This window comes from Coptis chinensis, unplaced genomic scaffold (genome assembly GCF_015680905.1).
Source record: "Coptis chinensis isolate HL-2020 unplaced genomic scaffold, ASM1568090v1 utg2340_pilon_pilon, whole genome shotgun sequence".
Classification (NCBI taxonomy): Eukaryota; Viridiplantae; Streptophyta; class Magnoliopsida; order Ranunculales; family Ranunculaceae; genus Coptis; species Coptis chinensis.
In genome coordinates, this window is record NW_028238126.1 from 171,943 (window position 1) to 288,382 (window position 116,440).

General features: G+C 33.3%; 14 protein-coding genes and 2 long non-coding RNA genes across 18 annotated transcripts; 10 read left to right on the plus strand and 6 right to left on the minus strand.

Moving 5' to 3' along the window:
* The first annotated feature begins 6,432 nt into the window (after positions 1–6,432).
* Positions 6,433–7,470, plus strand: LOC147473542 (NDR1/HIN1-like protein 6). The gene is given in 3 exon segments (XM_086587302.1): positions 6,433–6,817; positions 7,100–7,216; positions 7,219–7,470. Coding segments are annotated over 3 exon segments (573 nt in total). The 5' UTR covers positions 6,433–6,534; the 3' UTR covers positions 7,392–7,470.
* A 3,173-nt stretch (positions 7,471–10,643) lies between these two features.
* On the plus strand, positions 10,644–11,727 carry LOC147473543 (NDR1/HIN1-like protein 6). Its single transcript, XM_086587317.1, has one exon. It carries the CDS (start codon positions 10,787–10,789, stop codon positions 11,531–11,533), a length of 747 nt encoding a protein of 248 aa, XP_086443443.1. The 5' UTR covers positions 10,644–10,786; the 3' UTR covers positions 11,534–11,727.
* Positions 11,728–12,078: 351 nt separating this feature from the next.
* Positions 12,079–15,096, minus strand: LOC147473544 (uncharacterized). The gene is made up of 4 exons (XM_086587310.1): positions 14,725–15,096; positions 13,822–14,644; positions 13,483–13,649; positions 12,079–13,006 (listed from the first exon to the last, which is right to left on the minus strand). Exons 1-4 carry the CDS (start codon positions 14,907–14,909, stop codon positions 12,793–12,795), a joined length of 1,389 nt encoding a protein of 462 aa, XP_086443436.1. The 5' UTR covers positions 14,910–15,096; the 3' UTR covers positions 12,079–12,792.
* Positions 15,097–16,132: 1,036 nt separating this feature from the next.
* LOC147473545 (uncharacterized) lies at positions 16,133–16,318 on the plus strand. The gene is made up of 2 exons (XR_015210399.1): positions 16,133–16,236; positions 16,272–16,318. It is a non-coding gene; the product is annotated as an uncharacterized LOC147473545 (long non-coding RNA).
* A 234-nt stretch (positions 16,319–16,552) lies between these two features.
* LOC147473546 (Endosomal targeting BRO1-like domain-containing protein) lies at positions 16,553–21,657 on the minus strand. The gene is made up of 11 exons (XM_086587322.1): positions 21,514–21,657; positions 20,960–21,020; positions 20,345–20,613; positions 20,176–20,250; positions 19,868–19,926; positions 19,631–19,766; positions 19,338–19,433; positions 18,844–18,908; positions 17,676–17,774; positions 17,259–17,348; positions 16,553–16,711 (listed from the first exon to the last, which is right to left on the minus strand). The coding sequence occupies exons 3-11, from the start codon at positions 20,595–20,597 to the stop codon at positions 16,553–16,555; spliced, it is 1,032 nt and encodes a 343-aa protein (XP_086443448.1). The 5' UTR covers positions 20,598–20,613; positions 20,960–21,020; positions 21,514–21,657.
* A 5,084-nt stretch (positions 21,658–26,741) lies between these two features.
* On the plus strand, positions 26,742–31,079 carry LOC147473547 (CDT1-like protein b). Its single transcript, XM_086587309.1, has 8 exons — positions 26,742–26,912; positions 27,207–27,542; positions 27,623–27,742; positions 27,997–28,210; positions 28,648–29,223; positions 29,491–29,677; positions 29,799–29,889; positions 30,599–31,079. Exons 2-8 carry the CDS (start codon positions 27,211–27,213, stop codon positions 30,654–30,656), a joined length of 1,578 nt encoding a protein of 525 aa, XP_086443435.1. The 5' UTR covers positions 26,742–26,912; positions 27,207–27,210; the 3' UTR covers positions 30,657–31,079.
* Positions 31,080–31,369: 290 nt separating this feature from the next.
* On the plus strand, positions 31,370–32,937 carry LOC147473548 (uncharacterized). Its single transcript, XM_086587311.1, has one exon. The coding sequence runs from the start codon at positions 31,517–31,519 to the stop codon at positions 32,801–32,803; it is 1,287 nt and encodes a 428-aa protein (XP_086443437.1). The 5' UTR covers positions 31,370–31,516; the 3' UTR covers positions 32,804–32,937.
* Positions 32,938–34,907: 1,970 nt separating this feature from the next.
* Positions 34,908–37,605, plus strand: LOC147473549 (high mobility group B protein 7-like). 2 transcript variants are annotated; one of them, XM_086587318.1, is made up of 8 exons: positions 34,908–36,180; positions 36,249–36,331; positions 36,422–36,470; positions 36,543–36,656; positions 36,742–36,799; positions 36,889–36,933; positions 37,021–37,113; positions 37,217–37,605. In XM_086587318.1, exons 1-8 carry the CDS (start codon positions 36,059–36,061, stop codon positions 37,385–37,387), a joined length of 735 nt encoding a protein of 244 aa, XP_086443444.1. In that variant the 5' UTR covers positions 34,908–36,058; the 3' UTR covers positions 37,388–37,605. The 2 variants fall into 2 exon arrangements, with proteins under 2 accessions (XP_086443444.1, XP_086443445.1); XM_086587319.1 differs by having other exon boundaries at positions 35,916–36,180; positions 36,552–36,656.
* A 178-nt stretch (positions 37,606–37,783) lies between these two features.
* LOC147473550 (Leucine-rich repeat (LRR) family protein) lies at positions 37,784–39,803 on the minus strand. Its single transcript, XM_086587307.1, has one exon. The coding sequence runs from the start codon at positions 39,705–39,707 to the stop codon at positions 37,917–37,919; it is 1,791 nt and encodes a 596-aa protein (XP_086443433.1). The 5' UTR covers positions 39,708–39,803; the 3' UTR covers positions 37,784–37,916.
* A 7,864-nt stretch (positions 39,804–47,667) lies between these two features.
* On the minus strand, positions 47,668–50,100 carry LOC147473551 (uncharacterized). The gene is made up of 4 exons (XM_086587303.1): positions 49,938–50,100; positions 49,020–49,298; positions 48,471–48,609; positions 47,668–48,016 (listed from the first exon to the last, which is right to left on the minus strand). The coding sequence occupies exons 1-4, from the start codon at positions 50,098–50,100 to the stop codon at positions 47,668–47,670; spliced, it is 930 nt and encodes a 309-aa protein (XP_086443429.1).
* Positions 50,101–53,168: 3,068 nt separating this feature from the next.
* On the plus strand, positions 53,169–58,642 carry LOC147473552 (putative F-box/LRR-repeat protein 23). Its single transcript, XM_086587349.1, has 2 exons — positions 53,169–53,345; positions 57,497–58,642. Exon 2 carries the CDS (start codon positions 57,550–57,552, stop codon positions 58,450–58,452), a length of 903 nt encoding a protein of 300 aa, XP_086443475.1. The 5' UTR covers positions 53,169–53,345; positions 57,497–57,549; the 3' UTR covers positions 58,453–58,642.
* Positions 58,643–60,382: 1,740 nt separating this feature from the next.
* On the minus strand, positions 60,383–63,041 carry LOC147473553 (histone deacetylase 5-like). The gene is made up of 8 exons (XM_086587304.1): positions 62,914–63,041; positions 62,633–62,825; positions 62,405–62,548; positions 62,177–62,283; positions 61,699–61,937; positions 61,549–61,613; positions 61,127–61,294; positions 60,383–61,045 (listed from the first exon to the last, which is right to left on the minus strand). Exons 1-8 carry the CDS (start codon positions 63,039–63,041, stop codon positions 60,626–60,628), a joined length of 1,464 nt encoding a protein of 487 aa, XP_086443430.1. The 3' UTR covers positions 60,383–60,625.
* A 6,883-nt stretch (positions 63,042–69,924) lies between these two features.
* Positions 69,925–72,414, minus strand: LOC147473554 (uncharacterized). Its single transcript, XM_086587305.1, has 4 exons — positions 72,170–72,414; positions 71,881–71,989; positions 70,443–70,638; positions 69,925–70,301 (listed from the first exon to the last, which is right to left on the minus strand). Exons 1-4 carry the CDS (start codon positions 72,412–72,414, stop codon positions 69,925–69,927), a joined length of 927 nt encoding a protein of 308 aa, XP_086443431.1.
* Positions 72,415–73,321: 907 nt separating this feature from the next.
* LOC147473555 (uncharacterized) lies at positions 73,322–75,846 on the plus strand. Its single transcript, XM_086587344.1, is given in 5 exon segments — positions 73,322–74,067; positions 74,069–74,159; positions 74,162–74,256; positions 74,700–74,803; positions 75,128–75,846. Coding segments are annotated over 5 exon segments (1,560 nt in total). The 5' UTR covers positions 73,322–73,374; the 3' UTR covers positions 75,705–75,846.
* Positions 75,847–76,752: 906 nt separating this feature from the next.
* LOC147473556 (putative protein arginine N-methyltransferase 6) lies at positions 76,753–83,114 on the plus strand. Its single transcript, XM_086587345.1, is given in 15 exon segments — positions 76,753–77,073; positions 77,163–77,228; positions 77,313–77,381; positions 77,492–77,527; positions 77,983–78,048; positions 78,373–78,441; positions 79,552–79,629; positions 80,424–80,502; positions 81,160–81,254; positions 81,365–81,449; positions 81,688–81,849; positions 81,852–81,884; positions 81,887–81,897; positions 82,686–82,804; positions 82,924–83,114. Coding segments are annotated over 15 exon segments (1,191 nt in total). The 5' UTR covers positions 76,753–76,893; the 3' UTR covers positions 82,967–83,114.
* A 23,643-nt stretch (positions 83,115–106,757) lies between these two features.
* On the plus strand, positions 106,758–112,079 carry LOC147473557 (uncharacterized). 2 transcript variants are annotated; one of them, XR_015210407.1, is made up of 3 exons: positions 106,758–106,889; positions 110,246–110,327; positions 111,995–112,079. It is a non-coding gene; the product is annotated as an uncharacterized LOC147473557 (long non-coding RNA). The 2 variants fall into 2 exon arrangements; XR_015210408.1 differs by having other exon boundaries at positions 110,246–110,330; positions 111,995–112,073.
* The last annotated feature ends 4,361 nt before the right edge of the window (positions 112,080–116,440 follow it).

A 116,440-nucleotide genomic window follows, 5' to 3' on the forward strand; every position in this document is an offset into this window, starting at 1 on the left:
TGCATAATGGGGTTTGGAAGTGGATACAATGCTATAATATGGTGAAAGACTCACCCAAATGGAAGAGGCTACAATTGAGAAATGATTTGCGACCCATCAAAAAGTCGAAGTCAAACAATGAGGAAGGAGGTTTATTAGTTCCAATATCAACTGCGACAACTCAACCAATGGATTATGATCCACACCAAGTTGATGGGCTTGAGGATAGGCATGTTGGAAAGAAAGAAGAAAAGAGAAGAAGACAAAAAGAGAAAAAAGAAGGTAATTCTAAAGTTAAGGAATCCGCTAAGAAACTTGATGATTTTCTGGTGGAACTTTTTTAAACCACCAAAGAAGGCTATGAATTGGAAGCTCAAAGACAATTGAAGAAAGATGAGATGGAATTCGAAAAATTTCAATTGAAGAAAAATGCGATGGATTGGAAGCTCCAAAAAAAAAAAAAACTTCGATTGAAGAAAGATGCACTCCGAGTTCGAGAAGATGAAAATGAAAATGATGCGAAAATACTATGAATGAAATTAGAATGATTACCCAAAGATGAGCGCAAAATTTGGCAACTCAAAAGGGCATAAATTTTACAAAAAATGAAGAATCAACTTGGCAATATCACTGGTAGTAGTCAAAGTAGTGCATAGTCTAAATTTGAGTTTGTATGTCTTTTAATTTGTCTTTTAATTTATAACGTACTTTAATTTCAGTTTGTATTTTGATTTTAATTAGAATGTACTGTAATTGAATATTTTCTTTTAATTTGATATTTTTTATCATTCTAAAAAAAATTCGGCAGAGTCTACTTTGTATATTCAAAATTCTCATATACACAAATCCTTTCATAAAACCACAAATAACATAGAAATAAATTTGGAACACAAATACATAGAAATTGAAACGATAAATAAACACAAAGTCCAAATGAAGTGCAAATAGAAATAGAAATCAAGTCTGACCACGCCGCCCACGCCTACTCCACAAATGCTCGACCAAGTCATTATTCAATCTATCATGAACAACTTTTGAACGAATTGAACCCTCTCGATGCCAGATGCCCAACGAGATAGAACAAAGTGGCGTTGATCTTTAGATGCACCTTCTCTACATGGCGCTTCATACTCAGGAATATACTGCGGGATATCCGTTTCGCGTTCATCTTCCACAATCATATTGTGTAAAATGATGCAAGCTCTCATAATAGTAGCCATGGTTTCCAAATACTATAACTTGTACGGATTGGCTAAAATAGCCCAACGCGATTTCAATATACCAAACGCCCACTCTATGTCTTTCCTAGCAGCTTCTTGCTTCTTTGCAAAATATTTGTTTTGTGCAACAGTCGGTTTAGCAATCGTTTGAAACAAGGTGGCATAATTAGGATAAATACCGTCAGGCAAGTAATAGCCCATATTATAATGATGGCCATTCACAGTGTAGTTACAATGAATAGCTTCATCATTGACTATATCATTAAATATTGGTGAGCAGTCAAGCACATTAAGATCATTATGAGAACCCGTCATTCTCAAAAAAAACATGCCAAATCCACGTATCACGAGAAGCAACCGCCTCTAAAATTACTGTTGGTTTATGCACATGGCCAGTGTGAGACCCTTGCCACGCGGATGGGCAATTCTTCCATTGTCAGTGCATGCAATCAATGCTTCCTAGCATTTCAGGCCATCCGCGCTCCTCAAACTCTTCAAGCAAACGTTGAATATCTACAGCATTTGATTTGCGCAAGTATTCACCTCCAAAAATTCTAATAATTTCATCACAGAAATAGCGCATGCATTCATGAACAGTTGACTCAGCAACATTTAACATGTCATTTACTAGATCAGCTAAAGACCCATAAGCAAGCATTTGTTATAGCAGCAATTACTTTGATTTTTGGGTTAATCCCAAACTTATCCGCACTATTAATTTTTTGTTGAAAATAAGGTATATTATGGTTAAGATGATTGAAAATATGAGTAAATAATGACTGACCCATACGAAATCGGCGTCGAAAGTCATGGTCACAAAATATAGGATTTTCGCCGAAATAGTTAGCATTTACACGAGCCAATATTGCCTCGTACTGACGATTCTTGTATTTTCTTCCTTTCTTCAAACCACCATGTGGTTTATAAGAAAACTCCGCTTCTTGCTGACGCAATAAACTCAGACGATGTCAAGCCAAAGGTAGAACAATAGCCACTAATTTACGAGTTTTAATTGCAGTGTTATCATTTGAAGAGCTCAAGCTCGAGCTCGATAAAGAATCAGAAGATGAATCAGAAGAAGATGAATGATCTATTGAAAAATCGTCAAGAGTTTTGGTAGTTATTATTATTATTATTTTTTGGCTTAAGGAGATGAGTTTAGGATTAGAGGGAATACGAAAAATGAAGAGAACCTCACAGGATCAAGAGGGTTAAATGGTTATAGCACGCGGTTTCTGGAAAACTGGACGGTTTTTGGAAAACCACGTACGTGGGCTGGCCTATCAGATGGGCTTCATTGGCGCGGTTTTACGAAAACCGCGTGGGCTATATAGCGTTAAAACCGCGTCATTTGATGTCGAAAATTTGATGTTGCTCCTAAAGATAGTTAGTATTTTTTTAGTTTGGTGTTTAGTTTGGTTCAAAAATTTGGTATTTTTTTAGTATCACTCCTAAAAATACTTTAACATGCTCTAATGATACCAAAATAGGATAACTCCATCAGCCACCTTCTTCTGAAGAAGACAAAGTTCTAGCACCTGGCGGGGTCCATTTCTTGTTCCTCTTTAATACGTAGGGATGATGTTGATAGGTCAATTTTGTCGAGCTAAAACGTCAAATGGCTAAGAGTACAAATTTGCAATTTTGTTAACAACAAGGGCTCCAATGATGACTTTGCCGTTACTATTGTCGGTTGTTCCAATCTGAAAAGGCCAAACTCACTACATGAACTAATCACAGGATGAGATCTATAAGTTTTAGGTTGACTAAACAAATCATTTAGTAAAGTCAAAGTTTCAATTCAGTCCCAAAATTCACCTCTATGGTGTACGTTGCTGGGTATGTCATCATGTTTGTGTAGCAAAATTTGGGTTTACGCAGTGTGTTTTTGCTTTTCAAGGGTTTGACTGTTTCTGTGAAGGACCAAAATATGGTGCAAACTTTTATTAGCACTTAGTCACCTATACATATCCACGGAGTTCAATTTAAATGGATGTACGTACAACCATCTTGATCTGAATATGCAGAAAGTTTCCATTGACAGTACGTGAGAATTGGCGTCAAGCACTTTGTTGAGGATCTCACAAAAACTTTGCTTTGCATAAATGCAAGGGTTAACCAATGTTACCCCCACTAGATAAGTTAATTAGGATTTTCCCCCACTAGATGAAAAAAATTAGAGTTTTCCCCTAAGAATTTTTTTTTGTGTGTATTTAAGGGGGAAATCCTAATTTCCCATCTAATAGAGGGAAATTCTAATTGGCTTAATTGGCTCTAGTGGGGGTAACACTAATTCACCCTAAATGCAAAATCTTCTCCATAATTATCTTCTCCATAATTTGTGAACATCAATAATAATTCATGTCCAACAGTATTCAAGGATTCGGTGGATTTTGAATTTGTCTGTTTGTTCATTTTTTCTACTTTTGTAACATCTTTGTCCCTTTTCGAAAGGAATTTGGGTGAATTGCTGGGGCTGTTTATCCCTAAAAACTAGTTAGCTTGTGACTTTGGCCTGTATTGCACATTGAAAATAAATGATTGAATCATATTTTGTAGAGAAAAAGATGTTTTCTCTCTTTGGTATCCAGCGAGCCCCGCCCTTGACTTTGCCTGGCAAAGGGTGCGCACCGCGCTCATGTCTTGGTTGACCTCTAGGCGATTGAGCGCGCCCCACCCTCGACTTTGCCTGGATAAGGGCACGACCCGCGCTCCACCGTATTTCAGCAGACTTCGACTGTTTTCGGAAGTTTTTTGGAAACAGTATAAATATAGGTTTTTTCTGTAAAAATCTAACCTAACCAAAACCAAGAAAGAGAGAGATTGTAAGAGAGCAATTCTTAGTGAGTTGAGTGTTCATTCTTTGTGAGTGAATTGAGATATCTTGTAATCTGTTACTCTGGATATCAAGAAAAGCTTGGAACTCGCAGTGTGGACGTAGGCAAATTGCCGAACCACAATATATCTTTGTCTTGTGATTTGTTCTCCTTTACATTAATTATTTTACTTTATATGTTTGTTATTTGATATTGAGAAGTGTTGGGATATTGCTTGGAGGGTGTTGAAGTCTTGTCTAGTGAGAAGGATCGATCCTTGTATAGGATTGATTTATTTGTTGTGGATAACGTTATTTTCGCATTGTCCTATTCACAACAGATTGATATGTCCTTATTCGACGAGGTCTTGGAGGTAGTGCTTGAACCCCCAGGACTCATCGATCTCATGACATTTTGCTCGGTGGAAGGCACAGTAAAGTTTGCCAGGTCGATCTTCTGGCTGTCGTACGTCAAGTCGGTTATATGCAGCTCTCTTGATCTTGTCCAGTATGTAACTGAGAGATCAGGTGAGTACAACGAACTCGCAGCTGTTGCTTGGTCTGTTTCCAGTCTTTTGTCCTTGTTGTCTGGGTTGCATTTTTGAAGGTGGGGGGTCATCAGAGATTGCTGTCACCTCTTATTCTTCTGTTAAACCATGACGCTTCAGGCCTTCTTGCAACTTGATGTACTTGTCTACTCGAGCGTACAACTCAGACAAAGTTTCTGGATGTTCTTTCATGAGCGATCTGGAGAGCACTGTGTTGCGCACTCGGTAAGCATTGGAGAATGCCAATGTTGCAAATGACTCTTTGAGGCCGCTTTCCATGCCAAGTAGTTCGGTTTTGAACCGACCTAAGAAGGCGCAGATAGTTTCATCTTCGCCTAGTGAGAGCTTAAAAAGTGAATCTAGATCTACTTTCTTACGCCTATTGTGGATGTACTGGCTAGCGAATAAGTCGGTGAGATTCTCGAAGTTCTTTATCGAGTCTCGCTCGAGTGAAAAGAACCAATCGAGAGCGCCATCTTGCAGACTGGCAGGAAACAGACGACAATGGAGATGATCGAACTCCTGGGCACTATAGAGTGCGAGGCTTTGAATGTAGCGAGCTACGTATTGACCTGGACACGTGCTGCCATCGTACATTGCAAAGTTTGGTTGGACGAAATATGGAGGAGAAGGTTTACTGAGTACCTCAGCAGTGAAAGGGGATGCCCGGTACGTCTTTAGCATCTTCTAAACGATCTGGGTGGCGTCCTTCTTAACTGCGCTTTGATCTATTCTTTGTGACAGCTCGTTAATCTGCTGATTGACTTCAATGATATCGTCCTCTGCTAAAGCACCAGGTGGAGTTTGCACGTCCACTTGTGCTTTCAAAGCAACATTCTCCTGCCTGAGCAGGGTTATGTGCTCATTCATTGTACTTAATTGACTTGCTAATCCTTGGATTTGAGCTTCGAGGCTTGCCATGCTTCATGGGCTTGAGTATTTTTGTTTTTGTAAAGTGGTTTCTCAAGAAATTGAGACCACAGACAACGCCAATGTAAAGGAGTGTTTTAGTTCTACCTTATAAATGTGATAAGAGAAGAGATGGGGTTTAGAAATAGGAAAGACCGAGTTCGTTGTTGAGCAAACTGCCTACGAATCTATCTCTCGCTTTTGGGGGGATAATAGAATCAGGTCTGGCGTAGTTCATGTAGGGGGTATTTATAGCTGGTGAACGTGGACATCTATCCAACACGTGTACTGACAAACACAAATGTATGGTTGAGATTGAGAAGTGTTGGAATGGTGTTGGTAGGAATTCTGTAATGATGGGGAGTGGTTACAGTGGTTCGTGATTTGCGGTAATGGAATGTGTAAGTACGACTTTGGCAATGATTGCTTCTAGAAGATAGCTAGGCTGTGTCACGAGATAGAACGATCTGTGTGACGATGTGCGAGTTGATCTGTTCTGGAGTGATCTCGTAGCTTGGGTGTGTGAGCTAATGATGTAGGTCGCTCTGAAGGCAGTTCGGAAAACGAGGTCAGAGGTCGGTGTGGTATTTCTGCTATGCTGGACACGTGCTTGATATTCCTGAATTAGAATATCACTCGGTCACACTCTGGTTACATGCGAAAGTACAAAGTGTTTTAGGCGGAGTAGCTAGATCCATCATAACTTCAATAACTTGATCTGTATATGAGACTCGTGTGCCCTACAGCAACACCCGAAAAAGTCAAGAAAATGAGGCAAATAAAAGAGTTCTTACAAGTCATCTCAAAAGTATGTCGAACACAATTCCTCCTTGGCACACACAATGATCTCATTTTACTAGTCAGGGAACCGCGTAAGGCAGTCATTGAGTCCATGCATGAATGCTTTTTCGAATCATGAAGCAGGGGAAGCTTCCAAAACACACGACTTGGCAAAGAGTCTGTAGAGGCAAATAGTACTTATTTTGGGCACGTATCTATCTAATTATATATCACTTCAATTCTTAGAGGTGCATTAGTATCTTGTTTGTAGAGAGAGGATTCAATGATTCAAGTTACTCCTTACACATTACCAGATACGTTCATGGCAGATCAGCAGAAAATACATGCGGTCCATGTTGAAGCGCCACTTACATCACCTTTGATGACCAACAGTACTTCAAATTCGGAAAAAGGTGATCCTATAGAACAATATCCACCAATTCGACGTACAATTTCCGTGGTTCATTCAAGGCCTTCTAGGAAGAGAGTTTGCTGCTGCAGATTCATTTGCTGGACAATAAACGTAATTCTATGCCTAGGTCCTAGTTATCCCCATTGCAATCACTATTAGGAATCCCAACAAGAAAATATTAATCAAGTGAGCGGAGCGATCTAGGCTGAGCGGGGCAGGTGGCCCAAAATTCTATTTGGTAGGTTTCTGTTTGTCTTCATTCTCTCTTCTCATCTTCTTCACCAAACATTCTTTCTTCTCTCCAATATCTCTCTCTCCTTCTTCTTCACCCACCCAAAGCCGCTGTCGCTCTCTCACTCTGCAGCTCCACTCACTCCCACTGTTTTGCAGTATACTAGTAGTGACATACGACTGTACTACTCAAATTAACATTAAGCTCTCCGGGGATCTCTACCAAATTTTTACCAAAATTACCAGAACACAACAGTCCTAGATGTGGATCTGTCAGGTCAGAATGAGAATGCAAATGACCTGCTGACAGTGCTGTCTCGGCAACACAATAGACTGGGAATATTCATTTCAATCTTAAAGTTAATGTTCCAGTGAGAGTGGAACTTGGGAAATTGAAGCTTATGAATGTAAAATTCTTGGTCAGGTGTAACTTGGTGGTTGATAGCGTGACTGCAAATAATCTGATCCGCGTCAGAACAAGTAGTTGTAACTTGTAAGTTTAGGCTCAGGCTTTCACCTCATATTTGTTTCCCTCCCGCATATCCTACAATCGATTTAGAAGTTAGGTTATTAGTCTCATACTTTTCCACAAAAGAATTGATGAACTACAGCCATAGTTTTACTCTACTTGTATAGTATTTATACTTTCATTGTATTCTAATATCTTCTGATAGTGATGAAATAAATGGCGTGGATTACAGATTTCAAACTTCAAAAATAGTTACTGCAAGCAGAGAGTTCACTAATAGTTTTCATGCCTTCCCTTTTTATTAGGGCACCCCTTAACGGCAAATACCAAACTAGATCTAACTAGTACCAATATTGTCCATTTGTCCCCAACTTAACCCGCCATATGGGACTAATATGTGACAAGGCATTGGTACTAGTTGTGATAGATCTCACTTTATTAACCTGAAACTTGTCTCTTCTCCATGTGGGACTATTAGATTTCAGGTTCACAATTAATAGCTAACAGATCTTTTTCTCGTCTCCATTATTTTCCTTGGCTCTGAGTTTTAATGCTCTGTACATAAAATGTTTACCTAGCTAGCTTGTGTGTAAAGTGTAAACAAGCCTACAAGAACATGTTAGGGAGATAAAAGTTTCATGGTTTTATGGGGAGTGTAGGGAAAATACTACTTTTGGCAATCTTGTTCCCTATTGCTGAATGTAAATGATAAAATGTAAGTGTTACCCCCCCCCAGTTGCAAGATTCAAACAGTAATGTTTCTTCATCTCGTAGCCGTTGGATCTTGCAACTGGGAGAGGGGGTGTCACTAATATTTTTGAAAATGGGGGTGTAAATTAGATCAACACGATTAAGAAACCAACAATGTTCTAGTGTGTCAGTAGATTATACTGTTTTCCAAGCTGTCATGGCAATGCAATACTTCACGAATAGATGTTCTAGTGTGTCAGTAGATTATACTGTTTTCCAAGCTGTCATGGCAATGCAATACTTCACGAATAGATGATATTCGTCATTCTTTGTGGTTATATGAACTCCACTTAAAGTGCCTCCAAAGTTACTCCACCACTAAATACAATGAATTAGAAACCGATTTTTACTGGAGATGTTCTTCACACAATCAAGATCATCCTCACAAAAAATCAGTTCATTTGAAGATGTACAACCTTGTCAAAAATCATTTAGAATGTTGCGAAATATTCCAATGTCAAATGCATATAACCAAGTCAACGATAATTACAAGCTAGAGCCAACGTCAAATCTATGTCACCAATGAAGTAGTTTGAAGGCGAAGAAAACTAAGAATCTTGATAGATATAGTTTCTCTACTCGATCCAGTTAATACATATTCCCTTGGTAAAGACCATTTTATGCAACATGAAGTGCCTTAAAATGTCATTTGGCTTTATCCAAGCAGAGGCAGCTCTGACCCATAGTCAGCATAGGCCATTGCCTAGGGCCCCCACTTGTTGGAAAAAATTAAGGGCCCCGAATTGGATCTTGCCCATTACCCACTAACCCACTATTTTATTTTTATTTTTTGTTTACAACATAACATGTTCGGCTCTTTAGCCCTCAAGCCTACCAACTAAGCCTCAACAGTCTACAGAAACATAAAACTCTCGTCTCCTTCAATTCTTTTTGCGACTATTCGTTGGGGTTTGCTCAAAAAAGGAAAAAACGACCGCTATAATTAGTTAGCTTGGCCGAAAATCAAAATAGGGCGTTTACATGCACCACTCACCACAGTCTCATTGATAGATATTTTCAAGGTATTATCTCAAATTCAAAATTACTTTTTTAATTATTTATTCAAAATATATATTAAGTGTGTGAGTGATAACTGATAAAATATATTATTTATTTTTACATAACATTTTTGGACTCTTAGTTGATTGGTTATTGCCATGAAGAGTACTAAAAAGTATCTCTCTGAAAGTAATAAGAGAAAAAACTAAGCAAAGACTAGACCAACTCACTCAATCTCAGATTGGAAGCATTCGAAATATTTTTTATAGCAATAGACAAACAGAAAGTTCTAATGAAAATTTGGTCAATAACGAAAGTGAAGATATTGTGCGTGCCTGGAGAACTTGATGATACAATGAATATTGAACATGATGAGAGAGTAAATATTAAAACTGAAATGGAAGTAAATGTTGAATACGAATAGTGGGTTGATGCTGAAAATATAGAGAGGGATGACCGTTGAAAATAAAGAGGGAGTTGATGCTGAAATTGAAGAGAGAATTAGTATTGAAAATGAAGTTGAACGTGATGATTTCCGAACGAAGAAATCGATCAAGCTTTGAATGAGAATAAAGAATATGGTCCGATAAACTTATTTGATATGGGGAATTGGAATAATATTGATAATAAGTGCAAGATTACAAAAAAAAATAAAAAATGGTTGTTTTTGTTTTTTTGGGAGACAAGGGCCCATTTTTAGGAGCTCGCATAGGGCCACCCAAAACTCAGAGCCGGCCCTGATCCAAGCATATGAGAGTACTTGACTGCGGTAATACTATATGGTAAAGGTGCATTGAGAATTTGAGATAGGGAAAGATGCTTCAACTCTGATTTCATATTTCAGCAGGAAAAATGGGAGCTGGGAATGCGACCCTTATTTTTTATGAGAAAAAATGTCCTGCAGCTAAACTAATCAACAACTACTCCTGAAAGTCTGAAACATTTACAATATATAATATATGGAGGTGAAACATTTACAATATATAATATATGGAGGATGAATGGATGATGCTACAAAGAAAGGAACTTTTGGTGCTCTGGTGTGAAAGGCCAAAGTGTTTTAGGCGAAGTAGATCCATCATAACGTCATATGAGACGCATGTGCCCTATGCCCCTATAGCGAGCCATCGGAGAAGTATTCTAAACACAATTCCACGTGGCTCTCATTTGACCAGTCTTCTGTTATTAAAGGAGCCGCTGAAGCCAGTCCATGCACGCTTCTTTGAACATGAAGCAAGGGAAGCTTCCAAAACACCACTTTGACTTGGATTAAATATGCATTCTGTAAATCTGGTAGGGACTTTTGTGATATCAGTGTCGTAGATAAACTACCCCCATTAACATAGTTGACATTAGGTGAGGAAGGTAAATAAACCAAAAGAACACATCAACACCAAAGTCAATAAAGAATGCTCAAAGGACTTTTTTTTTTTTTTTTTTCCTCTTCTTTGAAATATAAAACGCTGTTGGAATTTTCTATATAACGATGTATGCAAACCTCTGTTCCAAGAGACCAGAGGCAAGAGGAAACTGAAGTGAGGGCAAAAACTCTGCAGAGGCAACTAGTATTTGTTTTAGGCACGTACCTATCTGAATACACTTTATAGAGGTGTGTTTTAGTTAATATCTTGTTTATACAGAGAGGATTCCAGTTACTCCCAACCAGACACATACATGGCAGACCAGCAGAAAATCCATCCAGTCGATGTGGAAGCGCCACCTACAGCACCTTTAATGCCCAACGGTGCTTTAAAATCGGAAAAAGGTGATCCTACAGAACAATATCCACCAATTCGACGTACAATTCCTGTGATTCATTCTAGGCCTCCTAGGAAGAGAGGTTGCTGCTGCAGATTCATTTGCTGGACAATAAGCCTTTTTCTCGTCCTAGTTATCCTCATCGCTGCCACGCTGGGCATCCTATACCTCATCTTTCAACCAAAGCTTCCAAAATACTCAGTTGATAGATTGAGAATCTCCGATTTCAGAGTTAACCCGGATATGAGTCTCTACTCAAGGTTCACTGTTGAAATCACTGCTAGGAATCCAAACAAGAAAATAGGAATATACTACGAGAGTGGCAGCGATATAAGCGTGTATTACTCAAACATTAAGCTTTCTGGGGGTGCTCTACCGAAATTCTACCAAGGACACCAGAACACGACAGTCCTCGATGTGGATCTGTCAGGTCAGAATAAGAATGCAAATGGCCTGATGGCGGAGCTGACTCAGCAACAACAACAGACTGGGAACATTCCCTTGAATCTTAAAGCAAATGTTCCAGTGAGAGTGAAGCTAGGGAAATTGAAGCTTATGAAGGTGAAGTTCTTGGTCAGGTGTAACTTGGTGGTTGATAACTTGACTGCAAATAATATGATCCGCATCAGAACAAGTAGTTGCAAGTTTAGGCTCAGGCGTTAATTTCCCTATTTTTTTCCTCCCGCATATTCTTTTATGGTTTTAGAGTTCAGGTCATAAGTCTCATTCTTTTCTACAAAAGAATTGAACTTTCTACAGCATAGTTTTACTCTATTTGTACAATTTATACTTCCATTCTATACTTATTTTCTGATATTTAGTGATGAAATAAATGGCCTGGATTACAGATTTCACTATTTCAGACGTCAAATGTTTACTGCAAGTAAAGAGTTCACTACCAGTTTCACGCAATTATTTTTTATCAGAGCACTGAATTCGCAAATACCAAACTTGCAAACTAGTATCTTTTACTCGGTTTTCAAGGAAGCTTCAAATAATCCAAATTAAATCAGAATTGCTAATTTTCAGAAGTGCGCCCTACCAAAAGCCCAAGTTGTTCTAAAGGATGTATATCTTTCCCAAAACCTAAAATATATACCTGACACAAATCAGTGAAATCAAGTGGCAAGTTTGGGATCACTCTGTAGATTATACAGTCTAGGCATCATATTTTTTTGCTCGGCATCATTACCAAAGAAGAAAGGGCAAAAAAAAATAGTAAAAATTTATTCGTATAACACTATAGCCTAAAAACAGATTACCGATGCATATAATCTGAGAAGTCCACTGAACTACTGAAGCTCTTGTATCTCTAATGCAAAGAAGTGGAATCCTAAAAGCTTAAACATTTTTGGTTGCAACGCTCTAGTGAAGTCATGCCAGCTTCACAAACGATAAGAATGGATATTAAAACCCTCAGCATAGACTCAGACCTCCTGAAGGTATTCGTGTTAGTGAAATGCAGTGAAGTTCACAGCTAAAACTTGGATACAGTTGATACAGCTTCCCTCGGTACGCAACACTTCATTACTAATCTTTAACCACCACCAAGCACTGCAAAAATGACTGATTAAATCAGCCATCCAAAACGGCACCAACAAGCAACATGAAGTAGCTTAAAAGATAATGTTGTCGGAGTTTATCCAAGCCATTGGGGAGTATGGGGCTGTAGCAAGGTCACCTTCTGCTTGAGGTTGTCTTGTAGGACGGAAGGAAGCATTCCACATGCTGCATGTTAGGAAAGAAAGGAGGTACAGCTTCCTGTATAGAACTGTATTGGGAAGGACGGAGTTGAATAGAAATCCTATGTTCTTGTCACCATGAAATTTATCTTTTGTACTTAATCATTTTGTTGCTCCACTCCAGCTTCATGTTGCTTGAAGTGGCTTGAACATCTGGTGAAGCACTTGCAACGGCTTCTTTCATTCATAATCACCAGTTAAAGCACGGGGTTTATGCTCAAGAGTCAACAGAGACATACCGGTCTGGGAAATGGCTCTAACAAATCCCATATTAGCAGTCAAGGTAGGAGCCAGCCATTGATCTCCAGTCCCGAAAACAACTTTATTCTTTGACGCAATCTTTCTGGTCGTTAGAATGTCCATCATACGTGCTGACGGGCTATCAGGTACAATCCTGTGCAGTTGAAACTGTTTAGTGCAAAACAGATAATGATGTAGCTGTTTCAATATATAACCCGAGGAATAATGAATAGCTAGAAACTATTGATAACATTAACAAGCAAACAAATCAATAAATTAATAGGGGGCCGAGGGGGGGACTCGTCATGATCAATCATTGTCCACAAAAAGAAAACTTGCAGTGTTTAAGAAATAAAATGGAAAACTCATAGACAACAAAGTCAACATTCCATAAACTTCACTCCTACACATACCATTGAACCACTGAGTACATCATATTCATCTCCAGATATGTTCTCTAATTAAAGTAAAGGCCCATAATTTGTATAGTGTTGATTAGAAGAAATAGATCTTTAATAGTATGTCCATTATAAAACCGGAAGAAAATATCATTTCCATACCAGCAGTATCAATATTGTATTAAGAAACGGTGATTAACAGGGGAAAATAAGTTCTTAAAAACAAACTTACAGGAGGCACTTCAGCAACTGATCTGCTCTCAATTTTTCTTTCGACCCTCCACACATTGATACAAGCTCCTTGAACTCCAAATGAACACTTTCACATATCATACATACCTTCCCAGACACCACACAGGTCAATTCCTCCAATATTGGGTTCTGGAGTTCAGACCTCACCTGTCAACAAAATGTAAGGCAAGGTTTACTTCAGCGCTCCATTTCCAGATACTTATTGAACATATCAGATCTCATTACAGAACGATGCTTATGGTTGTACAATGCACCAAAGTTTATAAGGATGACTAAAATTTAAAATTTTATTATGGTTATGAGCAGTGCAGTACATCACCTGTGAAATCACAAATTCGTAGTTGCTCTTAAATCGTTTCCTCAGCTCACTCTCCGGTGTTGCTAGCAGTTTTTCAGTACCACCGTTACTGATTCCCGACACTAAAGCAATCAAAGCTGTTGTATCAAAATTGAGAATATCCTTGCCGAACAGAGCCTCCGCTTTAACATGATGTAGCCTCATCTTGGAAAGAAGAGAAGAGAACTTATGACCCAAGATATGGTTCATTTGATCACTGTAAAGTTTTGATCTAGCATCTTCAACATGGGAGTCCCCAACACTGATTCCTAACTTTGGAACCGAATCCTCAACTGAATCAACCATTATTTGGAAAAGTTGAGCCTTAACATAAGACCTTGCTGTTACATTAATCCAACCATCTTCCAATTCCTCTGAAAAATAAACAGACTTGGGAAAACAGTGGTCATTATTTCCAAACAGAATAGCCCCAAACTGATGTATAAGTTTGTGAGAAACATCCCCATCAAGTCCATTGGCAAAGAAAAGAAAAACGGAAGCTGGTTTGAGCATCAAAGACGACCTGGCGGCTTCCAAAACGCGGTGGATACGCAACCTCAATCCCTTATTATTATTATGAGACTGTGGTGACCAAGTGATGTAGTTGGGATTTCTATCAGATACAATGAACCAAACTGGGGTTCTATTGAGTGTACAAATAATATCAACATAAACAGCCTTGGAAGGAGAATCGTGTTTATTTACTGATGATGGGAAAGGAACAGGTTTGCAGACACGGGAAACTCCAGTTATAAAAGGTTGTTGGAGAATGTGAAGAATGCATTCAATATAACCAACGTTAACGCTGCCCCGACATAAAACAAGAAGAAGAAGAAGGATATTAATATTGCAATCAATCAGAATTAATAGCATTTAGTTAGTTACCTGATGATGGAATTGGAATTGGAATTGGAACTGGTCCGAGTGAGGAATTTGAGCTCTGAGTTGACCAATCTGAGTAGAGTTCGCTTGCAGGAGTCGGTGATGTTGGAAAGAGACAAGGCTTGAATCTCATCACAAACGACTCTGCATCTCTTCTTTGCCTCCTCTACAACAACATTCCTCTCCATTTCTTCTTTAATGTGTGGAAAATTAGGCACTTGGTTTGCCTGCCAACACAGTAACACTGAGGAGGAGGAGATGTTTCATATAAAATGGTTTTCCTTACATACCTCTTTTGGGAGATTAGAGCATCTCTTGGTGGTGGTAGCATATTTTTCAAATTTGAAGAATGCGACCGTAGCAAATTTCGACCAACGATGCCTTTCAAAAAAAACCAAGTTTTTAGTCTTTGCCTTTAGTTATGCGACCATGAATGAGAATTTTTTCTTCAAATATGAAGAAAGTTCCGCTCTTATTTTATTGTTTTCAACGATGCCTTTAAAACCAAGTTTTTAGTCTTTGCCTTTAGTTAAACTACACAAAGTTCCGCTCGAAAAACAGATTTGTTTCCCAAGCATACTATAATGAGGTCTACTGCGAACTATTGAAAAAATAAAGTTATTTATTTTCAAATTTCAACCAAGTTTATCTGAACCCCTTTGCTATACTCTTTTGATGAACAAAATGTCATAGACTTCATTCCTCGTCAAATATATGGGGTCACTTTTTTTTTTCCTGAACAGTTATGCACAACCAAACCAACTTGTACACAGCTCTCCACATCTAAACATACACAGAAAAACAGTGGAAGGGAATTTTAAAAAAAAAAGATTCAAACAACTCGGACACATGTGCACACTTTATCCTTGAACTTGAAAGGCAATGGCGCCTCTTTCCACAATTCGACTTCCGTCTTCCACATGCTGATGCAGATTTTATGTTCTCTCCGACTTTACCCGATTGGAACTACTTTGAACCTTCATGTTTTCCTCATTCCATGATCGGTCCACTGGTGGAAGGTGGTATTCGTCCGGTTTCAAGGCCAAAGCAAAATCGGGCAAAGGTGGAGCTGTCTCCATGATTCTGTAAACAAGACAAACCTCGTAATTGATCTAGAGCAAAGGTGACACTCATGACTTGTAAAAATATATGCAACCACGTACAGTTATTATTATTTTCTTCTCTTTGACATAAAACCCAGGATATTCACAAGGGGTGACAAACATGCAGATAAAGGTATACAACTAAACTGCTGAAAGAAAACGAAGGGAAAATGCTTACTTTTCATGACTGTAGAGATCCCGATTGATTCGCACCTTGCTAGAGGAGTCTTTTGGGATCTTTTCAGAGAGATATTTCATGGTTCCCCAAAGAGGTGGATTCCTGCTTGGGATATATTTGGAAAAAGAATAAAGAAATGAATAAATTATAATTTATACACACTGATGCAGAACAGACCAAAACAAAGTCCAAAAGACTAAGAAGAAAGAAGTATTCCATAGAAGACTTAAAAAGGTTCCCGTCCCATAAAATATATAAGGATTAAACAGGTTCCCGTCCCATAAAATATATAAGGATTAAAGAGGTTCCCATCCCGTAAAGCATAAATACATGATGAAAATGTGCACCAAATCTAGTCCCGGAGGGATTTGCCTCTTGTTGTCATGAAAAACAATTAACTTTATTCTATATTATATCTGAATATCTGATCCATGTAGCTACCTACTCACATAATTCCGACAAAGTTCAATACAAATTTCTAAAAAGTTATTCCGGAGAAATAGAGGAATCTTATTGCCTAACAATTCTCCAAAAGCATAAGCATGCACAATCACCTTGACAAAGGAGCAGTTGTGTTGAAGGCTTCACAGGTCTTCTTACTTTCTTTGAGAAGTTCCTCTGATGCTTGCAAAGCTGCTACAGCCATTCCATGAGATTTTTCTGTATTTCCTTCGTCAAGGATTAAACCATGGTAATAATATGCTGCAGCCTGGCAAGCAAATAGACACCTACTTGATTCTGTCAACTAATTTCAAATGCAAATACACGCATATGACTACGATTTAAGGACAATCAAATTAGGATTCTTCATATTAAAACATTAAACTTGGAAAACTAATGATGCAATTTATTAGGAAAACTAATAAGATGCATGTAACTATGTTTTAATAATTCATCTTATATATAAAAGAAACAATGTATACAGTCCTGCTCTTACAAGTACATACTTATTTTAACTTCTAAGAGCGGGACTGACAATGTGTATATATATATTGACTGTCTGGTGTAACAGTAAATAAAAAATTTCTTGTAATTGAACATCAAGAGGCACAATTTCATAAGAATTTGAAGAGATGCAAGTAATGGCTCCAAGAAATTAGAAAACTGAAAAAATAATCATATGACAGAATTCACATACAAAGATTGAAAAAAACAGATGTGTGTTGTACATGTGTGTGTGTCGTGCATGTAGGTATCAATAGCCTCAAACCTCTGAAATGAATGACACAGAATTAACAAGCATATTGCACACATACCTTTGCTTCAATATGTTTCCATTGGACAAAAAACTGATGTTTTTCTCCCCATCCATTTGCTAAGGGGAGGTTCACAATATTCTCTTGAGCCTTCATAAAAAGAAAGAAAAAGAGACGACCATGTTTAATCAGAAAAACTTAAACATAAACATGCATCACGAAAACAAGTATATAACATGCCTCCAGCTTTAGAGACACTGGTACAGGCCATTCTCAGAGTCCACAATACGGGTGATGTATCGTGTACGTAAGAATGAATGGTAGTAAATTTGCAACACTTCCTAGATGATCTGAGACAGCGCAGTTGCAGCTATAACAGTGTCCATAATGATTACATGGCATTGAGGATTAAAAGAACTGTAAACAGGTTGAAAACCTTCTCCCACAAGATGATAATAAACTGAGAGTGTATCATACCTGATGCCAGTATTTAACCATCTCACAAGAAAGTCTCCTCTTCACTGCCAGAGTTGCCTTAGTACTGTCAATTGCCATGCCAAGTTGAATGTCAACACCCTATATAGAATGATGAATGAAAAATTTAAAGAAGAGGATTTGCAAAGTCAGAAACACGTATGGATCTAGAATTGCAGAAGTTGCATGTCAACTTTGTGAAGCAAAATGTGCTAAAAATAAAAGTTATTATATTAAATAGCACTTCATATGTGACAGTGGAATAGATAAATAACAAGAAGTAACAGCAAAGAACCAGATCTGAAATTAGAGACAATTCAATTGATTTACCTAAGTTAATAGTTTTTCAACCAGATGTTCAACCAAGAATAACTGTACAGTTTTCAGATACTGGCAGAGAAAGAATAATACCTTGCTAAAATTGATCATAAATCCATCACTTCATATTTACATACATACATACATATGTACGAGCATGTGTCTACTTTATACTACCAACGGTTTAGCTTACTTAACTTTCACATGTAAGGATATTCCAGAGTTGTGTTTCTATTCTGAGATTTGTATAACCGGTGTTCTTTACTTTTGTAGTAAGGATCATGAAAACTCAAGATTAAAAAATCCCTAAGGCACACATACCTTCTGTAGTGAAAACCTAAGCATCGATTTCCAGAATCCTAATCCCTATTAATGTTAACTACGCCAATGTAGATACATTTCAAATCTATGATTTAGCATTCCTAATTACTCTACTAATATGCTGATACTTTTGTTACAACTACTGTACTGCAGCCAACACAAAAACCTAATATAACATGAAATCCCGATCAAACTGAATTCTCAAGTTTGCTCAATTTGACAATTTTCCATTGTGTGTCTATCCTCTTGACATTGTTGACCTGAACTGCTACTAGATACAAATTTCTTTTATCAGTTGAAAAGTAAAACAAAACAAATGAAGATCTTAGGATTCTGCAAAGCATGCGAGACTATATTTCTAATTTACTAGTTCCACTTAATGGGAAAAAATGAGCATATACGACAACATCGAAGGAAGAAGAAACACCGTCAATCCACCACCAACAAGAAGTCTGCGCCTCATTTGAATCATATTCCTCATAATAAATTACAGGAAAGAGGGTAGAGGTCAATGGGTAAAGTAAGTAATTACCTGCCCTAGCGCTTGCAAAGAAAATGCTCGGAGTACTCCTTCAGCTAGGTCCACTGGAAGATCAGCTCTACAGTTGCAGAGACAATTTGGAGTGTTAGTAAAACGTTGTGGAGAACAGAAATGATAGCAAGGCAAATATAATGCCCTTAAATGGTTCTGAAAGGAACTATGCTACACAAATAGAAAAGGGAAAAATTGAACGAAAATACAGCTAGCAAAAACTGAGAGTAGTGTTTCTTTAACTATGGATTTACACTCAAGATGAGGGTAAAAACAACCTTGTGAAGAGCATGTAGCATGGCAATTTTATTCCCTGTAAAGGTACTGAAAGGAACTAACCATAATGCGACTAAGTAAAATAACAGCATTTTGATAATCGGAAAACTAACAGGAGTAGTCTTCCTAAGGCCGGGATTAATACTGATGATGATGATATTTCATTTTGTTCATGTTTATTGTAATTGGTAACTAATATGGGATAAAAATCCACACACCTGAGTTCAAGGGGAACTGAGGTAGGACATGCCGAAGAGCACAATCTAAATATCCTGCACCTTTCAAAAAAACATCAACGGCAGCTCGTCTGCTTTCTGCTACAGAAAAACAAAGAAAAATTATGACAAGTACGTACTTAAATCAGTGAAAAAAACAGAAGGTGCAAAAGCTACATAGCAGTCGTGAAGATCAGTGTACGGAACGTATCCTTCTTTGATTAGTTAATAAAAGTGCCACGAACGTAAAAAGGGACGATAAACGTATGTAGAAGGTAGTCTTGCTTGATACACACCTTCTGATACTTTTGGCTGATAGCCGTCAGCAGATGTTTTAGGAAGGAGCAGTAAGTTTGCCTGTGATAATGATAGCATGGCCATCAAATGCAAAACTGACAACACCTCGTACCAAGCATTAGATAAGGTCGTTTCCTGTGAGTACAATAATTAATATAAGGGAAGGTCTAGCATGAAAAAAACAATAGAGATAGAAAGCATATAATACAGACAAAATGGTGTGTGCTTCTGCTCACCTCTGCCTCATCCTCCTGATTAACCCAAACAAATTGCAATTTGTGCTGTAACAAGCTTCCTGCACAATAAATCAAACGCACATTAGACTAAACAGAGCGTATAAGAATGATGTTTTTGGTAGCAAGCAGAGTATCTATAGGTCATCATAACAGATGAGCTGCAAAAATAAAGACCTACAAATATCAAAAGCTTAAGCTGGCTCCATCTTCTTTTGTCAGTTGTCACTCACTATAATGAAAGAGGCATATATATATTCTAATAATGTGCAAACAAAATCACATCATTGCAGAGATAAATCCTTGATTACCTTCTTTAACTAAACCCAATAGAACTGGTAAGTAATCTTCAAGAGCCTGCTGAAGATCAGCTAGTGATGAGCCTCCTGTGAAAAAATACTATAAAAGTTAACAGACAAGTTTAACATGAATTAAACAACCTAAACAAATATACAATTGAGTGTTAAGGAAATTTCTCACCATGTTGTGTAGCTGTTTTCCTCCTAGGTTTTGTTGTTGCTGGTGCTTCTTGGCCAGCCATGACGACTATTCTAGTTCTAAGAGCAGAGAGGCGTTCCACTAAATTCTTAGACAAGTTATCACCAAGTGGCTGAGAGAAATCAACGGGCTTAGGGATCCTAAGTCCGGGTACAAACACGGCAATCTCCCCCAAACTTCTGGGCCGCCTTCTAATCCCACCAGTATCCTTAGGTGTAGATACAAGGCATCCCATGTCGTGGGACTTATTTCTGACAAAGCAATTCAAACAAGTTTAGGAGTTCCCAATTAGATGCAAACTGCTTTTGCAAGAGTAAATAATAATTAGACTATGAGTTTTCAGATGACATACGGCACATAAACACTAAAGACTAAAAGACTGACGGAGGACGAAAAACAGCGAAACGAATACTGAGATAGGGAGTAGGCAAAAGAGTCACGGATAAGGTACAAATGTGAACAACTGTACATGATAGTGGGACTCACGGGTAATGACACTAACTAGATCTCATCTAATCATAAGAAATGAAACCGTTTGTGAGTTTATTTTTAAAAAAACAATAGAACAAATGGGGAACAAGAAATAGATCTCCTCACCTTGTCTGTGTGCTGATTAGAAAGGTTAATATCTAAATACCGTTTGAGTTTGTTTTGTTCTCTGCACAAAAAATAAAAAAATGGCACGAGTCAGATATAAAAAAAAAAAAAAAACAAATTATTATATTTAAAAGCAACGGAATCAAGCACGGAAATCATGAGAGAGAAAGAGAAGCATACTTTTACGTTGCTTTACTTCCTGGCAATAACAAGTTTTTAAAAAAATGAACACAAAAACTTTAAGTAAAGGAAGTTTTTAAAGAAGCAAAAAGGGTAAAGACACAACCCAGTAGCTTAAAAAAACACAAAGAATCAATACAGAGGTGGAATAAAGCTACTTTTATTCGTATTTATTATAATATGCGAATGTGAGAATAAGACGATGATCAAAGGGCGGGAAACTTGTGAAGTTCCATTTCTAGACGTAGTAACTACTTTTCAGAGATAAACAACAAGATCTGGAAATTCAAGACTCAAAACAATCGACCGTTGTCTCAAAATCAATTCACTAACTCAACTGTTGTATTGAATTTGACAACCGAACTACAATTTACCTTCTCTATGACCTTAAAACGAAAACCTCCCATCAAATTTCAGCTTCAACAGTTGTAAGGACAATTTACACAAGGAACTCTGACAGATTTGTAGACAAATCGACTTGGTCTCTGAAACCCTAGAAAGATTTCAGTTTACAGCTAACTGACTGACTGACAGAAGAGAATGAGTCTTGTAAGTTAACTGTCCACTGGCAAAGCAACCGTCGAACTCTCAACTTATAAACTTACTTCTTCGGTCGGCTTCGCTTTTATATATATAAAATACTGGGACCACGATGCTGTGATCCCAATTGCTTACTTGCTTAACTACTACCTAACCTAGTAATAGGGATTGCCATACCCCAATACAAGGTTGGGCCCCAGAAATTTAAACTTTGTAACTGAATTTTATTCCCTTGGCTCGACTTTGACTCGAATTTCGTGAAGGTTCTAGATGATTCTGCTCCCTCTCTCTCTTATTACTAGTCTCATGCGTGTAAAGTGGAATTTGAGTCGAGGGCTCGGAGCTCGGTTTGGGCTTGGCTCGTTTAAGTTTCGGCTTCGTTTCATTCATTTATTATATATGAGCTGAACTCGAATTCAAATAAAAGCTTCGTGTAATAAATGAGCTTGATAAAGTTCTCTCATTTAGTTCAAATGGCATATTTATAGTGTAAATAATTGAGGGCTCGGTCTGAGCTCGGTTTGGGCTTGGCTCGTTTAAACTCGTTCTCACTCGTTTTAACTATATGGTTTTCAGAACTCAATTTAAAACTTGTGTAATTAGCGAGCCGAACTTGAATATGGTAAAGCTCGGCTTGTTTAGCTCGAATTCCACCCTTACATGCGTAAACACTTTCTGGGTCAACTTAATAATAGGGAGTTAGTAGTTGCTCCATACTTATTTGTGAGAGGGATGATCCAATCGGGTGCTCTCGTCGATATTCAATTACAAGAGTAGGTGGAATAATTAACGTTGAACTTGATATATTTCCATGTATCTGGTAAAATTAGTAAGTTGAAGCCATGTAGTATAAATTATTATGAAATGGCAACAATATTTTTAATTCAGTGTGCGCTAGAGATCGATGTTAGTAATGAAATCTACTACGTCTATAATCTATAAACTACCACCTTGCTATTAGTATATTTTCACTGAATCACTGACAAATTTGATGGCGAATAATTAATTAATGTGAATAGTATAATGTCGGGATTTTGTGACAGAGCACCAACACAAAGTCACGAACACAACAAAAACATGGACGAACCTACATCATCAGGAGCAGTACGTACTGTATATGATGGGTGACCTAATAAAAGTTTCCATCGCAAACAGAACCCCACACCGTTAATGGTCCCTAACGGGGACATAGTAAACGAGTAGTATGTGGTGATCGATCTTGAACACAGTGAATCATATAAAAATGATAGTAACGAAAAAGAAGTATCTTCAAAAGGACGCACCCATTTACACAGCCGGTTTATTTAATTGTATTAGAATAACTAGCACCTTAATATGACAAATGGGTAGCATGTAACTTAATATATAATTAAATTCCTTACAAATTCTAAGATATAAGTTCATTATTATTAACTAGCATTTTTATTGGTAACTATGAACTTGCATGTGATCCACTAAATCAATTCAAAGAGATGTCATATTACTGTTCAAGAAAGGTAGTAGATACACGAAATCGCGATAGATATTTGTTAATGCAGGTGTAGTCACTGTTTAATGTAGTCGATGATTCATCTCCATATACATCATTTTTGGTATATTGGTTGCGTAATGTGCTTCTCTTCTATTAGGCGATTCACATAATCACATGCCTCTGATAATCCAATTACAATGTATTTCGTGCCAATTCATGAAATTGAAATATATATTTCTCAGGGGCGTATTTTCTTTGATTGTTTTAACCTGATCCATTATGTGATTTAATTCCTCGACTATTTATGAATTAGCAGATTCTTGGTTACTTTTGTTTTAGCCTAGTCACCATAAATGCCAGCTTTAGTCTTCGAATCCAAAACATATACGTAGCAAATTAGCAACGAAGAGCGTGAAATTTCAAGCGAGATGTTGAAGGTCTATATTGCTGATTAAAGCAGTTGATTATAGATAGACTCACATAAACAAGTCTGCTAATGAAAAGTAAGCTTAACTAACAAGTAGCTTGCCACCTGGCAGCTAGTGCATCACTGTTCATAAGATCATGAACAGTGAACGAAGACCGACCATAGATTTTCTTCCACCAATAATTCTGTCATAATTCAACACGTGGCGATATTAGAACGGCCAAATTACTTCTTAGTTGTGTGTCCTTCGCGAGTCACCTGCCGCGTAGGTAACGCTAACTCAAAACAGCAATCACATATTCACATGCTGTGGCACAAGTAACCGAGAAGGAATCGACACGTTTGAAAGCAAAAACTTAACGGTTTTTATGATGAGGTATGATGATGTAATTCCTAATTTGGGCGTTATGACACGTGGAAGCATCACGTCTCCTTGACGGTGCAGCCACCTGGTCCTATGTTAGTACGTCGGTGAAGCCCCACTTAAGTGTGGGCTGCGATGTAGCCTGTTTGTTGTTTCCGATGAATTATCAATGTCAAATCATAATTAGTATTCTTTTTTTTTTTGCAACTAAATCATACGTCATCAAACACCAACTTTTCAATAATTTGGTGTTTTTTTATCGTCAGAAGATACACTTTTTAATAAAAATACTAAAGCAAACATCAAATTGGCCAAAATTTAGTGTTTGTTTTGGTGTTGTATCGAATCTCTTTCACGGTTTTGGAAAACAAAATCGTGTGGTGTTTCGAACACCGCATGGGTTTGGGCTAGAGTGTAGACTTCAATGACGCGGTTTTGCGAAAATAGGGCGGTGTTTACATGAAAAATGAAGAGAGCCACGCAGAAAACGCGAAAGTTAAAAGATAATAACACGTGGTGTGTGACACACCGTGCGGTTTCTGGAAAACCGCATAAGCCTGGGCTTCTGTAGTGTGTGTCTATGGCATGGTTTTGCAAAAGCATTGTGGACTATATGATGCGATTTATCCAAAACTATGGCATTTGATGTCAACCTTTTGATATCGCTCATAAAGTTGGTTGGTGTAATTTTGGTTTTGTATTTGGATTGGTTCAAAATGTTGGTGTTTTTTTAGTGTCGCTCTTAAAGATGCTCTTTTAAGTTCATATTCAAACACATGTTTTTACAGTTTTCTATAGGGGTGGAACTCGAGTGGGTTGGGTCGGGTTGAGGCCTAATCTAAGTCCAACCCAAGTTTCAAATGCTTCAACCCAAGCTTGGGACCAAGCCCTAGTTGGTCATTAAATTTTCAACCCAAGTCCAACTCGGATTGGTCAAGTTTCTCGGGTTTCAATGTTAAACAATGAATAATTCAACAACGCTTGTTCACTGTTAAATAAATAAATTAATAGATAAACAACACCAAAATTCAATATTCTAACTAAATTAAAGAGATTTTATTATTTGAAAAGGAAACTAACTTGATTGAATCAATTATTATCTCTAAAATTACTCAACCTTATTTTTGACAATAATAAAATCCTTATAAGAAAACAATATACAAAATAGAAGAAATGAAATATATATATACATATATGCAGACGAGCTCGGATTTTTCGGTTATTTGGTGTTCTAACCCGAGCCCAACTCGAAATTGAGTCGGATTTTGAATTTATAATACCAAGTCCGGACCATCGATTTGAAATGTGTTAACGTAGGACGAACAAAAAGACCCAACTTCCACCTGCTTCTCTACTTCTATTACTCTACCACCAGCCAACGGACAAAACAATGAAAACACCACGCGAAAGAAACGATAAAACATATGATTGGGTCTTGCCATCGAAAGTTATGTGTTGTCAATTACTTTATGCACCATTCTAAGCAGCTCGAATAAATGCCAAGATTAATTCAATTTTGGCGTTATGACGCGTGGAAGCATCACATTAATTTAGAAGATTAAGATGAAGATGATACAAACTTATGTACGTTGTTAGAGTGGGGAAAAAAAACGGCTACCAGTCAACTTAATTTGGTGTGTTTATTAGGATTTCAAGCGCCCTCGTGTGACCAGTCACCAGTGAGGCAATGACCATATTGAACGAAGACCTCACTTTTGTTTTGGGTGAGCATGACTTGATTGTGTCCTTCACAATGGCCACTTGATGACTAGATCAAATACCTAGGAAAACGCCGTTGAAATATTGAACCACTTACGAGAAAAACAAAGTAGCTCACCACTTCATTCAACACAAAAATCTTGAAAATGAACCACATCACATGTACAGGGGAGTCCAACTTCTACTATAGGTGATCCCAAAGGAACTAAATTTCCGAATGTTTAATGAAATTTTCGTTTTCACTGGCCATCGAAAGTTTATGTGTAAGGAACATTACATTACTAGTTTTGTTGATTTTTAAAAATTGTATTAAATTTTATGATTTTTTGTTTTAGAAGAATATATTTTATTTCACTGGGCATCGAAAATTTATGCATAAGGAACATTTCATTACTAGTTTTGTTGATTTAAATCAAAATTTGAAATTTTTATGATTTTTACTATGATTTTTTTTTAAATAATACATATATTTTAAAATATTTTGCAACAAATTGAGCTGCAAGACCTTTCTAAACATCAAACAAAATCCTTCTAAACAACGTATTCATTTGAACATGCATTCATCATATTGTTGTCAATTACTTTATGCACCATTCTAAGCAGCTCAAATGTTTTCAAATGTTAAAAAACCAAGTGGGACGAAACAGTGTTGGTTAACACCATGTGTTTTTTTTGTGTTTCTTCACCTTTGCTACAACTGCGCTATTATCTATTTCTCCTACACATAAATCTCCACTCCCAAACCTCACCATTGGAGACACTCTAATAACGTCAACACAAACATGCTTACTTTCAAACCAGTTATAAATTAAATCAACATATCTGCCAGTCGGAACGTCAATCTACCTTCTATAGGGTTTATAAGGAAGTTCATTAGAGCCTCCTTTTTCACCTGTATACCAACCCGCAAAACCACGTCATACAGAAGTAACAGAACATCTCTCGTATGGTCACCAGGAAAAATACTTGCACTGAGCTGCATGGTCACCATCTGTATACAAATGAATCACGAATCATAAAGATTATTTATTTATTTTTTCTAGTATTCATAAATCGAACTCCAAGAAGCAAACAAACTGTCCAAAATAAAGCCCAGTCCACGAGTGTTAATAGCCCAATCTGTTTCCCTCCCGCTCCTTTTGCGATTTGCACTTGAGTTGAGTTGAAGACTTGAAGCCCTCTCTCAGGTTTCAAAATTGTGGAGGCGGCCTTATTAATTATTACTGCATCCATCGTTAAGTAGAGGCTTCAGGTGAGAACGTGTTTGTTTTTTTGATTATTTATAATTTTTAATCCTGTCCCACATTTTAATTTCCAAGTCAATGAATGAAGGAATTCGCAAACAAGGTTTGATTGTAAGTATTATTTCGAATCAAGGTAACTAATTGGTGTAGAGTCCACACATTATCGTTAGATGAATCGATTGGAATTGATTTTTTCCATCAATTTGCAAGCACCTTCACAGATGAACAATAGTGCTTATAGGTCAAAACCCGTTATTTATCGACATTGTTTACTTTTTTAGTTATTTACAATTTCATCTCAGTGTCATGGAACAAGAAAATTACGAGGAAAGCGGCAAAGTTGTTTCTTCTGATGCAAAGAAAGATATTGCTTCATCTCCAGCGTCTATTCAGAGCCAAGATTTTGTATGTAGTTTTGCATCACCAACTCCAGAGAAAACAGCCCACTCGTCAAGGAGTAAGAACCAACGGACTGCCTTACCTGTGAGGGCACTGAAACAACTTTCTAAAGCATATCAGAATGCCAATGATGCTATTGAAGATGAAACGGTTGAACCGCCAAATAGCATTGCCGAAAATGAACAAGTTCAAGTCTCAGATGCTATAACGGAAGTTGGAAAAGTGGAATTACCTGAGAAGTGGGTACCCCGAAACTTCTTTTCTATAAGAACATCTTGGACTTCATGCTAACAATAAACTCTCTCTCTTGTTGTAACAGATATAAGATACTAGCTGAGTTCTTTGACCGTATATATACTTCTACCAGGCTGCTCAGTTTGCATAAGAAGCTGCCTACTTTTCAAAATATTTGCACTGTGGTGAAAGTAATCACAAAAAGGTAAGTGAAAACTAGAAAGTCCCTTCGAGGTAGGAAATATTTATTAATCCTTTTTTGTTTGATCTCATTGTTAACTTTTATAGGGTTTGACTTATCACATCATCCTTTCGACTGTGATCACATGAACTCCCCATAATATGGTGTTATGCGTGCTACTGTATACATTTAAATGTGTCAGTTGGGTGTGGTATTTCATCTCGCCTCTCTATCTTTCTCTCTTTTGTTTCTGACTGAATAGTTCTTTGTTCTTTCAGAATATTATCCTACAACCATCTTGCACAGATGAAATATGTGTTTCCAGAAGCCATTCAAATAGAGATACATTCACAAGATCTCTGCATGACTCCAGACATGAAAATTACGTTGCTATTTGATGTTGTAGAAGTTCATCCTAACCAATCACCGTTTAAGGCCCTACGTCAAGTTTTTCATGAGAGGCTATTAGATTTCTTTAAGATCCATTCTGAGGTATTTTTTTTCTTCTTATCCTTTTGAATTGATTGCTGCGTGAGGACTAGTTTGGTCGATTGAAATTTGTTCCTAGGACTTTTTAACTGTTACCACTAAAATGGATTGTCATTTGTGAGAAAAGAAACGATTGACCAAAATGTTTTGCTTGCATAGCAATACCCTCATACCCACATAGAAGATTTTTTTTTTTTTTTTATTGGCAAGCCTATTTTAAATGAGATCAGTAACTCTTTGATGGTGGCGGGGTTCAACCCCCAGACCTCTGGTATCATCACCCAAAGGTTTTACCGACTTTGCTAGTCGGCACCTGCACCCACATAGAAGATCACATGTGATGTCCTTGTATCAGTTTGGAACCTCTAATGATACAATGATAAATTCTTGTTTTGTCAAAAAAACTAAAGGGATCTTGCTTTTGTGTGTTTTGTGATCAGAGCTGTGACATCCCAGAGGCCATGCTACCAGAGCCATTTAGTCAAAGAAATCACACTGCTTTACCATGGTCCATGTCTCCAAAATTTTTGCTCAAATCTCACACAGCCCCCATTGAGTGTGAGCCATTACTAGTATCGTCACTTGGACAATCCATCAGAAAACACTTTTCTCAGAAGATAGCTGTCCCTGAAACAGAAAAAACTGAACTGCTAGCATCCGCTGTTCCTCCCTTCTCACATATCTTATGTTCCCAATCCTCCAATTCAAGTGCTACTGAAAGTCCTCTCGTAAAGCTTGCCCAGCATCCTCATGCTTTGACAGTGGAAACACCAGCACAGCCAACACCAGCAAAGAGATTTTTTCCAAGCTCTGATGAGAAGGTACACACTGAGACTAGGGTGTTGGGTCATGCAACTGCAAAGAAATCCCTGGATTTTTCTTCAATTGAAGGTGTTTCAAGCTCTGTGGTTGCCGAGTCCAGAGGCTACTTGGATAATAGCATTCAGACTGCATTAGCAGAGAACAATCTTGCATATGACAAAGTAAATGCATCTCCTTCTGCATTTCCCCAAATGGTACTCTCTGTCTTTCTATTTACCCTTATTATAGTTTGAAGTTGCTGCTCCTCTCACCTGGCTGATTTGGCTAGTGAGACATTTGGATAGGATTCTGCGAGTCCAGTAACTCTATAGCGTAAACAAGTCCTGATATCGAAAAGATTTCTTAACCCAGGACGAGTCAGCCTCAGTTTATCAAGTTAATTTGAGCTTTGAAACACAGATGATTCCTTGATTCTTATTTATGTTTGTGCCCTAATGATTTCAGAATTATATTCTTCACAGGTAGAAGAGTATAAGAACCACATGATGAATCAGACTGGTCCCGCCAAACGCCAACAGATGCTTGCTTCCTTGCCTGATCTTGTTAGTACGGTCCAAAACATATTTAAATCTGCCAACTGCTCTTTTATCACAAAACAGGAGCTTGTGCAAAAGATAATCACAAAGAATCTGGATATTGTTGAGAGAAGTATGTATCACCTATTGATTTATTATTAATGTTTGGTTGAGTGTTTATTTCTTTTTGTGTATCTTTTATTTCTATATTTATATATAAGTAAGATTGCATGTTTGCTCAATTTACTGTTTAGGGTTTGTTGAAGAACAGCTCGAACTTTTGGAAGAGTTGGTTCCAGATTGGATTTTCCGGGAGTTGGCAGGTAGCGGTGATGTTCTCTACAGGTACGCACATTACTTTATTTGATGGATTAACTCATTAAAGATGGCGTGATTTGTGGATTTGATTGCTTCTTCATCATTGCCTAGCAGTGTGCCTGCCCATGCATTCCACCTCTCCTCATTTTTAGCTCTGTATTTCTCATGTCGTATTTATAAACTATATTGAGCATGATAATGAAATTATGAATTTTAACCCATGGATATTTGATCTCATTTGACTCAACATATGTTCAGCCATATCACATCCTTCTCCCACAATTTTGGGTTTCCTCCAAAACAACATATTTTATGCTTTAATGAAAGAGCGGTTGCCCATTAGTCTATTACTAAGATCCAGTTTTGATCTATAGTAGCAAAGCTTCTTATATCTTGGTTTTCAATATCTAAAAATCTAACTCATGATTAATGAAAATGAAATCATGTCTTGAATCTTGATTGGGATTAAATATCTATTCATATATCCGAGTTGATTTTGGAATGATTTAAAGAAATCTGTCAGTATGTATGCTCTTCAGTTTGTACTTTGTAAACTTGCATATTATTGGTTTTGAAACTTTTATGAATTAAATGGAAGAAGCTTAGTTAAAAATTGTTTGTTTTGAGCGAATGGTTTCTTCATTATATTGTTGTTGATACTATAATCCATATATGCTTAGCTTGGGTAAGTTGTTAGCTAGATACTTATAATTCAACTTTTCTTGGGCTTGTGCAGCATTAGGAGAGTATCATATATGGAGTCTGTTCTTGCAAAAATTTCAAAAGCTGTGTGAGGGAGGCATATATTCTCATCACTTTTCTCTTTCCCGGTCAAGTCACTTGTGAAGTACACGAGGGATGAAAGTTTATGCCTCAGATATTCGTCATGGTAGTCAACAGATTTGGTGTGTTCCATTTCCATTGGTCTGGGGCGGTGCCATTATGACAAAACACCATTAGGATCAAATGAAGGTAGAGGACGATTTGATCAGTCTCATTTGCTTGGATGTTAAATGACATTGCTTATGCTTTGTAGATAAAAAATCCAATGTCTATCACTTTGTTGGCTTTTGAGTCGTTGTCCTTGAGAATCTCTGCCAAAATCATTTGGAATTTGTGTTGTCTCTCCTCTTTTTCATTGAAGGTAAAATTACGTACGCCCTGTTTGATTGCAAGTAATTTTTTTTTTAAGAAATGCATATACTGGTTTTTTATTATGCTTGGGAAATTTGTCATATCATGTTATATGATTAGAAGAACTTAAAGGCTAACAGAAAAGAAGCAGAAATATTAAAGAGAAACACAAAAGTCAGTAACTCGAGGACCAAGCTCAGTGGAGGACTTGCAGGGCAGATTTTAAGTCCAAAACAAGTTTGTTCACTCAGTAGAATCCTCCGTTTTATGAGTTTGCAACAACAACTTGGTTGTTTGTATGTCACGAGTGATGTCACGTTACTGCTAGTTCATTTGTAAACCCAAGGCACTATCTCAATTCTGTTTCGTTGAGTACGAAGTAAAATGGATAAGTGATTCATTTTAGTTAACCTTATCTATGGTTTGACAGTCCTAAAAACCCACGTCTCTCTCTAATATATATAGGTATATTCACACTTGAGTGTCACAAGAGTCCTCGTTTCTATTTACAAGGACAACAATGCCGACACCATCACCGTCACCTTCTTCATCACAGATGCATCATCCTCAAACCATCTTAGAAGCAGCACGCCCCTTTCTCCGTGGAGAGCTCGAAACCATCGATCCGAAGCTACCTGCTCTTGTTTCCGTCCTCCGTTCAGTTGGCGCAGGCGAGTGTTGGCACAAGCATGGTAGTTTTCTCGACCACCTTGTAGATATTTATCGTATTCTAAAGCTATGGAACTCCCCCGACTCCGTCTCTCTATGTGGCCTTTTCCATTCTGCCTACTCCAACTCCTATGTCAACCTCGCTATTTTTGATCCTTCAACCGGCCGTGACACTGTTCGCAATCACGTTGGTGACGCTGCAGAGCGCTTGATTCATCTCTTCTGCATTGTTCCTCGCCAAACTCTCATCCATGATGATCTTCTTTTCCATTATACTGATTTAGAACTTGTCCAACACCTCAAGTCTTCTGAGATATCCCTTAGTAACGCAAAAGAGAAGGGTGTTTTTGATTCAATAGAAGGGTGGCGGAAGAGACTGCAATCCCTTGTTCCCCATCAAGGAATTTATGTGAAGCACATAAAGACTGGTGAGGACGTCTTAGTCTCTAGAAGGATTGTGGCTGTGTTTCTACTAATGACTATGGCTGATTTTAGCGACCAGCTCTTTGGTTTTCAAGATATTCTGTTTGATAACGAAAATGGCCGGCTTCAGTTCTCTGGAAACAACTACTCTGCTCTGTGGCCTGGAGATGGGAAACCAGGTCTTTGGATGAATTCGATATCTAGGATGGGTGCTTTGTATGCTCTGATAGCAAGAGAAGAAGAGATATTCATTGAAGAGAGGAAAAGGGCCGGTGGTGAATCAAGTGATGATAGAGATGAAGAGACTGAGCTAGTGATTCCACCTGTTTTTGAAAACTGTACTAAGGTCTTGGATGCTGAAGACCAGATAATTGCAAGGGACTTATATTGGGAAGCTGTTTGTGATGGGGGTAAGACTAAAAGAGGGTTGGAGAGAAGTGAGGAGCTGTTAGTGAGGTGTATAGAGAAGAACCCATTTGTTGGGGAGCCTCATGTCGTTTTGGGTCAGGTGTACTTGACAAAAGGGATGTTTGATGAAGCTGAGAGAGAGGCTGAAAAGGGACTCACCCTTATTTTGGAGTGGGGAAGCCCTTGGGATAAGAGGACGTCTTGGGAAGGGTGGATTGCTTGGGCTAGGGTCTTGGTGATGAAGGCGAAAGAGAAGTCATGGCCTCAGCAGTCTTGGGGGATTCTGAATCTAGGATTAGTGAGGTAAATCTCCCTTCTGGAAACAGACACAAGCTTGCCTAGCCACTAATGTTTAGTTTCTTTCTGTAGCACTTCAGCTCATGGAATTTCATTCTGTTTCGAAAAGTTCACATTGATTTTAAATGAAATATATTAAGAGCATCTCTAGGTGGCGGAGGAATCAAGTGGGTCATGTTTGAGGTAAGTATTGCAAACAATGACCAACTCTAAGTGGAGCGCACGCAAATTCTTACCTACACCCGCGACACTCCCAATGTCGCCTCAGGTTTTTTAAGAAAAAAAAAAAAAAAAAAACAACCCATAGACTATGTCGCCCAAAATTGAAAAAGTAAAGAAACAAAACAAAATCATACCACTCCCATTGTATATTGGGAATGTCACACCGCATCTACATCCGAAACAACAAATTTGTCTTCATCTATAAATAGTTTTTGGTGAAATTCCGAATGGTGGAGACAAATTGATACTTACGCCTCCACCGAGAGATGCTCTAATATTGTAGACCAAAGCAACTCTTGGAAATATCTATACATACTCAAATTTCTAGTAAGCTCAAAATGGTTTTGCGCAAATTAATACCATGTCCTTTCGCCATTGCAAATAGTTTTCCATCAATGTTCCATTCCATTAAACATGCCATAATAGCTTCTGAAAGACGATCTGCAGTGTGAGCCGCATCTACCTAGCTTCACAAAGTTTAGTATCATCTTATGCAATTTCCAGTCTTTATCAATATAATGAGCAGTCAAGGACATATACCCGAGATTTTGGCAAGAGGTCCACAAATCTGAACTAATATTGGTTCTACTACCAATATTTTTTAGTTTTGTTAACGCTTATTTGGGATAATTATTTATGTTAGTGTGTTGGATTATAATTACTCAACACATATTTATTGTATTTATAATGTGCACACCTTGAAATAGTTGTTTTATAGTGATTATTGTGGTATTAGTGAATTGTAGTTGTATTTTAGTATTTTATTTAGATGAGTTTAGCAAATTATTTTGGTTTTGAGGTAAAATTTATAGTCTATTTGTGCTCAATTATCTATAGTTTGTAGTTGAAGTCGAGTCTATACATATTATAAGTCAAATCCAACTCTAGAGTTTATGATCGAATTCAAATTTGTAGTATAGAAGAATAGGAATCTAGACTCATTGAGCTACTTGATGAGTCGAATACTCGAATACTCAAATTTGAGACGAAATAAATCTCGAACAAAATTTGAGCTAGACTCGAGAGATACACGAGCCGAGCTTGAGCACCCTAGTACTCGACACGAGTAGCTCGACGACCAGCCCTTGAACTACTTGCCTGACCTTACTTGGACATGCATTTCCAAGCTATAAATTTTTGTTCTAACATAACTTATATAAAAAAAATATCATTGTTGTTGTTGTTTTTTTCTTCTTCGATAACCCGACCATATTATATATTAAGCTTTAAAATATAAAAGAGTAAATTTCATACCCAGTGAGTGTACTATGATATATGAGCCTCCCCATTCAAAGTTCAACTAATCCAATTACATATAAGAGGAAATGACAGAGAGTTAACAAAATTTATAATGCTCAAAACAATTGGCATACAATTTCAGTGTATATCTTCTCTATCTTGGGCAATAGTTTCAATCACTGCTTTGTTGTCTCCTAGAAATCTTGCAGCTTGTGGAGATAGATATTGCAGTAGCTTGCAAGTAAGTTCTGCTGCTATAAATTCAGAGGCTATTTGTTTTTTTGGGTTAAGTTATAAGAGGGTCTTATAAAATGGTCTTATAAAGTGGTTTGTTTTTCATTTTAAGTTTGTATTATAAGTACTTGTAAAAATAAAAAAAACAAATACATGAAATCCTATAGATGGTTATTTGACAAATATAACTCTGATTTACATCACATTTAACTCGAATAGATTAATTTGAAACAAGCGTATAATTTGATTTTCGATTTCAAATCAATTTTGATAATTAAAATATCAATTTTATGAAACTACCTTAATTGGTGGCGGTGGTGATAGTAGTAGTCTTAATAGCACGGTGGTGGTGGTAGTGATAGTCTTAATAGTACAGTGGTAGTGGTGGTGGTGGTATGGTGGTAGCCAGTGGTGGCTAGGGCAGTGAAGTTACTTGGAGAAAAAGATAATGAAAAGAGAATAAGAGAGAAATGAGGCTAGGGATATGTGGACGGGGGTACTTGAGTCACTTTTCAAGTTATAAGACTTATATAATTGAAATAAATTCAATTTTGGTACTTATAGAAGTGGAGCCTCTTATAAGACATTTCTAATAGAATGTCTCTTATAAGAAGCAAAAAACAAACCAAAATCACTAGGCCACATCTTATAAGAGGTTATAATACCTCAAGGTCTTAAAACAAAAGGCCCCTCAGAGCATCTCTAGGTGGTAGTATAACCTGCATTTTTCTTCATATTTGAAGGAAAAGTTTGAAATTTATCGGAATTCCATCTTTAGGTGGCTTCAAATCCGGTCGCATCACTTGCTTGTTCGCATTATTGTTTGCAAATTTGACAATTTGGATGCGGATGCGGAGCCACTCCTAATGTCGCGTGTTTTTTTTGTTTTTTTAACTTTTGAAATGGTTGCGCGCCACTCCTAATGTTGCGTGGGTTGTTTTGAAATTGTACATGGGCGACACTCTAACTGTCACGCGACAATGGTAATGTCGCGTGGGTTGTTTTTTGCTAATCGAATTTGCGACCACTTAGAGTTGGTCGAAATTTGCGATCAGCTTCTTAAAAAAAAAATTATTCAAATTTGAAGAGTATACTACCACCACCTAGAGATACTCTCAGCCTTCATTGTTGAATTTGAACTTGGTAAAAAAAAAAAATAAAAAATTATCGTTATGTGGTACATCAAAGTAATTACACATTTTCTGCAAGTGTTTTATAATGTGTGTATAATAACCTAGGCGCTCCCATTTCCGCTCTCGCCTTCACCATCTGGTGACTAAGCACTGCCCCACCATTATAATTAGCAACTATTTTCTTTCTCAAGTCCAATAGAGAACACGAGCACGTGCCCCATAAAAAGAGCGGGAAACAAAAAGTTGAAACGACCCAGTAAATCTTGAGCGTCTAAATAATCGTCGGCCTTAAATGATCCAAGTCATCAATCCATAGGCGCGAAATGATTAGTGTTTAGGCGCCAAACTCAAAATCCAAAAACATTTCACCCAACTTATTAAACAAACCGCTTACCCTTTCTCACTTCCAAATTCCAAACCATCTCTCCCTCAAAATAATGGCTCGAGCAAGTTCGACGAATCCTCCAAGAACAAGAAAGAGGGTTGAAGCTGAAACCGACACCAACAGTACCAGTAACTCTCTCAAACGTGCCAAAGATGGAAGTGCTTTCACCCGATGGTAATAATCTTTCTTCTCCTTAAATAAAACTTCAATCTTTATCTGTTAATATATATATTTTTTTGCAGTGAAGAGTGTAATAGAGATGTAGCGGTGGTGCTTATAGATATGCACAGTTGCAGCCAAGAATCTAAACTCAGAATGAAAATGGGTCTCTACTTATTCACTACTGCTCTAGTAATTTCTTTTCCATTGTTGTTGATATTTGTCTAAAAAATTGTCCGTTTTTCTCTCTCCGTAGAGCTTCAGGTGATTGAAAGAGCTGAAGAAGCTAAAAAGGCAACTGAAAGGTAATTAATTTTTCTGTAAAGATTAAAAAAATGAACACTCCATTATATGCTCTGATTTGGTGGTGTTTGAAGAAATGTCAGTAAGAAGAGAGTTGGGAAACCAGCAGCATCCAAAGGAAAGAGGACTAAGAAATCAACTGACCCAAACATGCCAAAGCGTCCTCCAACTGCCTACTTCCTTTTCATGTATGTATAATAACAATCAAATATTACGTTTACGAACAAACTTGCTTCTTGGTTTACAATCCCCCCCTTCTTTTTCTTAATGTAGGGATGACTTCAGAAAATCATACAAGGAAGCACATCCTGAGAATAATAAAGTTACTGTGGTCTGTATAACTTTCCATTTATTGTTTTTACATGAACTATTAATTGTTGGTACACTTGAATTGATTCTTCTGGTTTTACTAAAATTAAGGTTTCAAAGGAGGCTGGTGAGAAGTGGAAAAGCATGGAAGAGGAAGTATGTTAAACTTACTGGATTTGTTTGATGGTCTTTGTGTTATCAGATTCTACATATATAATGTATTGTTTACTGTATTGTAATCAGGAGAAGAAAGTGTATCTGGATAGAGCTGCAGAGCTGAAGGAAGAGTATGAGAAGATTATTGAAAAACTCAATGCTGAAAATGAAGATGGAAAAGTAAGACATTGTTCATGCGTTTCAAATAATTCTATTAAATTTGTAATTCATCTCCTATTTTTGGAAGCTAATGCTGTTGTGCATATTTTTGTTTCCTCAACAGGAGGAAGTAGTAGAGTTGGATAATGACGAAGAGTGTGCTCCACAAGAGGAAGAAATGGAGAGAGAGAAAGGGGAAGAATGCATTCAGCAGGAGGGAGAAGCGGGTTTAGAGAAAGGGGAGGAAAGTGTTCAACAGGAGGAAGTTGAAGAGTTAGAGAAAGCGGAAGAGTAATTGGGCTAGTAATGAAGATTTGTTTAGATATTAGAAGATACAAGTCTGCCTGGTTATCAGTAGAATGAACCCAAGGTCCTTTACTCTTGCCTTTTTGAATGCTTCTTTTGTAAATCTTGGATCTACTTTTCAATCTGAGCTAGTTGAATGTCTTATGGATATGCATGTTGTAGACTTTAGTTAGCGAACTCCATGAGTTAACGTTGGTTTAACTGTCATTGTTTATGCTTTGTCTGAAATGGAATGAAATTTAGTCTTTCTAGTTTTGCAGCATCACACAATATGCATATGAAGTGTAATTGCTGGTTTGAATGTTTCCAATTCTGAGTGTGCTCCACTGAATGATGCACTAAATGCTGATGTTGTACATCAAAATCTTGAAGCTGAATACTAATATATGAACTGTTATTAATAAAATTAGAAGGCAAAGGATTACAATTGTTATAGTTAAACAATACTACCCTCTGACTATTACTATACTATATAATAAGCTTTAAAATGGCATGAGTGTGCACACTTGCTAGTTGAGTCAGCTTCTTACTGGCTCAATGTCTATCCTTCTTCCCCTGCAAGGTGGCATAGGCTTCCCACACAAACACTGATTATGGGCATAAGCAGCCACAGGAAATATGTTGAAGGGCCTACCTTGTGGAATCTGTCCACAAAGTTTGTTTGCCCTGAAGTTTGCATGTCTGAGGTTTTTTAGTTCCAGCAGGCTGTCTGGGATTTTCCCAGTTAGTCCGTTGATTGACACGTCCAACCATTGTACCTTCAAGAACTGACCTAAACTAGGAGGAAGAGATCCTTTTATCTGGTTTCTTGAGATATCCAAATTTTCAAGTTCAATAAGATTTGAGATTGAACTTGGAATTTGGCCTGTGATCTTGTTGTTTGACATGTTGAGTGATTTCAGAACTGAACCTTTGCTGAATTCAGGAATACCTCCGGTAATTTGATTCTCTGAGATATCCAAAAGCTCCAAAAAGTTGCTTTTGCTGTTCTGTAATAACTTTGAGAGAGACCCATAGAGCTGATTGGAGTGAAGATCAATTGAGGAAATCCCATTTGGTAATACAATGTTTGAGATGTCAAGTTTCAATAGGTTGTTTGATAGCTTGACATTTTGTACATTTGACATGGTTGTGAAGAAACTTGGAATTCCACCTGTAAAGTAGTTATCAGAGAGTTCTATAGAGTTCAAAGAGCCTGGTTTCAGGAGGGTGGGAAGAGTTCCTCTTAGATTACAACCAGCAAGGTGGAGATCGGTTAGTCCTCTCCTTCTAACCCAATCTGGAACTGTTCCTAAATGGAGGTTGTTGTAGGATAAATCTAGAGACAGCAGAGAAGGGATACCTGTTGCGAAGGTAGCTGGCAAAGGATCTGAGAACCCATTCCTAGACAGATTCAAATACCAAAGATTTTCTAATCTTGATATTGATTCTGGAATGTGCCCTGATAGATGGTTAGCACTCACTGAAAGACTACTTAGGGATTTTAGATTGCCTATTTGATCTGGGATTCTTCCTGTTAGTTGGTTATGGCTCAAAGAGATGTCCAAAAGATGGGGTAAATTACATAGTGAACTCGGTATCTGTCCTGAAAATTGGTTATTTGAGAGATCAATAAATGTCAAGTTCTGAAACTTGCCTATGAAATCTGGTATAAAGCCTGATAACAGGTTGTAGCTAATATCAAAAGACTGCAAATAATGGAAGTTGCCAAAGATAGCTGGAATTCGACCTGTAAGGGAGTTTCTGGCTAAGTTTAGCTGGAGGAGATTGTGTAGGTTCCCTAAACTTGAAGGAATATATCCTTTCAAATGGTTACCACCTAATGAGAGGGTCTTAAGTGAAGCCAACTGACCTAGACTTGAAGGTATGGATCCTTCAAGAATGTTGTCCTCAAGGACAAGTTGAGTGAGGTGGACTAGCTTTGACAAAGTCTCAGGAATGCTTCCTCCAATTTGTTTCATTCCACTTATGACTAATGCCTCCAGGAACTGAAGTTCACCCAGTAAAGGTGACAATGTGCCCTTCATGTAAAGGGCACTGCTCCTATCTGAGGGTACTTGTAACTGTAACGCTACTATTCTCCCTGTCTTGGGATTACACTGAATGCCCTCCCAATCTCCTGCACAACAATCACTGCCAACCCATGATGAGAGAACACCTGTTGTGTCTTTTAGGATTTTGGCTTTGAAGCTGAGAAGAGCAGTTCTGTCCACTTCTGAGCAAGTTTTGGTTTGAGCTAAGGTATTTGTCAGCAGACTACAGAATGAAAAAATGAAGAGAAGTTTGAAAACCAAACTACAGTACTGCATTTTGTGAAGTGCAATCAGATTGTTGGCAAGTATTTTTTGAGTTCTAACTCAGAACTTTAAAGAATATCTAATTTTCAGACAAAGAAGAAAAAAGCTATTTGGACAGCACAAATGATTTGTTTCTTCACTTAGAAAGCAAGTACCCCATTATATATAGAACAAATGAGTTGATAAAGAGCGGAAAAAGTTAAGAATGTCTGTTAAAAGTTTGAATATTGTGGTCACGAAATGGAGATCCTGTGCTACCTGAGGCTGTAATCCAACCCCACTCTGACTCTCTTTGGAGACCAATTGTGTTGGGTCCACTCATCCACTAATCATGGTGACTGGTACTATGGTGGAAAGAAACCACATGGTGAAATAAGGAAGCCAGAATTGGTTCTAAACATAACACCGGGAGCCACACGAACGTGAATTTTTATGTTGTGCATATATTGAATTTTGTAACCGTTGGATAGATCACAAGAAATCTAAATGCTACTGAACGTTGGAAGGCGTCCAATTCAAACTCTGCCACTTGAGAGAAAAATGTTGCACTACTTTTGCAATTATGTTGATTGTTGACGTACTTTAGTAGCAAACAGGGCCGGCCCTACCTCTTGCCAACTTCCTAGGGCCCCCAATTCCACCCGAGGACCCAAATCACTCCTCTGCTCTGTCAAGGCCTCCAACTATTCTACTACAATCTACATTAAAAAGACCATAGGGGGATTAGGGGGCCATTTACAGGGAACTGTCAGATTCTCAATGGTCAAATAAAACTAAGAATCGAGAAAACTACCAGAATAGTGGGGCAGGTAAAACTTACCTGTCAAATAATTGTTTTCTGATGTTCACGTTTTCTGATACTAAAGTAGCTATTTGTTTAGAGAGTCTACTCTTTTTTTTAAAGTACAAAAGATGTAACAAATACGCATTCTGAATTTCTGATCATTGAATTGTTAATTTAGTGTTTGTGTTACAAAACAAGGATTAACGTACGGTATTATGTAAGAACATATCTAGGTGGCAGTATCTCCTCTAAATTTGCCTCCACAATTGGTAGAGGCAAATCCAGAGTTATCACTTATTTAGCCGCATCCGGAGATGCAAATTTGTGATTTCAGATACGGATGCGGTGCGACAGTGGTAATCAAGTATTAAACTAAATAACTGCCCAACATTAACATGTTTCTTCTTGATGTGGTGAGAATCAAGTATTATGGTCTACCAAAAAAATCAAATATGTGCATTAAAAGGAGGCCTTCCAAGAGTGCGTGACATGTCACCAGCAATGTGAAGTTACATTGCTTTGATAAAATTCAATATATACAATCTTTAATTATGCTCTCAGTTATTATACTACTTGTTGAGTTCATAGATTTTCTCAATAACAATGCACGTTGGGCCATCAAAAGTGAAGCTTCGTTGAAACAATGATATTATATACATGACTACAAAACACATACATCAAAACCTAAAAGAAAAACCCACACAACTAAGTCAGGGTTTTGAAATAAGCCAAATAGCTTTAAGGTTGCTCCGAATGGTATACTCTGAAAGCTGAGCGAGTTCATGGATTTTTTTTTTTTTTTGGTAATATATACTCTTCTTCGAATAAACTAAAATGTTTTTTTTTTTTTTTTTTTTGTGTGTGTGTGTGTGTGTGTGTGTGTGTGTGTGTGTGTGTGTAGTATACACTCTTTGAATATAAGAAAATGTTTTTTTTTTTCTTTCTTTTTTAGTATATACTCTTCGAATAAAATAAAATGTTTTTTTTAAGTGAAAATTTTATTGATACTGATGAGGAATTTTACAAATAATTAGAACAACATTCACAGAGATCTCAACAACACCTGATAATAAGCCCCACACGTTAGCAGTTTTAGTTTCGCTCCAACAGCGGTTATTAGTTAGGTACTTGACGACACTTTGACAGAAGTACGTGATTTAACATTTTAATCTTGCCTCACTAAGAGCATCTTTAGGTGATAATATACTAGTATCACCTCCAAATTTGTCTCTTCAATTCTGAATTTTGCGAAAAACCATTTCTAAGTGGAAGCAAATTCGGAGTTATCACCTGCCTAGCCGCATCCGTGGATGCAAATTTGTGATTTTGGATGCGGATGCGGCGCGACAGTGGTAACGCCGCGCACCATTCCTAATGTCGCCAAACATTTTTTTGACTTTGACCACAACACACTGTGCCATTACTAATGTCGCGTAAAGGTTTTTTTTTTTTTTTTTTTTTTCAACTTGGGGGGCGGTGGTAATGTCGCGTCCATGCAAGCATTCAATGGCACACGACGGTGGAAGTATTGGCACATGACATTACCAACAGAATGCGGGGTATACCCTATATACAGATTTGCGACCGATATTTGCGTCCACCTAGAGTTTGTCAAAATTTGAGGATACTTTCTTCAAATTTTGGCCTCAAAATTGCAGGTGATATTACCACCACCTAGAGATGCTCTAAATCAGTAAATCTTGTTTACAGGGGCCGACTTCTTAAGCCCCAAATTTACTAATTTCTCTTTATATTATATACTAGGTATTACCTGTGCCTACGACACAGTTTGTTATGAGGTGTTTATTATGTTGTTTGTGGTATTAACCTTGGCACACCCAAATATTTTCAAATGTGTAGGCTATGTGGGAATTTTAGACATTTTATTTTGAAGTGGTACTATACGTTGTTTTATGTGTGGCCTATCTTCAAAACTTGCATGTTCAATATTTACACTCTAGGTATTACCGAAGGCACGAAGTGCTATTGAAGTTATTTCAAAAACAATATTTAAATTGATCGAACAAAATAAAAAAAAAAAATAGTAGTAAAATTGGGATAAGTCAAATCTTTTTCTTCTAGTTATTGGTTTTATGCTCGTGTCTATCAACTTCTCAAGTCGATAGCTAGCAATATTAATCTGTATCTACGGAGACCCTAACAGCATAATAAAAGTACACTACACATTTTTGTCCACACACAATAAGTTGCCAACTATATCAATAATTAAACTAAACAACTGCCAAACATTAACATGTTTCTTCTTGATGTGGTGAGAATCAAGTATTATGGTTTACCAAAAAAATCAAATATGTGAATTAAAAGGAGGCCTTCCAAGAGTGCGTGAGATGTCACCAGCAATGTGAAGTTACATGGCTTTGATAAAATTCAATATATACAATCCTTAATTATGCTCTCACTTATTATACTACTTGCTGGGTTCATAGATTTCCTCAATAACAATGCACGTTGGGCCATCAAAAGTGAAGCTTCGCTGAAACAATGATATTATATACATGACTGCAAAACCCACACATCAAAACCTAAGAAAAAAACCCACACAACTAAGCCAGGGTTTTGAAATAAACCAAATAGCTTTAAGGTTGCTCCGAATGGTATACTCTGAAAGCTGAGCGAGTTCATGATTTTTTTTTTTTGGTAATATATACTCTTGAATAAACTAAAAATGTTTTTTTTTTTTTTTTTTTTTTTTTTTTTTTTTTTTTTTTTTTTTTTTTTTCTAGTATATACTCTTGAATATATATATATATATATATATATATATATATATATATATATATATATATATATATATATATATATATATATATATATATATATATATATATAGTATACACTCTTGAATATAAGAAAATGTTTTTTTTTCTTTCTTTTGTAGTTTAAACTCTTCGAATAAAATAAAATGTTTTTTTTAAGTGAAAATTTTATTGATAATGACGAGGAATTTTACAAATAATTAGGACATGCGTACAACAAGCTGCGCTGCAAGTCTTTTCTGAATAGAGAATCCTATTTTTCTAAAAACAAATTCGTTAGAACCAGCTGTCATAACGTTACTGTCTATAACTTTCTGAAGTTTCTTGAGAAGCTCAACAGACTATTGTTCCACGAAGCCGAAAGTGTGGAAACTAAACGGAATGAAACAATTCTGGTTAGCCGTGCAAGCTTCCTCTTGTTTCTCCATCTTCCCTGTCGCTGCTCTCTTAGCTGCTTCTCCTACCTCAAAGACTCCATTCCCAAGCCCTACCAACGGAGAGGTGCCAGTTACATCAACACATGCATGTCTCCCCTAAGACCAACTGTATATCAATACATCCGCAGGCCGAAGTGTAGATCTTCCCTCATTCAGATCAGTGAGAAAATTCACGGGAGCCTAGCTCCTTTTTCACTTGTACCCCATCGCTCCAAAATGCATCACATAAAATATCTCTGACATGATCATGTCGGTATTTGAAACCTGGAAAATGTCTACAATGTGCTGCATGGTCCCCGAAAGCATCTAGTCTACTATTTTTGCAAACAGGCATAGACCACCATCAGAGTACAAAGGAATCATAAAACGGTACCAGAGAATAGAACGATACTCCACCGGCATCATACGCTGTCCAAGTCCCTCTATCAGAATAGCAAGTAGAAAATCATTTGCGTGTTCTGACTGCAAGCATCTAATGACTGCTTTCTGACGAGCAGATAACACAAACTCCCTCTCAAGACCAGCAACAATCTTACCATAGAACGCTTTCGCCAAATTTTTTTGTGGTTTTGAGGGGACGGTAACATTCACAGCCATAGAATTGAGGTCAAAATCGAGTAGACAAAGACTCAATGAAGTGGTACTATACGTTGTTGTATGTGTGGCCTATGTTCAAAACTTGCATATTCAATATTTACACTCTAGGTATTACCGAAGGCACGAAGTGCTATTGAAGTTATTTCAGAAACTGTATTTAAATTGATCGAAGAAATTAAAAAAAATAAAATAGTAGTAAAATTGGGATAAGTCAAATCTTTTTCTTCTAGTTATTGGTTTTATGCCCGTGTCTATCATCTTCCCAAGTCGATAGCTAGCAATACTAATCTGTATCTACGGAGACCCTAACAGCATAATAAAAGTACACTACATATTTTTGTCCACACACAATAAGTTACCAACTATATCAATAATTAATCTAAACAACTGCCAAACATTAACATGTTTCTTCTTGATGTGGGGAGAATCAAGTATTCTGGTCTACCAAAAAAATCAAATATGTGAATTAAAAGGAGACTTTCTAAGTGTGCGTGAGATGTCACCAGCAATGTGAAGTTACATGGCTTTGATAAAATTCAATATATACAATCCTTAATTATGCTCTCACTTATTATACTACTTACTGAGTTCATAGATTTCCTCAAATACAATGCATGTTGGGCCATCAAAAGTGAAGCTTCGCTGAAACAATGATATTATATACATGACTGCAAAACCCACACATCAAAACCTAAGAAAAAAACCCACATAACTAAGCCAGGGTTTTGAAATAAGCCAAATAGCTTTAAGGTTGCTCTGAATGGTATACTCTGAAAGCTGAGCGAGTTCATGGAACTTTTTTTTTTTGGTAATATATACTCTTCGAATAAACTAAAATGTTGTTGTTGTTGTTGTTGTTTTTTTTTTTTTTTGTTGTTGTTGTAGTATATACTCTTCGAATAAAATAAAATGTTTTTTTTTAAAGTGAAAATTTTATTGATACTGATGAGGAATTTTACAAATAATTAGGACATGCGTGCAATAAACTGCACCGCAAGTCCTTTCTGAATAGCAAATCCTATTTTTCTAAAAACAAACTCGTTAGAAACAGCTGTCATAACGTTACTGCCCATAACTTTCTGAAGTCTCTTGAGAAGCTCAACAGACTGTTGTTCCACGAAGCCGAAAGTGTGGAAACTAAATGAAATGAAACAATTCTGGTTAGCAGTGCAAGCTTCGTCCTGCTTCTCCATCTTCCCTGCCGCTGCTCTCTTAGTTGCTTCTCCTATCTCAAAGACTCCATTCCCAAGCCCTACCAACGGAGAGGTATCACAAATTACATTTTAAATTGCATATAGTGTATCACAAATTAAACTTGTCGACACTAGACCCTAAGCCTAAACCCTAAACCTCTACACACTAAACCCTAAATCCTTGTAAATTAGACCCTAATAATAAACTTTAAACCCCAATAAACTAGACCCTAAGCCTGAACCCTAAAAACCTCTAGACACTAAACCCTAAGTGCATAAACCCTAAACCTTAAGACACGAATCCTAAAACCCTGTAAACTAGACCCTAAGTCTAAACCCTAAACCTCTAGACACTAAACCCTAAACCAACTCATTGCATTTCATAATAGTTGGTCGAAACTATTAAATAATAAAATACATTTTGTGAAAAATGCATATCATTACGCATATACATTTTAAAATGCATTAGTATTTTAACGCTAGTGGTTTATATTTGTGCAATATGCATTTAAAAATGCAAAATAGGTGGTTATAATTGATTATTTGTAAACTTTTCTAAAAGAGGCTCCCTAACCCAACTTCTTGATTGTTAATCTGCCTTTGTTATTCTTCCCTAGTCTAACTAAATGATTGAATTTACAGAGAAATAAAGTGACCGAGTTGGTTAACAAACATCGCAGTAAAGAAGGCAAAAAACTGTGGCCTATTGATTCGCCGATTCAAGTTATGGACTGCCCCCAACAAGAATCATCGTATGCCCATAATCCCAATACTTTTAAAGCTTCTGTAAATTATTGACTCATTATGAGGACTCTAATATCAATTATGATTTCAGGGTGGACTGTGCAATTTATGTATGCAAGTTCATGCAATGGTCGTATAAGAAAAACAATGCCTTCTTATTCACAACAAGCAATTGTGGAGAAAAAATTCAAAAAGCTCGTGCAAAGTTGACATACAAGCTCCTGTCTGACAAGAAAAGAAGTTGGAGCTTAAAGCCTGAATAAAATGCAGTGATTGGAAAGGAAGAATGAATCACTTGAAACTGAGTGTTTCGATTTTGGATTTTAAGTTTAGTTTATAATGTATGTAAACTTGAAAGTTTGGAATTACTGTAAATTGTTCCACTAGAAATTTGATTCCTACATCGATGCTTCTAACAAACACACACTTTGATGTTATATTAGGGAATCATTTCGATCTGTCGCGGACTTTGCCATTGTTTATATAGGATCTGCTGCATTTCTTTGCAATTAAAAGATAATTGTTGGCATTCTTGAATAATCTATAAGCTACCAACATATAGCTAACTAATATACACAAAAAGACAATTAACTCAATGAGAAAATATTTTACATTACAATGCTACGTTGAAAACTATACATGTTTACTTACAATACCTACAAATATCGTTGCAATACTTTGGAAAGCTTCACATTTATTTTTCTTCATCTCAGCACGAATTCAAACTATAAATCAAAGTAATGGAGGTAAAAAACAAGCTCTGCATTTCAAAATACTAAGCAACATGACAGAGCTACTACTAAACCCCAAACCCACTAAACACCCATAAATCCTAAACACTAAACCCTAAACCAACTAAAACCTAGACCCTAAACTCTAAACCTAGTAAACAATAAACCCTTCAGCACCTAAACAATGCTATGCAATTCACATTTTTTGCTGCACATTTTAAAATGCATTCACATTTTCTTGTTGTACATATAAAAACACTAAACCACATTTTAAAATGTGATTCCCAAATTTTGCAATTTTTTTAAAACAATGACTTCATAGTTTAACCCTAAAGCCCTAAAAACTTAACCTTAAACTACCTAATCAATAAACCAAAAATCATTAACTTTGAACCCTACACCCTAAATACCTAAACCATATACTTCAATTCACAAATTTTGCTATGCATTTTAAGAAGCAAATTACAATATTTGCACTGCATTTTAAAATGCACTGTGCAGGTCTTGGTGCAAATAATTCGTAATTCAAAATTAACATCATCAAGAGTAACCAAAATTTGACAACTCTCACAATTTTCTTAAAGTATATGAACATAAACAAGAAACAAACTTTAATACAAAAATAATATAACACCAATCAATTGATATAACAAATCCCATATATATAGAAAGAAATAAAACAAATAATACATAAATGTTAATAAATTGACTAAGATATTTCTACAGGACAAGTAGCACGATTGTGATAAACCTTTTGATTGCACCTACTGCACTTGCGAAGCTTCCTAATTTTCACACCTTTACTCTCTATTCTTTTGTTCCTTCTACGACCTGGAGTTCTCCTAGTTTCAAGGGGCAGAATATGAGTATCTTTATTCACCTCTAGCGACTTCTCGTAATCAGGAACCAGCTCGATGGCATGTGAGTACGACTCACGAAATGCATTCACTAAAAAATATGAATCACAGAACTTATAAACATCTTCACCAATCCGTAAAATGCATTGTAAAGCATGCGCACAAGGAAACCCTTGAATAAGCCAACGTCCACAACTGCACCTAAAACAACTCAAATCAACACAGTGAGACCGCTCAGAGTGAACTTCAAACACAAAATCGGATGATTTTGTCACTTTCTATGTCCGACCCTCTGATAATGTTCGAGCCAACACCTTCTCCATTTTAGGACACAACTTAGAACTCCATCCCTACATTTTTCCCGACGCTTAGACATCATATCCATAATCTTAATCTGAATTTTATCAACCATTGATGTAACCGCATGTATCGATTCAAAAAAGACTATCCAAGAATTGAAACATTCGGCAATATTCGAACACATCTCTCCGTACCTTATTCAAAAAGAAAATTTTACCAATAAATAATTAAATTAGATAATTAAAAAAAATAAAAATAAAAATAAAATAGTAGAATATTAAAATGTATCCAAATAACAATACTTAACATGATTAAGTAGTATGAAAAACAGAATTACAATAATAGAAATAAGTACTTATTTCCCAGAAAATATGCATTAGCCCAATTCTCAAAAGGCACATCCTCATTCAAATAATTATAAACTCCACTGCTAACAAGTCTTAAAACCTCCATGGCTTTCACAAATTCATCATGAGTTGCAGCATAAGCACAATCTGTAAACAACTTCTCAATGTAGGAACACTTTGTATCCATGCTTGAGACTTTTGATACTACATTCTTCTTTAGATGCCAAAGACAGAAACTATGGTATGAGTCAGGAAAAACCTTTGGGATATATGTAACCAACCCATGATGCCTATCAGGAAAAAAATGTAATTCTCCTTTTGCGTGAAACAACCTTCTTCAAATTCTCTAAAACCACTCCCAATTTAAGGCCATCCTCTAAAACTACTATTGCAAAGGCCAATGGAAATATCCCCGAAGTTCATAATTGAAATACTTAGTAGCAATCATTTAAGTAACAACATAAAAAAAAAAAAAAGTAAATAATTTGATGCTCAATATTAAAGCAAAATTACATACTATTTAACTAAAACATCTATAAAATGAATTTTGAACATACCTTGATCAGCATTTTTCGATGTTGCCGATAACAAACAACCCTTGTATTTCGCCTTCAAAAAAGTGCCATCCAAGCAGACCATAGGACGGCAATAATTAAACCCATGAATACATGCCTCAAATGATATAAAAAGTCTCACAAACTGGCGTGTATTCTTGTCCAACTCCAACTGAATATGACTACCAGGGTTGGTTCTCTGTAAAGCATCAGTATACCATTCCAACAGTGTATAAGAAAAAGCATCATCCCCATATACCTCCTTCATAGCCAATTCTTTACCTGTAACGCATAATAATAATTTAAATCCAATCCATAATCTCTTTTGAATTCTTTTATTATGTCTTTGGGTTTCAACAGCGAGTTGTCCTTCACTTGATTAATAACAACACTCTTCACAAGTTGACTCGTCATCCTAGGATTCAATGAATCCTTAAAACCAACACCACATGTATGATTAGGTTCTATTTTAGTAATTTCAAATAATTGGGTAATCTTAAACCTCGCAGTTGCACGAATTCTCCAAGGACACCCCATCTCCATATAGTTACCACAAACCGCAGTCACTAAATAGGGGTTATTCTTTTTCAGCTTGTAAACAAATCCATTTTCATTGCAATATTTGAATAAAATATTCCTAAATTCAACCGCACCACCAGAAAACCTTTGTCCAACCCGGCCCAGTAATCAATGTTGCCCACAAACTAGATTTCAAAGGCTTGCATACTTCTGGAGTTGGTGCAAACAACATGGTACAATTCTCAACCTCATCACAAATCAAAGTTTAAATTGAGTCATCCAAACCAACAAAAATCTTAAAGGAGGAAATTCCTTTTTCACAAAGAAATAAAGCTAATGATTGTAACTCTGAATGAGTATCAATTGAATACTTTTTCTCATCACGAATAAAATAAAGCTTACAAGCCAATGGGGTAACATCTCTCCATTTATCATATATGTTGCGCTTTAGTGTGCTAACTGTAGAATCCAACCCAATACGAATAGCAAGTGTATCATATAGATATGATATCACAGCAAAAACATGATTACCCTTTTGAATTGTATGTGTATCAGTATTTTCCATTGCAACTGCACGAAAAAAAAAAACGTTCTTATTATGTTTGTATGAAATATGAGTGAATTAACAATTCAAAACAATTCCATTTCAACACAATATGCACTTATATGAAATATGAGTGAAATAACAATGCATTTTAAAATGAGAAAAGAGTCTGACCTTATTAATACCAGAGTATTGACAAATTTTTTGAACACTGAGATTGTGGAAGAAATAAATTAGAAATAAAAAGAATGAATGTAAGTGAAGAATATAAATTTTGAAACTGTGAAGTAGTTTTTTTTTTTTCCTATCAAAAACGGTTAAAGGGTAAAAAGAGAAGACGGAAAAGTTTGAAAAAAAAGGTTTCGCGGGTGGTCTCGAGTCGTATCCCCAATTTCGAAAACATTTTTTAAATAACGACTTTTAGTAATGAAAAAGTCCAAAATGGTATTAAAACCCAAAAATAATATTTCTAGGTCTTTAAAAGTAATTTTGTTTTTGAAGTAGCTCTGTAGCCCAATTTCTTGATTGGGGATACGACTCGAGACCACCCACGAAACCTTTTTTTTCAAACTTTTCCGTCTTCTCTTTTTACCCTTTAACCGTTTCTGAAAAAAAAAAAAAAAAAAGAAAAAAGAAAAAAGAAACCTTAATTCCTTCTTTTTATTTCTAATTTATTTCTTCCACAATCTCAGTGTTCAAAAAATTTGTCAATACTCCGGTATTAATAAGGTCAGACTCTTTTCTCATTTTAAAATGCATTGTTGTTTCACTCATATTTCATATAAGTGCATATTGTGTTGAAATGGAATTGTTTTGAATTGTTAATTCACTCATATTTCACTCATTGTCTTCAATTGTTGCCTCTCCTATCAGTTTTTTCTCTTCATCATTTAAGGCAAGTATACATTTTTTTGAAACCTGCAAATATTTGTATAATCAACATTATTCAGTATAAAAATAAAATTGTATTTTAGTTACAATCACTAATCAATATACTAGCATAGTTAAGCCAAATATATATTATATTACAAATTTGTTACCTTGTTATTTGGCAAGTTCAGTAGCATCTCCTTGGATATTACTTTAGTCATTTTTGTTAAGTCCCATCTTGCAACACGTGGATAGGTGATTACATCTATTTGTAGTGGCTGAATTACTGATGTGTGCTCACACACCCAATACTATAGTGCGAAAAAATTATTAAAAACAAATTAACAAGTAACCTAGGTATTATAGCTAGATTATTGAGATATAAGATTACTTACCAGAAGCTGCAAAACACATCCTGTAACTTTTGTAGGCTTTGAGCGATGGTTTCTTATTCTGCTCATTAAATCATGCTGGATTACAGAAGGCCAGCAGATGCCCTTAATGGTATCAAAATCATCAACGTGTTGGATAAATGAGCTTGCTAATGTCCCTGCAGCACTTGGGAAGAAGATGGTTGCAGTCATGTACATTATAACTAGTTTTACAAAATCTCCCAATGCGTACATATCGCGTCTAATTAATGAGTTATTTATTGCATCCACCACAACAGATTTATGTATGTAAGATTCCTTCCCCCTCAAAATTCCTCAAATAGAAATCACTCTTTGGCGCTTTGTATGTGTTCCTCTGGAAAACTTGTACCATTTTCCCTTCTAGTGGGAGCCCAAACGTTAATGCAATATCTTTCTCTGATAGTTTCAAGGGTTTTTCACCAATTCTGAAGGCATCTTCCTCATAAGAGTATGTTCCTATAATGAGATTATCTTGCTTTTGTTTTTGGTCACGATAGAGTCCCTATCGAATCTTTTTTCGTAGAACAACATGAAGAAACTCCCAAAAGGTGTACCTCTAAATAAGTACAAGTGGTGCTCATTGATTTTGTCCCGGATCCCATTGATTAAGTCGTATAGTCCCTTGAGATTGCATCGATATTCCCCAAATGAGCTACTTTCCGTATCTTCTTCAACTGGTTTTGGAATCTCCTTCTTAACTTTATGTTTTAGATCATCTTCAAAATTTGAGTCAGAGTTTTCCTCATCTGCACTGCTAAAATGAAATACAAAATGAATTTGCATTTTGAAATGTATGACCAATGAATGGATTTTACATTTTAAAATGTTGCCAGAGATTTCACATTTCAAAAAGTTGGCATACGCATTCCTAAAACAAATTGAAACCTTTATTTACTAATTACAAAGTAAGCAATGCTTGTAAACAATTCAGTTTTTTTAATTTCACAATCACAGTTAATGTTAACCAATCAAATAAAAGCTTTATAAGGAAAGTGAGTGAAACATCTACGTTTTCGAAAATATTATATCGGATTTTGGAAATAAATGAGAAATTAATGGAAGATGGTAATTGCTATACGTTGAATTCACTAATTAATAAATTTCTATATATGATAAAATTGGAAACAAATTTATTACATACCTTTGATCACGATTCGCAATTGACGTCTTCTTCATTTTTGATCTCTCACAAACTTAATTTTCTCGAAAATTTAGTTCCCTAAATTGAGTAACTTTTCATATCTAATTTTTTTGATTCAGTTACCCTTTTTTGTGTGAAAATCAAAATTTTGTTTTGCATCCCACTAAGTTACTGGGTAGATAGTCGGTTCTGCTGGTTTATAAGTGAGGATATTTTTGTCTATTCATGGTAAAGTTGGGTAAGAGGTGTCAGTTCCATATTCTGGTCAAATTGGGGTATTAAATTCTAAAATAATTTAAGAGGAGTCTTAGGACTACTAAATATTTATAACTAACTCCTCTAGACTAATTTTTTGTATTCCCAATTTCGAAAACATTTTAAAAATAACGACTTTTAGTAATGAAAAAGTCCAAAATGGTATTAAAACCCAAAAATAATATTTCCAGGTCTTTAAAAGTAATTTTATTTTTGAAGTAGCTCTGTAGCCCAATTTCTTGAATAATGTATCCAGCCCACCTATTTTATAATTCATATGGTCCCATTTACGGTCTGAAGCCTGGCCCATAAAACGGTTGTAGATATCAAATTCTTACAACCGGGTTTATAGGATCGATTCTCAAACTATTTTTGTTTTATACGGGTGTTGTCAACGTGTGAAAATCGAAGTACGAAAAGGTAACTGAATAAGAAGTATACTAAAATTGGTAGTTTGGTACACAGAAACGAAACAAAAGAGAAAATAATTTATATATTTATTTATGAGTAAAGCTGGTCGGAACCTGCGCACCCTAGACGTCCTCTTATTTATTTATTGGGAAGGATGAACAGTGAGGAATAAGACTGTAAGTTTCTTTTCATTGGAATTTATTTGCTGCTAAAGTTTCAATTTTTATTGGTATTGTGAGAGTGATTTTAGTTTAGTTTGTATTGTTATTTGTTACCACTTTCCTTCTCTTTACTGTTTATTAGTGTGATACTTCATTGCCTCATTGGCTTCGTTTAAATAGTCTATCTATTTGAATATTGGTTGGATTGTTCTTTGTCTCTTTTCTTTCATACCACGATACCCATCCTTGCAAGTGTTAATTTTATTCCAACCGCTAGAAGATACCTCTGTTGAACCTAGGATTCATGTTCGAAATTTTCTTGTAGCTAAAGCATTTAAGCTTTGCCCAATAGAATATACAAGCGGTGTAGAATGACTTATATGCAAATAACATTAAGTACAGATTGAGCTAATATAGCTCTTCCTGAGGTACTTAGATTTCCAGTGACTAAGTCGAGCATGAGCATGAGCATGAGTTTTGGAGATAAAATTGTATATATATATATATATATTAAGACAGTAGTATAAATAAATATGGTGATAGAGGATCACCTTTGCGTGGCCCACATCTAGGATGAAAGTAGTCAGTGGGATTACCATTAACAAGAAAAGCATTTTGTAAAGCATTGATGCAAAGAAGTCTTAGCTGGATAACAGTTGAATGGAAATCTTTAGTAGATAGGGCTTCATGACAAGTAAGAACATGATCCAGGATAGAGCTACCTTTTACAAAAGCGCATGGTTAATGGATACAATTTTACACATTATAGTTCCTTTTTTTTTTCTTTTTTTTTTTGGCTAAAGGGTAATTGTATTAGATAGCAAAGAAAAAAACATTATACATTTTGTGAGGGCCCTGGGTAGACCACTCCGACATACTTTTTTTTTATTTTTTTTTAAGAAATAAATCTAAAATAAGTAGTGTTGATTCTCTACCCTATAAACAAAATTAGGTCTATTCTCCCACCATTGTTTATGGACTTTTGCTAGGGTCGCTCATTTCATTGCACACAAGTCTGCTCCGAAATTTACCTCCCTCCATGTGCTTGTTAGAACTATATCTGCCTTCCCGTTAGTCCTTATTTCCCAATCTGCTCTAACTTTCCAGTGCATTGAGTTAGTTTGGAATGCTTTAATTGTTGTTGTGGAGTCCGACTCCACCCATACTTTCGTGATCCCCATTTAATAGGTCGTAAGATAAGTTCAGTGAGAATTTTAGAACTACAGTTACATAAACTAATAGGTCTAAAACCATTTTACTTTATGGGTGAGAGATTTTTTATATCAAAAGTATACCAATTATGATTAAGTAGAGAGAATGAAAGTCACATGTGCCAAATAAAACCAGAAACCATATCCTTGACATCTTTTTTTTTTTCCGCCACTAATACGGGAAAAAAGCCACCAGGAAATTCATCGACGTAAAGATTTCCAAGGCTCTAAACTCCTAACAGCTTGTTTTATTTATAGTTTAGTATACGGTTTGAGTAAAAAATTATTATTTTCATTGGACACAAGATCAAGGGTAATGTTCTAGTACCATGTTTGGAGATTTTGTGCTTTGTGCTTTGGGCTGCTCGAATGCTCTTGTTTGTGTTCCTTCTTTTTAATGTTTTTTTCTTGTAGTACCAACCAAATTTCTCTTTCTCTCTCTCTTGTTCTCTATCAATATATTTGCATATACATTATTGATCATCTGCGTGTTTTCCATAATAACCTAGTTGGACGTGCCCATCCTCTTGTATTGGCATGAGTTCTCGTCTTGAGAGTGTGCATGTGTACACTTTTGCTTATCCTAATGATTTCATGTTTGACTAATTTTCAATTTTTTTGTCCAAGTTTAAGCTGTGATCATTGATTTGTTGTTGTGTTTTTTTTTTTTTTTTTTTTTTTTTTTGTGCTTAAGGGTAATTGTATTAGATAGCAAAGAAAAAAACATTATACATTTTGTGAGGGCCCTCGGTAAACCACTCCAACATATTATTATTATTATTTTTTAAGAAATAAATCTGAAATAAGTTTTTTTTTTTTTTTAAGAAATAAATCTGAAATAAGTAGTGTTGATTCTCTACCCTATACACAAAATTAGGTCTATTCTCCCACCATTGCTTTTGGCCTTTTGCTAGGGTCGCTCATTTCTTTGCACACAAGTCTGTTCCGAAATTTACCTCCCTCCATGTGCTTGTTAGAACTATATCTGCCTTCCCGTTAGTCCTTATTTCCCAATCTACTCTAACTTTCCAGTGCACTGAGTTAGTTTGGAATGCTTTAATTGTTTAGTTTGGAATGCTTTAATTGTTGTTGTGGAGTCCGACTCCACCCATACTTTTGTGATCCCCATCTAATAGGTCGTAATCTATTAGAGTATTAGTGATAAGTTCAGTGAGAATTTTAGAAATACAGTTACATAAACTAATAGGTCTAAAGCCATTATACTTTATGGGTGAGAGATTTTTTATATCAAAAGTATACCAATATGATTAACAGTAGAATGAAAGTCACCTGTGCCAAATAAAACCATAAACCATATCCTTGACATCTTTTTTTTTTCCGCTACTAATACGGGAAAAAAGCCACTAGGAAATTCATCGACGTAAAGATTTCCAAGGCTCTCAACTCTTCACAACTTGTTTTATTTATAGCTTAGTATACAGTTTGAGTAAAAAGTTATTATCTTCATTGGGCACAAGATCAAGGGTAATGTTCTAGTACCATGTTTGGAGATTTTGTGCTTTGTGCTTTGGGCTGCTCGAATGCTCTTGTTTGTGTTCCTTCTTTTTAATGTTTTTTTCTTGTAGTACCAACCAAATTTCTCTTTCTCTCGCTCTTGCTCTCTGTCAATATATTTGCATATACATTATTAATCATAGGCGTGTTTTCCATAATAATCTAGTTGGGCGTGCCCATCGTTTTGTATTGGCATTTGTTCTAGTCTCGAGAATGTGCTTGTGTACACACATGGCTTATCCTAATGATTTCACGTTTGACTAATTTTCAATTTTTTTGTCCAAGTTTAAGCTGCTGATCATTGATTTGTCGTTTTTTTTTTTTTTTTTTTTTTTTGCTTAAGGGTAATTGTATTAGATAGCAAAGAAAAAAACATTATACATTTTGTGAGGGCCCTCGGTAGACCACTCCAACATACTTTTTTTTTTAAGAAATAAATCTGAAATAAGTTTTTTTGTTTTTGTAAGAAATAAATTTGAAATAAGTAGAGTGTTGATCCTCTATCCTATAAACAAAATTAGGTCTATTTTCCTACCATTGCTTCTGGCCTTTTGCTAGGGTCGCTCATTTCTTTGCACACAAGTCTGCTCCGAAATTTACCTCCCTCCATGTACTTCCTTTAGTCCTTTCCCAATCTGCTTTAACTTTCCAGTGCACTGAGTTAGTTTTGAATGGTTTAATTGTTGTCGTGGAGTCCGACTCCACCCATACTTTTGTGAACCCCATCTAATAGGTCTATTAGAGTATTAGTGATAAGTTCAGTGAGAATTTTAGAATTACAGTTACATAAACTAATAGGTCTAAGGCCATTATACTTTATGGGTGAGAGATTTTTTTTTTCAAAATTATACCAGTATGATTAACAGTAGAATGAAAGTCACCTGTGCCAAATAAAACCAGAAACCATATCCTTGACATTTTTATTTTTTATTTTTTATTTTCCGCCACTAATACGGGAAAAAAGCCACCAGCATCGACGTAAAGATTTCCAAGGCTCTAAACTCCTAACAGCTTGTTTTATTTATAGCTTAGTATACGGTTTGAGTAAAAAGTTATTATCTTCATTGGGCACAAGATCAAGGGTAATGTTCTAGTACCATCTTTGGAGATTTTGTGCTTTGTGCTTTGGGCTGCTCGAATGCTCTTGTTTGTGTTCCTTCTTTTTAATGTTTTTTTCTTGTAGTACCAACCAAATTTCTCTTTCTCTCTCTCTTGCTCTCTATCAATATATTTGCATATACATTATTGATCATAGGCGTGTTTTCCATAATAACCTAGTTGGACGTGCCCATCCTCTTGTATTGGCATGAGTTCTCGTCTTGAGAGTGTGCTTGTGTACACTTTTGCTTATCCTAATGATTTCACGTTTGACTAATTTTCAATTTTTTTGTCCAAGTTTAAGCGATGACCTGCTGATCATTGATTTGATTTCGTTTGCAGGCTAGAAATTGCAGCAAGTCGAACCACATTGTTAAATACTGTAAGGTTCATATATGTTGTGCATAACGATGAGCAAAAGAAGAAGTACAACTTGTCAACAGGTGACAAAGATCAAAAGAAGAAAAACTTTGAAGAAAGAAGTGAGGAACTGGATTGATTTGCCTCTAGATGTTTTGATTAGGATCTTTATGAAACTTGGGGTAATTGAAATTCTAGTCAATGCTCAAAAGGTATGTTCTTTATGGCGGGAAGTTTCCAAAGAGCCCCAAATTTTTCGCTCTATAATTATTAGAGATCCAAAAAAGTATTTTACTCGGCAAAATCATTTTGAAAATTTTGCTAAGGAAGCAGTGGATAGAAGCTGCGGACAGCTGGTAAAACTCTCAGGTAATTCTTGGATTACTGAGGGGCTTGTGAACTACATTGTTGATCAATCAAATCCGTTGAAATCTCTTCGATTAGGATTTCAGGCATTATTGACAGATAATGGATACATTGCTCTTCTCAAAAGACTTGATCTTTTGGAAGACTTTGTACTGTCCCAAGTTTATTTTGAGAGGAAAGTGATTGAAGAATTAGGTCGTTCTTGCCAGAATTTGAAATATTTTCGCCTGAATTTGAACAGAATATTATGGAAGTGGAAGGCCAATTGGGACGAAGAGGCATTTGCTATTGCTGAAAACCTGCCTCAGTTACATCGCCTTTGTCTTGTTGAAAGCACACTGTCAAATAGGGGCTTGCAAGCCATTCTCGATGGATGTCCCCAGATTGAATATCTTGATCTTCGAAACTGTTTCAACATCGATCTGGGAGGGGAATTTTTTAAGAGATGTGTATGGAGAATAAGAAACATAAAAGTTCGAGATACCGAGCAAATAAAAAAAAAAAACATAAAAATTCGAGATGAAAACTCTTACTTCTGCATCATCATCTTTAGAAAGGTATGCAGAAATTAGTAGGTATGGGTTCTTTTGCCTTTATCATTCTCTGAGAATGAACTCGAATGAGTTCACCAGTAATGAGGACCCTAGCAGTATGTATTTTTCAGTTCTTTTTAACTATGGTGAATTGTGTATTATTAATGATGGTGATGGCAGCTACTCATTTGGACTCTTAACTTTATGATTATATTTGGTTATTAGATAATTTTCCATTGGAAGAACTGTTAGAGCAGTATTAGAGTTCATTTTAAGTATTTGCAAATTTGTTTCTAACTGTTTTTATTGAATTTGTGCATTTTGCACTTGCAAAATAATGCTCTAATTAGATCGTGAAGAAATAAGATTTGATTTGGATGCAGCAGTGATGTGAATAATGGCTATTAGATTGGAACATGCCTAAATATAGAACAAATCGGTTCCAATTAGGATTTTCGTAAATAGTAGCTCTATACAACAGCCTAAAGACTCTTTCCCTGATGTCCAATATTCTCAGTGAGGGGTAGGGGTAGGCTGGTAGCATTCCTAAATAAGCTACAATCAAGTGATATAAGAGTGTTTAAACCAGGAAGGACAAAGATAAGTTACCTGTTGCATACCAAAGTCTGACAGCAAGGCCAAGTTAGGGAGATTTTCATCAAAGCCAAACCAACAGACTCTTGCATTCAAGCCTAGAGAACCTTGCAGTGTGTGTCCATAGAGGGGCATCCATTACAGACGTAGAGAGAGATAGAACTCGAGTGCACCCATTCTGAACCTTGCAGTGTGTGTCCATAGAGGGGCATCCATTACAGACGTAGAGAGAGATAGAACTCGAGTGCACCCATTCTGTCCAGACGCATAGAGAGAGACAGAACTCGTCCTGACCAGACAACCTTCTCCTCACCCTATACAAAGAAACAGAAACCATTGATTGTCTTATTCTTCTTCTCTTCTTCCTGTCAGCCGCCAGAGAGAGTTATATTGCTGTTCTAGAGGGTAGTCTGTTCTAGTGCAAAGTCAGGCTGCTGTTAACCATTGAATCCTGTGAGGAAGACGCCCCGTTGCCTTTCTGCACCATTGGAAGGGGCTTAAATCTTTCCTTAAGGACAGCCTAATCCGCGCCTTGGTTATTACCTGTTATTCTGTCCTTGTCTTCTATTGTTTTCTTTTATCTACATACAACAGGTTTTGGTGTAGTACTTGAAATAGAAGGAAATACAGGAAGGTCGTCTGAGTACTGTAAGTGAGATACAAATCAGATGTTATTCAAAAACGAGGATTACATTAATAAGCATGGATACTGCATTTCACCAGTTTCAGATGAAAATAAAAATAAAAAAGGCCTGCAAACGCAGTATATATGGAACCATTAGGCTACAATGAGATTATATAAAAGTGAAGGCCTGCAACATAGTTGAGTATGTGTACATAGGTTGTCCATATGAATGCGGCCTGCAACATAGTTGAGTATGTGTACATAGGTTGTCCATATGAATGCAGTACAATAGATTTCTAAAAGCACACACATTGGTAGAATATAAATATCTAACTAAGTTTTCGCTCTAGCAGACTACCATTACAATTTTATTTCGTGTTTTATTCTAGACAATACGGATCTCTTGGAACACTATTTAGTTTCTAAGTAAATCACTTCCGGATCCAGATAAGTGGACTGTGTGTTTGAGTAAATTTTTTCACCAATTTTTTATGGTTAGGCTCGCCAATTCTTTCCTTCACCTGCTCTGGACTACGTCCAGATCGATGTGTTGTGTGTGGATTAGCCGATTGTTGTACTCCTATTGTTTCCAAATACTCTAGTTCTCCATACTTTTAGGAAAACTGACATTTTTTAACGAGATAGCTAAGTACTTTATTCTTGAGCTACAAGAAGAAAATCTGGGGAAAAACAAATTACCTGTGAAAAATGACTCATGCGCACTTATTTTTTCTGTATTAACTGAGCAAGGACAATAATCTGGGGCAATTTTATAAATGTAAAGGATCATGAGCACATTCTTGTAAATAAAGAACTGTCAGCCTTTGGAGTAAAGTTTAGTAACAACAGTGCTAGCATTATGAACAAAACTTTATTATGGACAAATTTGAATGCAGAGATACAGAGAGAATTACAGAGGAGATGTGAGCATGAGAATCAATCATGGTAACTTCAGTAGTATAAGATCAGGAGACCCAGATTGGGCTTGTGCTCTTAAGAACTGGTAAACTTTGTCGTGGCTTTAATTCCTTCATTGATGGCATACTTCGCTAATTCACCCGGAAGAACGAGACGAACAGCAGTTTGAATTTCCCTTTGTGTGATGGTAAGCTTCCGGTTGTAGCGAGCAAGTCTCCTTGCTTCTTCTACCAGTCTCTCAAGCATATCCGTCACGAAGCTGTTCATAATACTCATTGCTTTGCTAGAGATCCCAATATCAACATTATTTTGTTTTAATACCTTGTAGATGTAGATATTGTATGAGTCAAATGTTTTCTTATTTGTAAGCTTCTTCTTCTTCTTCTTGACACCTGAAGTAATGTTTGCTCCTCTTTTAGATCTTTTCTTGACACTTGCATCTCTTGGATCTTGTACTTTTAGAATGGGCCATTTAGGAGTTAAGTGTTTACATACCTGACATAACAAAGGTTTTATACTCATTCATAAACATTAAGACACGCATTACTCTAATGACAAAGCAACTAACAAAATTACCTCATCGATCACATCAGTTGCCGATTTACATGGTAGACCTCTTACAACTTCTGTAATATCATCTCCAAGAAGAGCCTTCACGCAGGCGCACATAGATTCTGCTAGGGGCTCTAGTTCATATCCCCCCTCCAATGCCATCACAATTTTACCTTGTGCAAACTCCATCAGCTGAAAGACCGAAAACTCTCATAACCAAAATTGGAAACAAAAGCTCCTAATAGAAAATAATGAATTAAAATAAAACCATAAAAATAGGTGCTAAGTGAATTAAATGATATACTGGAAAGGGGGGGCAGAATAAATATTTGAGTTTACTTCATATCAATAATAAAAAAGATAGACAGAGAGAGAGAGCACCCTAGACTTTTTGCAACTTCCGTGTCTATAAGGGTTTTAGGGGAAAAAAATAGTTTAGTCCAAACCTTTTTAGTCATGAGATAATATCCAGAGGGTGTGATGTAACAATTTCCTACTTTGTCGCCAGAAGCTGTCAATTAACAGAAATTGTGAGTAGCAAAAAACAATATCTATATATATAAGGCTAATTCTCTTTTAACAATTATTTAACTTACCCGAATCGAATCCAGCAGAAATAAGTATGATGTCAGGTTTATAAATCCTTGCTATAGGGATCAAAATACGATCCCACACGGCAAGGTACTCCGCATCCCCATACTGCTCCCCAGGCTCCTCAGCTTTCCATGGGATATTTATTGTGAAACCTTCACCACGACCTTCTCCCGTCTTTGTATAATCACCATCCTTATAAATGAAATCCCTCCCTCCTGGGTAAAATCTTCCATCTTCTGACCTGCAATATGGTAGAGACAATTTAAAGCATACATTTAATAGTAGATTGTCTCAAGCAATCTCCTAACCATATCTAAAACACCCAATTTCACATACCCACCAATCAAACTATTCCAAGAAACAATATCCAAATTCCCACTCATCAAACACCTTTTGAGCTAACCCCATTTCCTTAAAACCACAATACATACTAATAAAAGTGTTAACAAAAAACACATTATCTCTAGAATACATGTTTACCTATGGACAGATAGAAATAGAACTCTGTCGTCCTTCCAGAATACATCCTGAGTCCCATTCCCGTGGTGGACGTCCCAGTCCACCAGGCATATTCTCTTGACATCCTCCTGAATTGAGTAATACTATAGGTTAGTTCATGTTTACTGCAAACATAAGAGTCTGACTATTGTTATCTAAATATTAAACCAAAAAATTTAACAGTTATTAATTCTTAGTGGAAATTTATACCCTCTCCAAAAGACAAGTAGCGGCTATAGCAACATTGCTAAACAAACAAAACCCCATGGCCTTCTTTGGCATCGCGTGATGCCCAGGAGGTCTCACTATTGCCACACCAGACATCCAAGCTCCCTCAGCAACATTGATACATGCCTAAGAGAAAATCTCTTCTCAGATAACACGCAAACGATATAGAACACTTGAAAGGAAATTATTAAAACTTGACAAAAGAATTACCCGAAGGACTGAACCCGCAGCATGAATGGCAGATGATGTAGACCCTTTTCGGAAATAAACCGAATCATACTTGTTACCTAGACTGATTCTGTTAGGGTTGGAGTGAAGTCCTTCTATTTCTTTGACATAGTCCCTGGAGTGAACTTTAATCAAGTCTTTGTGGTCTGCTGCTACACCCTTATCGAACTTGCATCTGCTCATTAACAATATATAAATAAGTAAAACTATATAATACGGCGAGGTACTATTACAAAATTTGTACATAAAATAGGGATGCGAACCTAGATTGGAGTCCATCTGCACCAAGCTTATCCCAAATCACCTTTAATCTTTCTGGACTTTCAATATGACTCTTCATCATGTGCTCGCACATGATGGCATTGTAGACTAGGCCAACTACATTAGTCATCCCTATAAAAATATATATATAGAAGTTGTTTAGAACCCCAATTTTTGTATAAGGGTGTAGTTACAACTTACAAGTCATTCTGTCTACAAAGGAGTATAAATAACCTATAAAGCCATTTATCATTCTAACACAGGAACAAACACCATGATATAACAGTGAATGTCATAAATGTCACTAAACAAACTATCATGTCAATTCATAACAACTATTTAAACCATGATCAGGCTCGAATCTCTTATAACAACCCTCTTCAGACACAGAAACATTATAACACCGTACCCTATTGGCCCATTCTATCTTATTTTCATTACCAAGACATTGAAAATGCCTTCTTTAGCACCAGGTGCTTGATTCTCATTTCGCCAAACTTTCAATTATAACTTTCTACAACAATTTCCTAAAATATTTAATGAGAAAATTGAGATACACACCAAATTTTCATTATAATGTCCATGGTTCTTCATCTTCCTCATAATTGGAAAATTCCCTAAGCCTACAACCAAGAATGTCTAAAGTGAATGCAGTCACAATTAGGATCTACAAATACGTTCATAACCCTTAACTAAAGCGTATAACAATAAAAATCCTAAACCTAACAACCAACACACCTCAATTTTCTTTCAATTCGATCAACACCCAATCAAGAAAGGAAAAAACAAGTACCTAAAAGCTTCAGAGAAACTTATTAAAAGCTACAGAGATGGAAGATGAGTGTTCTTTGTGAAGTGATGATGTTCTTCTAGTTCTTGGTTTTGTTGAAATGGTTTCTTGCACAAGCTGAGCTGAAACGTGAAGAAAACTTGAAAAAATAGACTCGCGCGTTTTGTTGTGTATTGTTTTTGATTGGTTGGTCCCTGACTTATTGTGTTTATTAGAATTGGTCCAATATTATTTGACCGCTAACCGCTTGACTTTTTGTTGACCGTGGGTGGGCAATTAAATTGGCTAAATCCTGTTTTTTAACTCAAACTGAAGTGAAGATGTTTAGCTCCAACAAATTAAGTGGCAGTGTCGAACACACTTATTAAACAACCAAGTTGAGTAGTTTCTCCATTGCAAATTAGCAAGTTCTCCTTCCAAGTGTAACGGACTAGTTTAGATTAGGTGTGGCATCAGAAGCGTTCAAATTCAGGTTACAAATACGAGCACAGCCATTTGGATAAAAAAAAAACTGAAATTAACAATTATGGCTAGTCAAGAAAAATGTCCTCCTCTCTAGCTAGCTAGAACAAATTTCATGAAACTGAAAGAGCCGTGACTCCCTGAGCCTATGATCACCATTCACCACCACCAAGCCACCAACAAATCTGAAGTTGATCAAAACTCAGTCACCACACTAAAAGACGCAATCAAAACTCAGCTCAGTCACCTCTACGACTAACAATGAAAGGATCATGATTTGAAAGTTTTGGTGGTCAATTATCTGCATGTCAGAAAAACAGCATTTGTCAAAAGTTAATAACGCTGATTTGTAACTGTTAGAAGCATGGGTCACTGAAATAAACAGATTCATCCAAGAATTAGAGCTGACATTTTGCAGGGTTTGTTATTGTACCTGAAGATTTCTCAACACTTGAAACAAGGAAAGCTCCAAAAAGCCTTGGACGTTCATTGTGAGGGCAACTGAGATGGCATCCTTGTAGAACATATTGTAATAAAGAGCAGGTAAAATTGCTCCTAAATTTTTTCCAATGCAACGAATGAGAATAACCAATTCAACAAGGAGAGCCGTACATAAATTAAGACGAAATAGATTCACCATCATCCCATTCTGGGCATAGAAAATTTGCATGATCATCCATGTATTGTAAACTCAATCCTGTCAACCAGGGTTAGTAATCACCCCCAGCAGTCCAGCACCAAAGGCCCAAATAGAAAGTCATTACTTATTTATTATATCAAATATATACCATACGCTTACATTATTACTGCTATAAACATACAGCACGTAGGTATCCGGTATCCCTCCTTCATTAATTGTTTTTCATTTTCGTATCTGTTTAATCGTCTACTTCATAATTACCATCACTACTATCCAAAAAAATGGTATCATGCCGTGACCAAACAAAATCTATAAAACTGCACGATTTAGCTGGTTGTGCATGACATCTATTGAGTTGGTTTTTGTCACAGGACACAATATTGAAATTTGTAAAAAGATGGCAAGATATAGATTCTTTGATATAAACAAACTGTAGAACACTATCAAGTGCAGTGTAATTATTCAAAACCTTTCTAAAACAAAGACTTTCTATTGGTCACAAAATTACTCATCATTTGCCCTGTACCAGGCAGAGAACAATACAGTCAGTGTCATGGCCATACCCATACCCAAGCAAAGCCTATAAAAGTAATAAAACTGCACAGTTTAGCTCGTTGTATCATTCATTAAGTTGGTTTCTGTCCTTGGACGACACAATTTAAAATTCTAAAAATACATGGCAGGGTATAGACATACTCATGTTACGCCAAACATTCAAGGAATATATAGGAGCTTACGATGATTTGAGAAACCGTTGTAGGTATATTCCAAGAGGCTTAAGAAGAACCAAGGTGTTAACAAAACGGACATAAATGAAGCTATAAAGAGTTATAATTCCAGTAGAGGGGAGGAGTATTTGAAAGGATTATGCAAATCAAATATTCCAAGAAACATACTCGAATAGATGATCATCTATAGTCCTGGGTTTCTAGTTACTGTCTGTGAGAAAAAATAGCCTAGCACATAGGGTACTTGTATTATCTTTTTCTGTTACACCTATTCAAATCGCTCTCTAGGTGGTAATCTATATCTTTGATAGGTAAGTTTTATAATTATTTGGAAATTAATCTTCCATATTTAATTGATCATAAGATGAATACTTCGAAACTTATGCTTCAGATTTAATTCTGTTTTGTACAATTTGAATCAGATTAATATGTTATGCTATGTTTTTTTTTATTGGCAAACCTATTTTAAATGAGATCAGTAACTCTTTGATGCTGTCAAAACCTGGTATCATCACCCAAAGATTTTACCGACTTTGCTAGTCGACACCAGCATGTTATGCTATGTTGATTCTACAAATAGTTAAATGATATAAATCAAGTCCCACTACTGACAGTGAAATTCCTTCCAACCTTTCAATGTAATTCGCTTAATATCTATATACTCTTTATCGGTAGAAGTTTTATTTCTTAAACAGCTTGCCGGTAAATCCATTATATTGAATTTTCCTCATCTAGAGTTAGGCTTCATGCAAATAGTGTGACAACTCATAACTGCGCTGCTGTGATCTTGTCATGCTTTGTTACATTCCTCTTGTTTCACTTGTACAAGTGAGTTTCCTCATTTCAGCTCTTGTAAGTGGCTACAGAGCAAGCATTATCTTAAGGGAGAATTATACCACAAAGAAATAATCCATGTTTTTCTTAAGTGCTTATGTAAAAAAGTGTTACAGAAGTTCAAAAGGTTCGCAAGCTCTCCATATGCTTCCTATATTTGCTTTGAAAAGTGTTCCCCTGTAGAAATTCTCTAATGGCAGTTGAACACAAAATATAATCAAGGGGCAATACAATTATTCAAGATTCGATGAATACCGTTTCAGCAATATATTGTTTCCAATTTTTCCAACGTAATATTTCTAAGCAGTAAACAAAAGAAGTTTTGCAGTATACTACTATACGTACTCCCATTATCACGCTTCAAGAATGACTGGATGTCTGGATCAGTCAATTTCTTGCCCTGTCCTTAGTTTTTCCTTCATCTTGTTACGTTGAACTTCTTATTTTTCCTCGAGAAAATCAAGGTATTCTTGGATCACAATATCATGTTTTTCGTTCTTCAGTAGTTTCTCCATGCATGACATAAGTATGTGATATGGTATGGTACCACAGTGCATCTTCACAAAAGTCTTGTATATAAGAGGAATAGCTCCTGCATTTCTGAATCGAATTATTATGTGAATTTATGTTTGAAACCAAAAGTACCAACTTGAAAGACATATAATCTATTTTCAATGTCTAAATCAAGACTCTTTTGTGTCCAAAACAAAAATCAATTTGTTGATATATTAGTATCCATCAAAATTCTCCTGCCTTAGCGGCATCTTGATTGAAAAGGTATGTGCATTTAGTACAGTGACTGAAAATACGAAGTATAAAATCTATATACAAAGACCACGAATAATTCTCTAGAGATGATGTTATTAGCGTATGTAGCATGTTTGGCTAATACCAGCTAAGGGTAGTCTAGGTATTTCACCTGTAAGGCTATATAAGCCACATCTAAACTGTTCTATGTTACTTTCTGGATTCATCGTAGGCTCACCTTGGTTCATATTGTAAGTTATCATGGTATCGGAGCATACAGATTGATGTGAGAGTTTCTTCTTTCTCATTCATTGATAGTGAAACCCGTCGAATATCTCGTAATTGGTTGAGTTTGGTATCAAAGTTTGTCTCTTTGAGTTTGCTTTGGGCAATATCTTCTGGTCAGTAAAGCTTATACCTTTGTAGTCTGTTGGGTTAGTTTGTTCTTCATTTTTTTTTTCTTTGGAAGCATACGTACAATAGCTTTGCATCCTTGGTTCCATATTGCAATATTGGCATTTCAATTGTTGATTGTTGATTGTTGAGTTCGGCATAATAGTACGTACAGTTCTTTGATTACATTTGGTATATGTTAAGAATGGCAAGAGAAGATTCACTCCAATCTATTAGTGTGAAGTTGGATGGCAAAAACTACTCATATTGGAGCTATGTTATGAGAAACTTTTTGAAGGGCAAAAGGATGTGGAGCTACATTAGTGGCAATTCTGTTAAGCCCTCCGACCTGACCGATGCAAAGTATATAGAAAACTTGGAGACTTGGGAAGTTGATAATTCTAAAATTATAACTTGGATCAACAATTCTGTTGAGCACTCTATTGATATTCAATTGGCTAAGTATGAAAACGCCAAAGAGGTTTGGGACCACTTAGCAAAATTATTCACACAAGCTAATTTTGCTATGGAATATCAATTGGAATCACAAGTCCGAGAGGTTGTGCAGGGTACTATGAGTATTCAGGAGTTTTACTCCGTTATGAGTGGCATTTGGGACCAGCTAGCTCTCACAGAGTCAGCTGAGCTTCAGGCATTTCCCCCATACATTGCTCGTTGAGAGTCGCAGCGCCTAGTTCAGTTCTTGCTGGCACTTCGTCATGACTTTGAGGGGATTCGTGGATCCATACTTTATCGTAACCCGCGCCCTAGTGTTGATTGTATAGTTAGTGAACTTTTGGCCGAGGAGGTGCGTCTTAAGTCACAAGCTGGAAAGAATAGTCTACCAGTGCTTACACCATCAGTTATGGCAGAACCCTTTCGGCCACCTCGTTCACAAAATAGGCAAAATTGGAGGGTTGGTAGTGATGAGTGCAATTTTTGCAAACAGCCAGGCCATTGGAAGGTTGACTGTCCCATACTATTGAATAGAGTAAAGCAACAATCATCTGTGCCTTCCCATCCTGTTGTGACACAACAGTCATTTGTGCCGCAACACGCATTTTTTGCTATGCAATTCACATTTTTTGCTGCACATTTTAAAATGCATTCACATTTTCTTGTTGTGCATATAAAAACACTAAACCACATTTTAAAATGTGATTCCCAAATTTTGCAAATTTTTTAAAACAATGACTTCATAGTTTAACCCTAAAGCCCTAAAAACTTAACCTTAAACTACCTAATCAATAAACCAAAAATCATTAACTTTGAACCCTACACCCTAAATACCTAAACCATATACTTCAATTCACAAATTTTGCTATGCATTTTAAGAAGCAAATTGCAATATTTGCACTGCATTTTAAAATGCACTGTGCAGGTCTTGGTGCAAATAATTCGTAATTCAAAATTAACATCGTCAAGAGTAACCAAAATTTGACAACTCTCACAATTTTCTTAAAGTATATGAACATAAACAAGAAACAAACTTCAATACAAAAATAATATAACACCAATCAATTGATATAACAAATCTCATATATATAGAAAGAAATAAAACAAATAATACATAAATGTTAATAAATTGACTAAGATATTTCTACAGGACAAGTAGCACGATTATGATAAACCTTTTGATTGCACCTACTTGACTTCGAAGCTTCCTAATTTTCACACCTTTACTCTCTATTCTTTTGTTCCTTCTAACGACTGGAGTTCTCCTAGTTCGAGGGGCAAAATATGAGCATCTTTATTCACCTTTAGCGGCTTCTCGAATCGGGGAATCGCTCAATGGCATGTGAGTAACGACTCACTAAATGCATTCACTAAAAAATATGAATCACGTAACTTATAAACATCTTCACCAATCCATAAAATGCATTGTAAAGCATGTGACAAAGGAAACCCTTGAATAAGCCAACGTCCACAACTGCACCTAAAACAACTCAAATCAACACAGTGAGACCGCTCAGAGTGAACTTCAAACACAAAATCAGATGATTTTAATTTGTCACTTTCCATGTCCGACCTACAGTAATGTTCTGAGCCAACACCTTCCCCATTTTAGGACACAACTTATAACTCCATCCCCTATATTTTTCCCGACGCTTAGACATCATATCCATAATCTTAATACGAATTTTATCAACCATTGATGTAACCGGCATGTATCGTTCAGCAGCTATCTAAGAATTGAAACATTCGGCAATATTCGAACACATCTCTCCGTACCTTATTCAAAAAGAAAATTTTACCAATAAATAATTAAATTAGATAATTAAAAAAAATAAAAATAAAAATCAAATAGTAGAATATTAAAATGTATCCAAATAGCAATACTTAACATGATTAAGTAGTATGAAAAATAGAATTACAATAATAGAAATAAGTACCTATTTCCCAGAAAATATGCATTAGCCTAATTCTCAAAAGGCACATCCTCATTCAAATAATTATAAACTCCACTGCTAACAAGTCTTAAAACCTCCATGGTTTTCAAGAATTCATCATGAGTTGCAGCATAAGCACAATCTGTAAACAACTTCTCAATGTAGGAACGCCTTGTATCCATGCTTGAGACTTTTGATACTACATTCTTCTTTAGATGCCAAAGGCAGAAACTATGGTATGAGTCAGGAAAAACCTTTGGGACATATGTAACCAACCCATGATGCCTATCAGAAAAAAATGTAATTCTCCTTTGCGGCGAAACAACCTTCTTCAAATTCTCTAAAAACCACTCCCAATTTGCGTCATCCTCTAAAACTACTATTGCAAAGGCCAATGGAAATATCCCTAAGTTCATAATTGAAATACTTAGTAGCAATCATTTAAGTAACAACATAAAAAAAAAAAGTAAATAATTTGATGCTCAATATTAAAGCAAAATTACATACTATTTAACTAAAACATCTATAAAATGAATTTTGAACATACCTTGATCAGCATTTTTCGATGTTGCCGATAACAAACAACCCTTGTATTTCGCCTTCAAAAAAGTGCCATCCAAGCAGACCATAGGACGGCAATAATTAAACCCATGAATACATGCCTCAAATGATATAAAAAGTCTCACAAACTGGCGTGTATTCTTGTCCAACTCCAACTGAATATGACTACCATGGTTGGTTCTCTGTAAAGCATCAGTATACCATTCCAACTAGGGGTGGGCAATGGGCCGGGTCGGGCTAGCCCGGCCCTAAACATTTAAAGCCCTTAAGATATTAGGGCCGGGTCGGGCCGGGTCACAAGTCGAAACCTCAAGTTACGACCGAATTCTAGCCCTCTTTAAAGGCTTTAGGGTCGGGCTTTAGGGCCGGGCCTATATATATATATTTTTTTTTACTACATCAGTTTTAAAACTCATTTATATTACAAAAATATACAATAATCTACAAACTCAAAGTCCAACCAATCTAGTAATAATCTCAGTATAAGTCCAAAAATTTAAAATGCACATCCACAATCTAATGAATCAAGTACATCGAGAGTTCGAATTTGTTCTTCCTTATACTCAAACCTCACTAAAATTACATTTAACATTGAAATACATAGACAAATAATTATATTATCATTTTAAAGGAAGAAGTAATATATATAAAGAAGAAACATAATAGTTTTGGTTAAGGGTCATGGAAGTTGTTAAACTATTTGTAATATCATAAATTATTTCTATAATAGATTCAAACAAATATAATATTACCTTTCTTCTAATTTAAAAGTGATTCAAGCTTTGTATATGGAAATGAAAATATTGGCTTTTGAACAAGTGATGGAGAAAGGTTTGAGATTACAAATGTCATTTTTCCCGACAAAGGTTGTTTTTGGTTTCTATGTTACAAATGTCCGCTTCAGATTTTGCTTTAATGGTGTGGAAGGAAATCTTTAGTTTTAGACTTGGCTTGGATGTGAATAAAAATATAATTTATAAGAAATAAGTGAGAAAAGAAATTGAGAATAATAAGTTATGGACTTTGACTTGATGATCAAAGGAATAAAGTCTTATTTTTATTAGGCTAGTGCTCATTGTTCTTCATGGCTCGCTAAGTTGACAAGTTTTTGTTATATAAAACAAGTTATTGGAAGTACCCTTGGGTGTAAGTGATAAATTACAAAGGACAATGTTATTTTAATTGAAAATATTTAACAAAGAGTTGGACAATTATGGTATGTGTATTTATAGTGAAAGTATAAAACGGGGCGGTTAGGGCTTGGTTAGGGGGTCGGCCTATGTTTTAGAATCTTAGCCCTAGCCCCGCCCTAGAAGGCATTAGGGGCGGCCCGGCCCGCCCGCCCTAAACTCTGTGAGGGCTTTATAGGGCTTAGGGTCGGGTCGGTCAGGGCCGGGTTAGGGTCGTTAGGGCCAAATTCCCACCCCTAATTCCAACAGTGTATAAGAAAAAGCATCATCCCCATATACCTCCTTCATAGCCAATTCTTTACCTGTGTACGCATAATAATAATTTAAATCCAATCCATAATCTCTTTTGAATTATTTTATTATGTCTTTGGGTTTCAACAACGGGTTGTCCTTCACTTGATCAATAACAACACTTTTCACAAGTTGACTCGTCATCCTAGGATTCAATGAATCCTTAAAACCAACACCACATGTATGATTTGGTTCCATTTTAGTAATTTCAAATAATTGGGTAATCTTAAACCTCGCAGTTGCACGAATTCTCCAAGGACACCCCATCTTCATATAGTTACCACAAACCGCAGTCACTAAATAGGGGTTATTCTTTTTCAGCTTGTAAACAAATCCATTTTCATTGCAATATTTGAATAAAATATTCCTAAATTCAACCGCACCACCAGAAAACCTTTGTCCAACCCCAGTAATCAATGTTGCCCCCAAACTAGATTTCAAAGGCTTGCATACTTCCGGAGTTGGTGCAAACAACATGGTACAATTCTCAACCTCATCACAAATCAAAGTTTGAATTGAGTCATCCAAACCAACAAAAATCTTAAAGGAGGAAATTCCTTTTGCACAAAGAAATAAAGCTAATAATTGTAACTCTGAATGAGTATCAATTGAATACTTTTTCTCATCACGAATAAAATAAAGCTTACAAGCCAATGGGGTAACATCTCTCCATTTATCATATATGTTTGCTTTTAGTGCTTAACTGTAGAATCCAACCCAATATTTAATAGCAAGTGTATCATACATATATGATATCACAGCAAAAACATGATTACCCTTTTGAATTGTATGTGTATCAGTATTTTCCATTGCAACTGCATGAAAAAAAAAAGTTCTTATTATGTCTGTATGAAATATGAGTGAATTAACAATTCAAAACAATTCCATTTCAACACAATATGCACTTATATGAAATATGAGTGAAATAACAATGCATTTTAAAATGAGAAAAGAGTTTGACTTTATTAATACCGGAGTATTGACAAATTTTTTTAACACTAATATTGTGGAAGAAATAAATTAGAAATAAAAATAAGGAATTTAAGTGAAGAATATAAATTTTGAAACTGTGAAGTAGTTTTTTTTTCCTATCAAAAACGGTTAAAGGGTAAATAGAGAAGACGGAAAAGCTTGAAAAAAAAGGTTTCATGGGTGGTCTCGAGTCGTATCCCCAATTTCGAAAACATTTTAAAAATAACGACTTTTAGAAATGAAAAAGTCTAAAATGATATTAAAACTCAAAAATAATATTTCCAGGTCTTTAAAAGTAATTTTATTTTTGAAGTAGCTCTGTAGCCCAATTTCTTGCTGTGACAACTGGGATGCTCTAGGCGGATCGTCCATGTATGTGAAGAAAGCCCAAACGAAGTAATAATAAGGCCTACTACATTCAGTCACATACTTAAATAATAAGGCTTTGCCGCTTTGGAAATCTCAATGGCAGCCATAGCCACTGGACACACATTGATCGTCCGAAGAAGAAGAAGTGAGTTTCATTCTTGCTGTAATATTTCAGTCATGGGCATTTCCAGGAGCTTAAGAAATGCTCCATTTCCCACTCTTGCACTCTGGAGTGCTTCTGAGATAGCAGAAGCTGTGAATGGCAAACTCATCAAATGGGGCCCTCCTGGAACTATCTGTACAGACACTAGATCTCTCCTCAAACCCAGCAACAATCATTCATCCCCTCTGGTAACCAATCAATGGTTTTTCGCAATTGTCGGCGAGAACTTTGATGGTCACGACTTCATCAGTCCTGAATTGTATGTGAAAGGGTGTGTGGGAGTGATTGGGAATAGGGTCTGTGACAACTGGGATAGGGGGTTTGTGAAATTGGAAGAGGAAGATGCTGACACTACGTTGATTGCCCTTGAGAAAATGGCTATGTACGCCCGCAATAGGTTTCATGGCAGTGCTGTAGTTGGAGTGACTGGTAGTGTCGGAAAGACAACGACTAGAACTATGATTGCACTTGGTCTACAAAGCCTTGGTGTGGTTCACCAGACTTGTGGGAATCAGAATAATCAAATTGGAGTTGCTTTGACCTTGATTGGGATTCCTCGTATTTCCCAAGTGTCTATTGTGGAAATGGGAATGAGAAGGAAAGGGGAGATATTGAAGCTGGCCAAGCATATGTCAACCGTCAGTTGTACTGATTTTGAATGTAGAACCATCTCATTTGGAGAATTTTGAATGTATAGAGGAGATTGCCAGTGCTAAAGGGAGATTCTCAGAGAACTAAAGCCTGGGGATATATGTGTTTTGAATGCTGATGATCCTCTAGTTATGAGCCTTCCTGTGCCACATGGAGTGAAGAAGGTTGTTTAGTGAGTCTCTATTATCTACCTTGCTATTAATTTTTGGTTTACTGAATGTCGTGATTATGTAACATTTATGATGTTGATTAGTTATTATCATTTATTACATTGGGCATTAGTTCATCCCACGCTAAATACTGTTGTTAGACCAAAAGTTTGAGCTCGAACTATTTATAATTGGTACAAGTCAAATGCTTCTTTACATAATGATTAGTTATTAACTTATTATAACTTATTACATTGGGCATTAGTTCATCCCATGCTATATATATACTGTTGTTAGACCAAAAGTTTGAGCTCGAACTATTTATAATTGGTACAAGTCAAATGCTTCTTTAGCCTTCATGCATTTGTATTGGACATAGTTTGTATTCTGCCTGTTTATATTAGAGACATAGTTTATATTCCGCCGTTTATATTAGAAATTTGACTATCTTGGTTTAGGTGCTCTTTGGACGAAGGATGGGATGTGACATACGCCTTGTTTCAGCTGAAAGCACAGATGAAGGTTGTGGAGTTCAAGTGGTTTTAGCAAGGAATGCAGAAATGTGGGTTTTTTTTTTGTTCTCATGTTGCTTCAATTTTGGAAGTTTTTTGTTTAAACATAATATCTACTGTGCAGTGAACCTGTCCTTCGTTTTGAACTTGCCTCTCAGTATAACAAAGCGTGAAATTAACTGTTAGTTCATGATTAGCTGCATGAATGAGGTAGATGGTATACCTACTAGTTGAAAAGAACTCCTTTTCAATTTACTTTTATTCAACATATAAATAGGGAGGACACTTTCTAGAATAACAAAATTGAGTTTAGTGTTGCAAGGCCCATTTGTCTGCACTGTACTAATATTTGTAAAGCTGGTGTGGATATTCAGGGTGGAATTTGTGATTCATAGTCCAGGTCTACATTTGGCCCTCAATGCCTGTGCAGCTGCTGCGGTTTCAGTTCTACTGGGAGTTTCTCTTCCCCAATTTGCTCTGTCCATATCAAGGTTTACTCCTGTTCACATGAGGTCTGAACTTGATGTCGCTGAAAATGGCATAAGGATTGTCAACGATGTTTACAATGCCAACCCCACCAGTGCAATGGCAGCTATAAGTTTATTAAAAGCGATTGACTGCAGAGGCAAACGAGTTGCCATTATTGGGGACATGTTGGAACTTGGCCCAATGGAGGTAATGGCTCATGAGACAGTGTTAAAGCTTTGTTGTGTCACCAGTATTGGTCTGGTTGCACTTGTCGGTAAGAATTTTCTTGCAGCAGCTGAGAGACTCAATCTGTATGGAACAACAAAGGTTATTTGCAAGCTTGATGCTGAAGCTCTGGCATTAGAAATTGCAAAACGTTTGAACTATGACGATGTTGTTTTGGTGAAGGGTAGTCGTGGACTGCAAATGGAGAAAGTTGTGGATGCAATTAAAGCCATCCCTCTGGGCACTTCAGTATGGTAACTATAAGGAGGACGAACAAAGAAGTCTTATTTGGGTCCCGTTTTCCTTTTAGCAAGAAAAAGGAAAAGAAACAGATGAAAAAAGCTAGATTTTTGCTGTCGTCGAGCAGAAGCAGGGAAAATATGAACTCTTCTCCACTGTGAGGCATCAGATGGGAAAGACAAGCTAAGTGATTGCCATTTGGATTCCTTCTTTTTCCAATTAAATCCTACTCATTTGGCAAGCAAAGGCACGATCAATTGTCTAACGAACAAAAGATGAGCTGCCAACAATTCAACTTGACTACTCGGCCTACTGAGGGAACATAGTAATGATTGTCTGCAACGGGGTTTCTGAGCCAGAATAGGTGCTGTTGAAGGCATTTGTGGTTGCAGAGTTAGAGAGAAGATTCTTAAAAGTGGAGTCTGCTCATTATGCAAGCAAACACATTGCCAAGTGTCTTGTCAACATAAGCTGCCACCGATGTGTCTTTTGTACTCCTCAGCGTACTGAGAAGCTCTTGCAACCTAATATTTGCTAGTCATCCTCACTCAGTTGACAAGGCTGGAGCCAGCATGCCGGTCTGCTAGAGCTATTTGTTCATGGAAATGTCAGTGACCAGATTTTTAAACGCAGGCAGCCTTGGATTTCTTAACAAATTGTTTATTAAAATAGGCGCCATGCCGGCATTAAGATTTTAATTTATAGTGGCATATATAAATTTTAGGGAAGACAATAGGTTGGACTTGTAAGTAAGATCCGAGTTGGTATAATAGGCAGTTGGATTTACCATTTGTATCAATATATTCCTAATGTAATATGCTGAATAATTTAATTGGATTGATCTGTAAATCCAGTACATAATGAAAATGCCTGATATGTTGATTTGTGTAGTAATGGAGTTGAATTTTTTTAGCAAACTGTGATTAATAAATTAACCCTTTTTTGGTTTCAAATTTATAAGGCAGTCCAAATTTGGTTTCTACTTTCTATACATACAAGTAGAGTGTAAAAGGCTGGCTGGGACGAGCTAAACAAAAATGCCAACATGAGCCCTATTCTGGTTGCAGGCAGAATCCCAGATGCCCGCTGGTTTTGACATACATACTAGACTTACTGTGGTCAGTTGACATATATATTTTGCCCAAACTAGAGAGTGAGAGAGAGAAGTTTCCAATTTTTTTGGTCGAAGCAGTTGACAGCAAAGAAGATGTGGGGGAGTTCAGATGGGCCGACTACTGGTAATGGACAACAACAACAACAACACTTGAAGCGATTTCGTGGAAAAGGGAATAATGGGTTGAACAGGGCTAGTAGTCGTTGTACGGAGTTCGACATGGCCTACTTTCAGTCTTATTCCCATGTCGGAATCCATGAGGAAATGATAAAGGTCCATCCTTTATTCTCTTATTATCAACCTAGTAGTAGAACGTTGTTATTATTAAAGACATATATTGATTGATTGATTGATTGCTGCAGGACACTACGCGGACTGAAACTTACAGGGCTGCTATCACCAAGTTCCAATCTTCTATTGCTGGCAAAGTAATACTCTTTTCTGCTTCTTCTTCTTTAACTCAATTCAGCAGCAAGCATGTTAATTAATTATTTATTATTATTTTTTGTCAGGTTGTAGTGGATGTTGGTTGTGGCACTGGCATTCTCTCTATTTTCTGTGCTCGTGCTGGTGCTAAGCGAGTAACCATCCTACTACTTGTTCTTTCTTTAAAACCACCATTCCATTTTCACCTAAACAATTGCTGTATCATAACTAACTCTCCATTTTGCTTTCCCAAACTTTCTGCCAGGTCTATGCAGTGGATGCTAGTCAGATTGCTATACAGGTTACTTTCTTCTCCTTGTTTACTAATATCCTTTTCTTTACTAATCCACCTGTCTCAATTAATCAATGCAAAACCATCTAATGGATTGTATTCAAACAGCTTTAGTTGTTAGAGAGTGAGCATCTTACTATATTAAATCTATCCTACTATCGTGTGTAGGCTTCTAGAGCATCTCCAACAATATCTCGTGTTACGTGAAGATTGTAGTCATCATCATAGCGTGTTTCCTTATCATATTCTAGTATATCCAATGTTGCCCAGTTTCCTTCCCTTCAATTTCACACACACACACACTGACACACACACACACACACACACATCTTTGTGCGTGTCTTTTGTTGCATTTGATAATTACATATATGTGATAGCTTATGTCATTACATGGCTGTAATTGATGTAGCCTAGGATTTTCATTTCCATTTTCCTTACATTGTTTTCTTTTGACTATTTACCAGGCAAAGGAAGTTGTGAAGGCAAATAACTTGTCTGACAAGATCATTGTTTTACTTGGACGAGTTGAGGTGAGTTCCAAAAGCTATAGAGAAAGAATCTTTGTCTAAACCACGATTCTGCTAACGGCTTTTTGCATTTGCTTGTTTTTTGTACCTATTTTCGGTATGAAGTTAAACGAAAATATTTGTGTATACATACCATTTAATTTAAGTTCTGTTAAGTATCCACTGCATCTCGGTTTTCCGGATTTCTTGATTTTTTCATATGAATGGTTTGTTATAATTTGTCATATGGACAGTGGATGGGCTACATGCCCGAGGCGATCGTGATATTCAACTTTATTTTCAATTTGGATGGACTGTTCATGTATTAAATGGTGCTGATCCCTGCAGGATGTAGAAATTGAGGAGGAGGTTGATGTTATAATTTCAGAATGGATGGGCTACATGCTCCTTTATGAGGTATTCAACATCTTTTGTGTTACGTTGATGATGAGAAAGATGTGAAATTTTTTATCTGAGAAATTGGTCAAGATCAAATATTTGAGAAACCTGAAAAGACTCTGTTGATGATGGAAAAGATGAATATTCCTGGTTCTGTTTCCTACAAACCTGATACCTGATTATAGGCTCGTCACTTTCTGTTTAGCATAAATAAAACCCTATTAATAATTAAAATGAATATATAGGGAATGTTTTGCATTAAACTTTAAAAGGCAAGTTAGGTTGACGACTTGACGGTGAGAAATATGGGAAGAGTCAAGACTGATTTTGCTTCCAATGTGACTGGGTTCTGAGTTCCTAATTGCATGCAGTAGCCAATGATTAGAGAGATCATTAGTTTTAAAGAGAGTGATAACTCCTAGATAGAAAGTCCTAGAGAGTAGCATACCATTGTAAGGTAGCCTTGAGTCCGTAAAAGCCTCTGATCTTTTAGAATACTACATAGGTTTAACAAATGCTTGATAAGAAAATAATCCAGAAGTAGGTTTGATTTCACTATAGAGTTTAGAATAAAAACTAGAATGAAGTCAAAAGGAAGTTTTGAGTACTGGTGAAACTTTTGGCAAAAAGCATATGTATAAACTATTTATGTGAAACTATGTCTCCTGGAAATACGCGAAGAAGAAGTTTTTTCTTTACCGAGATAAGTTCGGGATTTAAAGTCATTTTTTGCTAATGCTATTGTCACTTTGGAACATGAAAAGAGACCACATCACCTTGGAGGGTTTAATACTATCACAAGTGATAACAATTACCTATCTCAGCTTATTGTGCCTCAAAAAGCAATAGAAATAAAAAAATAACAATCAGTTGCTGTTAATATTCTAAATACCATCTTGTGTTGAGGATTTACTCTTAATTATTGCTTTTGAAATTGCTTTATGATAATTTCAGACCTTTAAAATTTTATGCTTAAAAAATCACAACTAAAAACTGTTTCGCTCAAACAAAAAATTTAGGAGACCCATGTGTAGTACTGTAGTAGGACTTAAAGGCTAGTTACTGACTATAGTTTCCAAAGTTGTAGCTAAGTTTAGATTTTCTCTCTCTTGTTGCATATCTATGTAGAGCATGCTGGGGAGTGTAATTACTGCGAGGGACCGCTGGCTCAAGCCTGGTGGACTTATTCTTCCCTCACATGCAACGGTAATACTTTTCTCCGAGAGTTCTACTTTACTCGTGCAACTAGTATTGTGGCCTTATGATGCAATCATTTGTGTACTTTATATCCGTTTGAAGTTTGCTACTTTTTATATAGAATCGGCAGATCACGTTTTTTTATTTTTTCTCTTTTTGGTATTCAAATAAAAATATTGCCATATATTAAAATTGTAGTGGTGCTGCATTGATACTAGGGTGCAAACGGATAGGTTCGGATTCGGATATGCCTGTATCTGAATCCGAATCTGAAAATTTATACCGATATCCGAATCCAAATCTGACGGATATTAAATTTTTTATCCGAATCTGATTTCGGATATCCGAATCGGATATCGGATAATATCCGATCCGAAAATTAATATTAATTAAAATTTTATTTGCTTTGAATAATTCATTTTACCACTATAAAAACTATTATAAATATATATATATATATATATTTGTCATTTATTATTATTATTTTGTTATTATAGTTTTATATTATTAGTTTATGATTTTATATAATAATAAATAAATAAATAAATTATATATAATAACGATTAATTTTTTAAATCGGATCGGATATTTTCGGATGCGGATATGGCAGTATCCGAATCCGATATCCGAAATTTTCGGATAATATCTGATTTTTCGAATACGAATTCGAATCGGATTCGAATATTTGGATATCCACTTGCACCCCTAATTGATACAATGAAAAATTCTTTTAGTTTACCGGTATGTTTATTAGTTATCAGATTGAAGTATGAATAGTTGATCTTAGTTTGTGTCCTTTGCAGTTATATATGGCTCCCATCACACATGCTGAAAGATACAGTGAAAGCATTGATTTCTGGCGCGATGTTTATGGGATTGATAGTGAGTACCCACTACTTGATGGATGCAATCTCCTGATAGTTTCAACTTTCAAGTGATAATTGGTTGGAGAGTAATCATTCTCAATTGCATAGGGTTCCACCTCTTAGGTCAATCCATCCAAACGGATGCTCCAAAGCATCTAGTACCGTGCAATTTTGACTAGTAATAAATGTCTTATGTATGTGTTAGGAAGAAGACATCATGATGGATACTGATTTCTTCATAAAACACCAGTAACTAAGGGATATTGGGGCAATCGATGTGCTTAAAGTGAGGGCTTGTCATGAAGACTTGCCAAAATTGGTTCTTTTGGTTGAATTTTGCGGAGTGTTGTAAGCATGGGAAGCACTTTATGTAATATAAATTGGGATGGTCTGGGTGGGGGTGAAATCTGTGATTAATATGATTTTGTGTTCATTTTAATGGAAAGGTTCAATATGCAAAGTTAGTCACGAATTTTATGGTCATTACTTAAGTATGGGTCAGCTAAGAAATGACATAACCTATATATACCATGTGAAGGACAAATTGATGCTTCTTTCTCAATAGACTCACAACAGTGATGAGTCGATAAATATCATGTGGTCAATCTGTGGTCGGGTTTGATTTAGGTTAGGAAAATAGTTTTGCTTGATGAAAAATTTCCATTTACTGCAGTGTCTGCCATGATGCCGCTGGCAAAACAATGTTCATTTGAGGAGCCGTGTGTGGAGACAATAACAGGGGAGAACGTTTTGACATGGCCCTTTGTGGTGAGTCTGCTTGCTCCACTTGAAGTGGGTTCATTTAATTTCTTGTTCTGTTAATATAGAATGCCTTCTAGCCGCCCTCAAACTTGATGTCCAATGAAATCGCTGAACAGGTAAAGCATGTGGACTGTTATACAATCACGACTCAGGAGCTTGAATCTGTTACAGCAAAATATAGATTTACTTCAATGATGCAAGGTGATTTTTTTTCTTTGTTCTTTGTTGAGGATTTCTATTTCAAAGATTCCTGGAGTTGGTACAAAACATTAATGCTAGGATCTTTGCCCCGCTAGAAAGAATAACGAGTATCAGGTTATTTACTTTGCCTCAATTAAAGCTTAAGAGGATTTTCACCTTTGGTTTAACAAAAAAAACCGTTGCCCCACAATCTGATATAGAGGTAAAAAAATATCTGATATGTTCTCTTTTGTTTCAGCCCCTTTTAATGGGTTTGCGTTCTGGTTTGATGTTGAGTTCAGTGGCCCCACAATTTCATGGATCGATAAACATACAGAATCTGCACCTACCAGTAATCCATCTTCTGATATAAATCCTCCAGGTTCTAGCCAGAGACAAAAGCGAGTAAAATCCAATGAAGCTTTGTTCTGTCCACTGCACCAGAGGAATCTCCAACGACTGGCAACAGGTATTTTCGCTGTAGTCTTTCTTATTTTCAGGTGTGCCACAACCCGATTCTGGTGCTTATTCTATAGCTTGATTTGGTGGAGTTATCCATTATATTGTTAGAATTAATGAAATACACAACCCAATAGAGCATCGATGTACGCATTTAAAGTGTTTTATATTCACCACATTCCTTGTATGTTGTATGATGAATAACAATGACCTTATAGTGTTTTTTTTTAATCAAGTGGAAATTTATTGATATAACGAAGTTTTTGCAAATAATTAGGACATGTGTGCAACAATGCGCTGCAAGTCCTTTCTATTTTTTTATTTTTTATTTTATTTTTTTTTCATTTAAATACAGCTTGTTACATCTAATGAAAAATCTTATGTCATAGAGTTTCTTATTAAAAGGCTAATTACAAGTGCTTTATTATTATCACTTTCTGCATATTAGTATAAAACTGTAAATATTTAGGATATTATCATATACAAGGACTGAGAAAAATAGGAAATCCTATAACGATAATGGTATTTGTAAGTTATGGTGTGGAACTGTCGATATGGAATTGTGGCTGCATTAATCATATGGAATCAAACTTCAATATGATTTTAAGCGACCCGTGAGATGGTTACAAACTAGTGCTGGTCTAGAAAAATGACCCCACTACTCATATTCACTGGTTTTGCTCTTATGGTGAACATGGTAGTGGTTTGCACGATGCTCCATAAACTTCTCTCCATATTTTAAATGCATGAAAAATTGTTTTAGCTGGCCTGTTTTGCACTCACCTACTTATTGTGCAGACTCTGCTCTACTTTTATGAGCCAATAGAGGTCAAACAAGATCAAGTCATTGAAGGTTCTGTTGTGCTGTCTCAGAGCAAGGAAAATGCACGGTTCTTGAATATTCACCTTGAATATGCGTTAGTTTATTCCTCTCTCCCCACATTATTTATTTTTAATTTTTAAATATGTTGGATCAGTGCTTATTTTCTTCCTAATATATACAGTTTCATATTGTCTCGTCTTGGGTTTGTCGCAGATCTGGAGGTCGGTCTTTTGTAAAAGAGGCAGTAATGCGGTGATCCAGCTTTAGAACGTTAAAGCCCATTCAGTTCAGGGCCCTCGTCGGAATAGATGCAGAATCCCTTATTGATTCGCTTGGCAAAGAGTTCAGAGGAAGACCTGTTGGGTTTGAGGGTCTGATGACACAGTTTGCTGCAGAGTTGCATATTGTGCTCGACTTACTTTTTGCCGCAGTGTTAGCTGAATTTTTCACATGTATTTTCTTTCTTCATCTCTTGACTCTTTGAGGACAAAAATCCTTCTGTTTGGGGTGGTACAGACACTGTAGTATTTGAATTAGGATTTGTTCAAAGAATCCAATGATGAAAATTGTCAGAAATCTCACATTAGTATTCGAATTAGGATTTGTTCTTAGAAACATAATATAATATGTACAACAATGTTGAATAAAAGCTAAGCTAACTGAATTATTCTCGCTAAAATACACGAGGAGGGTTTTGTATTCATAAAATCTGATGACAAATACGGATGAATGTATAGACATTCAACCACTAACAATATAAAATTATGAACACCACGTTACAGATTTTATCACAAGAGTTTGGAATAGCCATAAAAAGCTCATTTATCATCCACATTTCGCAACAATAAATTGTCTTACATTTTAAGTTTGTTCAGTTCATGGTCACGATATATACAAGGTATTATGTTGTATACAATTAAACCACATAAACAAGGTAACTATGCAGATGATATCAAACACAACAAATAATCTAGGTCTCGTTACATACTTACCATCGGAAAATAGATACTATAAACACCAAGTCAAGACGAAGTGAATGGTACATCAGTTGATTGGCGGGCAAAAAGGGAATTCTTCAAACATTCAAATGCACTCTTCATGCTTTGATTTGAAGAACAGGACTGATGGCCTATAGGAGAGGATAATGACTTAGTATAAAGAGATATTATTCTACATTTCTACTGGCACTAATAAGTAATTTTATCATCTCCAATTGATATTCCCTGAACCCTAGATCTGCTAATTAAGTTCTAAAAACACTGAAAGTGGCCAACCCTTAAGCTTGATATTAACATAAGCAATTAAAATTAGAAAACCCTAAATTAGCATCTAACATCAAAATAAGTAAAAATGAAAATGAATATGAGAGTGAAATCGAACTTGGTACTCGTGGCCCTAGCATGAGAGAGAGAGTATGTGAGTGAAAAAAACTAAATGCCTGTCCTCGATCTTCAGCCTGAGTGAGAGAGAGAGAGAGAGAGAGAGAGAGAGAGAGAGAGAGGCTCATGTTTATAAAGGAGATAAAGAAGGATAACAAAGCTAGAGAACGACTCGAGTCTTCTTCTTTGATCAATTTTTGGTAGTTGTTTCGCGGCTCCTCATTTTCACGAGGGTTTTCATTAAATCTTAACCGAATATCAAAAGCCAAGTCTAATCCAACGGTGGGCGAAACAATGGACACAACCGTGGCCAAAATGCAAAGTAAACACAAACTACACACACAATACCCGACGACCACTTAAAAACTTTGCCACGGCTGTGGGCCGTTGAACCCTGGCAACAACTAATGACCGTGGCTAAACCTAGGTTGTGCCTGTGGCCAATGCTCAATTTTCATGTAGTGGCTGGTTCTAACGAGTTTGTATTCAGGAGGATAGGATTTGCAGTTCAGAAAAGACTTGCGTCACAGCTTGTTGCACGCTTGTCCTAATTATTTGTAAAACTTGTTATCATTATAAATAAAATTTCCACTTAAAAACAACAACAAAACCAATATTTTCTTTTATTCGAAGAGAATATACAAAAAAAAAAAACATTTTCTTTTATTTGAAGAGTATATACTATAAATAAAAAAATAAAAAATAACAATAACAAGAACAATATTCTCTATTATTCGAAGAGTATATACTACAAAAAAAAAAAAAAAAAAAAAACAATATCATCATTTTTTTTGTTTTGTAGATTATCCACTAAAAAAAACCAAAAAAAAAAAAAAAACCCCTATAAAAATAAAACAAATAAAAAACACACAAAAACAAACCTAACTGAACTTATTCTGCTCAAATACAGTCGCGTGCACTATTCTAAAAGCTCCAAACAGCTTCCACTATTGAAGTTTGTGCTATCAATTCAGAATATACGTGTTGGTCTAACTACCTTGTGAAACATTCTTCCATATGTTCTACCTCATTACAAAGCCACGATCTTCATCTAGGAAATCTGAAGTTTAAAAACCCATCTTGAAAAAATTAACTTTTCACGTACATACCACGTAAGAGTGTTCATACAAAAGCACATGTCTCATTTTATGTTCTATCTCTTTCTTATTGTGTGATATTTGCTTGTTTTCATTGATTGGTGTGATATTTTCAACTTTCTTTTGACATGTTACATATTGTGCTTTCGACACACTTTTTTGCCACGATTGTTAGCAAAATTTTTTCTCAAGCTTCAGGTTGGTTTTTCTTTCTTCATCTCTTGACATTTTGAGGAGAAAACATCCATTCTTTGGCTTGGTGTAAGAACCCCAAGCAAAATTTATAAAAGTTTTTAGGTTGTATAGAGCTTCTTTATGAATAAGTGTACTTAGTGACAAAGTCTTGTTTCTTTTTTTTATGATGAAAATTGTCTAGAATTCTCACACTAGTATTCAATTAGGATTTGTTCTTAGAATCTTAATATAATATGTAAGCAATAGTTTTTACATCTTTTCAAGAACATTCATGCATGGAGTATCATTGTTAGCATAATTTATAAATTTTCTAGGTTTCAAAAAAAACTTGATCATGTTAGGGATATTTTATGTGATGCATTTTGGAGGGATGGAGTACAAGTGAAGAAGGAGGCTCCCGTGAATTTTTTCATTGATTCAATGAGTGAAGATCAACATTTCGCCCCAGATGTATTGGTTTACAGTTGGTTTGAGGGGAGGCACGTGTGTTAATGTAACTTGAGCCTCTCCGAAGTTTGGTAGGGCTTGAGAATGGAGTCTTTGAAGTGGGAGAACCAGCTAATAGAGCAACAACAGGAAGATTGGGAAACACAAGGAGGCTTTGTAGAGCTAACCAACATTGTTTCATTCCGTTCGGTTTCGACACTTTTTGGTTTCTTGGCAAAAAACAATCTGTTAAGCTCCTTAAGTGATTGCAGAAAATTATGGACAACAACCTAATGACAAATTTGGTTCTAAACGAAGTTTGTATTTAGGAGGATAAGATTTGCCAAATTCGTAGAAAAGGACTTGGGCCACGTTTTGCTTGTTTGCTTGTCCTAATTATTTGTAAAACTGTTATCACACAATAAAAAGAGAAAGCACATAAAATGAGACATGACTTTTTGTATGAACACTCTTACGTGGTATATGCGTGGAAAAGTTTATTTTTTCAAGATGGGGTTTTTAACAGATTTTCCTAGATGAAGATCGCGGGCTTTGTAATGATGTAGAACATATGGAAAAATGTTTCAGGTAGGTACCAAGACCAACATGATATTTATATTTTGAATTGATGATGGAAACTTGAATAGTGGAAGTTGTTTTTTGAGTAGTGTAGCTTGATTGTATTTGAGCGTAATAAGTTAGTTAGCTTTTTTTTTGTTTTTTTTTTTTTTTTTTTTTTTTTTTTTTTTTTTTTTTTTTTTTTTTTTTTTGTAGTGGATAATAAAAAAAAAAAAAAATTTTTTTTTTTTTTTTTTTTTTTTTTTTTTTTTGTAGTATATTTTTTTTTTATATATAAATAAAAAAGAAAATGTTGTTGTTATTGTTATTATTTTTTTTATTTATAGTATATACTCTCCAAATAAAAGAAAATTTTTTTTTTTTATATATTCTCTTGAATAAAAGAAAATGTTGGTTTTGTTGTTGTTTTTAAGTGGAAATTTTATTTATAATGATAACAAATTTTACAAATAATTAAGACAAGCGTACAACAAGCTGTGACACAAGTCCTTTCTGAACTCCAAATCCTATCCTCCTAAATACAAACTCGTTAGAACCAACTGTCATTAGGTTGTAGTCCATATTTTTCGCAATCACTAAAGCAAAATTTTAACAGATTGTTTGTTTAAGAAAAAAATGTGTCGAACCGAAACGGAATGAAATGAAACAATTTGGTTAACTCTACAAGCCTCAAGTTATCACACAATAAGAAAGAGAAAGCACATAAAATGAGACATGACTTTTTTGTATGAACACTCTTTACGTATGGTATGCGTGAAAAAGTTAATTTTTTCAAGATGGGGTTTTTAACTTCAGATTTCCTAGATGAAGATCGGGCTTTTGTAATGATGTAGAACATATGGAAAAATGTTTGAAGGTAGTTAGACCAACACGTATATATTCGAATTGATGGAATAAAAACTTCAATAGTGGGAAGTGTTAAGAGCTTTTAGAGAGTAGTGTTTTGATTTTATTTGAGAATAAAGAGCGTTAAGTTTGTTTTTTGTTTTTTTTTTTTTTTTTTTTTTTTATTTGTTTTTTTTTTTTTTTTTTTTTTTGTTTTTGTAGTGGATAATCCCAAAAAAAAAAAATGATTTTTTTTTTTTTTTTTTTTTTTTTTTTTTTTTTTTTTTTTTTAGTATATACTACTTAATAAAAAGAAAATGTTGTTGTCGTTATTGATATTTTTTTTTTATTTATAGTATATACTCTCCAAATAAAAGAAAAATTTTTTTTGTATATTCTCTTGATAAAAAAAGAAAATGTTGGTTTTGTTGTTGTTTTTAAGTGGAAATTTTATTTATAATGATAACAAATTTTACAAATAATTAAGACAAGCGCACAACAAGTTTGTGACACAAGTCCTTTCTCGAACTCCAAATCCTATCCTCCCTAAATACAAACTCGTTAGAACCAATTGTCATTAGGTTGTAGTCCATAATTTTCTGCAATCACTAACTAAAGCCTTTTAACAGATTGTTGTGCCAAAAAAAACAACAATTGTTAAACCGAAACGGAATGAAACAATCTTTGGTTAACTCTACAAGCCTCCTCAAGTTATCACACAAAAGAAAGAGAAAGCACATAAAATGAGACATGACTTTTTTGTATGAACACTCTTACGTGGGTATGCGTGAAAAGTTAAATTTTTTTCAAGATGGGGTTTTTAACTTCAGATTTCCTAGATGAAGATCGGGGCTTTGTAATGATGTTGAACATATGGAAAAATGTGTCAGAAGGTAGTTAGACCAACACGTATATTCTGAATTGATGGCGCAAACTTCAATAGTGGAAGCTGTTAAGAGCTTCTAGAGTAGTAGTTTATTTGATTGTTTTTGAGCGTAAAGTAAGTTAGCTTTGTTTTTTTTTTTTTTTTTTTTTTTTTTTTTTTATTTTTTTTTTTTTTTTTTTTTTTTTTTTTTTTTTTTTTTTTTTTTTAGTGGATAATCCAAAAAAAAAAAAAATAAAATTATTTTTTTTTTTTTTTTTTTTTTTTTTTTTTTTTTTTTTTTTAGTTTATCTCTACTAATAAAAAAAAAAAAATGTTGTTGTCGTTATTGATTTTTTTTTTTATTTATAGTATATACTCTCCAAAAAAAAGAAAATGTTTTTTTTTATATTCTCTTGAATAAAAGAAAAATGTTGGTTTTGTTGTTGTTTTTAAGTGGAAATTTTATTTATAATGATAACAAATTTTACAAATAATTAAGACAAGCGCATAAACAAAGTTTGACACAAGTCTTTTTCGAACTCCAAATCCTATCCTCCTAAATACAAACTCGTTAGAACCAACGTCATTAGGTTGTAGTCCATAATTTTTTGCAATCACTAAAAAGCTTTAACAGATTGTTGTGCCAAGAAAACAACAAAGGTCAAAAACCGAACGGAATGAAACAATGTTGGTTAACTCTACAAGCCTCCCTCAAGTTATCACACACAATAAGAAAGAGAAAGCACAAAAAATGAGACATGACTTTTTTGTATGAACACTCTTTACGTGGTATGTGCGTGAAAAGTTAATTTTTTCAAGATGGGGTTTTTAACTTCAGATTTCCTAGATGAAGATCGTGGTTTTGTAATGATGTAGAACATATGGAAAAATGTTTTTGAGGAAGGTAGTTAGACCAAACATATATATTCTGAATTGATGAAATAAAACTTCAATAGTGGAAGTTTGTTAAGAGCTTCTAGAGTAGTGCACGCCGTATTTGTATTTGAGCGAGAATAAGTTAAGTTAGCTTTGTTTTTTGTTTTTATTTGTTTTATTTTTTTATTTTTTTTTTTTTTTTTTTTTTTTTTTTTTTTTTTTTTTTTTTGTAGTGGATAATCCCACGGTAAAAAAAAAAAAAAAAAATTTTTTTTTTTTTTTTTTTTTTTTTTTTTTTTTTTTTTTTTTTTTGTAGTATATATACTCTAAATAAAAAAAATGTTGTTGTTGTTATTGATTTTTTTTTATTTATAGTATATACTCTCCAAATAAAAAAAAAATTTTTTTTTTGTATATTCTCTTGAATAAAAGAAAATGTTGTTTTTTGTTGTTTTTTAAGTGGAAATTTTATTTATAATGATAACAAAAAACAAATAATTAAGACAAGCCGCACAAACAAGCCGCGTGACACAAGTCCTTTCTCGAACTCCAAATCCTATCCTCCGAATACAAACTCGTTAGAACCAATTGTCATTAGGTTGTAGTCCATAATTTTTTGCAATCACTAAAAAATTTTTTAGATGATTGTGCCAAGAAAACAACAGTGTCGAAACTGAACGGAATGAAACAATGTTGGTTAACTCTACAAGCCTCCTCAAGTTATCACACAATAAGAAAGAGAAAGCACATAAAATGAGACATGACTTTTGTATGAACACTCTTACGTGGTATGTGCGTGAAAAGTTAATTTTTTCAAGATGGGGTTTTTAACTTCAGATTTCCTAGATGAAGATCGTGGCTTTGTAATGATGTAGAACATATGGAAAAATGTTTCAGAAGGTAGTTAGACCAACACGTATATTCTGAATTGATGGCGTAAACTTCAATAGTGGAAGCTGTTAAGAGCTTCTAGAGTAGTGCACGCTGATCAGATTATTTGAGAATAATAAGTTCGTTTTAGTTTTGTTTTTTAGTTTTTTTTTTTTTTTTTTTTTTTTTTTTTTTTTTTTTTTTTTTTTTTTTTTTTTTAGTGGATAATCCAAAAAAAAAAAAAAAAATTATGATTTTTTTTTTTTTTTTTTTTTTTTTTTTTTTTTTTTTTTTTTTGTAGTATATACTCTTTAATAAAAGAAAAAATGTTGTTAAAGTTATTGATTTTTTTTATTTATAGTATATACTCTCCAAAAAAAAAAAAATTTTTTTTTTTATATTCTCTTGAAAAAAAAAAAATGTTGGTTTTGTTGTTGTTTTTAAGTGGAAATTTTATTTTTATTTATAATGATAACAAATTTTATAAAAATAATTAAGACAAGCGCACAACAAGTTTGTGACACAAGTCCTTTCTCGAACTCCAAATCCTATCCTCCCTAAATACAAACTCGTTAGAACCAATTGTCATTAGGTTGTAGTCCATAATTTTTCGCAATCACTAAGCTAAAATTTTAACAGATTGTTGTTAAGAAAAGAAAAACAACAAAGTGTTAAACCGAACGGAATGAAACAATCTTTGGTTAACTCTACAAGCCTCCTCAAGTTATCACACAATAAGAAAGAAGAAAGCACATAAAATGAGACATGACTTTTTGTATGAACACTTTACGTGGTATGTGCGTGAAAAGTTAATTTTTTCAAGATGGGGTTTTTTAACTTCAGATTTCCTAGATGAAGATCGGGCTTTGTAATGATGTAGAACATATGGAAAAATGTTTGAAGGTAGTTAGACCAACACGTATATTCTGAATTGATGAAAAACTTCAATAGGGAAGTGTTAAGAGCTTCTAGAGTAGTGCACGCGATTTGATCAGATTTGATAAGTTAATAAGTAAGTTAGTTTTGTTTTGTTTTAGTTTTTATTTTTTTTTTTAGTTTTTTTTTTTTTTTTTTTTTTTTTTTTTTTTTTTTTTTTTTTTTTTTTTTTTAGTGGATAATTTTAAAAAAAAAAAAGAAAATTTTGATTTTTTTTTTTTTTTTTTTTTTTTTTTTTTTTTTTTTTTTTTGTTTTTTAGTATATAACTTAATAAAAAAAATGTTGTTGTTTTTTATTGATATTTTTTTTTTATTTATATATATCTCCAAATAAAAGAAAAATTTTTTTTTTGTATATTTCTTCTTAAAAAAAAGAAAATGTTGGTTTTTTTTGTTGTTTTTAAGTGGAAATTTTATTTATAATGATAACAAATTTTACAAATAATTAAGACAAAAGTACAACAAACAAGTCGTGACACAAGTCCTTTTTCGAACTCCAAATCCTATCCTCCTAAATACAAACTCGTTAGAACCAAATTTGTCATTAGGTTGTAGTCCATAATTTTCTGCAATCACTAAAGCAAAATTTTAACAGATTGTTGTGCCAAGAAAAAAAAAAGGTTAAAAACCCGAACGGAATGAAACAATCTTTGGTTAACTCTACAAGCCTCCTCAAGTTATCACACAATAAGAAAGAGAAAGCACATAAAATGAGACATGACTTTTTTGTATGAACACTTACTTACGTGGTATGTGCGTGAAAAGTTAATTTTTTCAAGATGGGGTTTTTAACTTCAGATTTCCTAGATGAAGATCGTGGCTTTGTAATGATGTAGAACATATGGAAAAATGTTTCAGAAGGTAGTTACACCAACACGTATATTCTGAATTGATGGCGCAAACTTCAATAGTGGAAGCTGTTAAGAGCTTCTAGAGTAGTGCACGCCGATCAGATTTGAGAAGTAATAAGTTTTTAGCTTAGTTTTTTTTTTGTTTTTTTTTTTTTTTTTTTTTTTTTTTTTTTTTTTTTTTTTTTTTTTTTTTTTTTTTTGGATCCACGAAAAAATAAAATTTTTTTTTTTTTTTTTTTTTTTTTTTTTTTTTTTTTTTTTTTTTTTAGTATATAATAAAAAAATAAAAGAAAATGTTGTTGTTATTATTGATATTTTTTTATTTATAGTATATATCTCCAAATAAAAGTTTTTTTTTTTTTTTGTATATTCTCTTGAAAAAAGAAAAAAATGTTGGTTTTGTTGTTGTTTTTTAAATTTGGAAATTTTATTTATAATGATAACAAATTTTACAAATAATTAAGACAAGCCGCAAAACAAGCCGTGACACAAGTCCTTTTCTGAACTCCAAATCCTATCCTCCTAAATACAAACTCGTTAGAACCAACTGTCATTAGGTTGTAGTCCATAATTTTTTCAATCAATCACTAAAGCAAATTTTAACAGATTGTTGTGCCAAGAAAAAAAAAAGTGTCGAAACCGAACGGAATGAAACAATGTTGGTTAACTCTACAAAGCCTCCTCAAGTTATCACACAATAAGAAAGAGAAAGCACACAAAAAATGAGACATGACTTTTGTATGAACACTTTACGGTGGGTATGCGTGAAAAGTTAATTTTTTCAAGAGATGGGGTTTTTAACTTCAGATTTCCTAGATGAAGAGATCGGGCTTTGTAATGATGTAGAACATATGGAAAAATGGAAAAATGTTTTCGGAAGGTAGTTAGACCAAACATATATATTTCTGGAATTGATGGCTAAACTTCAAATAGTGGAAGTTGTTAAGAGCTTAGAGTAGTGCAGTGATTTTGATTTGAGAATAGTATTTGGTTTTTTTTTGTTTTGTTAGTTTTTTTTTTTTTTTTTGTTTTTTGTTTTTTTTTTTTTTTTTTTTTTTTTTTTTTTTTTTTTTTTTTTTTTTTTTTTTTTTTTTTAAAAAAAAAAAATAAATAATTTTTTTTTTTTTTTTTTTTTTTTTTTTTTTTTTTTTTTTTTTTTTTTTTTGTTTATATTTTTCTATATTTAATAAATAAAAAAAATGTTGTTGTCGTTATTGATTTTTTTTTTTATTTATATATATCTCTTCCAATAAAAAAAAAAATTTTTTTTTTTTATATATTCTCTTCAAAAAAAAAGAAAATGTTGGTTTTGTTGTTGTTTTTAAGAAATTGGAAATTTTATTTATAATGATAAAAATTTTACAAATAATTAAGACAAGCGCAACAACAAGCGTGACACAAGTCCTTTCTCGAACTCCAAATCCTATCCTCCCCAAAATACAAACTCGTTAGAACCAACTTGTCATTAGGTTGTAGTCCATAATTTTTCTCGCAATCACTAAAATTTTTAACAGATTGTTGTGCCAAAAAAAAACAACAAAGTGTCGAAAACCGACGGAATGAAACAATGTTGGTTAACTCTACAAGCCTCCTCAAGTTTATCACACAATAAGAAAGAGAAAGCACATAAAATGAGACATGACTTTTGTATGAACACTCTTTACGTGGTATGTGCGTGAAAAGTTAATTTTTTCAAGATGGGGTTTTTAACTTCAGATTTCCTAGATAGATGAAGATCGTGGCTTTGTAATGATGTAGAAACATAAAAAAAATGAAGGTAGAAGGTAGTTAGACCAACACGATATTTTGAATTGATGGCACTTAAAAAACTTCAATAGTGGAAGTTAAGTAAGAGCTTCTAGAGTAGTGCACGCCGATCAGATTTGAGAGTAGAATAAGTTCAGTTAGCTTTTGTTTTTTGTTTTTTTTTTTTTTTTTTTTTTTTTTTTTTTTTTTTTTTGGTTTTGTAGTGGATAATCCACTAAAAAAAAAAAAAATGATGATGAAAAAAAAAAAAAATTTTTTTTTTTTTTTTTTTTTTTTTTTTTTAGTATATTTTTTGTAGTATATTTTTTTTTTTTTAATAAAAGAAAAATGTTGTTGTTTTATTGATTTTTTTTTTTATTTATAGTATATAAAAAATAAAAGAAAATTTTTTTTTTTTGTATATTCTCTTGAAAAAAAGAAAATGTTGGTTTTGTTGTTTTTTTTAAGTGGAAATTTTATTTATAATGATAACAAATTTTACAAATAATTAAGACAAAAGCAACAACAAGTCGTGGACACAAGTCCTTTTCTGAACTCCAAATCCTATCCTCCTAAATACAAACTCGTTAGAACCAAATTGTCATTAGGTTGTAGTCCATAATTTTTCGCAATCACTAAAAAGCTTTTAACAGATTGTTGTGAAGAAAAAAACAAAAGGTGAAACCGAACGGAATGAAAACAATGTTTGGTTAACTCTACAAGCCTCCTCAAGTTATCACACAATAAGAAAGAGAAAGCACATAAAATGAGACATGACTTTTTTGTATGAACACTTACTTATGGTGGTATGTGTGAAAAGTTATTTTTTTTTCAAGATGGGGTTTTTAACTTCAGATTTAGAGATGAAGATGAAGATCGTGGCTTTGTAATGATGAAGAACATAAAAAAAAATGTTTAAAGAAGGTAGTTAGACCAACATATATATTTGAATGATGATGGAACAAACTTCAAATAGTGGAAGTTTGTTAAGAGCTTCTAGAGTAGTGCACGAGTAGATTTGGAGAATAATAAGTTTGTTTTAGTTTGTTTTTTTTTTTTTTTATTTTTTTTTTTTTTTTTTTTTTTTTTTTTGTTTTTTTTTTTTTTTTTTTTTTTTTTTTTTTTTTTTTTTTATGGATAAAAAAAAAAAAAAAAAAATTTTTTTTTTTTTTTTTTTAGTGATATTTTTTTTTTTTTTTTTTTTTTTTTTTTTTATATATATATTTATTTTAAAAAAAAAAAAAATGTTGTTTTTTATTTTTTTTTTTTATTTATATATATCTCCAAATAAAAGAAAAATTTTTTTTTTTGTATATTCTCTTGAAAAAAAAAAGAAAATGTTGGTTTTGTTGTTGTTTTTAAGTGGAAATTTTATTTTTATAATGATAAAATTTTTTAAATAAATAATTAAGACAAGCCGTACAACAAAGTTGTGACACAAGTCCTTTTCGAACTCCAAATCCTATCCTCCGAATACAAACTCGTTAGAACCAACATCATTAGGTTGTAGTCCATAATTTTTGCAATCACTAAAGCAATTTTTTTAACAGATTGTTGTGCCAAAAGAAAACAACAAGTTGTCGAAACCGAACGGAATGAAACAATGCCGGGTTAACTCTACAAGCCTCCTCAAGTTATCACACAATAAGAAAGAGAAAGCACATAAAATGAGATTTTTTTTGTATGAACACTCTTACGTGGTGGTATGTGTGAAAAGTTAATTTTTTCAAGATGGGGTTTTAACTTCAGATTTCCTAGATGAAGATCGGCTTTTGTAATGATGTAGAACATATGGAAAAATGTTTTAGGAAAGGTAGTTAGACCAACACGTATATATATTGAATTGAACTTCAATAAACTTCAATAGTGGAAGTTGTTAAGAGCTTCTAGAGTAGTGCACGCCGATCAGATTTGAGTTAGAATAAGTTAGCTTTAGTTTTTTGTTTTTTTTTTTTTTTTTTTTGTTTTATTTTTTTTTTTTTTTTTTTTTTTTTTTTTTTTTTTTTTTTTTTGGAATCCAAAAAAAAAAAAAAAATTTTTTTTTTTTTTTTTTTTTTATATTTTTTTTTTTTTTTTTTTTTTTTTTTTTTTATATATATAATTTTAATAAAAGAAAATGTTTTTTATTGTATTTTGATTTTTTTTTTTTATTTATAGTATATTTTTCCAAATAAAAAAAAAATTTTTTTTTTTTTTATATTTCTTTAAAAAAGAAAATGTTGTTTTTGTTGTTTTTTAAGAAATTGGAAATTTTATTTATAATGATAACAAATTTTACAAATAATTAAGACAAAGCAACAAACAAGTCGTGACACAAGTCTTTTTCGAAACTCCAAATCCTATCCTCCCAAAATACAAACTCGTTAGAACCAAATTGTCATTAGGTTGTAGTCCATAATTTTTCGCAATCACTAAAAAATTTTTAACAGATTGTTGTGCAAGAAAAACAAAAGTAAAAAAAACCGAACGGAATGAAACAATGTTTGGTTAACTACTACAAGCCTCAAGTTATTATCACAACAATAAGAAAAGAGAAAGCACATAAAATGAGACATGACTTTTTTGTATGAACACTTTACGTGGTATGTGCGTGAAAAGTTAATTTTTTCAAGATGGGGTTTTTACAGATTTCTAGATAGATGAAGATCGTGGCTTTGTAATGATGTAGAAACATATGGAAAAATGTTTTAAGGAAGGTAGTTAGACCAACAATATATATTTGAATTGATGGCGAAACTTCAATAGTGGAAGTTGTTAAGAGCTTCTAGAGTAGTGCACAGATTTTGAGCAGTATTTGAATAAGTAATAAGTTGTTTTTTAGTTTTTTTTTTTTTTTTTTTTTTTTTTTTTTTTTTTTTTTTTTTTTTTTTTTTTTTTTTTTTTTGGATTTTTTTTTTTTTTTTTTTTTTTTTGGATAATTTTTTTTTTTTTTTTTTTTTTTTTGTAGTATATACTCTACTAATAATAAAAGAATTGTTGTTGTGTTTGTTATATTTATTGATTTTTTTTATTTATAGTATATACTCTCCAAAAAAAATTTTTTTTTTTTTTTTTTGTATATTAAAAAAAAAAAAAGAAAAATGTTGGTTTTGTTTTGTTTTTTTAAGTGGAAATTTTATTTATAATGATAACAAATTTTACAAATAATTAAGACAAAGCAACAACAAACAAGACACTGTGACACAAGTCCTTTCAACTCCAAATCCTATCCTCCTAAATACAAACTCGTTAGAACCAACCATCATTAGGTTGTAGTCCATAATTTTTTCGCGAATCACTAAAATTTTAACAGATTGTTGTGAAAAGAAAACAACAAAGTTGTAAAAACCGAAACGGAATGAAACAAATCTTTGGTTAACTCTACAAGCCCTCCAAGTTTATCACACAATAAGAAAGAGAAAGCACATAAAATGAGACATGACTTTTTTGTATGAACACTCTTACGTGGTATGTGCGTGAAAAGTTAATTTTTTTCAAGATGGGGTTTTAACTTCAGATTTCCTAGATGAAGATCGGCTTTTTGTAATGATGTAGAACATATGGAAAAATGTTTTTCGAAGGTAGTTAGACCAACACGATATTCTGAATTGATGAACTTTAAACTTCAATAGTGGAAGTTGTTAAGAGCTTCTAGAGTAGTGCACACGATCAGATTTGAGCAGTAATAAGTTCAGCTTAGCTTTGTTTTTGTTTTTTTTTTTTATTTTTTTTTTTTTTTTTTTTTTTTTTTTTTTTTTTTTTTTTTTTTTTTTTTTTGGATTTTTCCAAAAAAAAAAAAAAAAATTTTTTTTTTTTTTTTTTTTTTTTTTTTTGTATATATTAAAAAAAAAAAAAAAAAATGTTTTTTTTTTTTTTTTTTTTTTTTTTTTTTAGTATTTTAATAAAAAAAAAAAAATTTTTATTTTTTTTTTATTTATAGTATATACTCTCCAAATAAAAAAATTTTTTTTTTTTGTATATTCTCTTGAAAAAAAAAAAAATGTTGGTTTTGTTGTTGTTTTTAAGTGGAAATTTTATTTATAATGATAACAAATTTTACAAATAATTAAGACAAAACGCACAAACAAGCCGCGGACACAAGTCCTTTGAACTCCAAACTCCAAATCCTATCCTCCTAAAATACAAACTCGTTAGAACCAACCGTCATTAGGTTGTAGTCCATAATTTTTCGCAATCACTAAAAAGTTTTTTTTAACAGATTGTTGTGAAAAGAAAAACAACAAAGTGTCGAAACCGAACGGAATGAAACAATGTTGGTTAACTCTACAAGCCTCCTCAAGTTATCACAATAATAAGAAAGAGAAAGCACATAAAATGAGACATTTTTTTGTATGAACACTCTTCGTATGGTATGTGCGTGAAAAGTTAATTTTTTCAAGATGGGGTTTTTAACTTCAGATTTCCTAGATGAAGATCGGGCTTTGTAATGATGTAGAACATAAAAAAAATGTTTCGAAGTAGTAGTTAGACCAACACGTATATATTGAATTGATGGAAAAAACTTCAATAGTGGAAGTCGTTAAGAGCTTTCTAGAGTAGTAGTGCACGATCAGATTTGAGCGTAATAAGTTTAGCTTAGCTTTTTTTTTTTTTGTTAGTTTTTTATTTGTTTTATTTTTATAGGTTTTTTTTTTTTTTTTTTTTTTTTTTTTTTGGATAAAAACCTAAAAAAAAAAAAAATTTTTTTTTTTTTTTTTTTTTTTTTAGTTGGATAATTTTTTTTTTTTTTTTTTTTTGATTTTTTTTTTTTTTTTTTTTTTTTTTTTATATTTTTTTTATATTTAATAAATAAAAAAAATGTTGTTGTTTTTTTTTTTTTTTTTTTATTTATATATTCTCCAAAAAAAAAAAAAATTTTTTTTTTTTTATATTCTCTTGAAAAAAAAAAAATTTTTTTTTGTTTTGTTGTTTTAAGTGGAAATTTTATTTATAATGATAACAAATTTTACAAATAATTAAGACAACAACACAACAAGTCCGTGACACAAGTCCTTTCCAAATCCAAATCCTATCCTCCTAAATACAAACTCGTTAGAACCAACCGTCATTAGGTTGTAGTCCATTATTTTCTCGCAATCACTAAAGTTTTAAAATTTTAACAGAAAAAGAAAAAAGAAAAAAACAAAGATGTTTTAAACCGAAATGAAATGAAACAATGTTGGTTAACTCTACAAGCCTCCTCAAGTTATCACACAATAAGAAAGAGAAAAAAGCACAAAAATGAGACATGACTTTTGTATGAACACTCTTTACGTGGTATGTGAAAAGTTAATTTTTTCAAGATGGGGTTTTTTAACTTCAGATTTCTAGATGAAGATCGGGGCTTTGTAATGATGTTGAGAACATATGAAAAAAATGTTGAAGAAGGTAGTTAGACCACGATATATGAATGAATTGAAACTTAAACTTCAATAGTGGAAAGAAAAGTTAGAGTAGCTTCTAGAGTAGTGCACGCCGATCGATTTGAGTTAAGTTGTTTAAGTTTTTTTTAGTTTGTTTTTTTTTTATTTTTTTTTTTTTTTTTTTTTTTTTTTTTTTTTTTTTTTTTTTTTTTTTTTTTTTGATTTTTTTTTTTTTTTTTTTTAATAAAAAAAAAAAAAAATTTTTTTTTTTTTTTTTTTTTTTTTTTTTTTTTTTTAGTATATATTCTTAAAAAAAAAAGAAAATGTTGTTATTATTTATTGATTTTTTTTTATTTATAGTATATACCTCCAAAAAAAAAAAAATTTTTTTTTTTGTATATTCTCTTGAATAAAAGAAAATGTTGGTTTTGTTTTTGTTTTTGTTTTTTTATTTGAAAATTTATTATTGATAATGAAACAAATTTTACAAATAATTAAGACAAGCCAGCAATAAACAAGCCGTGACACAAGTCCTTTTCGAACTCCAAATCCTATCCTCCCTACAATACAAACTCGTTAGAACCAACATTAGGTTGTAGTCCATTATTTTCTGCAATCACTAAAGCAGCTTAACAGATTGTTGTGCCAAGAAAACAACAGTGTCGAAACTGAACGGAATGAAACAATGTTGGTTAACTCTACAAGCCTCCTCAAGTTATCACACAATAAGAAAGAGAAAGCACATAAAATGAGACATGACTTTTTTGTATGAACACTCTTACGTGGTATGCGTGAAAAGTTAATTTTTTCAAGATGGGGTTTTTAACTTCAGATTTCCTAGATGAAGATCGTGGCTTTGTAATGATGTAGAACATATGAAAAAAAAATGTTTGAAAGAAGGTAGTTAGACCAACACATATATTTGAATTGATGGGCAAACTTCAATAGTGGAAAAAGTGGAAGCTTTGTTAAGAGCTTGAGAGAGAGTAGTGCACGTTTGACAGTATTTTTTTTTAATAAGTTTTTTTTTAGTTTTTGTTTTTGTTTTTTTTTTTTTTTTTTTTTTTTTTTTTTTTTTTTTTTTTTTTTTTTTTTTTTTTTTTCCACTAAAAAAAAAAATGATAAAAAAAAAAAAAAAATTTTTTTTTTTTTTTTTTATTTTTTTTTTTTTTTTTTTTTTTTAGTATATATATTTATTTTAAAAAAAATGTTGTTGTTGTTTTTATTGATTTTTTTTTTATTTATAGTATATACTCTAAAAAAAAAAAAATGTTTTTTTTTTTGTATATTCTCTTGAATAAAAAGAAAATGTTGGTTTTGTTGTTGTTTTTAAGTGGAAATTTTATTTATAATGATAACAAATTTTACAAATAATTAAGACAACGCAAAACAAGTCGCGGACACAAGTCCTTTTTCTCGAACTCCAAATCCTATCCTCCCTAAATAAAACGTTAGAACCAATTGTCATTAGGTTGTAGTCCATAATTTTCTTCAATCGCAATCACTAAAAGCAAAATTTTTAACAGATTGTTGTGCCAAGAAAACAACAGTGTCGAAACTGAACGGAATGAAACAATGTTGGTTAACTCTACAAGCCTCCTCAAGTTATCACACAATAAGAAAGAGAAAGCACATAAAATGAGACATGACTTTTGTATGAACACTTTTACGTGGTATGTGCGTGAAAAGTTAATTTTTTCAAGATGGGGTTTTTAACTTCAGATTTCCTAGATGAAGGCTTTGGCTTTGTAATGATGTAGAACATATGAAAAAAATGAGAAGGTAAGGTAGTTAGACCAAACGATATATTCTGAATTGATGGAATCAAACTTCAATAGTGGAAGTTGTTAAGAGCTTCTAGAGTAGTGCATTTGATCAGATTTGAGCGTAATAAGTTTAGCTTAGTTTTTTTTTTTTGTTTTTTTTTTTTTTTTTTTTTTTTTTTTTTTTTTTTTTTTTTTTTTTTTTTTGGTTTTTGTAGTGGATAATCCACGAAAAAAAGAAAATGATGATTTTTTTTTTTTTTTTTTTTTTTTTTTTTTTTTTTATTTTTTTTTTTAGTATATTTTTTTTTAATAAAAGAAAAAATGTTGTTTTTTTTTTTATTGATTTTTTTTATTTATAGTATATACTTCCAAAAAAAAAATTTTTTTTTTTTTTTTATATTCTCTTGAATAAAAAAAAAAATGTTGGTTTTTGTTGTTGTTTTTATTTGGAAATTTTATTTATAATGATAACAAATTTTACAAATAATTAAGACAACCGCATGACAACAAGTCCGGACACAAGTCCTTTCGAACTCCAAATCCTATCCTCCTAAATACAAACTCGTTAGAACCAATTGTCATTAGGTTGTAGTCCATTTTTTTCGCGAATCACTAAAAAATTTTTTGTCATTGTTGTGCCAAAAAAAACAAATGTCGAAACCGAAATGAATGAAACAATGTTGGTTAACTCTACAAGCCTCCCTCAAGTTATCAACAATAAGAAAGAGAAAGCACATAAAATGAGACATGACTTTTGTATGAACACTCTTTACGTGGTATGTGCGTGAAAAATTTTAATTTTTCAAGATGGGGTTTTTAACTTCAGATTTCCTAGATGAAGATCGGGCTTTGTAATGATGTAGAACATATGGAAAAATGTTTGAAAGGTAGTTAGACCAACATATATATTCTCGAATTGATGGCAAAACTTCAATAGTGGAAGTCGTTAAGCTTTAGAGAGTGCAGTGCACGCCGATTCAGATTTGAGCGAGTAATAAGTTAAGTTTTTTTTTTTTGTTATTTTTTTTATTTTTTTTTTTTTTTTTTTTTTTTTTTTTTTTTTTTTTTTTTTTTTTTTGGATGGAAAAAAAAAAAGAAAAATTTTTTTTTTTTTTTTTTTTTTTTTTTTTTTTTTTTTATAAATATATAAAAAAAAAAAAATGTTTTTTGTTTTTTTTTATTATATATATTTTTTATTTATATTTATATATATAAAAAAAAATTTTTTTTTTTTTTTTTGTATATTCTCTTCAATAAAAGAAAATGTTGGTTTTGTTGTTGTTTTTAAGTGGAAATTTTATTTATAATGATAACAAATTTTACAAAAATAATTAATTAAGACAAGCCGCACAAACAAGTTTGGACACAAGTCCTTTTCGAACTCCAAATCCTATCCTCCTAAATACAAACTCGTTAGAAACCAATTGTCATTATTAGGTTGTAGTCCATTTTTCAATCAATCACTAAAGCAAATTTTAACAGATTGAAAAAGAAAAAAAAAACAACAAAGTGTTTTAAACCGAACGGAATGAAACAATGCTGGTTAACTCTACAAGCCTCCTCAAGTTATCACACAATAAAAAAGAGAAAAACACAAAAATGAGACATGACTTTTTTGTATGAACACTCTTACGTGGTATGTGCAAAAAAAAGTTAATTTTTTCAAGATGGGGTTTTTAACTTCAGATTTCCTAGATGAAGATCTTTGGCTTTTTGTAATGATGTAGAACATATGAAAAAATGTTTGAGAAGGTAGTTAGACCAACACGTATATATTGAATTGATGGCGAACTTCAATAGTGGAAGCCGTTAAGAGCTCTAGAGTAGTGCACGCCGATTGTATTTGAGCGTAATAGTTAGCTTTGTTTTTTTGTTTTTTAGTTTTTATTTGTTTTTATTTTTTATTTTTTTTTTTTTTTTTTTTTTTTTTTTTTCCCAAAAAAAAAAAAAATGATTTTTTTTTTTTTTTTTTTTTTTGGATAAAAAAAAAAAAAAAAAATTTTTTTTTTTTTTTTTTTTTTTTTTTTTATATATATCTATTTAAAAAAAAAAAATGTTGTTATTTTATTGATTTTTTTTTATTTATAGTATATTTCTCCAAAAAAAAAAAAAATTTTTTTTTTTCAAATAAAAGAAAATGTTAAAAAAAAAAGAAAATGTTTTTTTGTTGTTTTTTTTAAGAAATTGGAAATTTTATTTATAATGATAACAAATTTTACAAATAATTAAGACAAGCGCAACAACAAGTTGTGACACAAGTCCTTTTCGAACTCCAAATCCTATCCTCCTAAATACAAACTCGTTAGAACCAACCGTCCATTAGGTTGTAGTCCATTTTTTTCGCAATCACTAAAAAAATTTTAAAAGATTGTTGTGAAAAGAAAACAAAAAAGGTCGAACCGAACCGACGGAATGAAACAATTTTGGTTAACTCTACAAGCCTCCTTAAGTTAATAACAATAAGAAAGAGAAAGCACATAAAATGAGACATGACTTTTTGTATGAACACTCTTACGGGTATGTGTGAAAAGTTAATTTTTTCAAGATGGGTTTTTAACTTCAGATTCCTAGATGAAGATCGGGGCTTTGTAATGATGAAGAACATATGGAAAAAAATGTTTGAAGGTAGTAGTTAGACCAAACATATATATTCTGAATTGATGCTTATAAACTTCAATAGTGGAAGTTGTAAAGAGCTTCTAGAGTAGTGCACGATCAGATTTGAGCGTAATAAGTTCAGTTTAGCTTTGTTTTTGTTTTTTTTTTTTATTTGTTTTATTTTTTTTTAGGTTTTTTTTTTTTTTTTTTTTTTTTTTTTTTTTTTTTTTTTTTTTTTTTTTTTTTTTTAAAAAAAAAAAATAAAAAAAATTTTTTTTTTTTTTTTTTTTTTTTTTTTTTTTTTTTTGTAGTATATTTTTTCTATTTAAAAAAAGAAAATGTTGTTTATTGTTATTGATATTTTTTTATTTATAGTATATACTCTCAAAATAAAAAAATGTTTTTTTTTTTTTTTTTTTTATAATAAAAAAAAAAAAAGTTGTTGTTGGTTTTGTTGTTGTTTTAAATGGAAATTTTATTTATAATGATAACAAATTTTACAAATAATTAAGACAAGCGCACAAAACAAGTCGTGACACAAGTCCTTTTCGAACTCCAAATCCTATCCTCAAAAAATACAAACTCGTTAGAACCATTAGGTCATTAGGTTGTAGTCCATTATTTTTCGCAATCACTAAAGCAAAATTTTTTAACAGATTGTTGTGCCAAAGAAAAACAAAAGTTGTTTAAACCGAACGGAATGAAACAATCTTTGGTTAACTCTACAAGCCTCCTCAAGTTATCACAATAATAAGAAAGAGAAAGCACATAAAATGAGACATGACTTTTTGTATGAACACTACTTACGTGGTATGTGCGTGAAAAGTTAATTTTTTCAAGATGGGGTTTTTAACTTCAGATTTCCTAGATGAAGATCGGGCTTTGTAATGATGTAGAACATATGGAAAAATGTTTGAAGAAGGTAGTTAGACCAACAATATATATTTTGAATTGATGGCTAAACTTCAATAGTGGAAGTTGTTAAGAGCTTCTTCTAGAGAGTAGTGCACGCTGATCAGATTTGATAAGTAATAAGTTCAGCTTTAGCTTTTTTTTTTTTTTAGTTTTTATTTGTTTTTTTTTTATAGGTTTTTTTTTTTTTTTTTTTTTTTTTTTTTTTTTTTTTGATTTTTTTTTTTTTTTTTTGGATAATAAATAAAAAAAAAAAAAAAATTTTTTTTTTTTTTTTTTTTTTTTTTTTTTTAGTATATTTTAAAAAAAAAAATTTTTTTTTTTTGTTGTATGTTATCCAAATAATTGAAAATTTTTTTTTATTTATATTTTTTTATTTATAGTATATCCAAAAAAAAAAAAAATTTTTTTTTTGTATATTCTCTTGAATAAAAAGAAAATGTTGGTTTTGTTGTTTTTTTAAGTGGAAATTTTATTTATAATGATAACAAATTTTACAAATAATTAAGACAAGCGGTACAACAAGTCGTGACACAAGTCCTTTCTCGAACTCCAAATCCTATCCTCCGAAAACAAACTCGTTAGAACCAATTGTCATTAGGTTGTAGTCCATAATTTTCAACTGAATCACTAAAGCAACTTTTAATTGATTGTTGTGCAAGAAAAAACAAAAAGTGTCGAAAACCGAACGGAATGAAACAATGCGGTGGTTAACTCTACAAGCCTCCTCAAGTTTATCACACAATAAGAAAGAGAAAGCACATAAAAAATGAGACATGACTTTTGTATGAACACTCTTTACGTGGTATGTGCGTGAAAAGTTTTTTTTTTCAAGATGGGGTTTTTAACTTCAGATTTCCTAGATGAAGATCGGGCTTTGTAATGATGTAGAACATATGGAAAAATGTTTAAGAAGGTAGTTAGACCAACACATATATATTCTGAATCACAAACTTCAAACTTCAATAGTGGAGTTAAGTTAAGCTTCTAGAGTAGTGCACGCCGATCAGATTTGAGAGCGTAATAAGTTAAGCTTTTTTTTTGTTTTTGTTAGTTTTTTTTATTTGTTTTTTTTTTTTTTTTTTTTTTTTTTTTTTTTTTTTTTTTTTTTGTAGTGGATAATCCACGAAAAAAAAGAAAATGATGATTTTTTTTTTTTTTTTTTTTTTTTTTTTTTTTTTTTTTTTTTTTTTTTTTTTTTTTTTTTTTTTTTTAGTATATAAAATAAAAAGAAAATGTTGTTATTTTTTGATATTTTTTTTATTTATATATATCTCCAAATAAAAGAAAATGTTTTTTTTTTGTATATTCTTTGAATAAAAAAGAAAATGTTGTTTTTTTTTGTTGTTTTTATTTGGAAATTTTATTTATAATGATAACAAATTTTACAAATAATTAAGACAAGCTGCACAACAAGTCGCGGACACAAGTCCTTTCTCGAACTCCAAATCCTATCCTCCTAAATACAAACTCGTTAGAACCAATCATTGTCATTAGGTTGTAGTCCATAATTTTTTTGCAATCACTAAAGCAAAATTTTAACAGATTGTTGTGCCAAGAAAAACAACAAAAAAACCGAACGGAATGAAATAATGTTGGTTAACTCTACAAGCCTCCTCAAGTTATTACACAATAAGAAAGAGAAAGCACATAAAATGAGACATGACTTTTGTATGAACACTCTTACGTGGTATGTGCGTGAAAAGTTAATTTTTTCAAGATGGGGTTTTTAACTTCAGATTTCCTAGATGAAGATCGTGGCTTTGTAATGATGTAGAACATATGGAAAAATGTTTCAGAAGGTAGTTAGACCAACATATATATTCTGAATTGATGATGCAAACAAACTTCAGTGGAAGTGTTAAGAAGAGTAGTTAAGAGCTTTAGAGAGTAGTGCACGTATTTGGATCAGATTTTTTTGTTAAGTTTTTTTTTAGCTTTGTTTTTTTAGTTTTTTTTTTTTTTTTTTTTTTTTTTTTTTTTTTTTTTTTTTTTTTTTAATGGATAAAAAAAAAAAAAAAAAAAAATTATTTTTTTTTTTTTTTTTTTTTTTTTTTTTTTTTTTTTTTTTTTTTTTTTTTATATACTCTACTTAATAAAAAAAAATGTTGTTGTTGTCGTTATTGATTTTTTTTATTTATAGTATATACTCTCCAAAGAAAAAGAAAATTTTTTTTTGTATATTCTCTTGAAAAAAAAAAAAAAATGTTGGTTTTGTTGTTGTTTTTTTAAGTGGAAATTTTATTTATAATGATAACAAATTTTACAAATAATTAAGACAAGCCGCACAACAAGTTTGGTGGACACAAGTCCTTTTCGAACTCCAAATCCTATCCTCCTAAATACAAACTCGTTAGAACCAATTGTCATTAGGTTGTAGTCCATTATTTTTTCGCAATCACTAAAGTTTTTTTTAACAGATTGTTGTGCAAAGAAAACAACAAGTGTCGAAACCGAACGGAATGAAACAATGTTTGGTTAACTCTACAAGCCTCCCAAGTTATCACACAATAAGAAAGAGAAAGCACATAAAATGAGACATGACTTTTGTATGAACACTCTTACGTGGTATGTGCGTGAAAAGTTAATTTTTTCAAGATGGGGTTTTTAACTTCAGATTTCCTAGATGAAGATCGGGGCTTTGTAATGATGTTGAACATATGGAAAAATGTTTCAGAAGGTAGTTAGACCAACACGTATATTATATTGAATTGATGGCGAATTGATTTTAGAACTTCAAGAAGAAGTTAAATTAAAGTGCAATAAGAATTTTTTTATGAATTTTTTTTTTTAGTTTTTAAGTTTTTTTTTTTTTTTTTTTTTTTTTTTTTTTGTTTTTTTTTTTTTTTTTTTTTTTTTTTTTTTTTTTTTTTTTTTTTTTTTTTTTTTTTTTTTTTTTTTTTTTTTTTTTTTTTTGTTTTGGATAATAAAAAAAAAAAAAAAAAATTTTTTTTTTTTTTTTTTTTTTTTTTTTTTTTGTATATATATCTTTTTAAAAAAAAAAAAATGTTGTTGTCGTTATTGATATTTTTTATTTATAGTATATACTTCCAAAAAAAAAAAAATTTTTTTTTGTTATTCTCTTCAAAAATAAAAAGAAAATGTTGGTTTTGTTGTTGTTTTTAAGTGGAAATTTTATTTATAATGATAACAAATTTTACAAATAATTAAGACAAACATTGCAAACAAGTTTGTGACACAAGTCCTTTTCGAACTCCAAATCCTATCCCCTAAATACAAACTCGTTTAGAACCAACTCGTCATTAGGTTGTAGTCCATTATTTTCTGCAATCACTAAAAAATTTTTAACAGATTGTTGTGTAAAAAAAACAAAAGTGTCGAAACCGAACGGAATGAAACAATGTTGTTGGTTAACTCTACAAGCCTCCTCAAGTTATCACACAATAAGAAAGAGAAAGCACATAAAATGAGACATGACTTTTGTATGAACACTCTTTACGTGGTATGTGCGTGAAAAGTTAATTTTTTCAAGATGGGTTTTTAACTTCAGATTTCCTAGATGATGAAGATCGGCTTTGTAATGATGTAGAACATATGGAAAAAAAATGTTGAAGAAGGTAGTTAGACCAACATTATATATATTGAATTGATGAAAATAAACTTCAATGAAGTGGAAGTTGTTAAGAGCTTAGAGTAGTGCACGCCGATCAGATTTGAGCGAGAATAAGTTCGCTTAGCTTTGTTTTTGTTAGTTTTTTATTTGTTTTTTTTTTTTTAGGTTTTTTTTTTTTTTTTTTTTTTTTTTTGTTAATTTGAGTGGATAATCCATTAAAAAAAAAAAAAATTTTTTTTTTTTTTTTTTTTTTTTTTTTTTTTTTTTTTTTTTTTTTATATATACTATTTTTAATAAAAAATGTTGTTGTTATATTTATTTTTTTTTTTTATTTATATATATATCTCCAAATAAAAGAAAATGTTTTTTTTTTTATATTTCTTGAATAAAAGAAAATGTTGGTTTTGTTGTTTTTTTAAGTGGAAATTTTATTTATAATGATAACAAATTTTACAAATAATTAAGACACAAGCCGCACAACAAGCTGATGACACAAGTCCTTTCTGAACTCCAAATCCTATCCTCCTAAATACAAACTCGTTAGAACCAATTGTCATTAGGGTTGTAGTCCATTATTTTTGCAATCACTAAAGCTTTTTAACAGATTGTTGTGCCAAAGAAAAAAACAAAAGGTGTTAAACCGAACGGAATGAAACAATGTTGGTTAACTCTACAAGCCTCCTCAAGTTATCACAAATAAGAATAAGAAAGAGAAAGCACATAAAATGAGACATGACTTTTTTTGTATGAACACTCTTTACGTGGTATGCGTGAAAAGTTAATTTTTTCAAGATGGGGTTTTTAACTTCAGATTTCCTAGATGAAGATCGTGGCTTTGTAATGATGTAGAACATATGGAAAAATGTTTCAGAAGGTAGTTAGACCAACACGTATATTCTGAATTGATGGCACAAACTTCAATAGTGGAAGTTGTTAAGAGCTTCTAGAGTAGTGCACGTGATTTGTATTTGAGCGAGAATAATAAGTTTAGTTTGTTTTTTTTTTTTTTTTTTTTTTTTTTTTTTTTTTTTTTTTTTTTTTTTTTTTTTTTTTTTTTTTTTTTTTGTAGTGGATAATCCACGAAAAAAAGAAAATGATTTTTTTTTTTTTTTTTTTTTTTTTTTTTTTTTTTTTAGTATATATAAAATAAAAAAAATGTTGTTGTCGTTATTGATTTTTTTTTATTTATAGTATATATCTCCAAATAAAAGAAAATTTTTTTTTATATTCTAAAAAAAAAAAAAAATGTTGGTTTTGTTGTTGTTTTTTTAAGTGGAAATTTTATTTATAATGATAACAAATTTTACAAATAATTAAGACAAGCGCACAACAACAAGTTTTGTGACACAAGTCCTTTTCGAACTCCAAATCCTATCCTCCTAAATACAAACTCGTTAGAACCAATTCATCATTAGGTTGTAGTCCATAATTTTTTTGCAATCACTAAAAAGCAAAATTTTACATTGATTGTTGCCAAGAAAAACAACAAAGAGGTCGAAACCGAACGGAATGAAACAATGTTTGGTTAACTCTACAAGCCTCCTCAAGTTATCACACAATAAGAAAGAGAAAGCACATAAAATGAGACATGACTTTTTTTGTATGAACACTCTTACGTGGTATGTGCGTGAAAAGTTAATTTTTTCAAGATGGGGTTTTTAACTTTCAGATTCCTAGATGAAGATCGTGGCTTTTGTAATGATGTAGAACATATGGAAAAATGTTTCTGAAGGTAGTTAGACCAACACGTATATTCTGAATTGATGGCGCAAACTTCAATAGTGGAAGCTGTTAAGAGCTTCTAGAGTAGTAGTGCAGTTTTGATTTGATTTGAGTAGAATAAGTTCGCTTAGTTTTTTTTTTAGTTTTTTTTTTGTTTTATTTTTTTTTTTTTTTTTTTTTTTTTTTTTTTTTTTTTTTTTTTTTTTTTTTTTTTTTTTGGATAAAAAAAAAAAAAAAAAAAATTTTTTTTTTTTTTTTTTTTTTTGTAGTATATACTCTTTTTAAAAAAAGAAAATGTTGTTGTCGTTATTGATATTTTTTTTTATTTATAGTATATACTCTCCAAATAAAAGAAAAAATTTTTTTTTTGTATATTCTCTTTGAATAAAAGAAAAAATGTTGGTTTTGTTGTTTTTTTTTAAGTGGAAATTTTATTTATAATGATAACAAATTTTACAAATAATTAAGAAAGCGCACAAAACAAGTGTGACAAGTCCTTTCTCGAACTCCAAATCCTATCCTCCCGAATACAAACTCGTTAGAACCAATTGTCATTAGGTTGTAGTCCATTATATTTTTCAATCAATCACTAAAGCAAAATTTTATTGATTGTGCCAAGAAAAAAAAAGTGTTTAAACCGAACGGAATGAAATAATGTTGGTTAACTCTACAAGCCTCCTCAAGTTATTACACAATAAGAAAGAGAAAGCACATAAAATGAGACATGGCTTTTGTATGAACACTCTTACGTGGTATGTGCGTGAAAAGTTAATTTTTTCAAGATGGGGTTTTTAACTTCAGATTTCCTAGATGAAGATCGTGGCTTTGTAATGATGTAGAACATATGGAAAAATGTTTCAGAAGGTAGTTAGACCAACATATATATTCTGAATTGATGGCGCAAACTTCAATAGTGGAAGCTGTTAAGAGCTTCTAGAGTAGTGCACGCGACTGTATTTGAGCAGAATAAGTTTAGTTTTTTTGTTTTTTTTTTTTTTTTTTTTTTTTTTTTTTTTTTTTTTTTTTTTTTTTTTTTTTTTTTTTTTTTTTTTTTTTTTGTAGTGGATAATCCACGAAAAAAAAAAATGATTTTTTTTTTTTTTTTTTTTTTTTTTTTTTTTTTTTTTTTTGTAGTATATTTTTTTTTTATGTAATAAAAAAAAAAAAATGTTGTTATTCGTTATTGATATTTTTTATTTATAGTATATACTCTCCAAAAAAAGAAAATGTTTTTTTTTATATTAAAAAAATAAAAGAAAATGTTGTTTTTTTGTTGTTTTTTTAAGTGGAATTTTTTATTTATAATGACAAACAAATTTTACAAATAATTAAGACAAGCGCAACAACAAAGCCGTGACACAAGTCCTTTTTCGAACTCCAAATCCTATCCCCAAAATACAAACTCGTTAGAACCAATCATTAGGTTGTAGTCCATAATTTTTCTGCAATCACTTTTTTTTTAACAGATTGTTGTGCCAAGAAAAAACAACAATGTCGAAAACCGAACGGAATGAAACAATCTTTGGTTAACTCTACAAGCCTCCTCAAGTTATTACACAATAAGAAAGAGAAAGCACATAAAAATGAGATGACTTTTTTTTGTATGAAACACTTTACGTGGTATAATGCGTGAAAAGTTAATTTTTTCAAGATGGGGTTTTTAACTTCAGATTTCCTAGATGAAGAAGATCGGCTTTTTGTAAATGATGTAGAACATATGAAAAAAAAATTTTTGAAGGTAGTTAGACCAACAATATATATTCTGAATTGATGATGGCAAAAACTTCAATAGTGGAAGTTGTTAAGAGCTTCTAGAGTAGTGCACGCCGATTTGTATTTTGATAATAAAGTAAGTTAGCTTTGTTTTTGTTTTTTTATTTGTTTTTATTTTTTATTTTTTTTTTTTTTTTTTTTTTTTTTTTTTTAAAAAAAAAAGAAAATGATTTTTTTTTTTTTTTTAATTGGAAAAAAAAAATTTTTTTTTTTTTTTTTTTTTTTTTTGTTTTTTTATATACTCTAAATAAAAAAAAATGTTGTTATCGTTATTGATTTTTTTTTTATTTTATATATACTCTAAAATAAAAAAAAAGAAAAAAATTTTTTTTTTTTATAGAAAAAAAAAAATAAAAGAAAATGTTGGTTTTGTTGTTGTTTTTAAGTGGAAATTTTATTTATAATGATAACAAATTTTACAAATAATTAAGACAAGCGTCGCACAACAAGTTGTGACACAAGTCCTTTCGAACTCCAAATCCTATCCTCCTAAATACAAACTTCGTTAGAACCAATTGTCATTAGGTTGTAGTCCATAATTTTCTCAATCACTAAAAGCAAATTTTTAACAGATTGTTGTGCCAAGAAAACAAACAAAAGTTGTTTAAACCGACGGAATGAAACAATGTTTGGTTAACTCTACAAGCCTCCTCAGTTATTTATCACACAATAAGAAAAAGAAAGCACATAAAATGAGACATGACTTTTGTATGAACACTCGTGGTGGTATGTGCGTGAAAAGTTATTTTTTTTTCAAGATGGGTTTTTTTAGATTTTCAGATTTCCTAGATGAAGATCGTGGCTTTGTAATGATGTAGAACATATGGAAAAATGTTTCTGAAGGTAGTTAGACCAACACGTATATTCTGAATTGATGGCGCAAACTTCAATAGTGGAAGTTTTGTTAAGAGCTTTCTAGAGTAGTGCACCGATTGTATTTGAGCGTAATAAGTTGTTTTTTTTTTTTTTTTTTTTTTTTTTTTTTTTTTTTTTTTTTTTTTTTTTTTTTTTTTTTTTTTTTTTTTTGTTTTTGTAGTGGATAATCCACGAAAAAAAGAAAATGATGATGTTTTTTTTTTTTTTTTTTTTTTTGTAGTATATTTTTTTTAAAAAAAAAGAAAATGTTGTTGTTGTTATTATTGATTTTTTTTTATTTATAGTATATACTCTCCAATAAAAAAAAAAAAATTTTTTTTTTTGTATATTCTCTTGAATAAAAAGAAAAATGTTGGTTTTGTTGTTGTTTTTAAGTGGAAATTTTATTTATAATGATAACAAATTTTACAAATAATTAAGACAAGCGCACAACAAGTTTTTGTGACACAAGTCCTTTTTCGAACTCCAAATCCTATCCTCCTAAATACAAACTCGTTAGAACCAAATTGTCATTAGGTTGTAGTCCATAATTTTTTCGCAATCAAAAAGCAATTTTAACAGATTGTTGTGCCAAGAAAACAACAAGTGTCGAAACCGAACGGAATGAAACAACAATGGTTGGTTAACTCTACAAGCCTCCTCAAGTTATCACACAATAAGAAAGAGAAAGCACATAAAATGAGACATGACTTTTGTATGAACACTCTTACGGTATGTGGTGTGAAAAGTTAATTTTTTCAAGATGGGGTTTTTAACTTCAGATTTCCTAGATGAAGATCGTGGCTTTTTGTAATGATGTAGAACATATGGAAAAATGTTTTGAGAAGGTAGTTAGACCAACACATATATTTTCGAATTGATGGCTTAAACTTCAATAGTGGAAGTTGTTAAGAGCTTCTCTAGAGTAGTGCACGATTGTATTTATTTTGAGAGAATAAGTTTAGCTTTTTGTTTTTTTGTTTTTGTTGTTTTTTTTTTTATTTGTTTTATTTTTTTTGTGTGTTTTTTTTTTTTTTTTTTTTTTTTTTTTTTTTTTGTAGTGGATAATCCAAAAAAAAAAAATGATGATTTTTTTTTTTTTGATGATTTTTTTTTTTTTTTTTTTTTTTTTTGTAGTATATACTCTACGAATAAAAGAAAATGTTGTTGTCGTTATTGATATTTTTTTTATTTATAGTATATACTCTCCAAATAAAAGAAAATGTTTTTTTTTGTATATTCTCTTCAAAAAAAAGAAAATGTTGGTTTTGTTGTTGTTTTTAAGTGGAAATTTTATTTATAATGATAACAAATTTTACAAATAATTAAGACAAGCGCACACAAAGTTTGTGACACAAGTCCTTTTCTCGAACTCCAAATCCTATCCTCCTAAATACAAACTCGTTAGAACCAACTGTCATTAGGTTGTAGTCCATAATTTTTTTGCAATCACTAAAGCAAATTTTAACAGATTGTTGTGCCAAGAAAAAACAAAGCGTGTGTAAAACCGAACGGAATGAAACAATCTTTGGTTAACTCTACAAGCCTCCTCAAGTTATCACACAATAAGAAAGAGAAAGCACATAAAATGAGACATGACTTTTGTATGGAACACTCATACGTGGTATGTGCGTGAAAAGTTAATTTTTTCAAGATGGGGTTTTTAACTCAGATTTCCTAGATGAAGATCGGGGCTTTGTAATGATGTTGAACATATGGAAAAATGTTTCAGAAGGTAGTTAGACCAACACGTATATTCTGAATTGATGGCGCAAACTTCAATAGTGGAAGCTGTTAAGAGCTTCTAGAGTAGTGTGCCGTTGATTGTATTTGAGCGAGAATAAGTTGCTTAGCTTTAGTTTTTGTTAGTTTTTTTTGTTTTATTTTTTTTTTTTTTTTTTTTTTTTTTTTTTTTTTTTTTTTTTTTTTTTTTTTTTTTTTTTTTTTTGTAATGGATAAAAAAAAAAAAAAAAAAATGATTTTTTTTTTTTTTTTTTTTGATTTTTTTTTAGTATATACTCTACTTAATAAAAAAAGAAAATGTTGTTGTCGTTATTGATTTTTTTTTTTATTTATAGTATATACTCTCCAAATAAAAAAAAATGTTTTTTTTGTATATTCTCTTGAATAAAAGAAAATGTTGGTTTTGTTGTTGTTTTAAGTGGAAATTTTATTTATAATGATAACAAATTTTACAAATAATTAAGACAAGCGCGCAACAACAAGCCGCGTGACACAAGTCCTTTCGAACTCCAAATCCTATCCTCCTAAATACAAACGTTAGAGAACCAATTGTCATTAGGTTGTAGTCCATAATTTTTGCAATCACTAAAAGCAGCCTTTTAACAGATTGTTGTGCCAAAGAAAACAACAAGTGTCAAACCGAACGGAATGAAACAATCTTTGGTTAACTCTACAAGCCTCCTCAAGTTATCACACAATAAGAAAAGAAAGCACATAAAATGAGACATGACTTTTGTATGAACACTCTTACGTGGTATAATGTGAAAAGTTAATTTTTCAAGATGGGGTTTTAACTTCAGATTTCCTAGATGAAGATCGTGGCTTTGTAATGATGTAGAACATATGGAAAAATGTTTCTGAAGGTAGTTAGACCAACACATATATTCTGAATTGATGGCGCAAACTTCAATAGTGGAAGCTGTTAAGAGCTTCTAGAGTAGTGCACGCGACTGTATTTGAGCAGAATAAGTTCAGTTAGCTTTGTTTTGTTTTTTGTTAGTTTTTTTTTTTTTTTTTTTTTTTATTTTTTTTTTTTTTTTTTTTTTTTTTTTTTGTTGTGGTTAATCCAAAAAAAAAAAAAATAAAATGATTTTTTTTTTTTTTTTTTTTTTTTTTTTTTTTTTTTTTTATATACTCTACTTAATAAAAGAAAATGTTGTTGTCGTTATTGATATTTTTTTTATTTATAGTATATACTCTCCATATAAAAGAAAATGTTTTTTTTTTTATATTCTCTTCGAATAAAAGAAAATGTTGGTTTTGATGTTGTTTTTAAGTGGAAATTTTATTTATAATGATAACAAAATTTACAAATAATTAAGACAAACGTATAACAAGTTGTGACACAAGTCCTTTCTGAACTGCAAATCCTATCCTCCTGAATACAAACTCGTTAGAACCAATTGTCATTAGGTTGTAGTCCATAATTTTTTGCAATCACTAAAAGCAAATTTTTTAACAGATTGTTGTGCAAAAAAAACAACAATGTTTAAACCGAACGGAATGAAACAATCTTTTGGGTTAACTCTACAAGCCTCCTCAAGTTATCACACAATAAGAAAGAGAAAGCACATAAAATGAGATGACTTTTTTTTATATGAACACTCTTACGTGGTATGTGCGTGAAAAGTTAATTTTTCAAGATGGGGTTTTTAACTCAGATTTCCTAGATGAAGATCGTGGCTTTGTAATGATGTAGAACATATGGAAAAATGTTTCAAAAGGTAGTTAGACCAACACGTATATTCTGAATTGATGGCACAAACTTCAATAGTGGAAGCTGTTAAGAGCTTCTAGAGTAGTAGTGCACGTATTTGATCGTATTTGAGCGAGAATAAGTTAGCTTTGTTTTTGTTTTTGTTTTTTTTTTTTTTTTTTTTTTTTTTTTTTTTTTTTTTTTTTTGTAGTGGATAATCCACGAAAAAAATAAAATGATTTTTTTTTTTTTTTTTTTTTTTTTTTTTTGTAGTATATACTCTACGAATAAAAGAAAATGTTGTTGTCGTTATTGATATTTTTTTATTTATAGTATATACTCTCCAAATAAAAGAAAATGTTTTTTTTTTGTATATTCTCTTCGAATAAAAGAAAATGTTGGTTTTGTTGTTGTTTTTAAGTGGAAATTTTATTTATAATGATAACAAATTTTACAAATAATTAAGACAAGCGTACAACAAGCTGTGACACAAGTCCTTTCTGAACTGCAAATCCTATCCTCCTGAATACAAACTCGTTAGAACCAATTGTCATTAGGTTGTAGTCCATAATTTTCTGCAATCACTAAAGCAGCTTAACAGATTGTTGTGCCAAGAAAACAACAGTGTCGAAACTGAACGGAATGAAACAATGCTGGTTAACTCTACAAGCCTCCTCAAGTTATCACACAATAAGAAAGAGAAAGCACATAAAATGAGACATGACTTTTGTATGAACACTCTTACGTGGTATGTGCGTGAAAAGTTAATTTTTTCAAGATGGGGTTTTTAACTTCAGATTTCCTAGATGAAGATCGGGGCTTTGTAATGATGTAGAACATATGGAAAAATGTTTCAGAAGGTAGTTAGACCAACACGTATATTCTGAATTGATGGCGCAAACTTCAATAGTGGAAGCTGTTAAGAGCTTCTAGAGTAGTGCACGCGACTGTATTTGAGCAGAATAAGTTCAGTTAGCTTTGTTTTTGTTAGTTTTTTATTTTTATTTTTGTTTTTTTTTTTTTTTTTTTTTTTTTTATAGTTTTTGTGTTGTTGTTGTTGATATTTTTTATTTTTATAATTTTTTAGCAATACGTAACTGAACG

Excerpts from the sequence above, each read along its gene's own strand:
- LOC147473543 (XM_086587317.1), top strand. The coding sequence starts at position 10,787 with ATGGCAGACCAGCAGAAAATCCATCCAGTCGATGTGGAAGCGCCACCT.
- LOC147473544 (XM_086587310.1), bottom strand. The coding sequence starts at position 14,909 with ATGGAGAGGAATGTTGTTGTAGAGGAGGCAAAGAAGAGATGCAGAGTC. Across the intron at positions 14,645-14,724 it reads AATTCCAATTCCATCATCAG|CGTTAACGTTGGTTATATTG; the intron begins GTAACTAACTAA and ends ATGTCGGGGCAG. Across the intron at positions 13,650-13,821 it reads ACGAATTTGTGATTTCACAG|GTGAGGTCTGAACTCCAGAA; the intron begins GTGATGTACTGC and ends TTTTGTTGACAG.
- LOC147473546 (XM_086587322.1), bottom strand. The coding sequence starts at position 20,597 with ATGGGATGCCTTGTATCTACACCTAAGGATACTGGTGGGATTAGAAGG. Across the intron at positions 19,767-19,867 it reads ATCAGGAGGATGAGGCAGAG|GAAACGACCTTATCTAATGC; the intron begins GTGAGCAGAAGC and ends TTGTACTCACAG. Across the intron at positions 17,775-18,843 it reads CTTTGCAAGCGCTAGGGCAG|GGTGTTGACATTCAACTTGG; the intron begins GTAATTACTTAC and ends CATTCTATATAG.
- LOC147473547 (XM_086587309.1), top strand. The coding sequence starts at position 27,211 with ATGGAACAAGAAAATTACGAGGAAAGCGGCAAAGTTGTTTCTTCTGAT. Across the intron at positions 27,743-27,996 it reads GTGAAAGTAATCACAAAAAG|AATATTATCCTACAACCATC; the intron begins GTAAGTGAAAAC and ends TTGTTCTTTCAG. Across the intron at positions 29,224-29,490 it reads CTTCTGCATTTCCCCAAATG|GTAGAAGAGTATAAGAACCA; the intron begins GTACTCTCTGTC and ends TATTCTTCACAG.
- LOC147473548 (XM_086587311.1), top strand. The coding sequence starts at position 31,517 with ATGCCGACACCATCACCGTCACCTTCTTCATCACAGATGCATCATCCT.
- LOC147473549 (XM_086587318.1), top strand. The coding sequence starts at position 36,059 with ATGGCTCGAGCAAGTTCGACGAATCCTCCAAGAACAAGAAAGAGGGTT. Across the intron at positions 36,332-36,421 it reads TAAACTCAGAATGAAAATGG|AGCTTCAGGTGATTGAAAGA; the intron begins GTCTCTACTTAT and ends CTCTCTCCGTAG. Across the intron at positions 36,657-36,741 it reads ACTGCCTACTTCCTTTTCAT|GGATGACTTCAGAAAATCAT; the intron begins GTATGTATAATA and ends TTCTTAATGTAG.
- LOC147473550 (XM_086587307.1), bottom strand. The coding sequence starts at position 39,707 with ATGCAGTACTGTAGTTTGGTTTTCAAACTTCTCTTCATTTTTTCATTC.
- LOC147473551 (XM_086587303.1), bottom strand. The coding sequence starts at position 50,100 with ATGGAAAATACTGATACACATACAATTCAAAAGGGTAATCATGTTTTT. Across the intron at positions 48,610-49,019 it reads ATCGAAAAATGCTGATCAAG|ATTGTGCTTATGCTGCAACT; the intron begins GTATGTTCAAAA and ends AGTTGTTTACAG. Across the intron at positions 48,017-48,470 it reads GCATATTTTCTGGGAAATAA|GTGCAGTTGTGGACGTTGGC; the intron begins GTACTTATTTCT and ends GAGTTGTTTTAG.
- LOC147473552 (XM_086587349.1), top strand. The coding sequence starts at position 57,550 with ATGTTGTGCATAACGATGAGCAAAAGAAGAAGTACAACTTGTCAACAG.
- LOC147473553 (XM_086587304.1), bottom strand. The coding sequence starts at position 63,041 with ATGACTAATGTAGTTGGCCTAGTCTACAATGCCATCATGTGCGAGCAC. Across the intron at positions 62,826-62,913 it reads GCAGATGGACTCCAATCTAG|ATGCAAGTTCGATAAGGGTG; the intron begins GTTCGCATCCCT and ends GTTAATGAGCAG. Across the intron at positions 62,549-62,632 it reads CTGCGGGTTCAGTCCTTCGG|GCATGTATCAATGTTGCTGA; the intron begins GTAATTCTTTTG and ends ATTTTCTCTTAG.
- LOC147473554 (XM_086587305.1), bottom strand. The coding sequence starts at position 72,414 with ATGTTGTTTGCACCAACTCCGGAAGTATGCAAGCCTTTGAAATCTAGT. Across the intron at positions 70,639-71,880 it reads ATACACTGTTGGAATTAGGG|AGAACCAACCATGGTAGTCA; the intron begins GTGGGAATTTGG and ends GATGCTTTACAG. Across the intron at positions 70,302-70,442 it reads ATCGAAAAATGCTGATCAAG|GGATATTTCCATTGGCCTTT; the intron begins GTATGTTCAAAA and ends TTATGAACTTAG.